Source organism: Ranitomeya variabilis, chromosome 4 (assembly GCF_051348905.1).
Source record: "Ranitomeya variabilis isolate aRanVar5 chromosome 4, aRanVar5.hap1, whole genome shotgun sequence".
NCBI classification, from domain to species: Eukaryota; Metazoa; Chordata; class Amphibia; order Anura; family Dendrobatidae; genus Ranitomeya; species Ranitomeya variabilis.
In genome coordinates this window covers 339,441,462-339,585,640 of record NC_135235.1, presented here as the reverse complement: position 1 = coordinate 339,585,640, position 144,179 = coordinate 339,441,462, and the positions used below count along the sequence as shown (strand labels likewise).

The 144,179-nt window shown below is 45.8% G+C and overlaps 1 protein-coding gene across 2 annotated transcripts; it reads left to right on the top strand.

The window, feature by feature from the left end:
• Positions 1 to 38,637: 38,637 nt before the first annotated feature.
• On the top strand, positions 38,638 to 112,508 carry ATG12 (autophagy related 12). Of its 2 annotated transcripts, none has more exons than XM_077250645.1 (4): positions 38,638 to 38,864; positions 88,110 to 88,246; positions 111,573 to 111,635; positions 111,902 to 112,508. In XM_077250645.1, exons 1-4 carry the CDS (start codon positions 38,735 to 38,737, stop codon positions 111,959 to 111,961), a joined length of 390 nt encoding a protein of 129 aa, XP_077106760.1. In that variant the 5' UTR covers positions 38,638 to 38,734; the 3' UTR covers positions 111,962 to 112,508. The 2 variants fall into 2 exon arrangements, with proteins under 2 accessions (XP_077106760.1, XP_077106759.1); XM_077250644.1 differs by having other exon boundaries at positions 38,690 to 38,864; positions 88,110 to 88,325.
• Positions 112,509 to 144,179: the final 31,671 nt, after the last annotated feature.

Here is a 144,179-nt window from a genome sequence, read left to right as displayed (position 1 = left end):
CAGAGTGACGCTCCCACCGTTATATTATAGATGTGTACTTTTATTGTTTTTTCTTAATTTAGATAAAGGAATGTATTTATTGGAACAATATATATATATTTTTTTTATTTATTTAGGATTATATTTATTTTTTTACACATGTAAATATTTTTTTTTTACTTTTTTACTTTGCCCCAGGTGGGGACATCACAGTAAAGTGACAGATCGCTGATCTGACACTTTGCTGTGCACTGTGTCACATCAGCGATCTGACTTACAGTGCTGCAGGCTAACCAGCGCTTGCTCTGAGCAGGCGCTGGTAAGCCGCCTCCTCACAGGACCCGGAAGTAGCCCCGCGACCATTTTGGATCCGGGGCCTGCAGGGAGGAGACACTCGGTACAAGGTGAGCACATCGCCTTGTACTGAGGGTCTCAGGGAAGCCTGTAGGAAGCCCCCTCCCTGCGTGATGCTTCCCTATGCCCCCGAAGCTCTGCGATCATGTATGATCGCAGTGTGTCGGGGGTTAATGTGCCGGGGGCGGACCATGACCGCTCCTGGCACATAGTGCCGGATGTCAGCTGCGATAGTCAGCTGACACCCAGCCGCGATCGGCCGAGCTCCCCTTGTGAGCGCGGCCGATCGCTATGACGTACTATCCCGTCCCTGGGAGTTAAGTCCCAGGTCACCTTGACGGGATAGTATGTCAAATGGGATTAAGGGGTTAAGCTTTTATTAAATGCCGCTGTCAGCATTTGACAGCGGCATTTAACTAGTTAATAGCGGCGGGTGGATCGCGATTCCACCTACCGCTATTGCGCGCACATGTCAGCTGTACAAAAAGTTGGCAACTCCATGATTAAGACCTGCCTGGGTCGAAACATGATGATAACCTATTTTTAGGCTGTGGGCCAATATCTGTGGCCCTTTACCGGCCTGAGAATTCCAACCCCCAGTTGTCTGCTTTAGCTTGGCTGGTTGTCAGAAATGGGGGGACCCCATGCATTTTTTTTTAAATTATTTAAATAATTACAAAATATGACGTGGAAACCCCTCTATTCTTCATAACAAGCCTTGCTGAAGTTGACAGCTGTAGGTTGCAGCCCCCAGCTGTGAGTTTTGTCTGGCTGGTTATCTAAAATACAGTTGGAATCCACGCCTTTTTTTCATTTACTTATAGCGCAGATGGCAGCTGATGAATACTCCCATCAGCTGCTACCTGCTCTCACTGTTATTAGCTGCAGCAGGTGTAGGATGATGGGAGTAGTCCCACCAGCCGCCGCCTACTCTCGCTGTTATCAGTTGTATATAACTCTCAACATTCTTCCCTGCTCGCATTGATAGCTGGCAGAGCAGGTGAGAATGATGAGACCCGTCTTCAGCACCTGGCGCTGGGGGAACAGCGCTAACTGTACCGCTGCTTCCCAGGCGCCAGTACGTCTCACATTAGTGATGCACGGATGTTATCCATGTGGCATTAATGTGCATGACCAGTAGTGTAGCTACCGGGGGCGCAGAGGGGGCCATTGCCCCGGGCCCTGTGCTCTGAGGGGGCCTACCCAGAGCTACGCAACTGTAACTATCGGTGTGTGCAGCACGCCGATACAGTTACATTCTGCAGCAGAGCAGGGAGAATCAATCTCCCTGCAATGCCGCCCAGCCGCTATGGAGCCAGCAGTGGGCCCCCCACCCATCATCACAGGTTCAGCTGTATCGGCTAGATGCCGATACTGCTGACCGCATTGATGAGAGGAGCGTTACGCTCCCTCTCCCATCGTCCTCCTGTCAGCATCTGATGTCACCGACACCAACACTGACAGGGGTCGCGATGATGTCACTACCCAGCGCCGGCGGTCTGGAGTTGTGCGGGTGCTCAGAGCAGTGGAAGAACCAGGAAGAAGAGAGTTGAGTATTTATTTAATTTTTATGAGGGCTGCCTTATACTACAGAGCCTGCCTATGGGAGGGATTCCTTATACTACAGAGTCTGCCTATTGGGGGGATTCCTTATACTACAGAGTCTGCCTATGGGGGGATTCCTTATACTAGAGTCTGCCTAAGTGAGGGGCTTAATTATACTACAGTCTGCCCATGGGGGCTGCCTTATACTACAGAGTCTGCCTATGGGGGAACTGCCTTACGCTGCATAGTCTGCCTATGGAGAGCTACCTTATACTAGAGTCTGCCTATGGGGAACTTCCTTATACTACAGAGTCTGCCTATGGGGGGCTTCCTTATACTACAGAGTCTGCCTATGGGGGCTGCCTTATACTACACAGTCTGCCTATGGGGGGGGCTGCCTTACGCTGCATAGTCTGCCTATGGAGAGCTACCTTATACTAGAGTCTGCCTATGGGGGACTTCCTTATACTACAGAGTCTGCCTATGGGGGGCTTCCTTATACTACAGAGTCTGCCTATGGGGGACTGCCTTATACTACAGTCTGCCTATGGGGGCTGCCATTTAATACAGAGTCTGCCTATGGGGGATGCCTTGGGCTATAGTGTCTGCCTATGAGGGTTGCCTTGTGCTATAGAGTCTGCCTATGGGGGCTGCCTTGTGCTTTAGAGTCTGCCTATGGGGGATGCCTTTTGCTATAGAGTCTGCCTGGGGGGCTTCCTTATACTACAGAGCCTGCCTATGGTGGCTGCCTTATACTAGAGTCTGCCTATGGGAGGCTTCCTTATACTAGAGTATGCCTATGGGGACTGTTGTGAATTAGACTTTTTGGCTCCCTCTTGTGGTCACTAGTGGTATGACTCTGGGATTGTCTTTTTTCTGTTTGGCACTCACCTGGGTCATTAGTCCAGGGGTGTCGCTATATTAACTTCCTGGATCCTTAGTCCAGTGCCTGGCATCGTTGTAATCAGATCCTTCTGTTGCTCCTGTCTGCTGGTCCTGGCTCTTGCAAAATTAAGCTAAGTCTTGCTTCTTTGTTTTTTGAGTTACTTGCTTTGCTACTATTTTTGTCCAGCTTGTACTAAATGTGATTTCTGACCTTGCTGGAAGCTCTAGGGGGCTGGTGTTCTCCCCCCGGCCGTTAGACGGTTCGGGGGTTCTTGAATATCCAGCGTGGATATTTTAATAGGGTTTTTGCTGACCATATAAGTCATCTTACTATATTCTGCTATTAGCTAGTGGGCCTCTCTTTGCTAAATACCTAGCTCATTCTTATGTTTGTCTTTTCCTCTTGCCTCACCGTTATTATTTGTTGGGGGCTTGTATCCAACTTTTGGGGTCTTTTCTCTGGAGGCAAGAAAGGTCTTTCTTTTCCCTTCTAGGGTTAGTTAGTTCTCCGGCTGGCGCGAGACATCTAGAACCAACGTAGGCACGTTCCCCGGCTACTTCTATTTGTGGTGCTAGGATTAGATATATGGTCAGCCCAGTTACCACTGCCCTATGAGCTGTTTTTTTGTGTTTGCAGACTTGGTATTTATTCCTGAGACCCTCTGCCATTGGGGTCATAACAGTATGCCAGGCCAACATTGAATGTTTAATGCATTGCAGAAGTGGGATATAAGAAAGGAAATTCTGAATTTTTTTTTTTCCTCTCTTCCTCCCCTTTACCTCTGAGTGGCTTGAGCTTGCTGCAGACATGAATGTCCAGACCTTGATTACAAGTGTGGACCAGCTTGCTGCTCGTGTGCAAAGCATACAAGATTTTGTTACCAGTAGTCCTTTGTCTGAACCTAAAATACCTATTCCTGAACTGTTTTCTGGAGACCGATTTAAGTTTAGGAATTTCAGGGATAATTGTAAATTGTTTCTATCTTTGAGACCCCGTTCATCTGGAGACTCAGTTCAGCAAGTTAAAATTGTTATCTCTTTTTTACGGGGCGACCCTCAGGATTGGGCCTTCTCGCTAGCGCCAGGAGATCCGGCATTGGCAAATATTGATGCGTTTTTTCTGGCGCTCGGATTGCTTTACGAGGAACCCAATCTTGAGGTTCAGGCAGAAAAAGCCTTGCTGGCTATTTCTCAGGGCCAGGATGAAGCTGAAGTGTATTGCCAAAAATTTCGGAAATGGTCCGTGCTTACTCAGTGGAATGAGTGTGCTCTGGCCCAAACTTCAGAAATGGCCTTTCTGAAGCCATTAAGAATGTGATGGTGGGTTTCTCCATTCCTACAAGTCTGAATGATTCCATGGCGCTGGCTATTCAAATTGACCGGCGTTTGCGGGAGCGCAAAACCGCTAATCCTCTGGTGGTGTTGTCTAAACAAACACCTGATTTGATGCAATGTGATAGAATTCAGACCAGAAATGAGCGGAAAAATCATAGACGTCAGAATGGGTTGTGTTTTTACTGTGGTGATTCTACACATGTTATATCAGCATGCTCTAAACGCCTAACAAGGGTTGTTAGTCCTGTCGCCATTGGTAATTTGCAACCTAAATTTATTTTGTCTGTGACTTTAATTTGCTCATTGTCCTCTTACCCTGTTATGGCGTTTGTAGATTCAGGTGCTGCCCTGAGTCTTATGGATCTGTCATTTGCCAAGCGCTGTGGTTTTGTTCTTGAGCCGTTGGTTAATCCTATCCCTCTGAGGGGTATTGATGCTACGCCATTGGTGGAAAATAAACCGCAGTTTTGGACACAGGTAACCATGTGCATGACTCCTGAACATTGGGAGGTGATTCGTTTTCTTGTTCTGCATAAAATGCATGATTTGGTCGTTTTGGAGTTGCCATGGTTACAGACTCATAATCCAGTCTTGGATTGGAAGGCAATGTCTGTGTCAAGTTGGGGCTGTCAGGGTATTCATGGTGATTCCCCGCCGGTGTCTATTGCTTCCTCTACTCCTTCGGAAGTTCCTGAGTATTTGTCTGATTATCAGGATGTGTTCAGCGAGTCCAGGTCCAGTGTTCTGCCTCCTCATAGGGACTGTGACTGTGCCATAGATTTGATTCCAGGTAGCAAATTTCCTAAGGGAAGACTATTTAATCTGTCTGTACCTGAGCATACCGCAATGCATTCGTATATCAAGGAATCTCTGGAGAAGGGGCATATCCATCCTTCCTCTTCCCCTCTTGGTGCGGGATTCTTTTTTGTGGCCAAGAAGGACGGATCTTTGAGACCTTGTATTGACTATCGGCTTTTGAATAAAATCACTGTTAAATTTCAGTATCCTTTGCCTCTGTTGTCAGACTTATTTGCCCGAATTAAAGGTGCCAAGTGGTTCACCAAGATAGATCTTCGTGGTGCGTACAACCTTGTGCGCATTAAGCGAGGAGATGAATGGAAAACCGCGTTTAATACGCCCGAAGGTCATTTTGAGTACTTGGTGATGCCTTTTGGGCTCTCTAATGCTCCTTCAGTGTTTTAGTCCTTTATGCATGATATTTTCCGGAAGTATCTGGATAAATTTATGATCGTTTATCTGGATGATATTCTGTTTTTTTCTGATGACTGGGACTCGCATGTAGAGGTCAGGATGGTGTTTCAGGTTTTGTGTGAGAATGCTTTATTTGTTAAGGGCTCAAAGTGTCTCTTTGGAGTACAGAAGGTTCCCTTTTTGGGGTTTATTTTTTCCCCTTCTGCGGTGGAGATGGACCCAGTCAAGGTCCGTGCTATTCATGATTGGACTCAACCCACGTCAGTTAAGAGTCTTCAGAAGTTCTTGGGTTTTGCTAACTTCTACCGTCGTTTTATTGCTAATTTTTCTAGCATTGCTAAACCTTTGACGGATATGACCAAGAAAGGTTCTGATGTTGCTAACTGGGCTCCTGCAGCCGTGGAGGCTTTCCAGGAGTTAAAGCGCCGGTTTACTTCGGCGCCTGTTTTGTGCCAGCCTGATGTCTCACTTCCCTTTCAGGTTGAAGTGGATGCTTCTGAGATTGGGGCAGGGGCCGTTTTGTCGCAGAGAGGCCCTGGTTGCTCTGTGATGAGACCTTGTGCCTTTTTCTCGAGGAAGTTTTCGCCTGCTGAGCGGAATTATGATGTTGGAAATCGGGAGTTGTTGGCCATGAAGTGGGCATTTGAGGAGTGGCATCATTGGCTCGAGGGTGCTAAGCATCGTGTGGTGGTCTTGACTGATCACAAAAATTTGATGTATCTCGAGTCTGCTAAACGCCTGAATCCTAGACAGGCCCGCTGGTCATTGTTTTTCTCCCGTTTTGACTTTGTGGTCTCGTATTTACCAGGTTCAAAGAATGTGAAGGCTGATGCTCTTTCAAGGAGCTTTGTGCCTGACTCTCCGGGAGTCGCAGAACCAGTTGGTATTCTTAAAGAGGGAGTTATCTTGTCAGCCATTTCTCCGGATTTGCGACGTGTGTTGCAGAGATTTCAGGCTGGTAGACCTGACTCTTGTCCACCTGACAGACTGTTTGTTCCTGATAAGTGGACCAGCAGAGTCATTTCCGAGGTTCATTCCTCGATGTTGGCAGGGCATCCGGGAATTTTTGGCACCAGAGATCTGGTGGCTAGGTCCTTTTGGTGGCCTTCCTTGTCACGGGATGTGCGGTCGTTTGTGCAGTCCTGTGGGACTTGTGCTCGAGCTAAGCCTTGCTGTTCGCGTGCCAGCGGGTTGCTCTTGCCCTTGCCTGTCCCGAAGAGGCCTTGGACACACATTTCCATGGATTTAATTTCAGATCTCCCGGTGTCTCAGGGCATGTCTGTCATCTGGGTGGTATGTGATCGCTTTTCTAAGATGGTCCATTTGGTACCTTTGCCTAAGCTGCCTTCCTCTTCCGATCTGGTTCCTGTGTTCTTTCAGAATGTGGTTCGTTTACACGGCATTCCTGAGAATATTGTGTCTGACAGAGGATCCCAGTTTGTTTCCAGGTTCTGGCGATCCTTTTGTGCTAGGATGGGCATTGAGTTGTCGTTTTCGTCTGCCTTTCATCCTCAGACTAATGGACAAACGGAGCGAACTAATCAGACTCTGGAGGCTTATTTGAGGTGTTTTGTTTCTGCGGATCAGGATGATTGGGTGACCTTCTTGCCGTTGGCTGAGTTTGCCCTTAATAATCGGGCTAGTTCCGCTACATTGGTTTCGCCATTTTTCTGCAACTCTGGTTTCCATCCTCGTTTTTCCTCGGGACATGTGGAGCCTTCTGACTGTCCTGGGGTAGATTCTGTGGTGGATAGGTTGCAGCAGATCTGGAATCATGTGGTGGACAACTTAAAGTTGTCACAAGAGAAGGCTCAGCGTTTTGCCAACCGCCGCCGCGGTGTGGGTCCCCGACTTCGTGTTGGGGATTTGGTATGGCTGTCTTCTCGATTTGTTCCTATGAAGGTCTCCTCTCCTAAATTTAAGCCTCGCTTCATCGGTCCTTACAAGATATTGGAAATCCTTAATCCTGTGTCCTTTCGCTTGGATCTTCCTGTGTCGTTTGCCATTCACAACGTGTTCCATAGGTCTTTGTTGCGGCGGTACGTTGTACCTGTGGTTCCTTCTGGTGAGCCTCCTGCTCCGGTGTTGGTTGAGGGCGAGTTGGAGTACGTGGTGGAGAAGATCTTGGATTCTCGTCTCTCCAGGCGAAGGCTTCAGTATCTGGTCAAGTGGAAGGGCTATGGTCAGGAGGATAATTCCTGGGTGGTTGCCTCTGATGTGCATGCGGCCGATTTAGTTCGTGCCTTTCACGCTGCTCATCCTGATCGCCCTGGTGGTCTTGGTGAGGGTTCGGTGACCCCTCCTTAAGGGGGGGGTACTGTTGTGAATTAGACTTTTTGGCTCCCTCTTGTGGTCACTAGTGGTATGACTCTGGGATTGTCTTTTTTCTGTTTGGCACTCACCTGGGTCATTAGTCCAGGGGTGTCGCTATATTAACTTCCTGGATCCTTAGTCCAGTGCCTGGCATCGTTGTAATCAGATCCTTCTGTTGCTCCTGTCTGCTGGTCCTGGCTCTTGCAAAATTAAGCTAAGTCTTGCTTCTTTGTTTTTTGAGTTACTTGCTTTGCTACTATTTTTGTCCAGCTTGTACTAAATGTGATTTCTGACCTTGCTGGAAGCTCTAGGGGGCTGGTGTTCTCCCCCCGGCCGTTAGATGGTTCGGGGGTTCTTGAATATCCAGCGTGGATATTTTAATAGGGTTTTTGCTGACCATATAAGTCATCTTACTATATTCTGCTATTAGCTAGTGGGCCTCTCTTTGCTAAATACCTAGCTCATTCTTATGTTTGTCTTTTCCTCTTGCCTCACCGTTATTATTTGTTGGGGGCTTGTATCCAACTTTTGGGGTCTTTTCTCTGGAGGCAAGAAAGGTCTTTCTTTTCCCTTCTAGGGTTAGTTAGTTCTCCGGCTGGCGCGAGACATCTAGAACCAATGTAGGCACGTTCCCCGGCTACTTCTATTTGTGGTGCTAGGATTAGATATATGGTCAGCCCAGTTACCACTGCCCTATGAGCTGGTTTTTTGTGTTTGCAGACTTGGTATTTATTCCTGAGACCCTCTGCCATTGGGGTCATAACAGTATGCCAGGCCAACATTGAATGTTTAATGCATTGCAGAAGTGGGATATAAGAAAGGAAATTCTGAATTTTTTTTTTTTTTTTTCCTCTCTTCCTCCCCTTTACCTCTGAGTGGCTTGAGCTTGCTGCAGACATGAATGTCCAGACCTTGATTACAAGTGTGGACCAGCTTGCTGCTCGTGTGCAAAGCATACAAGATTTTGTTACCAGTAGTCCTATGTCTGAACCTAAAATACCTATTCCTGAACTGTTTTCTGGAGACCGATTTAAGTTTAGGAATTTCAGGGATAATTGTAAATTGTTTCTATCTCTGAGACCCCGTTCATCTGGAGACTCAGTTCAGCAAGTTAAAATTGTTATCTCTTTTTTACGGGGCGACCCTCAGGATTGGGCCTTCTCGCTAGCGCCAGGAGATCCGGCATTGGCAAATATTGATGCGTTTTTTCTGGCGCTCGGATTGCTTTACGAGGAACCCAATCTTGAGGTTCAGGCAGAAAAAGCCTTGCTGGCTATTTCTCAGGGCCAGGATGAAGCTGAAGTGTATTGCCAAAAATTTCGGAAATGGTCCGTGCTTACTCAGTGGAATGAGTGTGCTCTGGCCCAAACTTCAGAAATGGCCTTTCTGAAGCCATTAAGAATGTGATGGTGGGTTTCTCCATTCCTACAAGTCTGAATGATTCCATGGCGCTGGCTATTCAAATTGACCGGCGTTTGCGGGAGCGCAAAACCGCTAATCCTCTGGTTGTGTTGTCTAAACAAACACCTGATTTGATGCAATGTGATAGAATTCAGACCAGAAATGAGCGGAAAAATCATAGACGTCAGAATGGGTTGTGTTTTTACTGTGGTGATTCTACACGTTATATCAGCATGCTCTAAACGCCTAACAAGGGTTGTTAGTCCTGTCGCCATTGGTAATTTGCAACCTAAATTTATTTTGTCTGTGACTTTAATTTGCTCATTGTCCTCTTACCCTGTTATGGCGTTTGTGGATTCAGGTGCTGCCCTGAGTCTTATGGATCTGTCATTTGCCAAGCGCTGTGGTTTTGTTCTTGAGCCGTTGGTTAATCCTATCCCTCTGAGGGGTATTGATGCTACACCATTGGCGGAAAATAAACCGCAGTTTTGGACACAGGTAACCATGTGCATGACTCCTGAACATCGGGAGGTGATTTGTTTTCTTGTTCTGCATAAAATGCATGATTTGGTCGTTTTGGGGTTGCCATGGTTACAGACTCATAATCCAGTCTTGGATTGGAAGGCAATGTCTGTGTCAAGTTGGGGCTGTCAGGGTATTCATGGTGATTCCCCGCCGGTGTCTATTGCTTCCTCTATGTGATTTCTGACCTTGCTGGAAGCTCTAGGGGGCTGGTGTTCTCCCCCCGGCCGTTAGACGGTTCGGGGGTTCTTGAATATCCAGCGTGGATATTTTAATAGGGTTTTTGCTGACCATATAAGTCATCTTACTATATTCTGCTATTAGCTAGTGGGCCTCTCTTTGCTAAATACCTAGCTTATTCTTATGTTTGTCTTTTCCTCTTGCCTCACCGTTATTATTTGTTGGGGGCTTGTATCCAACTTTTGGGGTCTTTTCTCTGGAGGCAAGAAAGGTCTTTCTTTTCCCTTCTAGGGTTAGTTAGTTCTCCGGCTGGCGCGAGACGTCTAGAACCAACGTAGGCACGTTCCCCAGCTACTTCTATTTGTGGTGCTAGGATTAGATATATGGTCAGCCCAGTTACCACTGCCCTATGAGCTGGTTTTTTGTGTTTGCAGACTTGGTATTTATTCCTGAGACCCTCTGCCATTGGGGTCATAACAGGGGGCTGCCTTATACTACAGAGTCTGCCTCTGGGGAATGCCTTGTGCTATAGAGTCTGCCTATGGGGGGCTGCCTTGCACTATAGTCTGCCTATGGGGGCTTACTTATACTACAGAGTCTCCCTTTTGGGGATGCCTTGTGCTATAGAGTCTGCCTATGGGGGCTGCCTTGTGCTATAGTGTCTGCCTATGGGGGCTGCCTTGTGCTATAGAGTCTGCCTATGGGAAGCTGCCTTATACTGCAGAGTCTGCCTATGGAGGCTGCCTTAAACTATACAGAGTCTGCCTATGGGGGGCTGCCTTGTCCTATAGAGTCTTCCTATGGGGGCTGCCTTATGTTACATAGTCTGCCTATGGGGGCTGCCTTATACTAGAGTCTGCCTATGGGTGCTGCCTTACACTACGGTCTTCCTATGGGGGCTGCCTTATGCTAGAGTCTGCCTATGGGGGTGCATTATACAATATAGAGTAGGCCTACGGGGAGTGCATTATACTATATGAAGGCCTATGGGGAGTGCATTATATTATATTGAGGAATATCTAGTGCATTATACTATAGTGAGGCTATCTTGGGGGGGCATCATACAGTGTGGAAATTACAGTGAGGGGGCTATCTTACAGTGTTGGAGCCATCAAACAGTTTGGGGGATACTAATAGGGTCAGTATACTGTGTGGGTGGTACTATACAGTGAGGGGCCATTATACTGTGTATAAAAGAGCATCATACTGTGTATAGGGGAGCTGTACAGGTGGGAGACTTGGGACATTATTAAATGTAAAGTGGGCACTTATTGTTATAGGGGAACTCAAGTGTGACTATCAAAGAGGCACACAAAGGGCATTATTACTTTCTAGGGGGCAAAATATGGGCTCTGATTTCTAGGGCACTTGCACCCGGCATTACTACAACCCCTGGCAAAAATTATGGACTCACCAGCCTTGGAGGATGTTCATTCAGTTGTTTAATTTTGTAGAAAAAAAGCAGATCGCAGACATGGCACAAAGCTAAAGTCATTTCAAATGGCAACTTTCTGGCTTTAAGAAACACTAAAAGAAATCAAGAACAAAAAATGTGGTAGTCAGTAATGGTTACTTTTTTAGAACTAGCAGAGGAAAAAAAATATGGACTCACTCAATTATGTGGTAAAAAAATTATGGAATCATGAAAAACAAACAAACAAACAAACAAACAAACAAAAAACACTCCAAAACATCACTAGTATTTTATTGCACCACCTCTGGCTTTTATAACAGCTTGCAGTCTCTGAGGCATAGACTTAATGAGTGTCAAACAGTACTCTTCATCAATATGGCTCCAATTTTCTCTGCTTGCTGTTGCCAGATCAGCTTTGCAGGTTGGACCCTTGTCATGGACCATTTTCTTCAACTTCCACCAAAGATTTTCAATTGGATTGAGATCCGGACTATTTGCAGGCCGTGACATTGACCTTATGTGTCTTTTTTTAAGGAATGTTTGCACAGTTTTTGCTCTATGGCAGGATGCATTATCATCTTGAAAAATGATTTCATCATACCCAAACATCCTTTGAATTGATATAATAAGAAAAGTGTCCAAAATATCAACTTAAACTTGTGCATTTATTGAAGACTAGCTGAAGAGCCCCACGTTGCCTGGGCATAGTAAATATCTGTGGTTAGTTACAGCACCTCACTTCTCTTATTTTCCCATCACGCCTCTCATTTTTCCCCCTCACATCTCTCATTTTTTTCCCTTACACCTCTCATTTTCCCCCTCACTCCTCTCATTCCCCCCTAACACTTGTCATTTGGACCTCACATCTGTCATTTTCCGATCACTCCACTATTTTCCCACTCCTCTCACTTTGCACTCACACCTTTTCATTTTCACCTCACACCCCTCATTTTCCCCTCAGTATATACATGTGTCATCTCACTTATATATAGTATACACCTGTATGTCATCTCCTGTATATAGTATATATCTGTATGTCATCTCCCCTGTAAATAGTATATACCTGCTGTATGTCATCTCCTCCTGTATATTGTATATACCTATGTCATCTCCTCCTGTATATAGTATATACCTGTATGTCATCTCTTCTGTATATACTATATACCTGTATGTCATCTCCTCCTATATATAGTATATACCTGTATGTCATCTCCTGTATATAGTATATACCTGTATGTCATCTCCTGTATATAGTATATACCTGTATGTCATCTCCCCTGCATATAGTATATACCTGCTATATGTCATCTCCTCCTCTATATACCTATGTGTCATCTCCTCTTTTATATAGTATATACCTGTATGTCATCTCCTCCTGTATATAGTATATACCTGTAAGTCATCTCCTCCTGTATATAGTATATACCTGTGTATCATCTGCTCCTGTATATAGTATATACCTGTGTGTCATCTCCTCCTGTATATAGTATGTACCTGTATGTCATCTCCTCCTGTACATAGTATATACCTGTGTGTCATCTCCTCCTGTATATAGTATATACCTGTGTGTCATCCGCTCCTGTATATCGTATATATCTGTGTGTCATCTCCTGTATATAGTATATACCTGTGTGTCATCTTCTCCTGTATATAGTATATATCTGTGTGTCATCTCCCCTGTATATAGTATGTACTTGTATGTCATGTCCTCCTGTATATAGTATGTAACTGTGTGTCATCTCCCCTGTATATAGTATATACTTGTGTGTCATCTCCCCTGTATATAGTATATACCAGTGTGTCATCTCCTCCTCTATATAGTATATACCTGTGTCATCTCCCCTGTATATAGTATATATGTGTGTGTCATCTCCTCCTGTATATAGTATATACCTGTGTGTCATCTCCCCTGTATATAGTATATGTGTGTCATCTCCCCTGTATATAGTATATACCTGTGTGTCATCTCCTCCTGTATATAGTATATATCTGTGTGTCATCTCCTCCTGTATTAGACCTAGTTCACACGTTATTTGCTTAGTATTTTTACCTCAGTATTTGTAAGCTAAATTGGCAGCCTAATAAATCCCCAGCCAACAGGAAACCCTCCCCCCTGGCAGTATATATTAGCTCACACATACACATAATAGACAGGTCATGTGACTGACAGCTGCCGTATTTCCTATATGGTACAGTTGTTGCTCTTGTAGTTTGTCTGCTTATTAATCAGATTTTTATTTTTGAAGAATACCAGACTTGTGTGTGTTTTAGGGCGAGTTTCATGTGTCAAGTTGTGTGTGTCGAGTTGTGTGTGGCAACATGCATGTAGCGACATTTGTGAGATGAGTTTTGTGTGGCGACATGCGTGTAGTAACTTTTTGTGTGTCGAGTTGCATGTGACAGGTTAGTGTAGCAAGTTGTGTGCAGTGTTGTGAATTCTGCTCTTGGGTTCCCCCCGGTGGTTGCTGGTGGTAATGCAGTTGTCCCTGGGTTGCAATCCTGGGCAGGTGTTCCTGCTGATTGCAGCTCTGACTGGGGTATTTAGGTGTGCAGGATTCATTAGACCTTGCCAGTTGTCCATTGTTCTTGGAGGTTATTTATCTCTGTCTGGTTCCTCCTGCCCTGCTGCCAAATCAGCCAAGATAAGTGTTTGATTTTGTTTCTGCTGCACACATGCGGTGTGCTTTACAATTCAGTGCTATTCATTGTTTTTTCTTGTCCAGCTTAGATGTGTTTGGATATTTTCAGTCCAGTTGGATTCTCAGGAGATGCAGAGATACATTCCATGACTTTAGTTAGTGGAATTTTTGTATTATCTGCTTTGGATATTTTTAGGGTTTTAATACTGACTGCTTAGTATTCTGTCCTATCCTTTCCTATTTAGCTAGCATGGCCTCTTTTGCTAAATCCTGATTTCTGCCTGCGTTTGTCTTTCCTCTTATACTCACAGTCAATATTTGTGGGGGGCTGCCTATCCTTTGGGGTTCTGCTCTGAGGCAAGATAGAATTCCCATTTCCATCTATAGGGGTATTTAGTCCTCCGGCTGTGTCGAGGTGTCTAGGATGTGTTAGGTACACCCCACGGCTACTTCTAGTTGCGGTGTCAGTTTAGGGTTTGCGGTCAGTACAGGTTCCACCTTCTCCTGAGAAAGTCTCATGCGGCTCCAAGGTCACCGGATCATAACAGTACAACTGGCCCACAATGAGTTAAATGCATCTCAGAAGAAGGGAAGAAAGGTGTTGAGCCATTTTTTTTCTGTAGTCTGCTTGGTCTCTTCTTCCCTCTTTTTCTCTGGGTGGCTGAGGAGTCTTGTGCTAGCATGGATGTTCAGGGATTGGCTTATCGTGTGGACCAGCTTGCTGCTAGGGTACAGGATATTTCTGATTATATTGTTCAGACTCCAGTTTTGGAGCCTAGGATTCCTACTCCTGATTTGTTTTTTGGGGACAGGTCCAAGTTTTTGAGTTTTAAAAACAACTGTAAACTGTTTTTTGCTCTGAAACCTCGATCCTCTGGTGATTCCATTCAGCAGGTTAAAATTGTCATCTCCCTGCTGCGTGGCAATCCTCAGGATTGGGCATTTTCCCTGGAATCTGGGAATCCGGCCTTGCTTAATGTAGACGCCTTTTTTCAGGCTTTAGGATTATTATATGATGAACCAAATTCGGTGGATCAAGCTGAGACCTTGTTGGCCCTGGTTCAGGGTCAAGAAGCAGCAGTTGTATTGTCAGAAATTTAGAAAATGGTCTGTGTTGACTAAATGGAATGATGATGCTTTGGCGGCAATTTTCAGAAAGGGTCTTTCTGAAGCCGTCAAAGATGTTATGGTGGGGTTTCCCACGCTTTTCGGTCTGAATGATTCTATGTCTCTGGCCATTCAGATTGATCGGCGCTTGCGGGAGCGCAAAACTGTGCGCGCTGTGGCGTTGTCCTCAGAGCAGATGCCTGAGCCAATGCAGTGTGATAGGATTCTGTCTAGAACGGAACAACATGGATTCAGACGTCAGAATAGGTTGTGTTTTTATTGTGGCGATGCTTCTCATGTCATTTCAGTCTGCCCTAAGCGTACAAAGAGGATCGCTACTTCATTTACCATCAGTACTGTACAACCTAAATTTCTGTTATCTGTGTCCTTGATATGCTCATTGTCATAATTTTCTGTCATGGCGTTTGTGGATTCAGGCGCCGCTTTGAACTTAATGGACTTTGAGTTTGCCAGGCGTTGTGGATTTCCCTTGCAGTCTTTGCAGAACCCTATTCCTTTAAGGGGCATTGATGCTACACCTTTGGCTAAAAATAAGCCCCAGTTCTGGACACAGGTGACCATGTGCATGGCGCCAGCCCATCAGGAAGATTGTCGATTTCTGGTGTTGCATAATTTGCATGATGCTATCGTGCTGGGTTTTCCGTGGTTGCAGGTACATAATCTTGTGTTGGATTGGAAGTCTATGTCTGTGACTAGTTGGGGATGTCAGGGGGTTCATAATGACATTCCTTTGATGTCAATCTCCTCTTCTTCCTCTTCTGAAATTCCAGAGTTTTTGTCTGATTTTCAGGATGTATTCGATGAGCCCAGGTCCAGTTCTCTTCCACCGAATAGGGACTGTGATTGCGCGATTGACTTGATTCCAGGCTGTAAGTTTCCTAAGGGCCGACTTTTCAACCTGTCTGTGCCTGAATATACCGCCATGCGGAGTTATGTTAAGGAGTCTTTGGAGAAAGGGCATATTCAGCCATCTTCTTCACCGTTGGGAGCGGGGTTTTTTTTTGTTGCTAAGAAGGATGGCTCCTTGAGACCCTGTATTGATTATCGCCTCTTGAATAAGATCACGGTCAAGTTTCAATACCCCTTACCTCTACTTTCTGATTTGTTTGCTAGGATTAAGGGGGCTAGTTGGTTTACGAAGATTGACCTTCGGGGGGCATATAATCTTGTTCGTATTAAGCAGGGTGATGAATGGAAAACTGCGTTTAATACGCCCGAAGGCCATTTTGAATACCTTGTGATGCCATTCGGGCTCTCTAATGCTCCATCTGTTTTTCAGTCCTTCATGCACAATATCTTCCGGACTTATCTTGATAAATTCATGATTGTATATTTGGATGACATTTTAATTTTTTCCGATGATTGGGAGTCCCATGTGGAACAGGTCAGGATGGTATTTCAGATCCTTCGTGATAATGCCTTGTTTGTGAAGGGGTCTAAGTGTCTCTTTGGAGTGCAGAAGGTTTCTTTTTTGGGCTTCATTTTTTCTCCCTCATCTATAGAGATGGATCCGGTTAAGGTTCAGGCCATTCATGATTGGATTCAACCCACATCCGTGAAGAGCCTTCAGAAATTTTTGGGCTTTGCAAATTTTTATCGCCGTTTCATTGCTAACTTCTCCAGTGTGGTTAAACCCTTGACCGATTTGACAAAGAAAGGCGCTGATGTGACGAATTGGTCCTCTGCGGCTGTCTCTGCCTTTCAGGAGCTTAAACGCCGATTTACTTCTGCCCCGGTGTTGCGTCAACCGGATGTTTCTCTTCCGTTTCAGGTTGAGGTTGACGCTTCTGAGATTGGGGCAGGGGCTGTTTTGTCTCAGAGGGATCCTGTTGGTTCCTTGATGAAACCGTGTGCATTCTTTTCCCGTAAATTTTCGCCTGCTGAATGCAATTATGATGTCGGCAATCGGGAGTTGTTGGCTATGAAGTGGGCATTTGAGGAGTGGCGACATTGGCTTGAGGGAGCTAAGCACCGTATTGTGGTCTTGACTGATCATAAAAATCTGATTTATCTCGAGTCTGCCAAGCGGGCGAAGCGGCTGAATCCCAGACAGGCTCGATGGTCCTTGTTTTTTTCCCGTTTTGATTTTGTGGTCTCGTATCTTCCGGGTTCTAAGAACATTAAGGCTGATGCCCTCTCTAGGAGTCTTTTGCCCGATTCTCCTGAGGTCCTTGAACCGGTCAGCATTCTGAAAGAAGGGGTGGTTCTTTCTGCCATTTCCCCTGATTTACGACGGGTTCTTCAGGAATTTGAGGCTGACAAACCTGACCGCTGTCCAGCGGGGAAATTGTTTGTTCCTGATAGATGGACTAGTAGAGTGATTTCTGAGGTTCATTGTTCTGTGTTGGCTGGCCATCCTGGTATTTTTGGTACCAGAGATTTGGTGGGTAGGTCCTTTTGGTGGCCTTCTTTGTCACGTGATGTGCGTTCTTTTGTGCAGTCCTGTGGGACTTGTGCGCGGGCCAAGCCTTGTTGTTCCCGTGCTAGCGGGTTGCTTTTGCCTTTGCCGGTCCCTGAGAGGCCTTGGACGCTTATTTCTATGGATTTTATTTCTGATCTTCCGGTTTCCCAGAGGATGTCGGTTATCTGGGTTGTTTGTGACCGGTTCTCTAAGATGGTTCATTTGGTGCCTTTGCCTAAATTGCCTTCCTCTTCTGATTTGGTTCCGTTGTTTTTTCAGCATGTGGTTCGTTTGCATGGTATTCCCGAGAATATTGTGTCTGACAGAGGTTCCCAGTTTGTTTCTAGGTTTTGGCGGGCTTTTTGTGCCAGGCTGGGGCATTGATTTGTCTTTTTCTTCCGCATTTCATCCTCAGACAAATGGCCAGACTGAGCGAACTAATCAGACTTTGGAAACTTATTTGAAATGCTTTGTGTCTGCTGATCAGGATGATTGGGTGGCTTTCTTGCCATTGGCCGAGTTTGCCCTTAATAATCGGGCTAGTTCGGCTACCTTGGTTTCACCCTTTTTTTGTAATTTTGGTTTTCATCCTCGTTTTTCTTCGGGGCAGGTTGAGCCTTTGGACTGTCCTGGTGTGGATTCTGTGGTTGACAGGTTGCAGCAGATTTGGGCTCATGTGGTGGACAATTTGGTGTTGTCCCAGGAGGAGGCTCAACGTTTTGCTAACCTTCGTCGGTGTGTTGGTTCCCGGCTTCGGGTGGGGGATCTGGTTTGGTTGTCTTCCCGTCATGTTCCTATCAAGGTTTCTTCCCCTAAGTTTAAGCCTCGGCTTATTGGTCCTTATAGGATTTCTGAGATTATTAATCAGGTGTCTTTTCGATTGGCCCTTCCGGCCTCTTTTGCTATCCATAATGTCTTTCATAGATCTTTATTGCGGAAATATGTGGTGCCCGTTGTTCCCTCTGTTGATCCTCCGGCCCCTGTGTTGGTTGATGGGGAGTTAGAGTATTTTGGATTCTCGCTTTTCGAGACGGAGGCTTCAGTACCTTGTCAAATGGAAGGGTTATGGCCAGGAGGATAATTCTTGGGTTTTTGCCTCTGATGTCCATGCTGCTGATTTGGTCCGTGCCTTTCATCTGGCTCGTCCTGATCGGCCTGGGGGCTCTGGTGAGGGTTCGGTGACCCCTCCTCAAGGGGGGGTACTGTTGTGAATTCTGCTCTTGGGTTCCCCCCGGTGGTTGCTGGTGGTAATGCAGTTGTCCCTGGGTTGCAATCCTGGGCAGGTGTTCCTGCTGATTGCAGCTCTGACTGGGGTATTTAGGTGTGCAGGATTCATTAGACCTTGCCAGTTGTCCATTGTTCTTGGAGGTTATTCATCTCTGTCTGGTTCCTCCTGCCCTGCTGCCAAATCAGCCAAGTGTCTGGTTTTGTTTCTGCTGCACACATGCGGTGTGCTTTACAATTCAGTGCTATTCATTGTTTTTCTTGTCCAGCTTAGACTGTGTTTGGATATTTTCAGTCTAGTTGGATTCTCAGGAGATGCAGAGATACATTCCATGACTTTAGTTAGTTGGTGGAATTTTTGTATTATCTGCTGTGGATATTTTTAGGGTTTTAATACTGACCGCTTAGTATTCTGTCCTATCCTTTCCTATTTAGCTAGCATGGCCTCTTTTGCTAAATCCTGATTTCTGCCTGCGTTTGTCTTTCCTCTTATACTCACAGTCAATATTTGTGGGGGGCTGCCTATCCTTTGGGGTTCTGCTCTGAGGCAAGATAGAATTCCCATTTCCATCTATAGGGGTATTTAGTCCTCTGGCTGTGTCGAGGTGTCTAGGATGTGTTAGGTACACCCCACGGCTACTTCTAGTTGCGGTGTCAGTTTAGGGTTTGCGGTCAGTACAGGTTCCACCTTCTCCTGAGAAAGTCTCATGCGGCTACAAGGTCACCGGATCATAACAGTGCAGCAAGTTTTGCGCATGGTGAGTTTTGCGCGTGGCGAGTTTTATGTGTGGTGCGTTTTGAGTATGTGCAAGTTTTGTGTGAGGCAACTTTTGCATGTGTTCCAACTTTTGTGAAAGTGGCAATTTTTCCGCGTGTGCAAGTTTTGCGTGTGGCGAGTTTTCCATGAGGTGTTTTGCACGTGTGGCGAGTTTTACCTGAGCCTAGTTTTGCATGTGGCGAATTTTGCGCGGCGACTTTTGTGTTTCGACTTCTATGTGGCGAGGTTGGTGTATGTGTGGTGAAATGTGTGCTGAGGGTGATAGGTGTTCAAGCACGTGGTAGTGTGTGGCGCATTTTGTGTGTGTTCATATCCCCGTGTGTGGTGAGTATCCCATGTTGGGGCCCCACCTTAGCAACTGTAAGGTATATACTCTTTGGCGCCATCGCTCTCACTCTTTAAGTCCCCCTTGTTCACATCTGGCAGCTGTCAATTTGCCTCCCAACACTTTTCCTTTCACTTTTTCCCCATTATGTAGATAGGGGCAAAATTGTTTGGTGAATTGGAACGCGCGGGGTTAAAATTTCGCCTCACAACATAGCCTATGACGCTCTCAGGGTCCAGACGTGTGACTGTGCAAAATTTTGTGGCTGTAGCTGCGACGGTGCAGATGCCAATCCCGGACACATACACACACATTCAGCTTTATATATTAAATGTAATGACAGCCGTCTCCCCAGTGCCTTTACCTGACATGCAGCCCCATATCATCAATGACTGGAAATTTGCATGTTCTCTTCAGGCAGTCATCTTTATAAATCTCATTGGAACGGCACCAAACAAAAGTTCCAGCATCATCTCCTTGCCCAATGCAGATTCGCCATTCATCATTGAATATGACTTTCATTCAGTCATCCACAGTCCACAATTGCTTTTCCTTAGCCCATTGTAACTTGTTCTTTTTTGTTTAGGTGTTAATGATGGCTTTCATTTAGCTTTTCTGTATGTAAATCCAATTTGCTTTAGGCGGTTTCTTACAGTTTGGTCACAGACGTTGACTCCAGTTTCCACCCATTTGTTCCTCATTTGTTTTGTTGTGCATTTCCTGTTTTGGGGACATATTGCTTTAAGTTTCCGGTCTTGACGCTTTGATGTTTTATTTGATCTACCAGTATGTTTGCCTTTAACAACCTTCCCATGTTGTTTGTATTTGGTCCAGATTTTAGACACAGCTGACAGTGAACAACCAACATCTTTTGCAACATTGCATGATGATTTACCCTCTTTTAAGAGTTTGATAATCCTCTCCTTTGTTTCAATTGACATCTCTCGTGTTGGAGCCATAATTCATGTCAGTCCACTTGGTGAAACAGCTCTCCAAGGTGTGATCACTCCTTTTTAGATGCAGAATAACGAGCAGATCTAATTTGATGCAGCTGTTAGTTTTGGTAATTGAAATTTAGAGGGTGATTCCATAATTATTTTCCCCACATAATTGAGTAAGTTCATAATTTTTTTTGCCTCTGCTTGTTCTAAAAAAGCAACCATTACTGAATACATTTTTTGTTCTTGATTTCTTTTAGTGTTTATTAAAGCCAGAAAGTTGTCATTTTAAATGACTTTAGTTTTGTGCCATGTCTGTGATCTGTTTTTTTTTTTGCTACAAAATTAAACAGCTGAATCAACCTCCTCCAAGGCCAGTGATTCCATTATTTTTGGCAGGGGTTGTATATTCTAGAGGGGCGCTTTAGAATTTAGAGGGCACAGAGAACCACACAAAAGGTGCAGTAATGACGACACATATGGCAGCAGCGTCTCAGTATTGGGGTATCAGCAGGATGAGGAGTTTGTGCAGGTTGGGAATAGATGGTGATGGGGCTAAAAGTGAAACGTGTCTGTTGTATTTTCTGCAGTGAATTGTGCCTGGAAGTAGTTGTTATGTCGGTCTGGGCCAGATGGAAAAGACGGGAAATGTGAACGATTCCATCAGAAAGAACGTCAGCGGTAAGTCATTATCTGTAAGGGTATGTGTCCACGTTCAGGCTTGCTTCAGGCTTTGGTCAGGATTTTATGCAAGTAAAATCATGACCAAAACTGCACCTGAGGTCACTGGCAGGTCACCTGCGGTGTGCCTGCGTGTTTTGCTCATTGTAGCAACATGCTGCGTTTTGAAAAAACGCACCGCGCATGCGTTTTCGCGGCAAAAACGCATGCGTTTTTTAACGCATAGTGGAGTCGGGATTTCATGAAATCCCCTCCACTATGCTGTAACATCTGGACGCTGCGTTTTTGATGCTGCGGAAAAACGCAGCGTCAAAAACGCAGCGTTTCCTGAACGTGGAAACATACCCTTACTGTGCTCTGATCTCTTATATGTTCTGTAGAACTGGTATCTACCACTGACCATATCGCGGTGACATCCACGTTGGTCGTTATATAGAGATTATTTTCGGTAACAGGGAGGTTATCTGCTAAGGTTCTCCTCCACTATTAGGGTGTGTCACCGAGTTGTAATCAAGGTTACCTGGTTAGGGGCCCACTGCGAAGTTTTGCCCCTCCCTGAACCGAAACCCTAGCTTCGCCTCTGTGCACGACATTTTGGTTCCAGTGCTGTTAAAAAACAGACATGTCAGCATATTTTGCGATCCGACACACGCTCCGTGAAAACACAAGGACATGAGCACAGACCCATTCACTTGAATGGGTCTAAGTGTGTGTCTGTGTTACGTGTGAAAACTGTCACCACACGTACCTGACACAGTGATATCTGAGAGGCCTAACAAAGGGTTAGAGAGAGAAAGCAGCGGCCACTTTGTGCATTTTTGTTAATAAAGTTAGTTTTTTGATTATCGCTTTTCGGAATATAAAACATTACACACATCTCTGATTGTTCAGTTTTGATAGAATTCAAATTTTCCTGTATGTGTACAAGTCTCGACAAGTGATGAAGCGCAGCCGACAGAATCATCAGAATCTACATCACAAAAGTGGCGAAATTACACCAGAAATGATTTCCAGTGACCCCAGACAGCTCTGTAATCATTTATATCACTTCTGTGTTATAAATTATGACTGTCAAGTTGCGCTCTTTTATGATGACTGTCGGTTGTGCTCTGTTATGATGACTGTCGGTTGCGCTCTGTTATGATGACTGTCTGTTGCGCTCTTTTATGATGACTGTCGGTTGCTCTCTGTTATGATGACTGTCGGTTGCGCTTTTATGGTGACTCTCGGTTGTGCTCTTTTATGAGGACTGTCGGTTGCGCTCTTTTATGATTGTCGGTTGCGCTCTTTTATGGTGACTGTCGGTTGCGCTCTTTTATGGTGACTGTCGGTTGTGTTCTTTTATGGTGACTGTCAGTTGCGCTCTTTTATGATGACTGTTGGTTGTGCTCTTTTATAACTGTTGGAGGCGGTCTTTTATGATGACTGTTGGTTACGCTTTTATGATGATTGTCAGTTGTGCTCTTTTATGGTGACTGTCAGTTGTGCTGTTATAATGACTGTCGTTTGCGCTATTTTATGGTCACTGTCAGTTGAGCTCTTTTATGGTGACTATCGGTTGCATTCTTTTATGATAACTATTGGTTGCGTTATTTTATGGTGACTGTCGGTTGCGCGCTTTTACAGTGACTGTCGGTTGTGTTCTTTTATGATGACTGTCAGTTGCGCTCTTTTGTGGTGACTGTCGGTTGTGTTCTTTTATGGTGATCGTTGGTTACGTTCTTTTATGGTGACTCGGTTGAGCTCTTTTATGGTGACTGTCGGTTGTGCTCTTTTAGGGTATGTGCACACGGTGCGGATTTTGCTGCAGATCCGCAGCGGATTGGCCGCTGCGGATTCGCAACTGTTTTCCCTGAGTTTACAGTACCATGTCAACCTATGGAAAACAAAATCCGCAGTGCACATGCTGTGGAAAAAAATGCGCGGAAACGTAGCATTGTTTATTCCGCAGCATGTCAATTCTTTGTGCGGATTCCGCAGTGGTTTACATCTTCTCCATAATAGGAATCCGCAGGTGTAAAACTGCAGGTGGAATCCGCACAAAATCCGTGGTAAATCCTTGGTAATCCGCAGTGCGGTTTACCTGTGGATTTACCAAAATCAGTCTGGAAAAATCCGCACCACTTTCCGCAACGTGTGCACGCGGCCTTATAGAGACTGTCGGTTGCTCTCTTTTATAGAGTCTGTCGGTTGTGTTCTTTTATGGTGATTGTTGGTTGTGTTCTTTTATGGTGACTCGGTTGAGCTATTTTATGGTGATTGTCGGTTGCGTTCTTTTATGGTGACTGTCGGTTTGCTCTCTCTTATGGTGACTGTGGGTTGCACTCAGTTATGATGATTGTAGGTTGCGCTCTTTTATGATGACTGTCGGTTGTGCTCTTTTATGATGATTGTCGGTTGCGCTCTTTTATGATGACTGTCGGTTGTGCTCTTATGATGACTGTCGGTTGTGCTCTTTTATGATTGTCAGTTGCGCTCTTTTATGTTGATTGTGGGTTGCGCTCTTTTATGATGACTCAGTTATGCTCTTTAAAAATGTGTTTAAAAATATATATAAAATTTTTTTTTTTATAAAAGTTCAAATCACCCCCCTTTTGCCCCAATCAAAATATAACAAAAAAAAAATCAAACCTACACATATTTGGTAGCGCCGCGCTCAGAATCGCCCAATCTATCAATAAAAAAAAAGGATTAACGTGATCGCTAAATGGCGTACTGAGAAAAAAATCAAAACACCAAAATTCCTTTTTTTTGGTTGCCGCAACAATGCATTAAAATGCAATAATGAGCGATCAAAAGAACGTATCTGCACAAAAGTGGCATAATTAAAAACGTCAGCTCGGAACGCAAAAAATAAGCCCTCACCCAACCCCAGATCATGAAAAATGGAGACGCTACAAGTATCGGAAAATGGCGCAATTTTTATTTTTTTTTAAGCAAAATTTTGAATTTTTTTTACCACTTAAATTAACCACTTAATCCCATATGACGTACTATCCCATCGAGGTGACCTGGGACTTAATTCCCAGGGACGGGATAGTACGTCATAGGTGATCGTCCGCGCTCACGGGGGGAGCGAGGCCGATTGCCACTGGGTGGCAGCTGATTATTACAGCTGACATCCGGCACTATGTGCCAGGAGTGGTCACGGACCGCTCCCAGCACATTAACCACGGAACATTGCAAAGATGATTGCAGCGTTCCGGCGGCAAAGCATCGCACAGGGAGGGGCTACCTGCGTGCTTCCCTGAGACCCTCGGAACAACGAGGGTGCTTGCAAGCCACCTCCCTGCAGGACCCGGATCCAAAATGGCCGCGGGGCTCCTTCCGGGTCCTGCAGGGAGGTGGCTTGCAAACACCTGCCCGTCAGATCACTGATCTGACACAGTGCTTTGCAAACTGTCAGATCAGCGATCTGACACTATACTGTGATGTCCCACACTGGGACAAAGTAAAAAAACAAAAAATTCCTACATAATGAAAAAAAAAAAAGAAATATTGTTCCAATAAATACATTTATCTAAATAATAAAAAGCAATAAAATTATACATATTTAGTATCGACGCGTCCATAACGACCCGACTTATAAAACTGTCCCACTAGTTAACCCCTTCAGTGAACACCATAAAAAAAGAGGCAAAAAACAACGCTTTATTATCATACCACCGAACAAAAAGCGAAATAACACGCAATCAAAAAGACGGATATAAATAGCCATGGTACCGCTGAAAACGTCATCTTGCCCCGCAAAAAACAAGCCGCCATACAGCATCATCAGCAAAAAAATAAAAAAGTCATAGTCCTCAGAATAAAGCGATGCAAAAATAATTATTTTTTATATACGTTTTTATCATATAAAAGCGCCAAAACATAAAAAATGTTATTTAACCCCTTTCTGTCATTAGACGTACTATTCCGTCCATGTGGGGTGGGCCCTACTTCCCAAGGACGGAATAGTACGTCATACGCGATCGGCCGCGCTCACGGGGGGAGCGCGGCCGAGTGTCAGCTGCATATCGCAGCTGACATCCGGCACTATGTGCCAGGAGCGGTCACGGACCGCCCCCGGCACATTAACCCCCGGCACACCGCGATCAAACATGATCGCGATGTGCCGGCGGTGCAGGGAAGCATCGCGCAGGGAGGGGGCTCCCTGCGGGCTTCCCTGAGCCCCCCGCAGCAACGCGATGTGATCGCGTTGCTGCGAGGGTCTTACCTCCCTCCCTGCCTGCTCCAGACCCGGATCCAAGATGGCCGCGGATCCGGGTCCTGCAGGGAGGGAGGTGGCTTCACAGAAGCCTGCTCAGAGCAGGCACTGTGAAGCAGCCTGCAATTCTCGCAGATCGGTGATCTGTCAGAGTGCTATGCAAACTGACAGATCACCGATCTGTATTGTCCCCCCCTGGGGCAAAGTAAAAAAGTAAAAAAAAATTTTTCCAAATGTGTAAAAAAAAAAAAAAAAAAATACTCCAAAATAATGAAAAAAATATATATATATTATTCCCATAAATACATTTCTTTATCTAAATAAAATAAAAAAAACAATAAAAGTACACATATTTAGTATCGCCGCGTCCGTAACGACCCGACCTATAAAACTGGCCCACTAGTTAACCCCTTCAGTAAACACCGTAAAAAAAAAAAAAAAAAACGAGGCAAAAAACAACGCTTTATTATCATACCGCCGAACAAAAAGTGGAATAACACGCGATCAAAAAGACTGATATAAATAACCATGGTACCGCTGAAAACGTCATCTTGTCCCACAAAAAACGAGCCGCCATACAGCATCATCAGCAAAAAAATAAAAAAGTTATAGTCCTGAGAATAAAGCGATACCAAAATAATTATTTTTTCTATAAAATAGTTTTTATCGTATAAAAGCGCCAAAACATAAAAAAAAATGATATAAATGAGATATCGCTGTAATCGTACTGACCCTACGAATAAAACTGCTTTATCAATTTTACCAAACGCGGAACGGTATAAACGCCTCCCCAAAAAGAAATTCATGAATAGCTGGTTTTTGATCACTCTGCCTCACAAAAATCGGAATAAAAAGCGATCAAAAAATGTCACGTGTCCGAAAATGTTACCAATAAAAACGTCAACGCATCCCGCAAAAAACAAGATCTCACATGACTCTGTGGACTCAAATATGGAAAAATTACAGCTCTCAAAATGTGGTAACGCAAAAAATATTTTTTGCAATGAAAAGCGTCTTTCAGTGTGTGACGGCTGCCAATCATAAAAATCCGCTAAAAAACCCGCTATAAAAGTAAATCAAACCCCCCTTCATCACCCCCTTAGTTAGGGAAAAATAAAAAAATTAAAAAATGTATTTATTTCCATTTTCCCATTAGGGTTAGGGCTAGAGTTAGGACTAGAGTTAGGGCTAGGGTTATTGCTAGGGTTAGGGCTAGGGTTGGGGCTAGGGTTGGGGCTACAGTTAGGGTTGGGGCTAAAGATAGGGTTAGGGTTTGGATTACATTTACGGTTGGGAATAGGGTTGGGTGTGTCTGGGTTAGAGGAGTGGTTAGGGTTACTGTTGGGATTAGGGTAAGGGGTGTGTTTGGATTAGGGTTTCAGTTATAATTGGGGGGTTTCCACTGTTCGGGCACATCAGGGGCTTTCCAAACGGGATATGGCATCCGATCTGAATTCCAGCCAATTCTGCGTTGAAAAAGGAAAACAGTGCTCCTTCCCTTCCGAGCTCTCCCGTGTGCCCAAACAGGGGTTTACCCCAACATATAGGGTATCAGCGTACTCAGGACAAATTGGACATCATCTTTTGGGGTCCAATTTCTCCTGCTACCCTTGGGAAAATACAAAACTGGGGGCCAAAAAATAAGTTTTGTGGGAAAAAAAAGATTTTTTATTTTCACGGCTCTGCGTTGTAAACTGTAGTGAAACACTTGGGGGTTCAAAGTTCTCACAACACATCTAGATAAGTTCCTTGGGGGGTCTAATTTCCGATATGGGGTCACTTGTGGGGGGTTTGTACTGTTTGCGTACATCAGGGGCTCTGCAAATGCAACGTGACGCCTGCAGACCAATCCATTTAAGTCTGCATTCCAAATGGCACTCCTTCCCTTCCGAGCTCTGTCATGCGCCCAAACAGTGGTTCCCCCCCCCACATATGGGGTATCAGCATACTCAGGACAAATTAGACAACAACTTTTTGGGTCCAATTTATCCTGATACCCTTGTGAAAATACAAAACTGGGGGCTAAAAAAATCATTTTTGTGAAAAAAAAAGAATTTTTATTTTCACGGCTCTGCGTTATAAACTGTAGTGAAACACTTGGGGGTTCAAAGTTCTCACAACACATCTAGATAAGTTCCTTGGGGGGTCTAGTTTCCAATATGGGGTCACTTGTGGGGGTTTTGTACTGTTTGGGTACATCAGGGGCTCTGCAAATGCAACGTGACGCCTGCAGACCAATCCATTTAAGTCTGCATTCCAAATGGCGCTCCTTCCCTTCCGAGCTCTGTCATGCGCCCAAACAGTGGTTCCCCCCCACATATCGGGTATCAGCATACTCAGGACAAATTGGACAACAAATTTTGGGGTCCAATTTATCCTGTTACCCTTGTGAAAATACAAAACTCGGGGCTAAAAAATCATTTTTGTGAAAAAAAAAAAGAATTTATTTTCACGGCTCTGCGTTATAAACTGTAGTGAAACACTTGGGGGTTCAAAGCTCTCAAAACACATCTAGATAAGTTCCTTAGGGGGTCTACTTTCCAAAATGGTGTCACTTGTGGGGGTTTTTAATGTTTAGGCACATCAGGGGCTCTGCAAACGCAACATGGCATCCCATCTTAATTCCAGTCAATTTTGCATTGAAAAGTAAAATAGCGCTCCTTCCCTTCCGAGCTCTGCTATGCGCCCAAACAGTGGTTTACCCCCACATATGGGGTATCGTCGTACTCAGGACAAATTGCACAACAACTTTTGTGCTCTAATTTCTTCTCTTACCCTTGGGGAAATAAAAAAATGGGGGCGAAAAGATCATTTTTGTGAAAAAATATGATTTTTTATTTTTACGGCTCTGCATTATAAACTTCTGTGAAGCACTTGTTGGGTCAAAGTGCTCACCACACATCTCGATAAGTTCCTTAGGGGGTCTACTTTCCAAAATGGTGTCAGTTGTGGGGGGTTTCAATGTTTAGGCACATCAGGAGCTCTCCAAACGCAACATGACGTCCCATCTCAATTCCAGTCAATTTTGCATTGAAAAGTCAAATGGCGCTCCTTCCCTTCCGAGCTCTGCCCTGCGCCCAAACAATGGTTTACACCCACATATGGGGTATCAGCGTACTCAGGACAAATTGCACAACAATTTTTGGGGTCCAATTTCTTCTCTTACCCTTGGGAAAATAAAAAATTGGGGGCGAAAAGATCATTTTTGTGAAAAAATATGATTTTTTATTTTTACCGCTCTGCATTATAAACTTCTGTGAAGCACTTGTTGGGTCAAAGTGCTCACCACACATCTAGATAAGTTCCTTAGGGGGTCTACTTTCCAAAATGGTGTCACTTGTGGGGGGTTTCAATGTTTAGGCACATCAGGGGCTCTCCAAATGCAACATGGCGTCCCATCTCAATTCCAGTCAATTTTGCATTGAAAAGTCAAATGGCGCTCCTTTCCATCCGAGCTCTGCCATGCGCCCAAACAGTGGATTACCCCCACATATGGGGTATCAGCATACTCAGGACAAATTGTACAACAAATTTTGGGGTCTATTTTCTCCTGTTACCCTTGGTAAAATAAAACAAATTGGATCTGAAATAAATTTTGTGTGAAAAAAAGTTAAATGTTCATTTTTATTTAAACATTCCAAAAATTCCTGTGAAACACCTGAAGGGTTAATAAACTTCTTGAAAGTGGTTTTGAGTACCTTGAGGGGTGCAGTTTTTAGAATGGTGTCACACTTGGGTATTCTCTATCATATAGACCCCTCAAAATGACTTCAAATGAGATGTGGTCCCTAAAAAAAAATGGTGTTGTAAAAATGAGAAATTGCTGGTCAACTTTTAACCCTTATAACTCCGTCACAAAAAAAAATTTTGGTTCCAAAATTGTGCTGATGTAAAGTAGACATGTGGGAAATGTTACTTATTAAGTATTTTGCGTGACATATGTCTGTGATTTAAGGGCATAAAAATTAAAAGTTGGAAAATTGCGAAATTTTCAAAATTTTCGCCAAATATTCGTTTTTTTCACAAATAAACGCAACTTATATCGAAGAAATTTTACCACTATCATGAAGTACAATATGTCACGAGAAAACAATGTCAGAATCGCCAAGATCCGTTGAAGCGGTCCAGAGTTATAACCTCATAAAGGGACAGTGGTCAGAATTGTAAAAATTGGCCCGGTCATTAACGTGCAAACCACCCTTGGGGGTGAAGGGGTTAAATGAGGTATCGCTGTAATCATACTGACCCGAAGAATAAAGCTGCTTTATCAATTTTACCAAACATGGAACGGTATAAACGCCCCCCCCCCCCCCCAAAAAAAAAAAGAAATTTATGAATAGCTGGTTTTGGTCATTTTGCCTCACAAAAATCAGAATAAAAAGCGATCAAAGAATGTCACATGCCCGAAAATGTTACCAAATAAAAGCGTCAACTTGTCCCGCAAAAACAAGACCTCAGATGCCTCTGTGGACCAAAATATGGAAAAATTATAGCTCTCAAAATGTGGAGACGCAAAAAATATTTTTTGCAATAAAAAGCGTCTTTTAGTGTGTGACAGCTGCCAATCATAAAAATCCGCTAAAAAAAACACTATAAAAGTAAATCAAACCCCCCTTCATCACCCCCTTAGTTAGGGAAAAATAATAAAATTAAAACAATTTATTTCCATTTTCCCATTAGGGTTAGGGTTGGGGCTGAAGTTAGGGTTAGCGTTGGGGCTTAAGTTAGGGTTAGGGCTACAGTTAGGGTTGGGGCTAAAGTTAGGGTTGGGGCTAAAGTTAGGGTTGTAGTTTAAGTTAGGGTTGGGGCTACAGTTAGGGTTGGGGCTACAGTTAGGGTTGGGGCTAAAGTTAGGGCTACCGTTAAGGTTAGGGCTACCGTTAGGGTTGAGGCTAAAGTTAGGGTTTGGATTACATTTACGGTTGGGATTAGGGTTGGGATTAAAACATTAACCCCTTCCCGACCTGTGATGCCACGTAGGCGTCATGAAAGTCGGTGCCAATCCGACCTGTGACGCCTATGTGGCGTCATGGAGGGATCGTGTCCCTGCAGATCGGGTGAAAGGGTTAACTCCAATTTCACCCGATCTGCAGGGACAGGGGGAGTGGTACTTCAGCCCCAGGGGGTGGCTTCACCACCTCGTGGCTACGATCGCTCTGATTGGCTGTTGAAAGTGAAACAGCCAATCAGAGCGATTTGTAATATTTCACCTATGAAAATGGTGAAATATTACAATCCAGCCATGGCCGATGCTGCAATATCATCAGCCTGGGCAACAACAATTGGGGTCCAATTTCTCCTGATACCCTTGCGAAAATAAAAAAATTGCTTGCTAAAACATAATTTTTGAGGAAAGAAAAATGATTTTTTATTTTCACTGCTCTGCGTTATAAACTTCTGTGAAGCACTTGGGGGTTCAAAGTGCTCACCACATGTCTAGATAAGTTCTTTGGGGGTTCTAGTTTCCAAAATGGGGTCACTTGTGGGGGGTTTCTACTGTTTAGGCACATCAGGTGCTCTGCAAACGCAACATGACGCCCACAGACCATTCAATCAAAGTCTGCATTTCAAAACGTCACTACTTCCCTTCTGAGCCCCCCGATGTGTGCCCAAACAGTGGTCCCCCCCCACATATGGGGTATCAGCATACTCAGGACAAACTGGACAACTTTTGGGGTCCAATTTCTCCTGTTACTCTTGTGAAAATAAAAAATTAAGGGCTAAAAAATAATTTTTGAGTAAAGAAAAATGATTTTTTATTTCCACGGCTCTGCGTTATAAACATCTGTGAAGCACTTGGGGGTTTAAAGTGGTCACCGCACATCTAGATTAGTTCCATGGGAGGTCTAGTTTCCAAAATGGGGTCACATGTGGGGGAGCTCCAATGTTTAGGCACACAGGGGCTCTCCTAACACGACATGGTGTCCGCTAACGATTGGAGCTAATTTTTCATTCAAAAAGTCAAATGGTGCTCCTTCACTTCCGAGACCCTGCCGTGCGCCCAAACAGTGGTTTACCCCCACATGTGAGGTATCAGTGTACTCAGGAAAAATTGGCCAATAAATTTTAGGATCTATTTTATCCTGTTGCCCATGTGGAAATGAACAAATTGAGGCTAAAATAATTTTTTTGTGAAAAAAAAAGTACTTTTTCATTTTTACGGATCAATTTGTGAAGCACCTGGGGGCTCAAAGTGCTCACTATGCATCTAGATAAGTTCCTTGAGGGGTCTAGTTTCCAAAAATGGGGTCACTTGTGGGGGAGCTCCAATCTTTAGGTACACAGGGGCTCTCCAAACGCGACATGGTGTCCGCTAACGATTGGAGCAAATTTTTCATTCAAAAGTCAAATGGCGCTGCTTCCCTTCCGAGCCTTACCGTGTGCACAAACAGTGGTTTGTGACCACATATGAGGTATCAGTGTACTCAGGAGAAATTGCCCAACACATTTTAGGATCCATTTTATCCTGTTGCCCATGTGAAAATGAAAAAAAATTGAGGCTAAAATACATTTTTTGGGAAAAAAAAAGTACTTTTTCATTTTTACGGATGAATTTGTGAATCACCTGGGGGTTCAAAGTGCATCTAGATAAGCTCCTTGGGGGGTCTAGTTTCCAAAATGGGGTCACTTGTGGGGGAGCTCCAATGTTTAGGCACACAGGGGCTCTCCAAACGCGACATGGTGTCCGCTAAAGATTGGAGCCAATTTTTCATTGAAAAAGTCAAAAGGCGCTCTTTCCCTTCCGAGTCCTGTCGTGCACCCAAACAGTGGTTCCCCCCCCCCCCATATGGGGTATCAGCGTACTCAGGACATATTGTACAATAACTTTTGGGTTCCAGTTTCTCTTTTTACCCTTGGGAAAATAAAAAAATTGTTGCTAAAAGATCATTTTTGTGACTAAAAAGTTAAATGTTCATTTTTTCCTTCCATGTTGCTTCTGCTGCTGTGAAGCACCTGAAGGGTTAATAAACTTTTTGAATGTGGTTTTGAGCACCTTGAGGGGTGCAGTTTTTAGAATGGTGTCACTTTTGGGTATTTTCAGCCATATAGACCCCTCAAACTGACTTCAAATGTGAGGTGGTCCCTAAAAAAAATGGTTTTGTAAATTTCGTTGTAAGGCCGGCGTCACACTGGCGAGTTTTACGGACGTAAGAGCGCAGAAACTACGTCCGTAAAACTCGCATTACATACGGCACAATTATTCTCAATGGGGCTGCTCCTATTAGCCGTATATTACGGTTCAGTATTATACGGCTTTCTACGGCCGTACAAAATCGCAGCATGAAATTCTATGGCTAATGAAAGTCTATGGGGGCGAGAAAAATACGGATTCCACACGGACCTGCAGTGTGACTTGCGAGAAATACGCAGCGGTGTTAGTGAAAAGTCGGTAATTCAATTGCCGGCTTTTCATTTCTCCTGCACAAACCCGACAGGATATGAGACATGGTTTTCATACAGTAAACCATCTCATATCCCCCTTTTTTTTGCATATTCCACACTACTAATGTTAGTAGTGTGTATGTGCAAAATTTCAGCGCTGTAGCTGCTGAAATAAAGGGTTAAATAGCGGAAAAAATTGGCGTGGGCTCCCGCGCAATTTTCTCCACCAGAATGGTAAAGCCAGTGACTGAGGGCAGATATTAATAGCCAGGAGAGGGTCCACGGTTATTGGCCCCCCCGTGGCTAAAAACATCTGCCCCCAGCCACCCCAGAAAAGGCACATCTGGAAGATGCGCCTATTCCGGCACTTGGCCACTCTCTTCCCACTCCCTGTAGCAGTGGGATATGGGGTAATGAAGGGTTAATGCCACCTTGCTATTGGAAGGTGACATTAAGCCAGATTAATAATGGAGAGGCGTCAATTATGACACCTATCCATTATTAATCCAATTGTTGGAAAGGGTTAAAAAACACACACACACATGATTTAAAAGTATTTTAATGAAATAAACACAGCAGCTGTTGTAATAATTTATTGTTCTCTCAATCCATCAGGAACACCCTCGCTTGGAAAAATAAAAAACGCACAAGATACATACCTTCTGGTGAACCGTCTCGTCCCACGATGTAATCCATCTGAAGGGGTTAACTAATATTACAGGCAGGAGCCCTGCTAAATGCAGCGGTGCTCCGTGCCTGTAATCCCCGGCGAATGAATGAAATGTAGGTCATTGACCTACATTTCCTTCAGTCGCGGTGATGCGCCCCCTGGTGGATGTCCTCATATGACCTGGAGCGTGGGAAAAAGTTCCCAGGCTGCAGTTCATGAGAACATCCAGCAGGGGCGCATCACCGCGACTCAATGTAAGTACAGATCACTGCTTTCCTTTCAGCACCCGGGGATTACAGGCACGGAGCACAGCTGCATTAGCAGGGCTCCTGCCTGTAATATTAGTTAACCCCTTCAGATGGATTACTTCGTGGGACGAGACGGTTCACCAGAAGGTATGTATCTTGTGCGTTTATTTTTCCAAGCGAGGGTGTTCCTGATGGATTGAGAGAACAATAAATTATTACAACAACCGCTGTTTATTTTATTAAAATACGTTTAAATCATGTGTGTGTGTGTTTTTTAACCCTTTCCAACAATTAGATTAATAATGGATAGGTGTCATAATTGACGCCTCTCCATTATTAATCTGGCTTAATGTCACCTTCCAATAGCAAGGTGGCATTAACCCTTCATTACCCCATATCCCACCGCTACAGGGAGTGGGAAGAGAGTGGCCAAGTGCCAGAATAGGCGCATCTTCCAGATGTGCCTTTTCTGGGGTGGCTGGGGGCAGATGTTTTTAGCCACGGGGGGGGCCAATAACCGTGGACCCTCTCCTGGCTATTAATATCTGCCCTCAGTCACTGGCTTTACCATTCTGGCGGAGAAAATTGCGCGGGAGCCCACGCCAATTTTTTCCGCCATTTAACCCTTTATTTCAGCAGCTACAGCGCTGAAATTTTGCACATACACACTACTAACATTAGTAGTGTGGAATATGCCAAAAAAAAGGGGATATGAGATGGTTTACTGCATGTAAACCATGTCTCATATCCTGTCGGGTTTGTGCAGGAGAAATGAAAAGCCGGTAATTGAATTACCGGCTGTTCACAGATATCGCGCTGAATGAAATCTAAATACAGAATATATATATATGTGTCTCAATGACATATACACTCACCGGCCACTTTATTAGGTACACCATGCTAGTAACGGGTTGGACCCCCTTTTGCCTTCAGAACTGCCTCAATTCTTCGTGGCATAGATTCAACAAGGTGCTGGAAGCATTCCTCAGAGATTTTGGTCCATATTGACATGATGGCATCACACAGTTGCCGCAGATTTGTCGGCTGCACATCCCAAAGATGCTCCATACAAGGCAGGATGGATCCATGCTTTCATGTTGTTTACGCCAAATTCTGACCCTACCATCCGAATGTCGCAGCAGAAATCGAGACTCATCAGACCAAGCAACGTTTTTCCAATCTTCTACTGTCCAATTTCGATGAGCTTGTACAAATTGTAGCCTCAGTTTCCTGTTCTTAGCTGAAAGGAGTGGTACCCGGTGTGGTCTTCTGCTGCTGTAGCCCATCTGCCTCAAAGTTCGACGCACTGTGCGTTCAGAGATGCTCTTAGGCCTACCTTGGTTGTAACGGGTGGCGATTTGAGTCACTGTTGCCTTTCTATCAGCTCGAACCAGTCTGCCCATTCTCCTCTGACCTCTGGCATCAACAAGGCATTTCCGCCCACAGAACTGCCGCTCACTGGATTTTTTTTCTTTTTCGGACCATTCTCTGTAAACCCTAGAGATGGTTGTGCGTGAAAATCCCAGTAGATCAGCAGTTTCTGAAATACTCAGACCAGCCCTTCTGGCACCAACAACCATGCCACGTTCAAAGGCACTCAAATCACCTTTCTTCCCCATACTGATGCTCGGTTTGAACTGCAGGAGATTGTCTTGACCATGTCTACATGCCTAAATGCACTGAGTTGCCGCCATGTGATTGGCTGATTAGAAATTAAGTGTTAACAAGAAGTTGGACAGGTGTACCTAATAAAGTGGCCAGTGAGTGTATATATATATACTGTATATATGTTTTCCCGAACATTTGAGCACATAAATCCATTAGATGTCGGTTTTGCAAGCCTGCGCGAAAATCTCGCAGTACGGATGCCATACGGATTACATACGGAGGATGCCATGCGCAAAATACGCTGACACACCCTGACTACGGATCACTATTTTGGGAACATTTCTCCGTATTACGGCCGTAGTACGGACGTAAAAAACGGACCGTATTGTCTTACGCCGAGTGTGACGCCGGCCTAAAAATGAGAAATCGCTGGTCAAATTTTAACCCTTACAACTTCCTAGCAAAAAAAAAAATTGTTTCCAAAATTGTGCTGATGTAAAGGAGACATGTGGGTAATGTTATTTATTAACCATTTTGTGTCACATAACTCTCTCGTTTAACAGAATAAAAATTCAAAATTTGAAAACTGCAAAATTTTCAAATTTTTTGCCAAATTTCCATTTTTTTCACAAATAAATACAAAAATTATCGACCTAAATTTACTAATAACATGAAGCCCAATATGTCACGAAAAAACAACCTCTGAACCGCTAGGATCCGTTGAAGCGTTCCTGAGTTAATACCTCATAAAGGGACACTGGTCAGAATTGCAAAAAACGGCCTGGTCATTAAGGTCAAAATAGGCTGGGTCATGAAGGGGTTACAACAATTTATTTCCATTTTCCCATTAGGGTTAGGGTTGGGGCTAAAGTTAGGGTTGGGGCTACCGTTAGTGTTTGGATTACAAGTACATTGGGATTATGGGTTAGGGTTATGGTTGGGATTATGGTTAGGGGTGTGTTGGAGTTAGGGGTGTGGTTAGGGTTGGGATTAGGATTAGGGGCATGTTTGGGTTAGGGGTGTGTTTGTGTTAGGGTTTCAGTTAGAATTGGGGGGTTTCCACTGTTTAGGCACATCAAGGGCTCTCCAAACACGACATGGCGTCCGATGTCAATTCCAGCCAATTCTGCGTTGAAAAAGTAAAACAGTGCTCCTTCCGAGCTCTGCCATGCACTAAAACAGGGGCTTACCGCAACATTTGGGGTATCAGCGTACAACTTTTGGGGTTCAATTTCTCTGGTTACCCTTGGGAAAATAAAAGTTTTGGGGGCTAAAAAATTTGTGGGAAAATGATTTTTTATTTTCACGGCTCTGCGTTATAAACTGTAGTGAAACACTTGGGGGTTCAAACTGCTCACAACACATCTAGATAAGTTCCTTATGGGGTCTACTTTCCAAAATGGTGTCACTTGTGGGGGGTTTCAATGTTTACGCACATCAGGGGCTCTCCAAATGCAACATGGCGTCCCATCTTAATTCCAGCCAATTTTGCATTGAAACGTCAAACGGCGCTCCTTCCTTTGCGAGCTCTGCCATGCACCCAAACAGTGGTTTACCCCCACATATGGTGTATCAGCATACTCAGAATAAATTGTACAACTTTTGGGGTCCAATTTCTCCTGCTACCCTTGGTAAAATAAAACAAATTGGAGCTGTAGTAAATTTTTTGTAGAAAAAAAGTTAAATGTTAATTTTTTTAAACATTCCAAAAATTCCTGTGAAATACCTGAAGGGTTAATAAACTTCTTAAATGTGGTTTTGAGCACCTTGAGGGGTGCAGTTTTTACAATGGTGTCACACTTGGGTATTTTCTATCATATAGACCCCTCAAAGTGACTTCAAATGTAATGTGGTCCCTAAAAAAATGGTGTTGTAAAAATGAGACATTGCTGGTCAACTTTTAACCCTTATAACAAAAAAAAAAATGTTGGTTCCAAACTTGTGCTGATGTAAAGTAGACGTGGGAAATGTCACTTTTCAAAATTCTTGCCAAATTTCCATTTTTTCACAAATAAATGCAGGTAATATCATAGAAATTTTACCACTATCATGAAGTACAATATGTCACGAGAAAACAATGTCAGAATCATCAGGATGTGTTGAAGCGTTCCAGAGTTATGACCTCATAAAGGGACAGTGGTCAGAATTGTAAAAATTGGCCCGGTCATTAACGTGCAAACCACCCTTGGGGGTTAAAGAGAACCTGTCACCTCCAAAATCGAAGATGACCTAACCCCACCGGCATCAGGGGCTTATCTACAGTTTTATGTAATGCTGTAGATAAGCCCCCCGATGTATCCTGAAAGATGAATAAGAGGTTAGATTTATACTCACCCAGGGGCGGTCCAGGTCAGATGGGCGTCGCGGTCCGGGGCCTCCCATCTTCTTACGATGACGTCCTCTTCTTGTCTTCACTCCGCGGCTCCGATGCAGGCGTACTTTGTCTGTCCTGTTGAGGGCAGCAAAAAGTACTGCAGTGCGCAGGCGCTGGGCCAAAGTACGCCTGCGCCGGAGCCGCGGCGTGAAGACCAGAAGAGGATGTCATGGAATGAAGATAGGAGGCGCTGTACCGGGACCGCCTGCCCTGTTGAATATAATCTAACCTCTTTTTCTCCTCTTTCAGGATACATGGGGGGCTTAGCTACAGCATTACAGAATGCTGTAGATAAGCCCCTGATGCCGGTGGGCCTAGCTCACCTTCGATTTTGGGGTGACAGGTTCCCTTTAAAGAGCACCTAGACATGTTTGGTGTCTATGAACTTGTAATGACCTGGATAATCATAATGGACGGTCAGTTTTAGCATATAGTGAACCTAGCAAAAAATCGAAACAAAAAACAAAAGTGTGGGATTGCACTTTTTTTGCAATTTGATCGCACTTGGAATTTTATTCCCGTTTTCTGTTACCAGACATGCTAAAATCAATGAGGTTGTTCAAAAGTAGAACTTGTCCCGCAAAAAATAAGCCCTCACATGGCCATATTGAGGGAAAAATAAAAAAGTTATGGCTCTGGGAAGGAGGGGAGCGAAAAACGAAAAAAAGCTCAGTGGGTGAAGGGGTTAAAAAGCCAGAAGAGGAGAGTAGAATGGAGTATGAGGATCCAGGAATCAGCTCTGATGTAGAGGCCTCCGTGCTGAGCTGTGTACAGATTGTCCGAGGTCCTCGCTCCCGCAGCTCCGAGGGGCTCCTGCCCTCAGCCGGCTACAGAGTGGTTATGGGGAGATCCTCCCTCAATATCACCTCCGATTTGGTCGCAACCATTAGCGACAGCAGTTGGACATCCGCCGCTCCAAGGCGGGTGCTGCTTGGCTTTACGTCATGGGAGCTGATGACGCACTTCCGCTAAGCTTCCTGGTTCTTACTGATGAGCAGCTTGCCAGAAACAAAGATGGAGGAAACTAGTGAGACTCACGGTGAAGTAGCGGTAGAAAGCGTGCCTGCACCTGCAGCCTCACCGGCCACCGAGGAGCCGCTGTGCGAAACCAGACGGAAAAGTAAGTGCTTGTCATGGAGTGGAGTCCCAGCCAGCCTGCAGGGGGCGCTGTGTGCTCCTCAGACAGTTCTCGGGGCGTGTAAACTAGCGGTGTGACAGTATAGAGGGGTGTGCGTGCTGCTGGTGTCTAGGGGCTGCTCGGCCAACGAAAGCTTCCATCTATCATGGGGTATACACGCCGGCGGGCGCCACCGCTGCAATCCGCTCCTTCATCAGCCTTTACTCCCCGGACCCCCGAGCTCAAACCTCAGCGCCGTGGGCACATGACGCCATCGCTTCAGGCACCGCGCAGAGGAGGCGAGAGCCAGCGCTGTCATTCCCCAGTCACTCCTACCGCCTGGCCGCCGCCGCCGCTGTGGTGGCCAAACAACCCCTCTAGGCTACGTTCACATTTGCGTTGTGCGCCGCAGCGTCGGCGCCGCAGCGCACAACGCAAACAAAAACGCGGCAAAACGCACGCTAAAACGCTGCGTTTTGCGCCGCATGCGTCGTTTTTGGCCGCAAGTTGGACGCAAAAAAAAATGCAACTTGATGCGTTTCTTGCGTCCAACGCTTGCGGCCATGCGGCGCTAAACGCAGCACAACGCATGTCCATGCGCCCCCATGTTAAATATAGGGGCGCATGACGCATGCGGCGCCGCTGCGGCGCCCGACGCTGCGGCGCTGACCGCAAATGTGAACGTAGCCTAAGCCTGGATACAAATGAGCATGCTCCGAACTGCCCCTCACGGAGTGACTGCAGCTTGTGGCTATAGACCAGACAACCCCTGATCGTCCATGTTATGATGTGGCTTATAGTAAGTTCTATTCTTCCCAGTAGCAGCGAATCAAAGCCATAGAATTTACTACTTTATATAAATCATACCGCGCCTGATATTCAGCTGTTCCATGATCAATAGCTGTAAACGCAGGGGCTGTCTGAACACGCGAAGGGGGGCGGCTGTCGCCACGTGCAGGCCCCCTTGGATCCACATTTTCCAATGCACTGTCAATACAAAATAAATCTGCTCACCTCACCCTGTTCCCTCACTGCTTCAGTCTGCGCTGTGTGCCTATCCACAGCCGGTGCAGTGTAGCGATGCCACTGTGCCCGCTGAGCGCTCAGTCACGCAGGCTCAATGATGGAAGAGGTCGCTGACTGCTCCCTGTCACATCATTTTCACCGGTTTCTGCATTCATTATGACCCCACGTACCTGCCACGGCACATGTATCTCTCTCTCATCTGCATCCCTCACCTCCGATACAGAACTGAGCAGCTCTAGAATAACACTATATAATTGGTCTGTCTACCATATAAAGGGACTCTGTCAGCACAGAATGACTGTTCACACCAAATACAGGCACTCATGGCGTGTGTGTATATACACCTTCCCATCTGCTTGATTCCCTCTATCTCCATCCTTCTCTGACTCTATGAAGCCAGAGTTGTCGATCAAAGCAGAGTGGGTGAGGATAGGTGGGAAGGTGTATATCTTACCTTCCAACTTTTGAAGAAGAGAAAGAGGCCACGCCCTGACCACACCCATTTCACAACTAGTTACACCCATATCGACGCCCTAACCACACCCATTTAACGCTGCTCATCACACTGTTTCATAAACAATAATTATCAAAAAAATATGGCCACACAGTGCTCCATAGTGTATAATGGCCACATATGATGCTCTATACTGTATAATGGCCACACAGTGCTCCATACTGTATAATGGCCACACATGATGCTCCATACTGTATATTGGCCACACATGATGCTACTTACTGTATAATGGTAAGCCAAAATTGATGCACAATACACAGCGTGTCATACACAATACACCTGTGCCCATACAGGGGATCAGTATATAACAAAATCCCATGCAGCAGTACGATAAACCCTACATAGAAATACTGCACACAGCGGAATCAATATCAAAGTATTTTATTTAATAACCAAAATTAAAAGAATACCAGACAATAAATAGGATACTTTGAAAGGTGATAACTACATTGGGGCCGCAGGTCAGAGGCTATGAACATGCTAATACTAATACCAATGTCCCCATTAGAAAGTAATTGGTGTGAATAGTGGGTTCATATACAATTAAGAAAAATACACTAAGCTGGTAAAGAGCATCCAGCAGCAACACCAAATCAGACATTAGGAAAGTAAATAACATTTATAAAGCATATTTACCTCAGACCTGCGGCGCCACCACCCCATAGGGGTGCTCTGTACTGAATGAGTACACATGATGCTCCATACTGTATAATGACCACACATGATGCTCCATACTGTATAATGACCACACATGATGCTCCATACTGTATAATGGCCACACAGTGCTCCATACTGTATAATGGCCACACATGATGCTCCATACTGTATAATGGCCACACATGATGCTCCATACTGTATAATGGCCACACATGATCCTCCATACTGTATAATGGCAACACAGTGCTTCATACTATATAATGACCCCACATGATGCTACGTACAGTATACTGGCCCCACGTGATGCTCCATACTGTATAATGGGCTCACATGATGCTGTATACTGTATAATGGCCCCACATGATGTTTTGTACAGTATAATGGCCCCACATGATGCTTCATACAGTTTAATGGCCACACATGGTTACCCCATCATTGCCCTCACACCCCCATCATTGCCTTCTCCATGACTAAACACACCTACACACACACACCCCTCTCACCGCACTCCCTCGCAGCAGCCGGCAAGCTTCCACTCCTGCAGCGCTGAATGATGTCATGTCATCCAGCCGCGCTGCTGACTGCTCACGTCGCTGCAGCTCCGGTACACCACTGATAAAGATCTCAGTGTCTCCTGTGCCAGTGTCAGAGCGAGGAGCAATATCTGCTCCGATCCGACACAGCGTCTGCTCCATACACACAACTCCGCTCCGTACACCTTGTACACACACACACACACACACACACACACACACACACACACACACACACACACACACACACACACACACACACACACACACACACACACACACACACACACACACACACACACACAGCTCTGCTCCGTACACACACACACACACGGCTCTGCTCCGTACACACACACACACACACACACACACACGGCTCTGCTCCATACACACACACACACACACACGGCTCTGCTCCGTACACACACACACACACACACACACACACGGCTCTGCTCCATACACACACACACACACACGGCTCTGCTCCGTACACACACACACACACACGGCTCTGCTCCGTACACACACACACACACACACACGGCTCTGCTCCGTACACACTCACACACACACACACGGCTCTGCTCCGTACACACTCACACACACGGCTCTGCTCCGTACACACTCACACACACGGCTCTGCTCCGTACACACTCACACACACGGCTCTGCTCCGTACACACTCACACACACGGCTCTGCTCCGTACACACACACACACACGGCTCTGCTCCGTACACACTCACACACACACACGGCTCTGCTCCGTACACACTCACACACACACACACGGCTCTGCTCCGTACACACTCACACGCACACACACGGCTCTGCTCCGTACACACTCACACGCACACACACGGCTCTGCTCCGTACACACTCACACGCACACACACGGCTCTGCTCCGTACACACTCACACGCACACACACGGCTCTGCTCCGTACACACTCACACGCACACACACGGCTCTGCTCCGTACACACTCACACGCACACACACGGCTCTGCTCCGTACACACTCACACGCACACACACGGCTCTGCTCCGTACACACTCACACACGCACACACACGGCTCTGCTCCGTACACACTCACACACGCACACACACGGCTCTGCTCCGTACACACTCACACACGCACACACACGGCTCTGCTCCGTACACACTCACACTCACACACACGGCTCTGCTCCGTACACACTCACACACACGGCTCTGCTCCGTACACACTCACACACACGGCTCTGCTCCGTACACACTCACACACACGGCTCTGCTCCGTACACACTCACACACACGGCTCTGCTCCGTACACACACACACACACGGCTCTGCTCCGTACACCTCGTACATATGCGGCTGCGCTCCGTACACACACGACTCCGCTCTGCACACCTTGTACACACACGACTCCGCACCATACACCTTGCACACACGGCTCGGCTCCTTACACCTCGTACACACACGGCTCCGCTCCGTACACCTCGCACATACGGCTCTGTGCCATACACACACCTCGTACACACACGGCTCTGCTATGTCCACACTATAAGGCCATGTGCACACGTTGCGGTTTTTACCGCGGATCCACTGGGTTTTTGACGCTGCGGATCTGCAGCAGTTTCCCATGCGGTTTACAGTACCATGTAAACCTATGGAAAAACAAATCTGCTGTGCACATCCTGCGGAAAATACAACACGGAAACGCAGCGTTGTTTTTTCGGCAGCATGTCAATTCTTTGTGCGGATCTGCAGCGTTTCTGCACCCATTGACTTGCATGACTGCACATCCGCAGCAAAACCGTAGATGTAAAAAAGATCTGCGGTTTAGCTGCGGGGGAAACGCTGCAGATCGGGAGGAGGGAAGAGTGTGGGCGGAGACTGCGTGTATGTGGGTTCGGGCCTCTTGGGGGTCTGTGCGGGGCTGCCGTGGGTCTTTGTGTGTGTGTGTGTGTGTGTGCAGGCATCGTCCAATGGGACTCCAAGTCCCATCGGGCTATACCTGCTACAGTGACAGTGATTGACACATTAGCCAATGATGGGACCATAGTAGTCCCATCATCCGGCTAATGCGTTGAATGTAAAAAAAACAAACAAACACAAACATATAGCATACAACAGAACATATAGCATACAACAGAACATACAACAGAGTACATACTCACCATCACCTTGATCCCCGAAGCCAGTGTCACCTGTAAAAAATATTAAAATAATAAGCAAACACTATACTCCCTGATCCACAGAAATCCAATTAAAACGAGTGTCCCGTGACAATCTCTCATGGAGAGTAGCAGCATCAGCTGATTTCTCCGTGTGTTGTATGTTATATATTTTAAATGATTTCAACACCCCAATTAATACGAATTATAGAGCTATTAATATGGTTTCAAATATATATTTTCCCCCACATGTGTTCAGAGGCCCATCCATTCCCCAGTTGTTGAATTTCTGCCATGTGTCGTACATGAAGCCCCCTCCTCCAGTTGCAAAAAGCTGGTAAATCGGGTTTCATTGGGGATTGGGGGGGTGTACCTTTGCCAGTGGACAATAGACTGGTGACATCATTCCCCACACGTGGGGGCTGGACACACCTCTGGTAGCTGGACAGATATAACAGAAGAGCACATGTGCTTGGGCCTCTCTTGCTTCCTAGACGGTCAGTGATGAACTCCTACCATGCTATGTGATGTATGATTATTGATTATGTGTTATTTTGAGTGACTGTTTATATTTATTATCTTGTATTAAGTAAATTCATTTTAGTTTATTCAATTTTCATGTGAGCATTTATTTATTCATCACAATTCTTTGAACCGTAAACAAAACAGACCGCTCTCCAGGGGCTCCAGGAATACAATGACGGAAGGTATCCTTCCGCACTGTATTCCTCCACCACTGTTAAAATAGTCCCTAGTCTCACTTGTGGCACTGCTGTGTGAGAAAGTTCCCACTAGGCAATGCCATAAAGTGAGACCCTGAACTCAGGTAACCTCTCAGTGATGCACTGCAGGAGCTATTGTCTCCTGTCAGTGTGTCACTGAAGGCCTATAGAGCAGTGACATCACCCGAGACCTCTTTTCAACTTCAGCCCTGGTCTCTACTGAGCATGTAAAGTGCATCTCAGATTCATCTCAGCTAAAAGCGCAGATCCTGAGATCAGGAACAGAACAGACATTTCTCCAGTCACCTTCCACGACAGTCACCTTGGAGGATGTCTCCCCACCCTAATGGGGGACAGGAAACACAAAGGGTTAAATAACCCTCCCCTTCCTGCTGTCTCCAGTGTTATTTCCTGTCCCCCAGTGGGGCATGAAGAGGTCCGTCCAGGTGCTGCCGCGGCCGGCGAGCGGAGCCCTGAAAAAGCGTTACTGTAATGCCGGGCAATCCGAGGTCGGAGGTTTCACCTCTCCTCCTCCAGATGACTGCTCCCGTCTCCATGTGCTGTGACTCGGGACCCCTTTCCCGCGCCTCTTCGGGAGGTAAAGCAGGGCGGTGACGTGCAGCCGGGGTCCTCTCCGAGCTCCCTGGCGTCCTCCCTTTCAGCCGTGCGCACCGGAAGTGGGACCGACGTTCACTTCCTGGTTCACATTTCGGCGCCATGCTGATCGCGCGCGCGGTTTGCGGCCAGGGTCCGCCACCTCCAGCCTCTGGGTCGTTCCTTTGGATTCTTCCTACGGATCATGGGAGGAGGAGCACACAAACGATGCTGGACCTCGATCCCTATATCCTGGTCGTGAGCCTCCAGGTAAGACGCAGAGTCTCTGTCTGGTGTGACTGGTGACAGGTCTGACCATGGACGGCGACAAACCTATTGCTGCATCTGCAGATCCCAGCGTTCATCCTCCTACTGTGAGTAGCTGGGCTGGTCCCTTTCTATCCGGGCTAACACTTATGGGTCACTTAGTATACCTTCTCACTCTTTTAGGGAGAAAAGGTCTCTGCCCCAAAGAGCAAACCCAGCCGAAAGTGTGGTGTTTGTAGTTTCAGGCTCCCTTCAGGCTATAAGAAGACCTTATGCCAACCCTGCACGGATGATATACTACGTGCCGAACAGTCCTCTCTCCTGGATAGTATAAAAACTCTCATCAAGCAGGAGGTGCAAGCCTCCATGGCAACCCTTTCCCAGCCCCTAGAGCCCCATCCTCCTGCCCCTAAAAAGAGGAAATTGGCACCGGCTGAATCTGACTCCGACTCAGGCGAGATTCATACGTCGGGGTCGGATGACATTTGGGAAAATGAGGGCTCCACATCCACCCCTAGGCCTAACAATAAAAAATACTATTTTTCTTCCGAGGATATGGAAGAACTTGTTTCCTTAGTGAGGAATACCATGGGGGTGGAGGAAGTCGAGGTAAAACATTCTATTCAGGATGAGATGTTTCTGGGACTGAAACCCAAGGTAAAAAGGGTTCCGGGTTCACGAAAATGTCCAGAAACTTATATTTCAGGAATGGTCTTCCCCAGAAAAGGGACTTGGCATACCCTCGGAGTTAAAAAATCGCTTTCCCCTTGAAGGTGATAGCTCTATTTGGGAAATCCCTAGGGTAGACCTCCAGGTCTCTAAAATAACCAAGACGACGTCCCTCCCCTTTGAGGATTCGTCCCAATTAAAAGATCCAATGGATCGAAAAATTGAAAGTCACCTGAAAAAAAACTTGGGAAACCTCTTATTATTATTATTATTATTATTATTATTATTATTATTATTATTATTCTAGCGCCATTTATTTCATGGCGCTTTACATGTGAGGAGGGGTATAAGGAGATAAGAGGGGAGGAGAGAAGGAGAACTCTACTAACCTGATTTTTTTTTTTTAAACCAAATATTTTTATTGTTGTTATTCATAAGAAAGACAATAGAATTAATTCAAATAACAAGGTAAATTTGTGTTTTGATGTAAAAGAAACACCCCCTCCCCTCTGGAAGACCAACTCCAACCATACATGTCTCTTGGAAAGAAGAGAATAAACATCACATTCATATTCTACTATTAGCATCATTTTACCACAATCCCTCAGTTATTCCCGTCCAGCCATGGCTGCCACAGCTTTTGAAAAAAAACCATCCTATTTCTCTTATTATATATGCTTTTTTCGAGCTGTACAATATGATTCGCTTGTGCAATAAACTCTCGTCTAGTAGGAGGTTCCTCCCTAATCCAATACCTTGCAATCACCTTTCTTGCAATGAATAATAATCTAGCAATTGCCATTTTGGCAGTTTCATCGGTCAGGATTTCCTCCACATACCCAAGTACACAAACCACCGGATCCCTGGGAATCGAACACCCATAAATCACCCCGATCTGGTTCAACACCACAACCCAGTATGCAAATAGCCTGGGACAAAGCCACAGCATGTGCAGTATATCCGCCTGAGACTGTGAGCACCTAGGGCACCCAGAATCATCTCTCAACCCAGCTTTAAATGGCATGTCCGGTGTCCTATAGGCCCTATTTATCACATACAGTTGTGACAATCTCCCAGGCTTACTCATCGACAGCTTGGGTATATATTCCAATATAGATTCCCACCTATCGTCGTCTATTTGCCCCAATTCGGCCTCCCACTTCCCTCTGGCCTTAATAGGGTAATCTATTAGAAAAGTGTGTAGTAAATCACCATATACTTCGGATATTGCCCCCTTTGTACCATTGTTATTTAATATAAAGTCCAACATTAAATCCATCTGAATCATTATAGGCCCTCTCCTTTTTTGCGCCTGAAATGCGTGCTGAACCAGTCTATATTGATACAACTTTAACCCTGGGAACTGAAATTCCTGCTGCAGCATATCATAAGATTTAAGATTCCCACTATGAATCAACTGACCTATCAACCCAATACCTTTTTCCCTCCACTCTCCCATTCCTTCCATATGATTGAATTCTTGAAAAGAGGGGTTATCCCAAATAGGTGAAAACTCTGTAAATCTCACAACTCCCCTTATTCGTTTAAGCGTCTGCCATACCTTATGAATTAAATTTATGGTGTGAAGACAAGTTCCGACTTTCCTAAATAGTCCTGCTTCTAGACCCTGGGACAAGGGCCACACGCCAATAACGTATTCCAGACTGCTATGACTCTGACCTTTCTCAAGCCCTTTCCCCCATCCCCTAAGATGCTGGCTCTGCGCAGACAAAAAATACAACCAGGGATTAGGCAGGGCAAGTCCCCCTTCATCTTTAGGTCTCTGCAATATCTCTTGCCTAATTCTCGGACTCTTCCCGCCCCACACCAGCTCGCCAAATAATGTTCTTAGTCTACGGAATCTGGTCAGTGGGATCAATACCGGAGAATTATGTAAAATATACAAAACCTGTGGCATCACAACCATCTTAAGGAGATTTACTCTACCCACCACCGACAAATGCAACTTATTCCAAGCTGAGATTTTGGCTCGTAATTTGGCTATTAATGGTTCAAGATTAAGCTCCTCAAATTTTGTTAAGGGGAGAGACACCTGGATCCCTAGATATTTAAATTGCGAAACCACCCTTAACTTTGTTCTTTCTTCCACCTCCCTCGTACAATCCACTTCTCTATCCACCTGCAAAACACTTGATTTATCCCAGTTGATAACCAATCCTGAAATTTGCCCGAATCCTTCAATTAAAGAAATTACATTTCCTAAAGGCTCCGCAGGACCTTCAAGAAAAAGCAAAATGTCGTCGGCATGCAGAGCAATTTTTTCCTCCCTTTTCCCATACACAAACCCCTTTACTGTCTGTGACCTTCTAATAGCCGCTGCCAGAGGCTCCACCGCCAGAGCAAACAGCAACGGAGACAACGGGCACCCCTGCGGCGTACCTCGAAACAGTTGAAAGCCTTCTGACAGTGTATTATTCACCCTGATTTTAGCCACTGGAGAGGAGTATAGAAGTCTTACCCATGATATAAAAACTGGCCCAAACCCACAGCGACTCAGCACCGACCACAGGTATTGCCATTCTATACTATCGAAGGCCTTATGTGCATTGAGGGAAACCACTACCCTCCTACCAGCATTCTCCACCGGGATCTGCATATTGAGAAATAGCCTTCTCAAGTTAATGGCAGTAGATTTATTAGGCATAAAGCCCGATTGGTCCGAATGAACCACCTTTTCTATAACCCGAGTCAGTCTGTTCGCCAAGGCTTTAGCCAAAATCTTAACATCTGTTGTTAGGAGTGATATCGGTCTATATGACTCCGGCAGCCGTGGGTTCTTTTCCGGTTTAGGAATGACCACAATAATGGCCTCCCTCATGGAAACAGGTAATATTCCCCTCTCCAGTGACTCCTCAAATACCCCCAACAATCTGGCCAGCAACTCCTCAGTAAAGACCCCATAAATCTCAACAGGGATACCGTCAGCCCCCGGAGCCTAGCCCCCGGAGCCTTCCCCCCCCGCCATGGACCCCAAGGCACCCTCCAGCTCTTCCACCGTAAGCGGCCTATCTAACCAATCTCTATCCTCAGCTTCTAGTCTAGGTAAATTTGCCTCTTCTAGAAATCTGTCAATTTCTCCTTCTCTCTGTCCCATTTGTGATGTATAGAATCTGCTATAAAATCCCTTAAAACCTTCCAAGATTTGGGCCCCCTGCGTTACAATACTACCATTCTCTAATTCTAAGGCGTGTACGTGTGCCGAGTCCCTCTGTGCAGACGCCACCACTGATAGCAGGTGACCCACCTTCTCTCCTTCCGCTTAAAAGGCCTCTTTTTGGAAAGCTCTCGCCCTCTCTGCCTTGCGTAAGTGTAATTTGTTTACCTCCTCCTTAGCCGTCTTCATACGGTTTATGGTGTCCTGTGAACGCAAATTACTCAATGCAGCCTCCGCTGCCCTCAATTCCTCCAATATCACTTTGTCAGATTCCCTTGTTTGTGTTTTATGCCTAGAAATCTCTTTAGATAATATTCCCCTCAAATAAGCCTTCATGGTGTCCCAAACCACATGTTTTGCTGCACTACCATCATTAAATTTAAAGAATTCCTTTATCTCTTCCCCGCTCTTTCCCATGTCAAGAATTTGTAACCAAAAGGGATTAATCTTCCACCCCAATTTAGCCATCTCCCCAAGGCCTTCAATTTGCAATGTTACTACCAATGGGCTGTGATCCGACACTACTCTAGGCATATATTCCACCTCCTGCACCAACCTATCCATTCCTTCATTACCCAGGGCCATATCAATACGGGATAGAGAGCCATATGTCGCTGAATAGCAGGAGAAACAGTATGTATCAGTATTACGAACTCTCCATAAGTCTTTCCATGCCACTTCTTTCAAATATCTGCCGAACGCTGTTAAATTCCCTTCCTTCCTCAACATAGCATGCTGCCCCCTATCCCAGTGATCATCAATAATATTAACATCCCCTATTATGAGCAATGGAACTCCTCCCCACCTGCCAGATATATTTAGGATTTCCCGTAGTTTTTTCCCTGAATACGGTGGAGGAATATACACCGACACAACACACATCAGTCTAGCGAATATTTTACACACCAGGAATACATACTGTCCATCACTATCTATTACCACTACCTCCTCGAATGGTACGCTTGTATGCACAAGGATTGACACGCCCCTAGCATAGGCCGAAAATGTCGCATGGTATGCCTTCCTCACCCATCTTTTATTCAATATACCCGTTTTTTCTTTAACTAAATGAGTTTCTTGAAGGCATACCAGCGAGGGTCTCTGTTTCAAAATATATTGCAAAATAGCCTTACGTCTTGTATCACTCGATAGACCCCTAATGTTCCAGCTCAAAATTTTTACTCTATCTCCCATCATTTTGCATAATAGTAAAAATTTTTCCTCCTCCCTCCATTGGTCTCCCTTACCCCTCTAGACTGGGCCCACCTACCCAAAACTCCCCCCCAAACCCTCATTAATACAAAATAAACCCTAACCTTACCCTTCCCTTCCCTCAATAACTTCCACCACCAGAACGTTATAATAATCCAGTTATAATCTCCTACTCCCTCTCTGTATGAGAAAGGGGAACGTGCTGTCGCAATCCCAGCAGTGGCTCAAAAGCCGACACCAACCACAAATAGGTTTAACACTCTCCTTTAGTCGTTCCTCCCCCCGCCCTTTAGAAACAGAATATAGAAACAGTTGCGCCGCCAAACACAACGTTAACACACAGGAACCACATATCAGATTCCTCTAGTAATATATCAGAATTAACCAACAACTCAATTTTCCTCCCCCACCAAAACCATCACAATAGCCAGAAGTCCACGTCTGATCCTCCTCAGCGGGTCTTTTCTGCTCCAATACGTTTTGCATTCAAATCCAGCCAATATGACACCTCCTCAGGATTTTGAAAAAAGTGGACCTTTTCCATGGCCACCACACGTAGTTTAGCCAGATACAGCATAGAATAAGCCAGTCCCAGTTCACGTAGATGTCTTTTAGCCTCTCCGAACTTCATCCTGAGCTTCTGTACAATTGTAGAATAATCAGGGTATATAGATATTCGGTTGCCGTCAATAGTTATTTCCTCCATATTCCTGGCCCTCCTCAGCAGAATATCCCGGTCTCTGTAATTTAGGATTTTGGCTAGAAAGGTCCGTGGGGCGGAGCCAGGGGGTAGAGGTCTGGTCGGCACCCGGTGAGCTCTTTCGACCGCAAATAATTTCGTGAGACTGTCCCCTCCAACCTTAGTTTTCAGCCATGTCTCAATAAAGTCAGTGGGGTTATTTCCTTCTGCCTTTTCAGGCACACCAATAATTCTTAAGTTGTTCCTGCACGACTGATTCTCCAAATCATCAGTTTTAAACTCCAACTCCGCAATGCGTTGGACATATTTTTTCTCTCTCTTTGCCAGTTCAGCAATTTGATCTTCCGCACCTCCCACACGTTCCTCCAGCAGTTCAACTCTCCCCTCCATCTTATGCATAGCTGAGCGAAAAGAGGCAACCTCCCCCTTCAGGTCGTCCACCTGGACAGTCAGGGTTGTCAATGCAGTCTTACAGAATAGTACTGCAGAAAATATATCCTTCAGGGTTGGCTCCCCTGCCCCATCATCTCTCACAGACCTCATTTGTTCAGCAGATTCCTGGGTCAGCTCAGCTACCATATTCAGAGGAGCAGTCCTCATAACTGGTACTGTAATAGGTGTTATGGGGGATCCGCTCACCATCCCCTCTGCCTGTGCCCCAGACCTCTCATCCGCCCGTTCCCCTGAGTCTGTCGCTTCTCCTGTTACCCCTCCACCGGCTCCCTGCATCAGCCGCCCTGAGTCCTCTGTCCTGGCAAACTGCTCCAGCCTGGCGATCACTTCAAGCCTCCTCTGATAGGCAGCATCTGCCTTTGCCGCCTCTTCCACAGCGCTGTCGGCGCCATCTTGGGAGCGTGTGCTGCCCGCCATCCCGACCTCTTTCTGCAGTTTGCGCGTCATCCTGCTGTTTCTTCACAGTGCGGCTGGCTCCCTCCGCTCCCCGGACACTCAGGAGCTCCTCCACCGGTACTTGGCGTTCGGCGGCGCCTCTAATGTAACCGGAACACCGTTGGGGCGTCGGGAGAGGTCCGACACACGTCCTCTCACATCTCCTGCTAGGCCACGCCCCCCCCTCTACTAACCTGATTAAAGCTAATATAGCTTCTACTTGTGTCGCCAGATCCCTCTTTCTCTGGCTCCGTAAATTAGTGGAACACCTCTCCCAGGGGACCTCTAGAGAGGAGCTCCTTCACTCCCTTCCCCTTCTCCAAAAAGCTACAGGCTTCTTAGCCGATGCCTCAGGAGAGTCAGTTCGGGTTGCAGCAAAATCCTTAGTCCTCTCTAATTCCGCTAGAAGGGCCCTTTGGTTAAAATCATGTGGGGGGGACATTACCTCTAAGGCTATGTGCACACGTATAATGGTCCACTGCGGATTTTTGAGCAGCGGATTTGACAAATCTGCAGGGCAAAAACGCTGCCTATATGCTGCAGATTTACCGCGGTTTTTCAGCGGATTTCACTGCGGTTTTCTATAGGAGCAGCTGTAAAACCGCTGTGGAATCCGCAGAAAGAAGTGACATGCTGCGGAATGTAAACCGCTGCGTTTCCGCGTGTTTTTTTCCGCAGCATGTGTACATTGTTTTTTGTTTCCCATAGGTTTACATTGTAATGTAAACTAGTGGGAAACTGCTGCAGACACGCAGCTGCGGATGCGCAGCGTTTTCCGCATCGTGTTCACATACCCTAAGACTAAACTTTGTGGCATCCCCTTCCAGGGACACCACGTATGTGGTCCAGTCTTGGATGATATCCCTGAGAAGGCTTCTAATAAGAAGAAGTCGCTTCCTGAGCAGAAATTTACTAGGAAGCTTTTTTTTCGTCCCACTCGTGAACAGCCCCAGAAGGAATTCAGGGGAAAGGGTAAAACTGGACGGTGGAGCTACCTGAAAGGATGTAAAGGCAGAAACATCCTTGTCCCTCAACAACAACATACCCCAGACAAACAGTGACTCTCCGGTGGGGGGCCGACTCTCAAACTTCCTTGCCCAATGGCAGTCCATATCTACAAACCAGTGGATCCTTCACACTCTGGATATTCGCAGAGTAGTGCTCCTTTACCTGGAACATTCCAGGGATTGGAGGATCTACCAGAATGTTTTTATTCAATTTTCAGGCCAAAATAAAGGTTAAAAGGCATCTAAAGGCACGATCGCAAACTGGATCGAACAGGCCATTTGCCTAGCGTACTCTATAAAAGATCTTCCTCCTCCTGCTTCACTAAAGGCTCACTCCACCCGGTCGGTCTCTACATCCTGGGCAGCAAGAGAGAACGCTTCATCTGAGCAGATATGGCATAATAATGTTATTGAAGCAAGCATATTAAAAGCAATTTAAAGGTATAAAGGAGTAAATAAATAACCAATATGCATAAAGGACATATAAGAAAAAGGGGCCAGCTGCAAAATACGAATACAACAAAAGAGGCCAAACAGCCATGAAGTCCCATAAAATGTAAATTTTATTAAATAACGTTAAAATCATTTAACAGGACATATTCAATACAAACAAAGGGGAATAATGCACAGTGCAAATGGCCATGGCAAGAAAACTGGCCCAAGCTACCCACATCCGACCTGCCTAGCTATGACACCGGGTTATATAAGAGTAAATGTCCATTGCTGCAAAAACATATGATGAAATAGTGCCAAAACATGGGTTATCAAGAATGCTTGTACCTACCCAGTGTACATATAAATCAGGCTGGACTGGCGGCTGGACCCGACCCCAGCCTGATTTATGATGTACACTGGGTAGGTACAAGCAATCAGGCTGGGGTCGGGTCCAGCCGCCAGGCCAGCCTGATTTACAGGTCCTTCTCAAAAAATTAGCATATAGTGTTAAATTTCATTATTTACCATAATGTAATGATTACAATTAAACTTTCATATATTATAGATTCATTATCCACCAACTGAAATTTGTCAGGTCTTTTATTGTTTTAATACTGATGATTTTGGCATACAACTCCTGATAACCCAAAAAACCTGTCTCAATAAATTAGCATATTTCACCCAACCAATCAAATAAAAGTGTTTTTTAATACCAAACAAAAAAACCATCAAATAATAATGTTCAGTTATGCACTCAATACTTGGTCGGGAATCCTTTGGCAGAAATGACTGCTTCAATGCGGCGTGGCATGGAGGCAATCAGCCTGTGACACTGCTGAGATGTTATGGAGGCCCAGGATGCTTCAATAGCGGCCTTAAGCTCATCCAGAGTGTTGGGTCTTGCGTCTCTCAACTTTCTCTTCACAATATCCCACAGATTCTCTATGGGGTTCAGGTCAGGAGAGTTGGCAGGCCAATTGAGCACAGTAATACCATGGTCAGTAAACCATTTACCAGTGGTTTTGGCACTGTGAGCAGGTGCCAGGTCGTGCTGAAAAATGAAATCTTCATCTCCATAAAGCATTTCAGCCGATGGAAGCATGAAGTGCTCCAAAATCTCCTGATAGCTAGCTGCATTGACACTGCCCTTGATGAAACACAGTGGACCAACACCAGCAGCTGACATGGCACCCCACACCATCACTGACTGTGGGTACTTGACACTGGACTTCAGGCATTTTGGCATTTCCTTCTCCCCAGTCTTCCTCCAGACTCTGGCACCTTGATTTCCGAATGACATGCAAAATTTGCTTTCATCAGAAAAAAGTACTTGGGACCACTTAGCAAAAGTCCAGTGCTGCTTCTCTGTAGCCCAGGTCAGGCGCTTCTGCCGCTGTTTATGGTTCAAAAGTGGCTTTACCTGGGGAATGCGGCACCTGTAGCCCATTTCCTGCACACGCCAGACTCAGTCCACTGCTTCCTCAGGTTCCCCAAGGTCTGGAATCGGTCCTTCTCCACAATCTTCCTCAGGGTCCGGTCACCTCTTCTCGTTGTACAGCGTTTTCTGCCACATTGTTTCCTTCCAACAGACTTACCATTGAGGTGCCTTGATACAGCACTCTGGGAACAGCCTATTTGTTGAGAAATTTCTTTCTGGGTCTTACCCTCTTGCTTGAGGGTGTCAATGATGGCCTTCTTGACATCTGTCAGGTCGCTAGTCTTACCCATGATGGGGGTTTTGAGTAATGAACCAGGCAGGGAGTTTTTAAAAGCCTCAGGTATCTTTTGCATGTGTTTAGAGTTAATTAGTTGATTCAGAAGATTAGGGTAATAGGTCATTTAGAGAACCTTTTCTTGATATGCTAATTTATTGAGACAGGTTTTTTGGGTTATCAGGAGTTGTAGGCCAAAATCATCAGTATTAAAACAATAAAAGACCTGACAAATTTCAGTTGGTGGATAATGAATCTATAATATATGAAAGTTTAATTGTAATCATTACATTATGGTAAATAATGAAATTTAACACTATATGCTAATTTTTTGAGAAGGACCTGTATGTACACTGGGTAGGTACAAGCATTCTTGATAACCCATGCTTTGGCACTATTTCATCATATGTTTTTGCAGCAATGGACATTTACTCTTATATAACCCGGTGTCATAGCTAGGCAGGTAGGATGTGGGTAGCTTGGGCCGGTTTTCTTGCCATGGACATTTGCACTGTGCATTATTCCCCTTTGTTTGTATTGAATATGTCCTGTTAAATGATTTTAACGTTATTTAATAAAATTTACATTTTATGGGACTTCATGGCTGTTTAGCCTCTCTTGTTGTATCTGAGCAGATATGCAGAGCGGTTACATGGTCTTCTGTACATACCTTCACCAGACATTATAGACTGAGCTTAAACAGGGATCTAATATTCGGCAGATGTGTTCTGCAAGCTGTGATCCCTCCCTAAAGAAATTAGTATTGGTATTACTCCAAGGTGACTGTTGTGGAAGGTGACTGGAGTAAATAGAATTACTTACCGGTAATTCGGTTTCTAGGAACCTTCCACGACAGCACTAATTTCCCTCCCTATCTGATATTCCTATTGGATGGTTCCTGCTATTTTGTGGTAACTATACATGCTTGTGTGTCCAGAAAAAAAACACTGGAGACAGCAGGAAGGGGAGGGTTATTTAACCCTTTGTGTTTCCTGTCCCCCATTAGGGCGGGGAGACATCCTCCAAGGTGACTGTCGTGGAAGGTGACTGGAGAAATGTCTGTTCTGTTCCTGATCTCAGGATCTGCGCTTTTAGCTGAGATGAATCTGAGATGCACTTTACATGCTCAGTAGAGACCAGGGCTGAAGTTGAAAAGAGGTCTCGGGTGATGTCACTGCTCTATAGGCCTTCAGTGACACACTGACAGGAGACAATAGCTCCTGCAGTGCATCACTGAGAGGTTACCTGAGTTCAAGGTCTCACTTTATGGCATTGCCTAGTGGGAACTTTCTCACACAGCAGTGCCACAAGTGAGACTAGGGACTATTTTAACAGTGGTGGAGGAATACAGTGCGGAAGGATACCTTCCGTCATTGTATTCCTGGAGCCCCTGGAGAGCGGTCTGTTTTGTTTACGGTTCAAAGAATTGTGATGAATAAATAAATGCTCACATGAAAATTGAATAAACTAAAATGAATTTACTTAATACAAGATAAATATAAACAGTCACTCAAAATAACACATAATCAATAATCATACATCACATAGCATGGTAGGAGTTCATCACTGACCGTCTAGGAAGCAAGAGAGGCCCAAGCACATGTGCTCTTCTGTTATATCTGTCCAGCTACCAGAGGTGTGTCCAGCCCCCATGTGTGGGGAATGATGTCACCAGTCTATTGTCCACTGGCAAAGGTACACCCCCTCAATCCCCAATGAAACCCGATTTACCAGCTTTTTGCAACTGGAGGAGGGGGCTTCATGTACGACACATGGCAGAAATTCAACAACTGGGGAATGGATGGGCCTCTGAACACATGTGGGGGAAAATATATATTTGAAACCATATTAATAGCTCTAAAATTCGTATTAATTGGGGTGTTGAAATCATTTAAAATATATATGTCAGGACATTTTTTACCTTTTGTGCATTACTGCCCTTTTCCAAGATGGCGTCTTTGGTCTCATGTGCAGTGTGTCTTCCTGCTATAAAACTCCACCCCAGCCTTCAGTCTGTGCTAGAGTATTCTGCCTTGCATCCAGCTCCTGACCTCTGATTACTCCCTGGCTATATACCTGCTCCTGTGAACCTGTGTGGTGATCCTGCTACTCTGCTCTGAGTTCCTGCTGCATACACAAGTTTCCAGTAATCCTCCTTCATCTGCTGCTCGTGTTTACTTCCATCTGCATTTGCTGGACATGTAAGCTGTTGCTGCTCTGCAAAAACCTGAGACTATTAACCAGGCCTCCCTGGTTTAGCTAAGATATGATTTGAACTGCCTTATAAGCATATCTATCTGTGTTTGGACTAAGACACGGATTTATTCGTGTCAAGTATCCTCAAGAATAACTGTGCCTCATAGACTTTCTGCTTGATTGCATTTTCCTCTGAAGTTTCCTATAGACTGCTAAGCTGCGTTTAATATTTACACCAAGTGTTGTGAACTTGAGTTTCTCTCTGCACCTGTTTGAATCACCGTGTGATAATATAGACTTTACCACTTATAAAACTGTGTCCTGTAGTTGTTTTGTTCCACGCAAAGAGTCTCCTGAGTTATCCCCTATAATTATTACAGGATACTCTAGCCATAAAAAAAAGGAGACTGATGGAACAATGACTGCAGAAAGATTACAGCAGGTGTTTTCCATAATTAGATCACTGCAGAAAGACGTGGAAGGTCTGCAAAAGAAGTTTGGAAGCTTTGAACACAATCAACAAGTGTTTGGACAAACTTTGCAGGACTTAAGCAACCGCATGGCAGCCCAGGAAAACAAACTTGCTGGCATAGAGTCCCAGTATGGACGGGCTTTTCAGGACATAAGCACGCAAATAGCTGCACAAGTGACTTTACCCTCTGGGCAACCGCCACCAGCTAGCCCACCTAAGTTGCCCCCATTCAGATTTAATGGTGATCGCGACAAATTTCGTGGCTTTGTGACTCAATGTATGCTATATTTTGATGTGCATGCTGACCTTTTTCCTACTGATAGATCCAAAGTATTGTGTACACACATTATTACAATAATGCTACTGACCTCACGAGCGCTCGCCTGGGCGAATCCGATGATTGAGTCTCGTGACCCGCGGTTAAATGACTTGGATGATTTCTTGGCCGCTATGGCATTAATGTTTGATGACCCTAATCGCCGTGCAACCGCTGAATCTGCTTTGTTGTCTTTACGCCAGGCTAAACGTTCTGTTATTGAGTATGCCACTGAATTCAGGAGATTAGCGGTAGATACCAATTGGGACAGTTATGCACAATTGCCTATTTTTAAAATGGGTCTGTCTAGTATTATAAAAGATGAAGTAGCTCGCTCTGAGTCACCACAAGAGCTGGAGACATTTATACAGCACTAGATGGTGGCCCGATTCTATCGCATCGGGTATTCTAGAATATGCATGTCCACGTAGTATTTTGCCTAGTCACGTAGTATAATTCTCCATGCAGTTATGGCCCCATAGATGCCCCATATAATGCTACATGCAGTTATGGCCCCTTAGATGCCCCATATAATGCTCCATGCAGTTATGGCCCCATAGATGCCCCATATAATGCTCCATGCAGTTATGGCCCCATAGATGCCCCATATAATGCTCCATGCAGTTATGGCCCCATAGATGCCCCATATAATGCTCCATGCAGTTCTTTATGGCCCCATAGACGCTCCATACATCACTGTGCCAAATGTAATGCTGCTGCTGCAATAAAAAAAAAAAAAAATCACATGCCGTATATACTCGAGTATAAGCCGAGATTTTCAGCCCAAATTTTTGGGCTGAAAGTGCCCCTCTCGGCTTATACTCGAGTCATGATCGGTGGTGGGGTCGGCGGGTGAGCACTGTCATATACTTACCTAGTCCTGGCGCTCCCCCTGCCTGTCACACTGTCTTCGGTGCCGCAGCCTCTTCCCCTGAGCGGTCACGTGGGACCGCTCATTAGAGAAATTAATAGGCGGCTCCACCTCCCATAGGGGCAGAGCCGCCTATTCATTTCTCTAATGAAGCGGTGCCGGTGACCGCTGATAGAGGAAGAGGCTGCGGCACCGAAGACCAGCTGTCCGGGGGAAGGAGCGGGACGCCGGGAGCAGGTAAGTATTACATATTCACCTGTCCGCGGTCCACACGCCGGGCGTCGCTGTGTCTTCCCGGCGTCTCTCCGCTCTGACTGTTCAGGCAGAGGGCGCGATGACGCATATAGTGTGCGCGCCGCCCTCTGCCTGATCAGTCAGTGCAGAGAGACGCCGGGAAGATGGCGCCGAGGAGCTGCAAGCAAGACAGGTGAGTATGTTTTTTTTTTTTTTTTTTTTTTTTTTTTTAATCGCAGCAGCAGCAACAGCTATGGGGCAATAATGAAACGGTGCAGAGCACTATATGGCACAGCTATGGGGCAACGGTGCAGAGCACTATATGGCACAGCTATGGGGCAACGGTGCAGAGCACTATATGGCACAGCTATGGGGCAACGGTGCAGAGCACTATATGGCACAGCTATGGGGCAACGGTGCAGAGCACTATATGGCACAGCTATGGGGCAACGGTGCAGAGCACTATATGGCACAGCTATGGGGCAACGGTGCAGAGCACTATATGGCACAGCTATGGGGCAACGGTGCAGAGCACTATATGGCACAGCTATGGGGCAACGGTGCAGAGCACTATATGGCACAACTATGGGGCAACGGAGCAGAGCACTATATGGCACAGCTATGGGGCAACGGTGCAGAGCACTATATGGCACAGCTATGGGGCAACGGTGCAGAGCACTATATGGCACAGCTATGGGGCAACGGTGCAGAGCACTATATGGCACAGCTATGGGGCAATGGTGCAGAGCACTATATGGCACAGCTATGGGGCAACGGTGCAGAGCATTATATATATATATATGGCACAGCTATGGGGCAACGGTGCAGAGCACTATATGGCACAGCTATGGGGCAATAATGGTGCAGAGCACTATATGGCAGAGCTATGGGGCAATGGTGCAGAGCACTATATGGCAGAGCTATGGGGCAACGGTGCAGAGCACTATATGGCAGAGCTATGGGGCAACGGTGCAGAGCACTATATGGCAAAGCTATGGGGCAATGGTGCAGAGCACTATATGGCACAGCTATGGGGCAACGGTGCAGAGCATTATATATATGGCACAGCTATGGGGCAACGGTGCAGAGCATTGTATATATGGCACAGCTTTATGTGGAGTATCTATGGGGCAATGGTGCAGAGCATTGTATATATGGCACAGCTTTATGTGGAGCATCTATGGGGCCATAATGAACGGTGCAGAGCATTATATGTGGCACAGCTTTATGTGGAGCATCTATGGGGCCATAATGAACGGTATGGAGTATCTATTTTTAATTTTGAAATTCACCGGTACCTGCTGCATTTTCCACCCTAGGCTTATACTCGAGTCAATAAGTTTTCCCAGTTTTTTGTGGCAAAATTAGGGGGGTCAGCTTATACTCGGGTCGGCTTATACTCGAGTATATACGGTACTCACCTCTCGTCGCTGCTGCTCAGCGTCCCGTCTGTCCGCACTGACTATTCAGGTAGAGGGCGGCGCACACTAATACGTCATTGCGCCCTCTGACCTGCACAGTCACTTCAAGAGGACGGGAAGACGGAGCGGCGCCCGGCGTGTGGAACGCGGACAGGTGAATATGAAATACTCACCTGCTCCTGACTCTGTCCCTGCCTGTTCCATGGTACCGCAGCTGCTTCGCGCAGGGCCTGTGGTGACGTGGTCACATGACCGTGAAGTCATGGCAGGTCCTTCTCGCGCAGGCGCGCAGGGCCTTTGATGACGTCGCGGTCACATGCCCATGACGTCATCGCAGGTCCTTATCGCACACCAACCTTAGTACCGGAACCTGCCGCTTGCATGGACTGGTCACCGGAGCGTCGGAAAGGCGGCGGAAGGTGAGTATATAATGATTTTTTTGTATTATTATTAGTTTTCACATTAGATGTTTTTACTATTGAGGGCGGCTGCATAGGCAGCCTCAATAGTAAAAACTTGGTCACACAGGGTTAATAGCGGTGGTAACGGAGTGAGTTACCCGCGGCATAACGCGGTCCGTTACTGCTGCATTAACCCTGTGTGAGCCGTGACTGCGGGGAGTATGGAGCGGGCGCCGGGCAGTGACTGCAGGGGAGTAGGGAGGGACTAATCGGACTGTGGCCGTCGCTGATTGGTCGCGGCAGCCGTGACAGGCAGCTGGCGAGACCAATCAGCGAATGAATAACCGTGACGGAAATTGCCGACAGAAAGACAGACAGATAGAAGGACAGACAGAAAGACGGAAGTGACCCTTAGACAATTAAATAGTAGATTGTGTGCGCATAGACATTCGCCTTACTGAGCGTAGGCAGGAGAAATTTGCTGCATATAACCGTGTTTCTAACTTTTCCCTTCCTTCCAAAGAGCCTGCAGGTAAAACCTCTCGGGAGGTAGAGGAGGTGCCCATGCAAATTGATTCCATTCAGAGACGCGAGATCAATGAGCGCGGGAGCATTTCCTTCGTGAAAGTCTATGTTTCTACTGCGGTCAGTCTGACCACTTCTTGATCAATTGTCCTAAGTGTCCTATACGGCCTAACAAGGTGCTAGCAGCAATAGGAGAGTATGACAACTTTGATGATGAATCTGACATCTCTGAATGTAGCCTGCCTTTAAACGCTGTATTCCATTCACTTTCTATGACTTCACCCCCCAAGGAGCTGAAGGAAAAGAACTCTCACTGTTCTCTCCCTATTAAGATCCTGTGTTCAGGACAGTGGATTTCCAGTGCAGCTATGATTGACTCTGGTGCAGGTGGCAATTTCATGGATATCGCATTTGCCAAGGAACATGGTATTGAAATTCAGCAAAGAGCCTCTCCAATTACCATGGAAACAGTGGATGGGTCACCTTTAATCTCTGGGCCTGTGGATCAGAAGACCGTACCCCTTGAAATTTTGTTGGAGCCTAATCATCAGGAGCAACTTTCTTTCTTGCTAATTTCTTCTCATTTTCCTGTGATTTTAAGCATTCCTTGGTTGCGTTCTCAGAACCCAATTATCAACTGGGAGACCAAGGAGATTATCTTCCCAACAAGGAGCAACTCAGCGTTAACAGAAGCTGTCCCTGAGTCCACGGCTACGTAACCACATGTACAGGTATTTTCTTTACCTCCAGCATATAAAGAGTTCTCTGACATCTGTGACAAGAAGAATGCAGATCAGCTTCCTCCACACAGGCATTATGACTCCCATTGAGCTGCTTCCTGGGGCAGCTATTCCTTTTGGTAACATATATCCTTTGGCGGCACCTGAGCTTCAAGCCTTAAAGGAGTATATTGATGAAAATCTGGCCAAAGGCTTCATACGTCCTTCTTCCTCACCAGCAGGGGCACCTATATTTTTTGTAAAGAAGGATGGGACCCTGAGACCCTGTGTTGACTATCGGGAACTCAATAAGGTAACCGTACGAAACCGTTACCCTTTGCCTCTGATTCCCGAATTACTGGAAAGAGTCTGCCATGCTAAGGTGTTCTCTAAACTGGATCTTTGTAGGGCTTATAATTTGGTGCGTCTTCGTCCAGGGGATGAGTGGAAGACAGCATTCAGATGCCGGCATGGACACTTTGAATATCTCGTGAAGCCCTTCGGGCTTTGTAATGCCCCTGCAACGTTTCAACACCTTGCTAATGACATTTTCAGAGATTTGTTTGACCAGTTTGTGGTGATCTATTTGGACGATATACTAATCTTTTCTGACTCTTTACAGGAACATGAAGAACATGTCAAAACTGTTTTAAGACGTCTGAAAGAGAACCATCTGTATATTAAGCCGGAGAAATGCGAGTTCCATCGTTCTGAGATACAGTTCTTAGGTTATATCATCTCTCCCCAGGGGCTGAACATGGAATCTGGTAAGATTCAGGCTATCCTTGACTGGCCGGTACCCAAGAACGTTAAGGAGGTCCAACGTTTTATTGGTTTTATAAATTTCTACAGACACTTCATTCGAAATTTTTCTGATATTGTCCGTCCAATTACTTCCTTGACAAAGAAGGAAAAGCCCTTTAAGTGGTCATCACAGGCTCAAGAAGCTTTTGATCGGCTTAAGATCTGTTTCACATCAGCACCGCTGTTGATACACCCAGATCCAACACTTTCATTCATTGTGGAGGTGGACGCTTCTGATAATGCTTTGGGGGCTATTCTCTCCCAAAGAACTGGAGAGAAGGGTCTGCTACATCCTTGTGCTTTCTTTTCCCATAGACTAACCTCAGCAGAGAAGAATTACGACGTGGGAGACAAGGAATTGCTGGCTATTATTGCGGCTTTCAAAGAATGGAGGCATCATCTGCAAGGAGCTGCACAACAGATCATAGTGCTAACTGACCATCGCAATTTAGAGTTCCTTAGATCCGCTACATGTCTTTCTCCTCGTCTGGCTCTTTGGAACTTATTTTTAAATCAATTTAACTTTATCTCGTACCGTCCAGGTTCTCGTAATGGGAAGGCTGATGCTTTATCCCGAATCCATGCTGCGGATTCCGTACCTGGAGCCCCGTCCAAAACCATTCTATCTGATGCCAATTTCATCGGAGTTATCCACGATCAGGACTTGTGGAAGAAGTGCAGGGAGGCCTATGACTGTGATGTATTTCTGGCCAACCCACCTGTGGATATTAATCTGGTCTTTAAGGGTGGCATGTGGTTCAGAGATCGACGTATCTACGTCCCTGAGGTCGTCCGTCTGCAGATCCTCAAGTTGGTACATGACTCCAAGTTGGCTGGTCACGGGGGGTACAGAAGACACGAGAGTTCCTGAGCCGATTCTTCTGGTGGCCTACTTGCCTGAAGGATACCAAGGACTATGTTCTCTCTTGCGAGGTATGTGCTCGTTACAAGACTCCTCATGTGGCACCTACGGGTCTTCTACAACCATTACCTGTTCCGTCCCGCCCTTGGGGGTCTATATCAATGGACTTTATTGTGGAGCTGCCTACATCGGGGGGCATGAATACAATCATGGTGGTAGTTGATCGCCTGACTAAAGCTGCTCATTTTGTTCTGTGCACCGGCCTCCCCTCAGCTAAAGATACAGTGAACTTGGTTATACAGAATGTCTTTCGGTTGCATGGGGTTCCGAATGAGATCATCTCTGACCGTGGAGTACAGTTCACTTCAAGATTCTGGAAGGGGTTTTGCTCTGCACTCAATATTAATGTCTGTCTCTCTTCCGCTTACCATCCCCAGACAAATGGTCAGACTGAGCGTACCAACCAGACGCTGGAACAATATCTAAGATGCTATGTCAGCCATCTCCAGGATGATTGGTTGGAGTTGCTGCAATTAGCCAAATTTTCATATAATAATTCTCAGAGTGCCTCCACTAAATTTACACCTTTCTTTGTCAATCTGGGTTATCATCCGTGTATTTTACCTAGGTCTCCAATTAATTCTCCGGTTCCGGCAGTGGAGGAAAGGCTGACTGCGATGAGACAAAATCTGGAAGTTCTGAAGGAATCCCTGACCACAGCTCAAGAACGTTATAAGAGATCGGCTGATAGATTCCGTAAACCTGCACCCATGTTTAAGGTAGGAGATTCCGTCTGGTTAGCAACTAAGAATCTGAAGTTAAACGTTCCTTCACAAAAACATGGACAGAAATTCATTGGCCCTTTCAAGATCAACGGTATTGTGAGCTCTGTGGCCTGCCGGCTGAAGCTGCCTAGGACAATGAAGGTACACCCAGTTTTTCATTTATCTTTACTAAAGCCTGTATCTCCTAATGCCTTCCAGGGATGTGTTGTGCCACCTCCGCAGCCTGTGGTGATTGATGGGCAAGAACAATTTGTGGTGGAGGAAATTATTGATTCCAGGATTCGCAGGAATCGGCTCCAATATCTGATAAGATGGCAGGGCTATCCCTCTGAGGAAGACTCTTGGGAAACTCTGGAAAACATCAATGCCCAACAGAAGATTTCTCGTTTTCATCAGAGATTCCCTGAGAAACCAGGTCCAGGATCGTCCTGAGGCCGCTTCTAAGGAGGGAGTAATGTCAGGACTCTGAACATTTTTTACCTTTTGTGCATTACTGCCCTTTTCCAAGATGGTGTCTTTGGTCTCATGTGCACTGTGCCTTCCTGCTATAAAACTCCACCCCAGCCTTCAGTCTGTGCTAGAGTATTCTGCCTTGCATCCAGCTCCTGACCTCTGGTGACTCCCTGGCTATATAATCATACATCACATAGCATGGTAGGAGTTCATCACTGACCGTCTAGGAAGCAAGAGAGGCCCAAGCACATGTGCTCTTCTGTTATATCTGTCCAGCTACCAGAGGTGTGTCCAGCCCCCACGTGTGGGGAATGATGTCACCAGTCTATTGTCCACTGGCAAAGGTACATCCCCTCAATCCCTAATGAAACCTGATTTACCAGCTTTTTGCAACTGGAGGAGGGGGCTTCATGTACGACACATGGCAGAAATTCCACAACTGGGGAATGGATGGGCATCTGAACACATGTGGGGGAAAATATATATTTGAAACCATATTAATAGCTCTAAAATTCGTATTAATTGGGGTGTTGAAAGCATTTAAAATATATATGTCAGGACATTTTTTACCTTTTGTGCATTACTGCCCTTTTCCAAGATGGCGTCTTTGGTCTCATGTGCAGTGTGTCTTCCTGCTATAAAACTCCACCCCAGCCTTCAGTCTGTGCTAGAGTATTCTGCCTTGCATCCAACTCCTGACCTCTGATTACTCCCTGGCTATATACCTGCTCCTGTGAACCTGTGTGGTGATCCTGCTACTCTGCTCTGAGTTCCTGCTGCATACACAAGTTTCCAGTAATCCTCCTTCATCTGCTGCTTGTGTTTACTTCCATCTGCATTTGCTGGACATGTAAGCTGTTGCTGCTCTGCAAAAACCTGAGACTATTAACCAGGCCTCTCTGGTTGAGCTAAGATATGATTTGAACTGCCTTATAAGCATATCTATCTGTGTTTGGACTAAGACAAGGATTTATTCGTGTCAAGTATCCTCAAGAATAACTGTCCTTCATAGACTTTCTGCTTGATTGCATTTTCCTCTGAAATTTCCTATAGACTGCTAAGCTGCGTTTAATATTTACACCAAGTGTTGTGAACTTGAGTTTCTCTCTGCACCTGTTTGAATCACCGTGTGATAATATAGACTTTACCACTTATAAAACTGTGTCCTGTAGTTGTCTTGTTCCACGCAGAGAGTCTCCTGAGTTATCCCCTATAATTATTACAATATATCATACAACACATGGAGAAATCAGTTGATGCTGCTACTCTTTACGAGAGATAGTCATGGGACACTCGTTTTAATTGGATTTCTGCGGATCAGGGAGTATAGTGTTTGTTTATTGTGACTGTCGTGGAAGGTTCCTAGAAACCGAATTACTGGTAAGACTAATTCTATTTTATAGGACATTTCAAAACTCCGACCCCAAAGCAATGGTCACTACTGAGCATGTACATACAGTGCAGCGTAGATTCATCTTAGCTAAAAGCCCAGATCCTGAGATCAGGAACAGAACAGACATTTTAGGCTACATGCCCACGATCATGAATACTAGTGTTTTGGACACCACGTATTTTTGCTGCATACTAATTGCCACACTTGTTTGTCAGTACATGTGGATTTATTGCTTGTAATGGTATTCAGTTAGTCAAAATCTGCATGACATGACCAACTGACATTCTGAGGCTTGTAAACCCGCACCACGGGTGAGATAAGAGTTTTAGATAGAACCACTGTGGGAATGGGATTTCTATATATCCCATCCTCTGTGCTTCTAATGTAGAACACTGTTTTGGACGCAAAACAAGTTTTCTGCATTTAAAACTCTGCTATTCCTGATCGTGGGTACACAGCCTTATCGGACATCTCATGTATTTTTCTTATGAAAACATTTACAGTACATACTACATTGAACTACTGTACCCAATTTATTACATATTTCTCCAGTCACCTTCCACGACAGCAGTATCGGAGGATGTCTCCCCGCCCTAATAGGGGAAAGGAACAGAAAGAGGTTAAATACCCCTCCCCTTCCTGCAACCACCAGTGTTTTTTCCTGTCCCCTATGGGGCATGAAGAGGCTCTTTGATAGTGCTGCCGTGGCCGGCGAACGGGAGTACTGTTACCTGATAGCCGGGCAGTCGGGAGCTCCACTCTCCTCCTCTTCTAGACTGCTCCCATCTCCGCGGTCCTCGCGTGACTTGGGACCTTCGCCCGCTCTTCCTGCGCCACTTTCGGGTGGCAATGCAGAGCGGTGTAGTGCTCCGGGGTCCTCCTGTAGCTCCCCGGCTTCCTCCTCCCTCCACGCTGCTGCTGGGGTTGGCGTGCGCGCACCGGAAGTGACGCGCACCCGGACTTCTGGTTTTTCGGGCTGGAGCTCCGGCACGTGCCAGCCGGCGTCCTGGACCTAGGATCATCATCGGCGGCCAGGGCGGGCGTCTCGGACACCCCCCCCCCCGGGACACTATCGAGGGGGAGGAGCACCAAACTCGCTGGAGTCTCGGTAAGATTACTTATTCCCGACTGGGGAGGCCTCCTAGTAAGATGTCTATCTGTGACTCTCTGGACCTCTGACGTTATGGACGGCGACAAACCCTTACACTCTGCTCCTGCAGAGCCCAGCGCGCACCCCTCTACCGTAAGTAGTGGGATGATGTCCCTTGCTGTCCATTCTTTAATTTAAGCGACTCAGTCCACCTTCCTCTCTCGTTCCAGGGAGACAAGGTCCCTGGCACTAAGAAAGACAAGATGCCCAGCCGCAAGTGTGGTACTTGTGCGTCCAAGCTCCCCTCGGCGTATAAAAAGAAGCTCTGCGAACCATGCACAGATGAAGTGCTGCGTAGCGAACAGCTTTCTTTAATGGATAGCATCAGAACCCTCATTAGACAGGAGGTTCAGTCCTCTGGCAGCCTTCTCTCAAGCCCCGACTCCGCAGCCTCCCCCTCCTAAGAAAAGGAAGATGGGCCGGGTAGCCTCAGACTCTGACTCAGGCGAGATACATACCTCAGGTTCAGAGTATAGCTGGGAAAACGAGGGTTCTACTTCTACTTCTGCTCCCAAATCTGATAGTAGAAAATACCTCTTCTCCTCTGAGGATTTGGAAGAGTTAATTTCCATGGTGAGAGGCACCATGGGGGTAGAGGAGGAGATAGAGGGCCATTCCGTGCAGGATGATATGTTCGGGGGTCTGAAACCTAGGTCGGTAAAGGGATTCCCCATACACGAAAACATCGAGAACCTTATCCTCCAGGAGTGGGGCCTGCCGGAAAAGGGGTTAAATGTCCCATCTGAGTTTAAAAATCTCTTCCCCCTTGAGGGAGATTGTTCTTTATTTGAAATGCCCAAAGTGGATGTTCAGGTGTCAAGGGTAACCAAGAAAATGGCCCTACCCTTTGAAGATTCCTCCCAGCTGAAAGATCCTATGGATCGTAAAACTGAGAGTTTACTGAGGAAATCTTGGGACACCTCAACTAATTTATTGAAATCCAACGTGGCCTCAACATGTGTGGCCAGATCGTTGTTTCTCTGGCTTCGTACCTTAGAGAACCACCTCGTACAGGGCACATCCAGGGAGGACATCCTTAATTCTCTCCCGCTGCTCCAAAAAGCAACCGGATTCCTCGTGGACGCCTCAGCGGAATCAGTTCGGGTAGCCGCTAGATCCGCTGTCCTTACAAATTCAGCTAGAAGGGCCTTGTGGCTTAAGTCTTGGGGAGGAGACATTACCTCAAAGTCCAAACTTTGTGGTATTCCTTTCCAAGGTCATCATGTCTTTGGGCCAGCCTTAGATGACATCCTGGACAAGGCTTCAGACAAAAAGAAAGTCCTGCCGGAACAAAGAAACCCTAGGAAGCGGTTTTTTTCGTTCCCCTCGTGACCAACCACCCCAACAGAATTATAGGGGAAAAGGCAAAACGGGACGATGGAGCTACCCCAAAGGTGGGAAAGCCAGAAATATCATGGTCCCCCAACCCCAGCAGTCCTCTGTGAAGCAATGACTGCTCCCAGGTCGGGGGTCGACTCTCGGATTTTCTCTCCAGGTGGCAGGAGATCACCAGGGATCGGTGGGTCCTGCGTACCATACAGGATGGCCTAAGATTGGAATTCGAGAGTCCTCCTCCTCACCGTCTAACGATCACTTCTCCACAATCTCCAAAACTTCAGGAAGCTCTGAGGTCGAATATTCTAAGCCTGCTCCAAGCAAAGGTGATTTCCCATGTACCACATCGGGAAAGAGGAGAAGACCATTACTCCCATCTTTCTGGTGAAGAAACCCTCAGGGAACACCGTATCATCGTAAATCTGAAACCTCTAAATCAGGTGATAAGATATCGAAGATTCAAGATGGAATCTATTAGATCAGCAATCCCGCTGATTGGACAGAACTGGGTAATGGCCACATTGGACCTGAGGGACGCATACTACCATGTGCCAATACATCCAGACCACAGGAGGTTCCTCAGGTTCGCTATTTCCCAAAACAAGCGGATCAGCCATTACCAGTTCAATGTCCTTCCTTTAGGAGTATCATCAGCTCCACATGTCTTCACCAAGATCATGTTAGAAGTGATAATCTTTATCCGACAACAGGGGGTCTGCGTCATTCCATACTTGGATGACTTCCTCCTCATTGCCCCATCAGCTTCTCGCCTCAATCAGGACGTGACGAAGGTTCTCAATGTTTTAACATCTCTCGGGTGGATTCCAAATCTGGCAAAATCAGATCTCCGGCCGTCTCCACAGAAGAAATTCCTAGGAGTTCTTCTGGACTCAGGGAAGAGAATATCCTTCCTACCCAGGGACCGTCGGATCGATCTTGTCCACAGGATCTCCAGATTCAGAGGCCAAAAATTCCCAACTCTAAGAGACTCTATGTCAATCCTGGGTTCTCTAACATCATGCATCCAGGCAGTCCCCTGGGCCCAGGCCCATACAAGAATTCTTCAATCTCACATCCTGTCATATTCAAGAGGACACCAGATGGCTTTATCCAGGAAGATCCCTCTTCCCACTCATGTAAGATCCTCCCTCTCATGGTGGCTGAACTCCCGAAACCTACAGCAGGGAGTCAGCTGGGATCAGACTCCTCTGAGTACTTACAACAGACGCAAGTCAGAGAGGTTGGGGTGCTGTGATCGAGAAATCCCACTTTCAGGGGTTGTGGCCCCCAGATGTGAGACGCAGCTCCTCAAATCTGAGAGAATTAAAAGCAGTAGAGGAAGCGCTGAAAGCCTCATCGGCCCTCGTCCAGGGTCACCATGTACGAGTGATGTCCGACAATATGACCACTGTCGCCTATCTCCGACACCAAGGGGGCACGAGATACTCAAACCTAAAGTTAACTGCTGGAAGGATTTTTTTCCTGGGCAGAGAAGCACCTCCTGTCCATCTCTGCAGTGCATATAAAGGGGTTGGACAATTCCCTGGCGGATTACCTCAGCAGGAGGGACTTTCATCCAGGGGAATGGTCCCTAAACCAGGAGGTATTCCTATCCTTGGTCCAGAGGTGGGGAACCCCCGAGGTGGACCTGTTCGCCAGCAGACAGAATACAAAGTCAGACACCTTCTTCTCCCTAAGCACCTCAAACGAGGCTCAGGGGCTGGACGCATTCTCCCATCCTTGGAAATTTGCCCTAGCATATGCCTTTCCGCCAATCCCATTGCTATCCAGAACATTGCAGAAAATCCGGATAGATCAAGTCACAACGATTCTGATAAGCCCCATTGTGGCCAGGGAGAAGCTGGTTCAACGCGTTAACAGACATGTGCCTAGAAGGTCCAATCCTGCTTCCCCAGAGACGCGACCTGCTTCAACAGGGTCCTCTATTTCATCCAGACCTGCACAAGCTGAAGTTAGCAGCCTGGTTTCTGAAGCCGAGATCCTGAAAGCCAGAGGGCTCTCTCAAGACGTGATTGAAACCCTACAAAAAAGTAGGAAGCCGATAACTAATGCCATTTATGGAAAAATATGGAAGAAATTTTCTTCATGGTGTTTCCCGAACAAACCAGATCCATTCAACCCAGAGATTGCACAAATCCTTCAATTCCTCCAGAAGGGCTTGGAGCTGGGGCTCTCACCGAGTACCCTAAAGGTTCAGGTGTCAGCCCTGGGGTCTATCTTCGACCAAGATCTGGCAAATCACCGATGGATCAAACGGTTTATAGCTTCAGCAACTAGAATCCCTCCAAGACGTCTCATCCACACCCCTCCGTGGGACTTGAATCTTGTTCTAAAGAGTCTGACCGGTGACCCTTTTGAACCCCTTTCAGCCTCCAACTTAAAAATCTTGACCCTTAAAACAGTCTTTCTGGTGGCTATCACTACCGCCAGGCGTATAGGGGAGATACAGGCTTTGTCAATCCAGGAACCATTCCTGACCATAACTACGGACAGCATAATCCTCAAATTAGATCCTTCCTTTATGCCTAAAGTAGTCTCAGAATTCCATAGAAATCAAGAGATCATCTTACCCTCATTCTGTCCGAATCCCTCTAATCCAAAAGAGGAGGTCTTTCATACCCTGGACGTCCGTAGAGTGGTCCTATTCTACCTTCAACAGACAGAAAGTTGGAGGGTGGATCAGAATCTGTTCGTCCAGTGGTCAGGACTAAATAAAGGCAAGAAGGCAGCCAAAAGTACAATAGCAAATTGGATTAAACAGGCCATTAGTCTTGCCTACTCATCCCAGAATCTGACTCCTCCAGCTTCTCTAAAAGCACACTCCACCCGTGCAGTCTCAACTTCATGGGCAGAGAGGGGTAGCGCATCTTCGGAGCAGGTATGCAGACCCGCCACCTGGTCGTCAGTCCATACATTCACCAGACACTACAGGCTAAACTTCAATAGGGACCTATCGTTTGGCAGACGAGTTCTCCAGGCTGTTGTCCCTCCCTAAAGAAATTAGCGGTTGGTATCACTCCGATACTGCTGTCGTGGAAGGTGACTGGAGTAAATAGAATTAGAACTTACTGGTAATTCTCTTTCTAGGAACCTTCCACGACAGCACTAATTTCCCTCCCTATCTGATTTATGTATTAGATATTTCCTGCACTTAAGTGGTAACTATACATGCTACTGTGTCCAGAAAAAAACACTGGTGGTTGCAGGAAGGGGAGGGGTATTTAACCTCTTTCTGTTCCTGTCCCCTATTAGGGCGGGGAGACATCCTCCGATACTGCCGTCGTGGAAGGTTCCTAGAAAGAGAATTACCGGTAAGTTCTAATTCTATTTTTAGGAGTTGGTCCATTTTATACCGTCTCCAACTCAGACTCCACCTAAATGGACACTGATTCCGACTCCACAGCCCTAATTGTAACTATTCTGCAGGTATATATGATTGCGGTGATATCTAATGTCTTTTTTAATGTTTTGCTATTTTTATTCTAAGAGCTTTAGCCTTTTAGTCTTTCTGTTTACAGAGCTGTATGAGAGCCATTTTATAGCTTCCCTTTTGGGTTATATACATCTTTACTCGGACTCCCATGACAGCACGACGAGAGAGGGGATCCGCCCATTAGGAACAGGAAACCTACAGATACAAAAGGGCGGCACCTCTCCCCTGCATCAGTTGGTTTCCTGTTCCTAAAGGGACGGGTGCCTACAGATTGATCTAAAGGAGCCCAGGCCGGCCGGACTGAATCTGGTAGCGGGGGGGGTCTCCTACCTCGGCCGGTGCAGAGAACCCTGGAGACGCCACGGTGGTCCTCGCTGGACTGCACGCGGAGGCGTTCGCAGCAGGGAGCGGAGTCCGGAGGATTTTCCTGCCTCCATCAGCGTCAGCGCCGGTGAGTATAGGCGGTGCAGCGGTGCGGTGAATATGGGGTGCCGGCGTCAGGACTGTGTGGGTGATCACCCGGAGCGCTGAGGTCCGTCCCCGGCGTCCTGCACCGCTCTCAGCGTGTACTGGAGCATTTTCGGGTGCGGTGACGTGAGGGGGCGGAGTTAGTAGCTGCTTCCGGGTCGCCGGGTGTCTGCGCATGCGCAGTCAATCCAAGATGGCGGCGCCCATCGCATCTTGAATGCCGGTTTTTCCCACAAGGTTTCCTGCCCTCCCTGCTGTATCCTAAGCCAATAGGGTAGCGCTGGCCTATCTGCTGACCGGATCCAAGGGGGATTTAAAGCAGGTGACGACTGCAGAACCCTGCTTTTGGTCGCAATTTGTCATGGAGAGTGGTGGTGAGCAGCAGCAGCTGCTGGATGAGGTGCGTCAGAAGCCCAAAGACAAGGACAGAAGCGACCAGTCCAGTCGTAGAAGCTCATCCACGAAGGGATCCAGAGCTTCGGCTAGGAAAGAACCCCCTCGTATTCCGGTACTTACTTTGGCGCACGGGTAAGTGATCTACGTGAAAGTTCACTCTGTGACGCAGGCCCCTTATACTTTATCATTCTAGGGGAAGAAAAACACGGACAAGTCAAAGCATAAGGAATGTGCCCTCTGTGGGGTCCCCTTACCTGATTCTTGTCCTAAAAAATTATGTGCTCCCTGTATACAACAGACGGTGAGGTCTACAGGAGTGGTTGGGTGGAAGTGACATTAGGTCAGATAGTAGTTATCACCTATATTGTCCTCCCCTAGGTAGCGGAAGAATCTGTGAGTACGGCTAACCTGAATGAAATGATCCGTTTGGAAGTAAGGGAATCCTTACGGTCCCTATCCCAAGCGGGAGGTTCAAAACATAAGACCCCCCTGGACTCTAATTCCTCGGAGGAAGAAAGAGAAGAGGGTGCCTATCACTCAAGTCCTTCCTCCTCTTCATCAGATGAGGAGTCTGGACGATTCTGTCTACCCCTGGATAGAATTTACAAAGTCGTCAAGTCTGTTAGAGGCACAATGGGTATAGAAGAACCCAAGCCGCAGCCCTCAAAGCAGGATATGATGTTCAGCGGGTAAAAAACATAGATCTTTTCCAGTGAACGAAAAAAATCCAAGACTTGATTCTCCGAGAATGGAAGAAACCCGAGAAAAAGGGTTCCTTACCGCCAGCATTAAAACGCAGGTACCCTTTTGATGATCCGGTTGTGGAAACATGGGATAAAGCCCCTAAGCTGGATGCGGCGGTAGCAAAAGCGTCAAAGAAAGCCTCATTGCCATTTGAGGATATGGGGACCCTCAAGGACCCCCTTGACAGAAAGGCAGATACTTTCCTTAAAGGAACCTGGGAGACGGCGGCTGGATCTCTAAGACCAGCAGTTGCCGCGACATGTACAGCCAGGTCTTTAATGGTCTGGCTGGATCAATTAGAGTCCCAGCTCAAGGACGGCGCTTCCAGAGATTCCATTCTGAAGGCCTTACCAACAATGCAGAATGCTGCGGCCTTTCTGTCAGACACATCTGTGGACTCAGTCAAAATGGTGGCTAGAGCGGCAGGACTCTCCAACGCGGCTCGTAGAGCTTTATGGTTGAAGTGCTGGTCAGGCGACATTCAATCCAGGACTAAGCTCTGCGCCATCCCGTGTAAAGGAGAATATCTCTTTGGACCAACTCTGGATGAGTTGCTGGAGAAAGCGGGGGATGATAAGAAGAAATTTCCTAATCCGTCTTCAGCATCCTACCGCCGGCCCTTCAATAGAAGGAGATTTGGTCGCGGGAAAAAACGCGGATCCTCACCCTCTAGAGAGTTTTAGATGGGAGGATAGACGCGGAAGAGGTACGGGCTATATGTTTCGTCGTTCCTCGAAAGAACAGAAAAAAACGGACCAATGACTAGCGATCCCTGTGGGGGGTAGACTGTCAGGATTCTCCTCAGCTTGGTTTGACATTACGAACAGTAAATGGGTTCGAGGCATTATAGCAAAAGGTCTAAGACTTGACTTCGATCACTGGCCTCGAGATAAATTTAAATTAACCCCTTTACATTCCTCCCCCCTTGAGCAAGCAGCCTTGGAGGCAGAGGTCACGAACTTATGCTCCAAGAATGTTTTGATTGAAATCCCAGTATCAGAAAGAGGGAGAGGATTTTACTCTCCTCTTTTTCTGATTAAGAAGCCAGACGGATCGTTTAGAACGATCATAAATCTCAAAGGCCTTAATAAGTTTCTGACCAATGAATCGTTCAAAATGGAATCAATCGGTTCAGCAATAAAAATGTTGTTTAAACACTGCTTCATGGTAGTTGTAGATTTAAAGGATGCATATTATCATGTCCCAATGCATGAAGACTTCCAGAGATTCCTGAGAGTAGCTGTGTCAATGGGGGGACACATTCGTCATTTCCAGTTTAGAGCTCTTCCCTTTGGCTTATCAGCGGCTCCCAGGGTGTTTACAAAGTTAGTGGCCGAAGTCATGGCGCACTTACGAGAGTCCGACATCTTGATTGTCCCCTATTTGGATGATTTCCTTATAGTAGGGAGTTCGGCAGACCATTGCCTTTCTCAGCTAGAGATAACCACAACCAAACTTGAGCATCTGGGGTTGATTGTGAATTATGAAAAATCCCGATTACAGCCCCAGAAAATACAGAGATTCTTAGGTCTGTTGTTAAATTCAGAAACCCAACAGCGTTGTCTTCCGCCCGACAAGTTGTTACACATCCAACAACAGGTGTCTAGAGCAATTGATAAACCATCCATGACCCTTAGACAGGCTATGTCACTGTTAGGATCTCTAACCTCATGCATTTCCGCTGTCCGTTGGGCCCAATTTCACACCAGACCTTTACACTCCGAGGTACTGGTTAATGATAGAGTTTTACAAGGGTCCTTGCAGAGTCAGATTACTTTGGGTCCAGAAACACTAACATCTCTTAGATGGTGGCTAATCAATGACAATTTATCGGCAGGAGTTCCCTGGGTGACACAGGCGACACGTATTGTAACAACAGACGCTAGCCCTTCAGGTTGGGGAGCACACATGGATGACATGATAGTTCAGGGTCTATGGAACCCCCTAACATCAGCCTCCTCCAACCAAAAAGAGTTAATGGCAATTGAACTTTCAGTTAAAAAATTACTCATATATCTGCAGGGTCATCACGTCAAGATCCTCTCGGACAACCAGGTGGCGGTCGCGTACATAAATCACCAGGGTGGAACTCATTCCGAATCACTGATGAGAGTGACAGATCGTCTATTCCAGATTGCGGAAAACCGCTTTCTATCTTTAAGCGCACTGCACATAAGAGGAAAAGAAAATGTGAAAGCGGACTTTCTAAGCCGCAACACCCTGAGACAAGGGGAGTGGTCTCTAGACAGTCTCGTGTTCAACCAGATTGTCCACAAATGGGGACATCCAGAGGTGGATTTATTTGCCACCAGAGACAATCGAAAGACAATAAAATTCTGTTCCCTAAATCCCAGGGAGAATCCTCTGGCGGTAGACGCCTTTCTGATCAGTTGGAACTTTCGGTTGGCTTATGCATTCCCCCCGCTAGCCCTGATACCTCTGGTAATCAGGAAGATAAGAGAAGATCGGGCAAGAGTTATTTTGATTGCCCCATTCTGGCCCAGAAGGGCCTGGTTCACCTGGCTCAGGATCATGTCAGTGGAGGACCCCTGGGTGCTTCCGGACATTCCAGATTTACTCCACCAGGGTCCGATCAGCCATCCTCAAGTAAAGAGTCTCCATTTGACGGCATGGAGTTTGAGAGGGCGTTACTGAAAAACAAAGGGTTCTCCCCAAATTTAATTGAAACCCTTATGAAAAGTAGGAAACAGATTACGACAACAATCTACGCTAGAACCTGGCGGAAATTCCTGGCCTCTTCTGATTTTAATTTAGAAGAGGGAATACCTATAAAACAAATCTTAGAATTCCTACAAAGAGGCTTAGAGCTAAATCTATCCACTAGTACTCTAAAGGTACAAGTCTCGGCTCTAGGGGCCCTGTTTTCCTGTAACATCGCCAATAATTATTGGATTTCAAGGTTCATTAAAGCATCTAGTAGAGCTAGACCCATACATAAGGATAGATCTATGCCTTGGGATCTTAACCTGGTCCTGTCAGCATTGACTAGAGAGCCGTTTGAACCATTGCAATCAGCTTCAATTAAGGCCTTATCCCTTAAAACAGCTTTTCTGGTAGCGATAACTTCTGCCCGTAGGGTGGGAGACATACAAGCTCTCTCCAGACTTCCCCCTTACACAGTTTCTGCCAGATAGGGTAGTCCTCAGACCGGACCCAGCCTATTTACCAAAAGTATTATCACGGTTTCACAGGTCACAGGAGATAGTGTTACCATCTTTCCTTCCCAATCCCTCCAACCCTAAAGAGCTACTCCATACACTAGACGTTAGGAGATGCCTGTTAGTAACAGAGATGTATTCTGATACATGGAAGAAAGATAATGCGTTATTTTTATCTTTCCAAAATCCTAGAAAGGGACTCAGGGTATCAAAGTACACACTAGCGAAGTGGATTAGGGAGGCTATCTCTTTGGCTTATACTGCAGGTGGGGGTCCGACTCCGCAGAATCTGAGGGCACATTCCACCAGAGCCATGGCTACATCCTGGGCGGAAAAATCTGGAGTATCGATCGACCAGATATGTAAGGCGGCCACATGGTCATCCCCGTCCACCTTCTTTAAACACTATAGGTTGGATTTAGGGGCCTCCTCTGATCTCACCTTTGGGTTAAGGGTGCTACAAGCTATAGTCCCTCCCTAAGGTAGTGTTACATCTCTGTAATTCTCTCGTCGTGCTGTCATGGGAGTCCGAGTAAAGCATTAAGCTACTTACGGTAGCGGCATTTCTCGGAGGCCCATGATAGCACCCTTAGTTCCCTCCCTATTTCACGTGGGGGTTGCACCTCCTATAATGTATATATCTCACGTATGATACCCAGTTCCTATATATTGGCTAAAATTTTGTATATAAACTGTATATAATGTATATTTTTGTGTGCCACTAACCGCGGTAGTCCTCTCAAGGCTCTGAAATACAACTGATGCAGGGGAGAGGTGCCGCCCTTTTGTATCTGTAGGTTTCCTGTTCCTAATGGGCGGATCCCCTCTCTCGTCGTGCTGTCATGGGCCTCCGAGAAATGCCGCTACCGTAAGTAGCTTAATGCTTTTTGATCACTTTTTATTTCATTTTTTTGTGAGGCCAGTTGAACAGACAATAATGGCAATTTTTAGGTGTCTGATTGCACCCCTCGATCGTGCTGTGGGAGTGTCTATGGACTGGCAGAGGGAACAATTTTCAAGCTTTTGTTTCTCTCCTTTAAAATAGTCATAGCACAAAAATGGTTAACAATTGCCATTTCCCATATGTTTTATTTGCATTGGCTTCATGTTTATACCTTTTGTATTTTGGGGTCAGTAGAACTTATAGGTTTAGCAGTAGATTTTCAAGGTACTTTTGGAAATTGTCTCTTCAGAAAGGAAGAAAACTAGAACTCTAGTGCCACCTATTGGAAGTAGCAATGACTGTTAGGATTGCTACTTCCAATAGGTGGCACTAGAGTTCTAGTCCTCTTCCTCTCTGAAGAGTCAATTTGCATGTTTCCCAGAGGAGCATTGCGGCTTTAAGTCTCCTCATCTCGTCATGCTTAACATGTCACTCTCCGCAAGGAGAAACAATACTTGTTGGATCAAGGTACTTTTGGAAACTTATTTTTAGGGGTTGATTCAGTGCTACAGTGCCTTTTGAGAGGCCTATGTATTGGATAACACACACACACACACACACACACACACACACACACACACACACACACACACACACACACACACACACACACACTCACTTTACCATTTGAAAAAGTGCACCCCTCATAGTATTCAGAATATAGTTTAGTATAATAATATAATATATTCCTAATTGGTTTTATACCACTGTTTGGGTGCACAGCTCAGAAGGGAAGGAGCGCCATTCGGAGAAGAAATTTTGGTAGAAATGTTTCCTGTTTGATAAAAAGATGATTACTAGCTCACCTCTATGACAGCAATTCCAGGGTTCTTTGTATGGAAAAAGCAGTTTCTGCCTGGTGTGACAGTGAAAATTCAAGGAAGAAACGCTTAGGCTATGTGCCCACTTTGTGGATTCGTGTGCAGATTTTTCTGCACCGTATTTGAAAAATCTGCAGGTAAAACGCACTGCGTGCGGATTTCACATGCCGTTTTACTTACACCTGTGGATTCCTATTGAGGAGCACGTGTAAAACGCTGCAGAATCCGCACAAAAAATTGACATGCTGCGGAAAATACAACGCAGCGTTTCCGTGTGGTATTTTCCGCACCATGGGCACAGCGGATTTGGTTTTCCATAGGTTTACATGGTACTGTAAACCTGATGGAAAACTGCTGTGAATCCGCAACGTGTGCACATACCCTTAGTGTGGCACACAATGCAAAGAATGAGTCAAGTTCTCTTTTTGTCTGGTTTCATGTGTGATTTTCATATTGCCCACACCTGTTACTTGCCACAAGTGAATTTGAACAAGCAATGCGTTATTTACCCAAAATTTTGGAAAGGTGCCAACTACTTTGTCCAGCCCATTTTTGGGTTTTGTGTGAAATTATGAGCAACTTGCTTTTTTTCAGGTTTTTTTTTTTTTTTTCTTTTTTTTTTTTTTTTCCAATACACAAAGGAAATAAACAAGTGTCTAACAAATCATGTGCAATTCCAATTATTTTCTGGAAGAACTATTTCATTTTCTGGAACAATTTCAGAGGTGCCAACACTTTCTTTTGGCCATGACTGTATGTGTCTCTTCACATTTTGTGTTTACTCTGATCTCTTCATCAGGCATATAATAGTGTTGAAAGCTTGCTGTTTTTACCATCTTTTTAGTTAGCCATTAGGGTACGTGCACACGTCAGGAGTTCTTGCAGAAATTTCCTGAAGAAAACCGGAAATTTACTGCAAGAAATCCGCATTTTTTTTTTTTGCGTTTTTTTTCGCCTTTTTTTTTAGCATTTTGCAAGCGTAATTAGCTTGCAGAATGCTAAGGTTTTTCAAGCGATCTGTAGCATCGCTTGGAAAACTGACTGACAGGTTGGTCACACTTGTCAAATATAGTGTTTGACAAGTGTGACCAACTTTTTACTGTAGATGCTGCTTATGCAGCATCTATAGTAAAAAATAGAATATTTAAAAATAATAAAAATAAAAAAATGGTTATACTCACCCTCTGCGGACGGACGATATCCTCAGCGGCGTCTGTTCCTATAGATGGTGTGGTTCAGGACCTTCGATGACGTCGCGGTCACGTGAGCGGTCACATGACCGGTCTCGCGACCAATCACAAGACAGCGACGTCATCGCAGGTCCTGAACCACACCATCTTTAGGAGCCGAAGCGGCAGCATGCAGCGGTGAGAGTCGGGAACACTCCGGGGGCCATCGAAGGTGAGTATATGACTATTTTTTATTTTAATTCTTTTTTTTTTTGACCAATTATATGGTGCCCAGTCCGTGGAGGAGAGTCTCCTCTCCTCCACCCTGGGTACCAACCACACATAATCTGCTTACTTCCCGCATGGTGTGCACAGCCCCGTGCGGGAAGTAAGCAGATCAATGCACTCCTAGGTGTGCGGAATCCCCGCAATTCCGCATTTTTAATGAACATGTTGCTTTTATTCGGACTCCCATGACAGCACTACGAGAGAGGGGATCCGCCCTTAAGGAACAGGAAACCTACAGATACAAAAGGGCGGCACCTCTCCCATGCATCAGTTGGTTTCCTGTTCCTAAAGGGACTGGATCCTACAGAAGAACTTCTACAAGGAATTCCAGGCCGGCCGGACCGATTTAGGTAGCGAGGGGGTCTCCTACCTCGGCCGGTGCGGAGTACCTGAAGTAGTCACGGTGACCCGGGCAGGGCTGCACAGCGGTGGCTATTCAGCGAGGAGCGGTCGCCAGGGGGTGTCCTGTCTCCAGAGCCGACGCATGGTGAGTATGGCGGTTCCCCTCCCCCAAATGCTGTGGGCACCTCTGTAGGGTCGGCGGCATCATGGTGGCGCCTCCCGGAGTCTCCTGGCAAGGTCTCGGCGTCCCACGCTGTTCACAGCGCTGACAGGAAGCGCTGTGGACTAAGGGTGACGTCGGAGGGCGGAGCCGGCGATGACTTCCGGGTCACGGAGCTTCTGCGCATGCGCAGGGGCTCCAAGATGGCGGCGCCCACCGGAAAATGTGCGCAGATCACCCTCAGGTGTCTGCTGATCCCCTACAGCTGCGGGGGGGGGGGGGGGAAGATTAACCGGAAGGCGTGGCGCAACTTTCGCTGACCGAAGGAGGGGCTATTTATAAAGCTCCAAATGCGCATTCCGGGCTTCTGGCCTCCAGATCTGCTAAGGATGGAGTCCGACCAGGATCAGCAGCCTCTGCTGCTGGACGAAGCACCCCAGAAGCCTGTGGAGAAGGAGCATGGCAAAAGGCGCGATGGATCTGGCCGCGGAAGCTCCTCCAGACAGGGGTCTGGAGCGTCAGCCAGAAAAAATCCCCCTCGTACTTCGGTAGCTTTCTGGGTATGGGCGTCAACTGGTAAGTGATCTTCGAGAATGTTCACTCAGTGATTAGTCTCCCCTCGTATATGTTTCCACAGGGGAGGAAAAACACCAGTAAAACAAAGCATAGGGAATGTGCCATCTGCGGGGTTCCCTTGCCTGACTCATACCCAAAAAAGCTATGTGACCCCTGTATCCAGCAGACGGTAGCAGAAGAATCCTCTTCTATTGCGGCCAGTCTGAAGGAAATGGTTAGGATGGAGGTTAAGCAGTCCATTAAGAGCCTTTCACAGTCAGGAGGCTCTAAACGGAAGTCTCAGTGGTCATCTGATTCATCTGTGGAGGACAAGAGCGTAGAATCGGACGATTCAGCAGCAGCATCATCCTCCTCCTCGGAAGAAGACGCTGCTCGTTTTTGTTTACCCTTGGAAAGAATAGACAAGTTAATAAAAGCAGTCAGAGGCACAATGGGTATAACAGAACCCAAGCCTCAACTATCCAAAGAACAAATGATGTTCAGTGGGTTAGAACAAAGGAAGCGTAAGGTTTTTCCTCTGAATGAAAAGATACAGGAACTTATCAACAAAGAGTGGAAAAAAACGGAGAGGAAAGGTTCCTTACCACCTGCGCAAAAGCGAAGGTATCCCTTTGACGACCCAGCAGTAGGTAACTGGGAAAAGGCCCCAAAACTGGATGCAGCAATTGCCAAAGTAGCGAAGCGATCCTCTCTCCCGTTTGAAGACATGGGAACGCTTAAAGACCCCCTGGATAGGAAGGTGGATACCTTCTTAAAGGGAACCTGGGAAATGGCAGCCGGTTCCTTAAGACCTGCGGTGGCGTCAACCTGCACGGCAAGGTCAATGATGGTCTGGCTGGACCAGTTAGAGACCCAATTAAGACAAGGGGCCTCTAGAGACTCTATTCTCGCGGCTTTACCAGTAATCCAGGAGGGGGCGGCCTTTTTATCAGACACCTCAATTGACTCCGTTAAATTAGCAGCTAGAGCAGCGGTGCTTTCTAATGCTGCAAGGAGAGCCCTATGGTTGAAATGCTGGCCTGGGGATATGCAGGCGAAAGCAAAGCTCTGCGCTATCCCTTGTAAAGGTGAGTATTTATTCGGGCCTACCCTGGATGAACTCCTGGAGAAGGCAGGAGACGATAAGAAAAAGTTTCCCAATACATTTAATGCATACCGTCGTCCCTTCAACAAAAGAAGGCTCAATCGGGGAGGGAAGCGCGTCTTCTCACCGGGTAGAGATCGATCCAGATGGGACGATAAGCGAAAACGAGGTACAGGTCTCATGTTTCGCCGTAACCCGACGGAAAACAAAAAACAAGAACAATGACTAGCAATCCCGGTGGGAGGGAGACTGTTGCATTTCTCGGCAGAATGGTCAGAAATCACAAACAGCGTTTGGATAAAAGACACTGTTTCCCATGGTCTCAAACTTGAATTTGTCCAGGCTCCGCGGGACAAATTCAAGCTAACACCTTGGCGCTCATCTCCCACTGAACAATTTGCCCTGGAAGAGGAAGTGAGGACTCTTTGTTCTAAAAATGTTTTGGTGGAAGTACCGTATTCTCAGACAGGGAAGGGGTTTTACTCTCCCCTTTTCCTAATCCAAAAACCAGATAACACTTATAGAACCATTATTAATCTTAAGGGTCTCAATAAGTTTTTGGTAAAGCATACTTTCAAAATGGAGTCCATCAATTCGACAATAAAAATGCTCTTTGAAAACTGTTTTATGGTAGTGGTGGATTTGAAAGATGCCTACTATCATGTACCCATTCATGCTGATTTCCAACAATACCTGAGGGTAGCACTGTTAATGGAGGGAACGATTCAACATTTTCAGTTCAGGGCACTCCCCTTCGGGATAACTTCTGCTCCTAGAGTGTTCACTAAAATAATCGCGGAAGTCATGGCGCATTTCAGGGAATCAAATGTCCTTATAATCCCCTACTTAGACGATTTTCTCGCTGTCGGGAACTCAGTGGATCACTGTCTGTCACAATGGGAAATTACTAAAGCTAAACTAGAACATCTGGGTTGGATCATAAACTTCGAAAAATCTAAGTTACAGCCCCTAAATATGCAAAAATTCCTGGGGTTAATATTGAATTCAGTAACACAGCAGTGTCTTTTCCCTATAGAAAAAATAGCTAATTCAGAGTTATGTGTTAAGAGCAATTAAAACACCCTCCATGACGCTTAGGCAAGCCATGTCCCTACTTGGGTCACTCACATCTTGCATCCCAGCCGTTAAGTGGGCTCAGTTCCACACCAGATCCCTGCAAAAGGAAGTTTTATTCCATGACAGAGCCTTAAATGGCGCGCTAAATGGGAAATTAACATTGGGGCCAATAACACTGAATTCCCTTAGGTGGTGGTTAGACATACAGAATTTATCAGCAGGGGTGCCCTGGATAGTAAATGTCACCCAGGTAATAACCACAGATGCCAGCTCTTCGGGGTGGGGAGCTTATATGGGGGACATGGTGGTCCTGGGACAATGGGAACCCTTCATAACATTCTCATCCAATCAAAGGGAATTGTTGGCAATTGAATTGGCTGTTAAAAAATTCCTCATATATCTGCAGGGTCAGCACGTCAGAATTCTGTTGGACAACAGAGTGGCAGTCGCCTACATAAACCGGCAAGGGGGAACACGTTCCGAGACTTTAATGCAGATCACGGATCGCTTGTTCCAAGTGGCAGAGCTCAGTTTTCAATCTTTGACGGCTCTCCACATCAAAGGAAAGGAAAATATAACAGCAGATTTCCTAAGTCGAAACATGACAAGGAGAGTGGTCTCTCAACGAAGACATTTTCAACCGTATCATCCACAGATGGGGTCAACCAGTGGTGGATCTGTTCGCCACCAGAGGCAACAGAAAAGTAAAACTCTTTTGCTCTCTGAATCCCAGAGAAAATCCCCTGGCGGTGGACGCATTTCTAATAAAATGGGATTTTCCGCTGGCCTATGCCTTCCCACCACTGAATCTGATACCTCTAGTGGTGAGAAAAATCAGAGAAGATCGAGCGAAAGTCATCCTTGTTGCCCCCTTTTGGCCCAGAAGAACCTGGTTTGCCTGGCTCAAGACAATGTCTGTATCGGATCCCTGGGTACTGCCAGAGATCCCAAATTTACTTTCTCAGGGACCAATCTCCCATCCACACGTGGCAGCGCTCCATTTAACGGCGTGGAGTTTGAACGGTCACTATTAGTAGATAAAGGCTTCTCTCCGAACTTGGTAGAAACGCTCCTAAAGAGTAGGAAACAAATAACTACAAAAATCTACTCTAGGACTTGGTGGAAGTTCTTGACCGTTTCAAAATTTAATATCCAAGAAGGGGTGCCGATAAAACAAATCTTAGAGTTTCTACAGAAGGGGTTTGAGCTAAAACTCTCTACTAGTACCCTTAGAGTACAGGTCTCAGCTCTGGGTGCCCTGTTTTCCTGTAATATAGCTAATAACTATTGGATAGCGAGGTTTATGAAGGCGGTCTGTAGAACTAGACCAGTGTATAAAGATAGATCGGTTCCGTGGGATTTAAATTTAGTTCTGTCCTAACAAAACCCCCCTTTGAACCTCTACACGAGGCCTCGATTAAAATGTTGACACTTAAGACGGCCTTCTTGATTGCCATAGCCTCAGCTCGCAGGGTAGGGGATATCCAGGCACTTTCCAGGCTTCCCCCATATACAGAGTTCCTGCCTGACAGAGTAGTCCTTAGACCAGACCCAGCATATCTGGCGAAGGTAGCAACACGGTTTCATAGGTCGCAGGAAATAGTTTTACCATCTTTTGTTCCTAATCCATCCATCTAATCCTAAAGAGCAGGAGCTTCATACGCTAGACGTTAGGAGGTCTCTCCTACGATATATTTCAGTCACCAATAGCTGGAAGAAGGATGAGGCACTGCTTCTTTCCTTCCAAAGTCCAAAGAAAGGATGTAGAGTGTCAAAATATTTACTGGCTAGATGGATTAGGGAAACTATTTCTATGGCTTATACAGCGGGTGGGGGGCCAGCTACGCAGAATCTAAAGGCACATTCCACCCGAGCCATGGCGTCATCCTGGGCAGAAAGATCTGGAGTATCGGTGGAACAAATATGTAAGGCGGCCACTTGGTCATCCCCTTCCACGTTCTTTAAGCACTATCTGTTGGATTTGGGGTCCTCCTCTGATCTCACCTTCGGGTTAAGGGTGCTGCAGACTATAGTCCCTCCCTAAGGTAGCTTGCATCTCTGTAAATCTCTCGTAGTGCTGTCATGGGAGTCCGAATAAAGCATTAAGCCACTTACGGGTAGCGGCATTTTTCGGAGGCCCATGACAGCACCCTTAGTTCCCTCCCTATTCACGTGGGGGTTGCACTTCCTGATATGTATATAGTGTGATATGTAGATCTCACGTATGGTGTCTAGTTATAAATTAATAAAATATTTTCGTTTTCAAAATGTATATAATGTATATTTGTATGCCACTAACCGCGGTAGTCCTCTCAAGGCTCTGAAATACAACTGATGCATGGGAGAGGTGCCGCCCTTTTGTATCTGTAGGTTTCCTGTTCCTTAAGGGCAGATCCCCTCTCTCGTAGTGCTGTCATGGGCCTCCGAAAAATGCCGCTACCCGTAAGTAGCTTAATGCTTTTTTTCCGCGATGCGATTTTTTTCGCGGAAAAAAATGCAACATTTGCACAAAAAATGCGGAATACACTGTAAATAATAGGAGGCATATGTTAGCGTTTTTTTCGCGTTTTTATCACGTTTTTATAGCGAAAAAACGTGAAAAAAACGCGAAAAATACTGAACGTGTGCACATGGCCTTAAAGGGAACCTGTCAGCAGGATTGTGCACAGTAACCACCCACAGACTGTCAGGTCGGCGCCGTTATACTGATTAATGAGACCTGGTGATGAAATCCGTTTTGTGGTTGTTTAGTCTTTATTTTCGGTTAATGATATACTTATGCTCCGGGGCGGCCTGTGGGGGTCTGCTTACATATTCACAAGCATGGCTAATGACAGCTCACTGATCCCTCACTGACCTGCCCTCTATTTTACATACTGAATATAATATTGTTTGAAGAAGAAAAAAATCACATTCAGCAGGCAGGCTATTTTATTTAGTTATATCAATTTCTTCAGAAAAAAAACCTCCCAAAATGGTGCCTGCCGTGCCTTTGCAGTAGCATCTATTGGCGATCAGCCAACGGCGGTGACATGCGGTACTCTTTTTACTGCGAGTCACAGTCAAATCTGTGGGGTCTTCTGACAGCGTGACCCCGCAGCTCTGTGACCGATGGTAAGAATCTTACCGGGAGTAACGTTACTGCTGATCAGAACAGCCACGCCAGTGTTTCTTGCTCTGACATAGTGTCATGCGTGGGAAACGCCCGATATGAAGTCTGTAAAAATGCAAGCAGAAACTCAGCAAATCTGCAAACGTGTTTATACCTGCGTATTTGACTGACTCAAATGAAGTCAATGGGTGAAAAACGCAGCAAAAATGCACAAAGAGCTGACATGCTGCGGATTAAAAAGTAACACAAATCCGGATTGGAAAATTACTGATAATGTGCACAGCAGTTCCGGATTCTCATTGACTTTGCTGGCATAAGGGTTCCCTAGAGTTTTTGGGCCAATTCCATGCGGAAAAAACACAAAAACGCCCAGTGTGCACACAGCCTAAGGGGATTCAGCAAAGCTTTTACTCCAGAATTTGTAAAAGGTTTTCAAAAGTATTAAAAACTGTCACAATTCAGCTGTGCTACAGTGTGGTGACTTTCACGCCAGTTTTTTCCCACAGCTCCAACAAAGATTGTCAGAGCTGGGACAGGATCACGGCGACTGCTGCTCATCAAATTCATGACGACATTCGTAACTACACAAATCTTTCTCTAGTAAGGCTACTTTCACACATCCGTTTTTTGCCGTCAGTCTGAATCAGGTGAATTTTTGAAAAAACGGATCTGTTGCAAATTGTGAAAAACTGACTGAATCAGTCGCCGGATTCCATAATTTCACACCTCACGTTTCATCCATTTTTCGATGGATCCTTCGCTGTCCGTTTTTTTGACGGACAGAAAAAACGTTCTTATGTCCGTTTTCTCCGGCCACTGGAAAACAAATTTTCGACGGATCCGACAAAAAATGGATGAAACCTGAGGCCATCCATCGCAATCTGGAGCTAATACAAGTCTATGAGAAAAAAAACGGATCCGGTGACAACTTTTGCCGGATCTGTTTTTTTTTTTTTCTTCAAAATTCGCCGGATTGTGCCTGACTGCAAAATAACTGACGTGTGAAAGCAGCCTAAGGGACTGGAGTAAAATTTGTGGCGAGGCACACAGAGGTGCACACCTTTCCTCATCTTGCCAGATTCATTACGAGGCGTGCGCCTCACACTCCAACCCTCCCGATTGGCTAAATATCTCCTGTCTTGGAGTGGGTTACAATCTTAACGTTTAAATCAGAGATTTTGTGGATGAAAACCGCTCTAAATAAATCCTTTTTTAATTTCCAGTTGATGTCCTACTGAAGGCTGTTGGGGATACACCAATAATGAAAAATAAGAAGTGGACTATAGAGAGAACTCGAACAGTGCAAGGACTTATGGACTTCATCAAAAAGTACCTGAAGCTGGAAGCATCAGAACAGATGGTACTTTTTACATTGAATAACGATCACATTAAACTATACAGTACAGCACAAAAGTTTGATGTGGAGCAAATGCTGCAGCGTAAGATGTTTTAAAAAATATAAATGCTAATAGTTTTATATTTAGCAATGAATAAAAGAAATCTATGCAAACATTGTGGCATATTAGAAAATAGTTTAGATCATAGCATTAAATAGGCGGGGAAATAGGATGAAAAATTAATTTGGATTTTGGATCACTCCTGAGAAATACAGGCAGGTACTTATCCATCATGTATTACTGTGAGGGAGGCGGTCTGATTGGCTCCAGACTTACTCTGCAGCAAAACGATGACCCCAAACATAGATCTTAATGACATTGGCTACTATATTTTTCGTATTATAAGACACACTTTTTTTTTTCCCACCCAAATTTGGGGGGGAAATGGGGGTGTGTCTTATAAAGCGTATATACCTTACCGCTATCATTGCTGCAGGCTGGGATGATGGGGTGTCTGGCGGTGATTCGGGTGCCTGGCGGTGCTACGTTGGTGTCTGGCAGTGCTGCTGCGGGTGTCTCCGGTCCTGTGCTGATTCGGGACCATTTGAACTCCAGACTACAAAGCTACTATATGGGACATTTACAGCTTTTGTTTTCAAAGTTACAGAGGTGGGATCACAGCACACCTTGCAATTTGTTTATTAAAATTATTTTTTTTCGCTTGGAAAAAGACGCAGCTCAAGCACTAAAACTTTTAGGATCACACATGATGGCTTAGATACACGGCTCTTTTTTGTTCAGGAGCTCAGCTTCATTCTTGGGGCAGTGTGCTCATGAAGATCGACATTCACACCATTGGCATGGTTGCACGTTTGGTCTGACTTATGTGATAACCCAAGCTCCAAACGGAGGCAGCTTTTCATCTGGCGTATCGGAGGGGCACAGGGGCCGGACCCAGCTACCTGGCCAGCTTCAAAACTGCATGTGCTAACTGCATAGCAAATCAGATTCTTTTTCTTCGAATCACAATGTCACTTATAATATAAAATCATTTATCAATTGTGACTCTGATCATGTCATATACTGCATAAAATGCAAAGCCTGCAATATTTGCTATATAGGTTATACCACAAGGAAAATTAAAAAAAGAATTTCGGAACATATAGCTAATATAAAAAATAATAATTCAGGTTATTCTGGGGCTACTAAACATTTTATTTCTGTGCACAAAGGCGATCTATCAGATTTTTCTTTTTTTGGCATTGAAAGGGTTAGTCAGTCACCTAGAGGTGGAGATTGGAGGAAGCAATTAGCTCTGCGGGAAGCTTTTTGGTTTCTAACTTTAGACACCAAATATCCACATGGTATGAATTACAAAAATGATCTTTTTTATATATATTGAATTGACAAACAGATTTTGTGGTAATTTAAAACAGATATTTGTGTATTTCCAATATATTTGGAGAAAAATAAGTTAAAGTTCTGTTATGTGAGTCTAGCTGCAGCCTTTTCCAATGAAATTGATTGCTATGTCTGTGATTGGTTCCCTGTCATATATAAAACTGTTTATCCATGTTGTATTAGTTCCTATGACTAAGGGCGCTGTGGTGCGCCAGAAACGCGTCAGGCAAAGAGGGTTCATCTCTCTTTTTTTTTTAAATTGTTTTTTAAAATGTTCTAATAAATTTTGGTTATTTTACTTACACTGGATGGACGTGCTGGAAATTCCCATTTCTCCTTTCTTCTGCATAGCAAATCGGTTGCAAGCACACACTTAAGGCAGCCAATAACTTATGCAAACGGCAGTTCTTAACCCCTTCCCGACCTGTGACACAGCGTATGCGTCATGAAAGTCGGTGCCAATCCGACCTGTAACGCATATGCTGTGTCACAGAATGATCGCCCCTGCAGATCGGGTGAAAGGGATAACTAATTTCATCTTACCGGCAGGGACAGGGGGAGTGGTACTTCGCCCCCCGTGGCTACAATCGCTCTGATTGGCTGTTGAAAGTGACGTTTCACTTTCAATCAGAGCAATCGTAATATTTCACCAATAAAAATTGCTGCAATATCATCGGCCATGGCTGGAGACCGTGATCTGCCACCGATCCACCGCCCCCGTCCTCCTTCATGTCCTGTGCTCCGCTCCCCTCCGTCCTCCTGTCTGCTCCGCCCCTCAGTCCGATCTCACCCCCCCCCCCGCTGTCCGATCCCATCCCCACATAGTTACCGACCTCCGGTGTCCGTCCGTCTTGCATGCGTAGTGCGCTCGCATTCCAGGCACATTTTGATCGCTGTGATAGGTTCTATCACAGCGATCAAAATGAAAAAAATAATAAATAAACCCCCCCTTTATCACCCCCATAGGTAGGGACAATAATAAAATAAAGAAAATATATTTACTTTTATTTTTCCACTAGGATTACGGTTAGAACTAGGGTTAGAATTAGGCTATGTGCATATGGTGTGGATTTGGCTGCGGATCCGCAGCGGATTAGCCGCTGCGGATTCGTAGCAGTTTTCCATCACGTTTACAGTACCTTATAAACGCATGGAAAACCAAATCCGCAGTGCCCATGGTGCAGAAAATACCGCGCGGAAACGCTGCGTTGTATTTTTTCCATCATACATGACGAGAGAGGGGATCCGCCCATCAAGGACAGGAAACCTTCAAGATAAAAGGGGCGGCTCCTCTCTCCACATCAGTTGGTTTCCTGTCCTTGACGTGGAACCCTCAAGATGGAAGACTTCTGATGAAGACAGAAGAGGATGCCTGGGTCGGGTGGATTTGGGCAGGCGCTGGTCTGCTGCACCCATCAACAGGTACCGGTAGTCGCCTCGGGGGCCATGTATACCATGCCCCCCCTGAGCGAAGCATGGCCACAGCCCGCGAGGCGAACGCCCGAGTGAATATTATCCACGAGGGCCGCAGGTGGCGTTTCCCCCCTGTTGATTGGAAAATCCTTATGTCCACGAGGGTCACTATGGTGCCCCCCCTGTTGACCAAAGGTGGCCATGCAGCCCGTAAGGCACATCGGTGCCCGGGCTAGGTAAGCTCCTCAGAGGTTTTGGGGCCCTCCCTGTCGAGCGTGAAGAGCAGGTCTCCCCCCTTCCCCCCTCCTCCCTGGTCGGTACCTGAACAAAGGAGCGGTGTCCGCTGAGAGGCGTCTGGTCGTTGGGGGGGTGAATGCGGCGCTGTCTCCTGGAGTCCGTGGCGTGGACATTTTCCAGCGCTGCGAGCTCCTGCTCAGCCGGCGTCGGGTACCCGGAAATGGTGGGTACGCGCATGCGCACAATACCCGGCGGCAGCACTCGGAATGTTATAGAGGTGCTAAGCAGCAGGGGGACCGAAAGAGGCGGGCCCGTCCGTAGTGTTCGGAGAGGCAGGATCAACCAGGTGAATTGTGAGCGCGCATCGGAAGTGGTTGCCGGGTGCGCGCTCTGGCATAATTATACAGCACAGGCGTTGCGCTAGCGGCGGCAAAGGCAGGATCAACCAGGTGATTGATTGCATATAGGAGCACCGGAAGTGATGCAGGCACGATCAGCTAGGTAATCATTCATGACAGGTGCGAACATACACCTGATTACTGAAGCGTCCAGTAAAGGCAGGATCAACCAGGTGATCCATTAAAAAAAAAAAAGGGAGTGAATCTATTTAAATGAACCAGATGCGCTGCCCTGTGTCACTAAACCAGGTGAGGTTGAAGGTGACTACTCTTGTTGCGAGGTGGTGTGTATGATGGAGAGCTTTTCACCAGAACATTTGATGCCACAGCAAGAGGTGCAGGAGAGGCAGTCTCGCTCAAGCGAAAAGAGCCAGATCCGCCATGGCAGCAGCAGAAGCCGCTCAGACAGCGTACGGATGGATCGGCATACCAAGGAGGGGTCCCTAGTCTCATTGGAAGACACGGAGAAAACCAATCAACCTCCGGATCCGGTACCCGTACTTTGAAAGCGTCCGAGTGGTGAGTGAACTGCGAGAAAGTCCAGCACGCTAATGTCTGTTCTTTTCTCTTATCTCCTCTCTCCCCTCTTTTCTTACATACATTGGGGGGTGGAGTATAGGAGGTCCCCAAAAAGTAAAGGCAAAGAATAAAAATAAGGAATGTCCCTTATGTAAAAAGCCTTTAAAGCCATCTTGGGGTAAAAGACTGTGTCAGGAGTGTATCAACAAGACTGTGGCGGAGGAAACACCCTCCTTTACGGACAGCCTAAGATCTCTGATCCAGTCCGAAGTCTCTAGGTCTGTAAAAGCATTACAGACAGCTGACACAGATGCCAGATCTAGGGACAGATCCAGCCCCTCAGTAGCATCCCAAAGAGATTCCTCAGAGTCAGAGGGGGACTCAGATACAGCTCGCTGCTCAGATAGTAGCTCAGAGGAGGAAGATGTATTTCCAGCGGAAGCTATGGATAAGCTTATTAAAGCTGTTCGCTCTACCATGGGGCTGGTAGATGAGAAGGCAAAGAAGACAGCACAAGAACTTATGTTCAGTGGTCTGCAAAAGAGGAAATGGAGGTCATTCCCTATTAATGAACAGCTACAAGAACTGATTAAAAGGTAATGGCAAAAACCGGAAAAAATGTCCCAGATAACCACCCCCCTAAAGAGAAGGTATCCATTTGAGGAAGAGGCGTCCTCATCTTGGGATAGAGCCCCAAAGATTGATGTGGCAGTCTCAAAGGTTGCCAGGAAATCCTCCCTGCCATTCGAGGACCTAGGTTCTCTAAAAGATCTTCTGGATAGGAAGGTGGACAGTTCCCTGAAGTCAGCATGGGAAGCCTCGGCAGGAGCACTAAGGCCAGCTATCGCGGCCACTTGTGTAGCCAGATCCCTTAAAATCTGGATAGACAACCTGGAGGAACAGGTAGAACAAAAAGTTCCCAGAGAAGCTATCCTAGAGGCAATACCAACCATGAGAACAGTGGCAGTGTTTCTAGCTGAAGCGTCAGCAGACTCGGCTAGGCTAGCAGCAAAGTCAGCAGCTTTAGCAAACACAGGACGCCGTGCCTTATGGCTTAAATGCTGGCCAGGAGATACTCAGGAAAAGATGAAGAAGATGCTCTTTGCCTTGTGAGGGGAACTTCCTGTTTGGACCGGCGTTAGACGAGGTGTTGGAGAAAGCCGGTGACAAAAAGAAAAACTTTCCAAAACAGCCATTTCAGCCCTTTCGTCGTTCCTTTCGGAGAGGCCAAAAATTCCGAAGGCAGCAGTATAGAGTCCGAGACAGGAGTAACCTGGACAAGCGACCCAGGGGAGGAAAGGGCTTCTATTTTGGCAAGTCCCCCAGAGACACCAAGAAACCCTCCCAGTGACTGTCTTTCTCAGGTGGGAGGGAGGCTCTCTCACTTCCTTCCAGCCTGGGAGAGGATCTCATCCAGCGTATGGATCCGACAGATCATAGGGTCAGGCCTAAAACTAAAATTCCACCACTGGCCTCCAAAAAGATATATGCAGACCCCGGTACAGTCCTCCCAAGAGAAACAAGACAGTCTGGAGGGGGAAGTAACATCACTCCTAGACAAACACGTCTTGGAAGAAGTTCCTATAGAGGAAAGGAGGGAAGGATTTTATTCCCCTCTTTTTCTCATTAAAAAAAAAGACCATTCTTGGAGGACAATAATAAATTTAAAAGGTCTCAACAAATTTCTTATAATACCATCATTCAAGATGGAAACCATAAAATCAGCGGTGAAACTTCTATATCCCCAGTGTTACATGTCCGTCCTCGACCTCAAGGACGCTTATTATCACGTCCCAATCAGACAACAAGATCGTCAGTTTCTCAGAGTGGCAGTTCAGATGGGGTCCCAGTTGCATCACTTTCAGTACAGGGCTCTGCCCTTTGGGATAGCAACAGCCCCACGGGTATTTACAAAGCTGATTGCAGAGGTCACAGCACATCTCAGAGAAAAAGACACTCTGATAATACCCTACTTGGACGACTTCCTGATAGTGGGGAAGAACTTTCATCACTGTCAGGAGCAGGTCAGGATAGTGATGGACACTGTACAGACACTGGGATGGCAACTAAACCTCAAGAAATCCAAACTAGAGCCAGCAATGGTCCAGAATTTCCTGGGGATAACGGTAGACTCCGTGACACAGGAGTGTCGCCTCCCAGAAGAAAAAGAGGAAAAAATCAAACAGATGATTAAGACCACATTGAAAAGCCAGAGATGACTTTAAGAAGAGCCATGTCAGTATTGGGGTCCCTAACCTCCTGCATACCGGCAGTAAAATGGGCCCAGTTCCATGCAAGAGAACTGCAGTGGTGTGTGCTGCAGAACGACCTGGAACTTCAGGGGCAGCTAGAGCAGAAGCTCATTCTCCCTCTCTCTGTACTCCGATCACTCAGATGGTGGTTACAGATAGTCATCTCCGAGAGGAGTTCCCTGGACATATACAGCCTCCAAAGTGATCACAACGGACGCCAGTCCATGGGGGTGGGGAGCTCACTCAGACACAGTATGGGTCCAAGATCCCTGGGCTCAAGATGAGAAATATCTATCCTCAAACGAGTGGGAACTCCTAGCAACAGAAAAGGTGCTAGAGAGATTACTCCCACACTTGACAGGGCATCACGTGAGAGTCCTATCGGACAACCGAACAGCGGTCGCATACGTGAACCACCAGGGGGGCACCGGTTCTCAGTCACTGATGCACATAACCAGAAGACTCATGACTCTAGCCGAAAGGCATTTCCTTTCATTATCGGCCCTGCATATTCGAGGTGTGGACAACATAAAGGCAGACTTTTTAAGCAGGAACCACTTGAGGCAAGGGGAATGGTCCCTAAAAAAGTCCATTTTTCAACGGATAATACACATGTGGGGAAGACCCAGTATAGACCTCTTTGCCTCGAAAGCCAACAAAAAAGTTCAAAAATTCTGCTCCCTGAACCCAGCAGACAGGCTGTTGGCAGTAGACGCCTTCAGCTTAGAATGGACGTCAGAACTCCTGTATGCCTTCCCACCGATATGTCTAATCCCAGCAGTTCTGAGGAAGATCAGGGAGGACAAGGCCAGAGTGATTGAAATAGCTCCCTTCTGGCCGAAAAGACCATGGTTTTACTGGCTGAGTGATGTCAGTGATGACGGACCCGTGGGTTCTCCCAGAAGACCAGGACCTTCTAACACAGGGTCCCTTCAACCACCCGCAGAGTTCCGGGCTACATTTGACAGCCTGGCATTTGAACGGTCGTTACTAGAGAAAGAAGGGTTCTCAGATGGTTTAGTATCCACCTTGCTCAGTAGCAGAAAACCAGTAATGACCAAGATCTATGGGAGAATATGGAAGAAATTCCTGTCCAGTTCAGGGCCAATACGGGAAGGGGAGGTCCCGATAGTGGCAATACTGGAGTTCCTACAAAAGGGCTTAGATCTGGGGTTAGCTGTTAGTACCCTCAAAGTACACATTTCAGCCTTAGCAGCCCTTTTCAACTGTGACCTGGCAAGCAATAGGTGGGTGGTGAGGTTTATCCGAGCCTGTAGAGCTGACTCTGTTCCATCCCCTACTCCTCCACCATGGGATCTAAATTTAGTGTTAACAACTTTGACAGAAAGCCCCTTTGAGCCGTTAAATACAACATCAGATAAAGTACTGACATTAAAGACAGCTTTGTTGTTGGCACTTACATCGGCCCGTAGGGTGGGGCACTTACACGCGTTGTCAGCTGACCCCCCCCCCCCTTACACACAAATTATGGACGATAGGGTTATATTAAAATTAGATCCGGCATATCTCCCCAAAGTGGTATCGAGATTCCATAGGGCTCAGGATATAACCCTGCCCTCTTTCTGTCCCAATCCTAGTAACAAGAAAGAGGAGAGACTCCATTGCCTAGATGTCAGGAGATGTATCCTACAGTATTTAGAGATGACAAAATCCTGGAGGAAACAGAGGGCTTTATTTGGTTCATTCCAGGGGTCAAGGAAAGGCCTTAAAGCCTCAAAACAAACTTTAGCTAGATGGGTGAGAGGCCAATATTCTAGCGTATAGTAGGGCAGGCAGGGTTATTCCACAGGGTCTGAGAGCCCACTCCACGAGGTCCATGGCGACGTCATGGGCGGAGAGAGCAGATGCTACCATCAACCAAATCTGTAAGGCGGCCACTTGGTCCTCTCAGTCTACATTTTTTAAACATTATAGGCTAGACCTATCTGCTACCTCTGATCTCACATTTGGGAGAAGAGTGTTACAAGCATTGATCCCTCCCTAAAGAGAATACAAATCTCTGTAACTCTCTCGTGGTGCCGTCATGTATGATGGAAAAACACTGGTATTACTTACCTGGTAATGTGTTTTTTCATGAGACATGACGGCACCCTCATATTCCCACCCTTTTGATCACGTCATTAGTTGGGTGCATTATTTGTATTATACACTCCCTGGGGTATCGGTGAATAGAACCATATAAGATGTATTATTTATGTGTACACTAACCAGCGGAGTTCCTCTCGTACTCTGTAAAACAACTGATGTGGAGACAGAAGCCGCCCCTTTTATCTTGAAGGTTTCCTGTCCTTGATGGTCGGATCCCCTCTCTCGTGGTGCTGTCATGTCTCATGAAAAAACACATTACCAGGTATGTAATACCTGTGTTTCCGCAGCATGTCAATTCTTTGTGCGGATTCCGCAGCGTTTTACACCTGTTCCTCAATAGGAATCCGCAGGTGAAATCCGCACAAAAAACACTGGAAATCCACGGTAGATCCGCAGGTGTAACGCAGTGCGTTTTACCTGCGGATTTTTCAAAAACTGTGGAAAAATCCTCACACGAATCTGCAACGTGGGCACATAGCCTTAGGGTTAGGGTTCGAATTAGAGTTAGGGTGGGAATTAGGGTTAGGGTTGGAAATAGGGTAAAGATTAGGGTTAGGGGTGTTTTGGGGTTAGGGTTAGGCTTGTGGTTAGGGTTATGGTTAGAGTTGGGGTTAGGGTTGGGGTTAGGGATGGGATTAGGGTTATGGCTAGAGTTGGGATTAGGGTAGGGGTGTGTTGGGGTTAGTGTTGGAGTTAGAATTGAGGGGTTTTTCACTGTTTAGGTACATCAGGGGTCTCCAAATGCAACATGGCGCCACCATTGATTCCAGCCAAACTTGCGTTCAAAAAGTCAAATGGTGCTCCCTCCCTTTCAAGCCACGGCGTGTGCCCAAACAGTGGTTTACCTAAAAATATGGGGCATAAGCGTACTCAGGAAAAATTGCACAACAACTTTGGGGATCTAATTTCTCCTGTTACCCTTGGGAAAATAACAAATTGGGGCTAATAACTTACATTTTTGTGGGAAAAAAAAAAAAATTTAAAAAAAGATTTTTTATTTTCACAGCTCTGCGTTATAAATTTCTGTTTGGGGTATCAGCGTACTCAGAACAAACTGGACAACAACTTTTGGGGTCCAATTTCTCCTGTTACCCTTGTGAAAATAAAAAATTGCGGGCTAAAAAATAATTTGAGGAAAGAAATGATTTTTTATTTGCATGGCTCTGCGTTATAAACTTCTGTGAAGCACTTGGGGGTTCAAAGTGCTCATCGCACATCTGATTAGTTCCTTGGAAGGTCTAATTTCCAAAATGGGGTCATTTGTTGGGGGAGCTCCGGTGTTTATGCACACAGGGGTCTCCAAACGCGACATGGTGTCCGCTAACGATTGGAGCTAATTTTGCATTCAAAAGTCAAATGGCCCTCCTTCCCTTCCGAGCCTTGCAGTGTGCCCAAACAGTGGTTTACCCCCACATGTGAGGTATCGGTGTACTCAGGAGAAATTGCCCAACAAATTCATTTTATCCTGTTGCCCATGTGAAAATGAAAAAATAGAGACTAAAAGAAATTTTTTGTGAAAAAAGTACTTTTAAGGATCACTTTGTGAAGCACCTGGGGGTTCAAAGTGCTCACTATGCAACTAGATAAGTTCCTTGGGGGGTCTAGTTTCCAAAATGGGGTCACTTGTGATGGAGCTCCAATATTTAGGCACACAGGGGCTCTCCAAATGCGGCATGGTGTCCACTAAAGATTGGAGCCAATTTTTAATTCAAAAAGTCCAATGGCGCTCCTTCCCTTCCGAGCCCTGTCGTGCGCCCAAACAGTGGTTGCCCCCACATATGGGGTATCAGCGTACTCAGGACAATTTGTACAATAACTTTCAGGGTCCAGTTCCTCGTTTTACCCTTGGGAAAATAAAAAAATTGTTTCTAAAAGATCATTTTTGTGACTAAAAAGTGAAATGTTCTATTTCCTTCCAGGTTGCTTCTGCTGCTGTGAAGCACCTAATGGGTTAATAAACTTCTTGTATGTGGTTTTGAGCACCTTGAGGGGTGCAGTTTTTAAAATGGTGTCACTTTTGGGTATTTTCAGCCATATATACCCCTCAAACTAACTTCAAATGTGTGGTGGTCCCTAAAAAAAAATGGTTTTGTAAATTTTGTTGTAAAAATGAGAAATCGCTGGTCAAATTTTAACCCTTATAACTTCCTAGCAAAAAAAAATTTTGTTTCCAAAATTGTGCTGATGTAAAGTAGACATGTAGACATGTGGGTAATGTTATTTATTAACTATTTTGTGTCACATAACTCTCTGGTTTAACAGAATAAAATTCAAAATTTAAAAATAGCAACATTTTCGCCAAATTTAGTTCTTTTTTTTGTTTTTTTTTTTCCCCCCACCTTCACACATAAACGCAAAAATTATCGACCTAAAATTACTAACATGAAGCCCAATATGTCACAAAAAAACATTCTCAGAATCACTAGAATCCATTGAAGCGTTCCTGAGTTATTACCACATAAAGGGACACTGGTCATTAACCCCTTAATCCCATATGACGTACTATCCCGTCGAGGTGGGGTGGGCCTTAATTCCCACCGATGGGATAGTACGTCATATGCGATCGGCCGCACTCACGGGGGGATCGCGGCCGGGTGTCAGCTGACTATCGCTGCTGACATCCGTCACTATGTGCCAGGAGCCGTCACGGACCGCCCCCGACACATTAACCCCCGGCACACTGCGATCAAACATGATCGCAGCGTTCCGGCGGTATAGGGAAGCATCGCGCAGGGAGGGGGCTCCCTGCCGGCTTCCCTGAGACCCTCGGAGCAACGCGATGTGATCGCGTTGCTCCGAGCGTCTCTTACCTCCTCTCCCTGCAGGTGCCCGGATCCAAGATGGCCGCAGGGCTGCATCCGGGTCCTGCAGGGAGTGGCTTATCAAGCGCCTGCTCAGAGCAGGCGCTGGTAAGCCTGCAGCGCTGTAAGTCAGATCGCTGATCTGACAGAGTGCTGTGCAAACTGTCAGATCAGCGATCTGTGATGTCCCCCCCTGGGACAAAGTAAAAAAGTAAAAATAAAAATTTCCACATGTGTAAAAAAAAAAAAAAAAAAAAAAAAAATCCTAAATAAAGAAAAAAAATATATAATATTCCCATAAATACATTTCTTTAAATAAAAAAACAATAAAAGTACACATATTTAGTATCGCCGCGTCCGTAAGGACCCAACCTATAAAACTGTCCCACTAGTTAACCCCTTCAGTGAACACCGTAAAAAAATTTAAAAAACCAGGCAGAAAACAACACTTTATCATACCGCCGAACAAAAAGTGGAATAACATGCTATCAAAAAGACAGATATAAATAACCATGGTACCGCTGAAAACGTCATCTTGTTCCGCAAAAAAACAGCTGCCATACAGCATCATCATCAAAAAAATTAAAAAAGTTATAGTTTTCAGAATAAAGCGATGCCAAAATTATTTTTTCTATAAAAGTTTTTATCGTATAAAAAAATGATATGAGGTATCGCCGTAATCGTACTGACCCAAAGAATAAAACTGCTTTATCAATTTTACCAAACGTGGAACGGTATAAACGTCCCCCCCCCCCAAAAAAAAGATATTCATGAATAGCTGGTTTTTGGTCATTCTGCCTCACAAAAATCGGGATAAAAAGCTATCAAAAAATGTCACGTGCCCGAAAATGTTACCAATAAAAACGTCAACTCGTCCCGCAAAAAGCAAGACCTCACATGACTCTGGACCAAAATATGGAAAAATTATAGGTCTCAAAATGTGGAGACGCAAAAACTTTTTTGCTATAAAAAGCATCTTTTAGTGTGGGACAGCTGCCAATCATAAAAATCCGCTATAAAAAACGCTATAAAAGTAAATCAAACCCCCCTTCATCATTCCCTTAGTTATGGGAAAATAATAAAATTTAAAAAATGTATTTATTTCCATTTTCCCATTAGGATTAGGGCTAGGGCTAGGGTTGGGGCTAGGGTTGGAGCTAAAGTTAGGGTTAGGGTTGGGGCTGAAGTTAGGGTTAGGGCTAAAGTTAGGGTTGTTGCTAAAGTTAGGGTTGGGGCTAAAGTTAGGGTTATGGTTGGGGCTAAAGTTAGGGTTAGGGTTTGGATTACATTTACGGTTGGGGATTAGAGTTAGGGGTGTGTCAGGGTTAGGGGTGTCGTTAGGGTTACCGTTGGGATTAGGGTTAGGAGTGTTTTTGGATTAGGGTTTCAGTTAGAATTGGGAAGTTTCCACTGTTTAGGCACATCAGAGGCCCTCCAAACACGACATGGCGTCCAATCTCAATTCCAGCCAATTCTGCGTTGAAAAAGTAAAACAGTGCTCCTTCCCTTCCGAGCTCTCCCGTGCGCCCAAACAGGGGTTTACCCCAACATATGGGGTATCAGCGTACTTGGGACAAATTGGACAACAACTTTTGGGGTCCAAGTTCTCTTGTTACCCTTGGGAAAATAAAAATTTGGGGGGCTAAAAATCTTTTTTGTGGGGGAAAAAAAGATTTTTATTTTCACGGCTCTGCGTTGTAAACTGTAGTGAAACACTTGGGGGTTCAAAGTTCTCACAACACATCTAGATAAGTTCCTTGGGATGTCTAGTTTCCAATATGGGGTCACTTATGGGGGTTTCTACTGTTTGGGTACATCAGGGGCTCTGCAAATGCAACGTGACGCCTGCAGACCAATCCATCTAAGTCTGCATTCCAAATGGCGCTCCTTCCCTTCCGAGCTCAGTCATGCGCCCAAACGGTGGTTCCCCCCACATATGGGGTATCCGCTTACTCAGGACAAATTGGACAACAACTTTTGGGGTCCAATTTTTCCTGTTACCTTTGGGAAAATACAAAACTGGGGGCTAAAAAATAATTTTTGTGGAAAAATTGTATTTTTTTTTCACGGCTCTGCGTTATAAACTGTAGTGAAACACTTGGGAGTTCAAAGCTCTCAAAACACATCTAGATACGTTCTTTAGGGGGTCTACTTTCCAAAATGGTGTCACTTGTGGGGGGTTTAATGTTTAGGCACATCAGGGGCTCTCCAAACGCAACATGGCGTCCCATCTCAATTCCAGTCAATTTTGCATTGAAAAGTCAAATGGCGCTCCTTCCCTTCCGAGCTCTGCCATGTGCCCAAACAGTGGTTTACCCCCACATATGGGGTATCAGCGTACTCAGGACAAATTGTACAACAACTTTTGGGGTCCATTTTCTCCTGTTACCCTTGGAAAAATAAAACAAATTGGAGCTGAAATAAATTTTGTGTGAAAAAAGTGAAATGTTAATTTTTATTTAAACATTCCAAAAGTTCCTGTGAAACACCTGAAGGGTTAATAAACTTCTTGAATGTGGTTTTGAGCACCTTGAGGGGTGCAGTTTTTAGAATGGTGTCACACTTGGGTATTTTCTATCATATAGACCCCTCAAAATGACTTCAAATGAGTTGTGGTCCCTAAAAAAAAAAAAAAAAGGTGTTGTAAAAATGAGAAATTGCTGGTCAACTTTTAACCCTTAACTCCCCAACAAAAAAAAAATTTGGTTCCAGAATTGTGCTGATGTAAAGTAGACATGTGGGAAATGTTACCTATTAAGTATTTTGTGTGACACATCTCTGTGATTTAAGGGCATAAAAATTCAAAGTTAGAAAATTGCAAAATTTTCAAAATATTCGCCAAATTTCCGTTTTTTTCACAAATAAACGCAAGTTATATCGAAGAAATTTTACCATTATGAAGGACAATATGTCACGAGAAAACAATGTCAGAATTGCCAAGATCCGTTGAAGCGTTCCAGAGTTATACCCTCATAAAGGGACACTGGTCAGAATTGTAAAAATCAGCCCGGTCATTAACGTGCAAACCACCCTCGGGGCTTAAGGGGTTAAGGTCAAAATAGGCTGGGTCATGAAGGGGTTAATATCTTCTCTATTCTCAAGAAGAGGTGAATTGCAATGTTGCTTTTTTATAAGCACTTTACAGTTTTACCCATTTATGAAAAGACCTCCTTTTTAACATATTTTAATAGAAATACTGGCTGTTTTTATGTGACCATACATACAGTGAGAACAATAAGTACCATATATACTCGAGTATAAGCCGACCCGAGTATAAGAGACCCCTAATTTTGCCACAAAATACTGGGAAAACTTAATGACTCGAGTATAACCCTAGGGTGGAAAATGCAGCAGCTACTGGTAAATGTCAAAAATTAAAAATAGATACCAATAAAAGTTAAATTAATTGAGAAATCAGTAGGTTGTGTTTTTGAATATCCATAATGCTCCATACAGTTCATGATGGGCCCCATAACATGCTCCATACAAAATACGCCCCATATAATGCTCCATAAAGTTCATGATGGGCCCCATAAGATTCTCCATATTAAAATATGCCCCATATAATGCTGCACAAATGTTGATTATGACCCCATAAGATGCTCTATTCAGACATTTGCCCCATATAATGCACAAATGCTGATTATGGCCCCATAAGATGCTCCATTGACTATTATGACCCATATCCTGTTGCTGCGATTAACCCCTTCCCGACCCATGACGCCACGTAGGCGTCATGAAAACCTGTGCCAATCCGAACCATGACGCCTATGTGGCGTCATGGAATGATTGCGTCCCTGCAGATCGGGTGAAAGGGTTAACTCCAATTTCACCCGATCTGCAGGGACAGGGGGAGTGGTACTTCAGCCCAGAGGGGGTGGCTTCACCCCCCCCGTGGCTACGATCGCTCTGATTGGCTGTTGAAAGTGAAACTATGAAAACTGGTGAAATATTACAATCCAGCCATGGCCGATGCTGTAATATCATCGGCCATGGCTGGAAAACCTAATCTGTCCCCCCCCACACCCACCGATCGCCTCCCCAGTCCTCGGTTCTGTCCCGTGCTCCCCTCCGTCCTCCTGCCCGCTCCCCCCGTGCTCCGATCCCACCCCCCGTGCTCCGATCACCCCCCCCCCCCGTGCTCCGATCCCCCCCCCTCATACTTACCGATCACTGTGATAAAACCTATCACAGTGATCAAAATAAAAAAATAGTAAATGAAGCCCCTCTTTATCACCCCCATAGGTAGGGACAATAATAAAATAAAGAAAATATATTTTTTTTCCACTAGGGTTAGAACTAGGGTTAGGGGTAGGGTTAGAACTAGGGTTAGCGTTAGAATTAGGATATGTGCACACGGTGCGGGTTTGGCTGCGGATCCGTAGCAGTGTTCCATCAGGTTTACAGTACCATGTAAACCTATGGAAAACCAAATCCGCTGTGCCCATGGTGCGGAAAATACAGCGCGGAAACTCTGCATTGTATTTTCTGCAGTATGTCAATTCTTTGTGCGGATTCCGCAGCGTTTTACACCTGCTCCATAATAGGAATCCGCAGGTGAAATCCACACAAAAAACACTGGAAATCCGCGGTAAATCCGCAGGTAGAACGCAGTGCCTTTTACCTGCGGATTTTTCAAAAATGGTGCGGAAAAATCTCACACGAATCCGTAACGTGGGCACATAGCCTTAGGGTTGGAATTAGAGTTAGGGTTGGAATTAGGGCTAGGGTTGGAAATAGGGTTAAGAATAGGCTTGTGGTTAGGGTTATGGTTAGGGGTGTGTTGGGGTTAAAGTTGTGGTTAGGGTTAGGGTTGGGATTAGAATTAGGGTTGGGATTAGGGTTAGGGTTGTGGTTAGGGGTGTGTTGGGATTAGGGTTGTGATTAGGGTCATGGTTAGAGTTGGGATTAGGGTTAGGGGTGTGTTGGGGTTAGTGTTGAAGTTAGAATTGAGGGGTTTCCACTGTTTAGGCACATCAGGGGTCTCCAAATGCAACATGGCGCCACCATTGATTCCAGCCAATCTTGCGTTCAAAAAGTCAAATGGTGCTCCCTCCCTTCCGAGCCCCGACGTGCGCCCAAACAGTGGTTTACCCCCACATATGGGGTACCAGCATACTCAGGACAAACTGGGCAACAATTATTGGGGTCCAATTTCTCCTGTTACTCTTGCGAAAATAAAAAATTGCTTGCTAAAACATAATATTAGAGGAATGAAAAATTATTTTTTATTTTCACAGCTCTGCGTTATAAACTTCTGTGAAGCACTTGGGGGTTCAAAGTGCTCACCACACATCTAGATAAGTTTCTTGGGGGGTCTAGTTTCCAAAATGGGGTCACGTGTGGAGGGTTTCTACTGTTTAGGCACATCAGGGGCTCTGCAAATGCAACGTGACACCCGCAGACCATTCCGTCAAAATCTGCATTTCAAAAAGTCACTGCTTCCCTTCCGAGCCCCGACGTGTGCCCAAACAGTGGTTTACCCCCACATATGGGGTACCAGCGTACTCAGGACAAACTGGACAACAACTATTGGGGTCCAATTTCTCCTGTTACTCTTGAGAAAATAAAAATTTGCTTGCTAAAACATAATTTTTGAGGAATGAAATTTTTTTTTTTATTTTCACAGCTCTGCGTTGTAAACTTCTATGAAGCACTTGTGGGTTCTAAGTGCTCACTACACATCTAGATAAGTTCCTTGGGGGGTCTAGTTTCCAAAATGGGGTCACTTGTGGGGGGTTTCCACTGTTTAGGCACATCAGGGGCTCTGCAAACGTAACATGATGCCCGCAGACCATTCCATCAAAGTCTGCATTCCAAAACGTGACTACTTCACTTCCGAGCCCCAGTAAAAAGTAAAAAAATTGTTGCTAAAAGATCATTTTTGTGACTAAAAAGTTAAATGTTCATTTTTTCCTTCCATGTTGCTTCTGCTGCTGTGAAACACCTGAAGGGTCAATAAACTTCTTGAATGTGGTTTTGAGCACCTTGAGGGGTGCAGTTTTTAGAATGGGGTCACTTTTGTGTATTTTCAGCCATATAGAACCCTCAAACTGACTTCAAATGTGAGGTGGTCCCTAAAAAAATGGCTTTGTAAATTTTGTTGTAAAAATGAGAAATCATTGGTCAAATTTTAACCCTTATAACTTCCTAGCAAAAAAAAATTTGTTTCCAAAATTGTGCTGATGTAAAGTAGGCATGTGGGAAATGTTATTTATTAACTATTTTGTGTCACATAACTCTCTGGTTTAACAGAATAAAAATTCAAAATGTGAAAATTGCGAAATTTTCAAAATTTTCGCCAAATTTCTGTTTTTTTTTCACAAATAAACTCAGAAATTATCGACCTAAATTTACCACTAACATGAAGCCCAATATGTCACGAAAAAACAATCTCAGAATCGCTACGATACGTTGAAGCGTTCCTGAGTTATTACCTCATGAAGGGACACTTGTCAGAATTGCAAAAAACAGCCAGGTCATTAAGGTCAAAATAGGCTGGGTCATGAAGGGGTTAAAAAAAAAAAAAAAAAAAGACATACTCGCCTCTCGTCGCTCAGGCCCCCGGCACTTGCTATAGTCACCTTTCCCCGTCCTCCGCACTGACGCTTAGAGAGAGGGCACGCACTAACCATGTCATCGCGCCCTCTGACCTGAGCGTCACAGGCAGATGACATGGAAGACGGCGCCCGGCGGTGGAACGAGGTGAGGTGAATATCTCTGTGCTCGCTCTCCCCATTATACTCACCTGCTCCAGGCGCAGTCCCTGGCAGCTTCTCTGATGGACTCTCCTGGTGCGGCAGCTTTTCCAGGTTTGAGCGGTCACTGGTACCGCTCATTACAGTAATATGCGGCTCCACCCCTATGGGAGTGGAGTCGCGTCCATATTCATTACTGTAATGAGCGGTACCATGTGACCGCTCAAAGCTGGAAGAGCTGCCGGTCCCAGGAGGCAAGCTGAGATGCAGGGACCTCGCCAGGAGCAGGTGAGTATGTCACAGTCACTGCTCCCCCACCGACCCCCCAGGGACAATGACTAGAGTATAAGCTGAGGGGCACTTTCAGCCTAAAAAAAGGGCTTATACTCGAGTATATACGGTATTTGATCCCTTGTTAAAATTAACCTACCCTTAAAATTACAGACTGGTCATGTCTTTGTCAGTTGGGAAACGTAAAAAATCAGCAAGGGATCAAATACTTATTTCCCCCACTGTATAAAATTGTGAAATATTGCAGTTTTTAAATGAGCACTTGGTGTACACAGAATAGACTGACATTTCGGATTTGTAGCTCACTTGTCAGCTTTACTGCAAGGATAGATGCAGCCAGGAGACTCTGCTCTTTATCATTTCTTTGTACAATTGTTGTGCTGCTGGCGGAATAAATATAGGAGGCTAGCTGCAGTATACAACTCTTAATAAAAAACACAATTTGCTTCGTTTCACAATCAGTGTTAGGCTACTTTCACATATCCGTTTTTTGCCGTCAGGCACAATCCGGCAAACTTTTAAAATAACTGATCCAGCGAATGACGCTGCCGTCATTTTTTCCCCATAGACTTGTATTAGTGCCGGGTGGCCTTCCGTTTTGTCCATTTCTCGCTGGATCCGGCAAAAATTGTGGATCCGGCGGCCAGACAAAACGCACAGATGAACATTTTTTTGTGTCCGGCAAAAAAATGGACAGCGACTGATCTGGCGCTGTCCGGCTTTTTCTGTAATGGAAGCCTATGGCGCCAGAATCCGTCATTGATGGATTGACTCTCTCGTGCCCCCTAGCGCCTGAAAATCTGTGGGGTTTCATCTCCCAATAACTCCAGCTTTGTCCCCTGGCCCTCCGCCTCCTCTTGCTCAAAAGAAAATTGCCGGGTGCATGTGCAATGCGCCCACCAAGATCTACCGGCAACATCTGGTATTCTTCCTGTAGGTTCTATCACAGGTATCAAAATGCTGTAATTAGTAAGTCACCCCCCCATGTCATCCCCTTAGTCAGATTATATATTTTTTTTCCTTAGGGTTATTTCAAGAGTTAAAAAAAAATTTTACACTATGATAACTAGTGTTGAGTGCAAGTTCTCCCCACTTTCGTTTACATCGGGGTTGCTCGAGCATCTGTGATACTGGATGCATATGTGACGGGGTGTACGACAGAGCAAGAAGGGACAACAGGCTGAGGGACGATCCAACGAGATTTATTAAAGCAGGGAGAATACAACATCAAATATCCATAATGTCCTTCAAGTCCACGAGAAGTCCACAATAAGTCCAAGTAAAGAAACAGATCTGGAGGTGCTTTCCAGTAATCCCGCACCCGATAAATGAAACAATAGTCCTTCCACGAGTCCAACAGATCCCAAAACAATCTCACGAACGACGAGATATGTCCTCAGCTCAAGTCTCGCCCCGTTCGCTTCCGCAGTCACAGATGGACGTGGGGGTCTTGCCTCAGCTAAGAATGCCCACTCCTTCTCCTTCAAGGGTCAACTCACATCTGATCTGAAAAATAAGAATGGATTGTCTGAGCTCCTGGGATCCGCCCATGAAGGGGGGTAGGGGTCACACCTTCTGTTCAATGGTTGGGTCCACCAGAAGATTGTAGACTGGTCGGCTCCGCTTAAGGCCCCGTCTCACATAGCGATTTACCAACGATCACGACCAGCGATACGACCTGGCCGTGATCGTTGGTAAGTCGTTGTGTGGTCGCTGGAGAGCTGTCACACAGACCGCTCTCCAGCGACCAACGATCAGGGGAACGACTTCGGCATCGTTGAAACTGTCTTCAACGATGCCGAAGTCCCCCTGCAGCACCCGGGTTACCAGGGTAAACATCGGGTTACTAAGCGCAGGGCCGCGCTTAGTAACCCGATGTTTACCCTGGTTACCAAAAAAAACAAACAGTACATACTCGCTTTTCGGTGTCCGTCAGGTCCCTTGCCGTCTGCTTCCTACTCTGACTGAGCCGCCGTACAGTGAGAGCAGAGCGCAGCGGTGACGTCACTGCTGTGCTGCGCTGCGCTCTCACTGTACGGCGGCACTCAGAGCAGGAAGCAGACGGCAAGGGACCTGACGGACATCAGATGGTGAGTATGTAGTGTTTGTTTTTTTTTTACATTTACGCTGGTAACCAGGGTGTAAACATCGGGTTACTAAGTGTGGCCCTGCGCTTAGTAACCCGATGTTTACCCTGGTTACCAGTGAAGACATCGCTGGATCGGTGTCACACACACCGATTCAGCGATGTCAGCGGGACCTCAACGACCAAAAAACGGTCCAGGCCATTCCGACACGACCAGCGATCTCACAGCAGGGGCCTGATCGCTGGTACGTGTCACACATAGCGAGATCGCTACTGAGGTCGCTGTTGCGTCACAAAACTAGTGACTCAGCAGCGATCTCGCTAGCGATCTCGCTATGTGAGACGGGGCCTTTAGTCTATCTAGTATGTACATTTGACTAGCCACCTGCTGTGAGGAAGAATGGCTATTCCACCACTAGTGATGTTGACAAAGCTTAATTACATTATAGCTAAAGGTACCTTCACACGAAATGACTTTGTAACGATATCGCTAGCGATCCGTGACATTGCAGCGTCCTCGCTAGCGATATCGTTTAGTTTGACACGCAGCAGCGATCAGGATCCTGCTGTGATGTCGCTGAATAAAGTCCAGAACTTTATTTGGTCGTCCGATCGCCGTGTATCGTTGTGTTTGAAAGCAAAAGCAACAATACCAGCGATGTTTTACACTGGTAACCAGGGTAAACATCGGGTTACCAAGCGCAGGGCCGCGCTTAGTAACCCGATGTTTACCCTGGTTACCAGCGTAAAAGTAAAAAAAACAAACAGTACATACTCACCTGCGCGTCCCCCAGCGTCTGCTTCCTGACACTTACTGAGCGCCGGCCCTAAAGTGAAAGTGAAAGCACAGCGGTGACGTCACTGCTGTGCTGTTAGGGCCGGAGCTCAGTCAGTGTCAGGAAGCAGACGCTGGGGGACGCGCAGGTGAGCATGTACTGTTTGTTTTTTTTACTTTTACGCTGGTAACCAGGGTAAACATCGGGTTACTAAGCGCGGCCCTGCGCTTAGCAACCCGATGTTTACCCTGGTTACCCGGGGACCTCGGCATCGTTGGTCGCTGGAGAGCGGTCTGTGTGACAGCTCCCCAGTGATCAAACAGCGACGCTGCAGCGATCGGCATCGTTGTCGCTATCGCTGCAGCGTCGCTTCGTGTGAAGGTACCTTTAGGGCTGCAAGTATTTTGGGAAGGAGACATATTGTTACAGGTGAACTCCCAGCACAAGAAAATACATAAATTACAGCTAATAGAAACCAGAGAACAGTTACATACATTAAATGGCATATTATTCAATACAGGACAGGGCAAAAGTACATATCATGACAGCATACCCGAGCACCTGATGTGAACTCGAGTAGCAAATACTTGCACTCAACACTAATGACGAAATATTCAATATGATGACCTAATGTTATCCAATTCTGTGCAGTAACTTTGGGTTGAAAAATTCATTATACCCCTGGATCAATTCCTTGAGAGGTGTAGTTTCCAAAGTGGTGTCACTTGTGGGGGGGTTTCCACTGTTTAGGCACATCAGGGGCTCGCCAAACGTGACATGGCATCCACTATCCCAGCTATTTTTGCATTCAAAAAGTCAAACTGTACTGATTCCCTTCCGAGCCCTGCCGTGCACCCAAACAGTAGTTTTCCCCAACATCTGGTATCTGCGTACTCGAGAAATTGCACAACAAATTGTCTGGTCTGTTTTCTCCTGTTATCCTGTGAGAGGGGGGGGGGAAGTAAAATCATTTGTTTCCTTCAACATTCCATTAATTAATAAACTTCTTGAATGTGGTTTTGGGGACTTTGAGGGGTGCAGTTTTTAGAATGGTGTCACTTTTGGGTATTTTCTGTCATATAGGCCAATCACAGTCACTTCCAATGTGATGTGGTCCCTTAAAAGAAGAGGAAAAAAAGGGGGGGGGGGGTTGTTGGAAAATTTAGAAATTGCTGATTCATTTTTTACCCTTATAACTTCCTAACAAAAAAATTGTTTACAAAATTGTGCTGATGGAAAGTAGACATGTGGGAAATGTTAATTCATTATTTTGTATGGTATAACCATTTGATTTAAGGGCATAAAAATTGAACGTTTGAACATTTTCAACATTTTCACATTTTGTCAAATTTTCAATATTTTGATAAACACGCAAATCTATATTGACCATGAAGTGCAATATGTCACACAAAAAAAGAGCAATTTTAGACTCCGTGGGATCTGTTGAAGCGAAGTTATTACCCCATAAAGTGACTATGATCAGAATTGTAAAATTTTGTCTGGTCATTAAGGTCAAAATTAGCTCCGTCACTAAGGAGTTAGAATTAGGAGTTGTTGTTCTGCACATCAAAGTGATAACGCTCCAGATGTTACCAAAGTTTAGGGCGTACATGGAAAATATGTAAATGTTGGCATTCTAAGATAATGCAAGCACACGCTGGATACTGTGGCATTTGGTGGAACCAGTCAATCAGGAGGGGTGCGCGCATCTGGGTCACGCCCAGGTGAATGCAGGAAATCCAGAACTTGATGACGTTATGCCTAGTGAGCGGTAAGCAATAGCGCCGCTGACACACAGATGGCAACGAGAGGTATTAACAAAAATACTACTTTAGGGTATGGCTCCACGGTCCGGAGGGGCGGCGGTATCGCCGCAGCGGCGAAGCCGCTCGGCGCTAAGCCCCGCCCCCTTCCTGGGACGCGATCATGCCGGATGTGTTAACTCTTCACATCCGGGATGATCGCTCGCTCCCATAGCGCCCTGTGATATGCCTTGCGGGAACGCTGCGTCCCCGCAAGGTGTACGGACATGCTGCGATCTGAAAAGACGCGCAGCATGTCCGGAGTCGCAGGTCCGCCGCGTGCGGATTTCCACGCAGAGTGGAGACGGGATTTCATACAATCCCCTCCACTGTGCTGGAACATCTGGACGCTGCTTTTTTGACGCTGCAGCTCTGCGCAGCGTCAAAAAAGCAGCGTTTCCTGACCGTGGAAACATACCCTTACAAGGTTTAAATCAGTGGGGGCATTAGCCAATGTAGTGGACAACCTCTTTAACATTGTTCGTGTTGGAATTACTTTGTTAGTTGGCCTTACGTTTGCTGGATACCGAATTGTTTATATACTTTTCTTTTATGCATCTTTACAGTTTATCTATGTCAATCAATCATTTTCTCCATCACCTGACCAAGAAGTGGGCATATTATATGAGGTAAAAGAGCTGTATAATAGTCTATCATCTATTTTTGAGTGTGCCTTTCTTGGCTTTGAGTTGATAAAATTTCATCTAATTGCTAATGGTGCTCCTGTTTATTTTGTTTATTTCCATTTTCTGAGTGCTTTTAAGTTTGTTTTTTTTTTCTTACTTTGCAAATCTTGGTTGTCTGACTTCATTTTATGTTACGTCAATAGTAATATTTCATTCAGCGCTACTTTTTTGTATAACCCTTTGTTAAACACTTTTTTTTTTTCTTTTAGTGCTTTGGCAGCGATGGAAAGCTTGTTTTACACTACTGTAAATCTCAAGCTTGGGGGTGAAGAATTTAGCTTTTTTAAATTGGTTTTTGATTCTTGAAGATATTAATGAAAATCTTGCCTTATTGTAGTCATGTGGGGCCTAAACTATACTGAAAATTGATTTAATTTTTGATTCCATCCAAAGAAGTTCTTGGAGATTATGCCGGGAGAGTGAACGAGAACAAGATGGATGAGGACATTTATCAGGCAATCTTTGACCAATTATTCTTGTAAATAAATTATTTTTATTTTTCGTGAAGACAAGTTTTATTGTTTTTTTGCTCTTCTTACATCACTCTGCTGCAGTGATATTAAGAGTGAGGTTTTGTCGCCTTTCAATTTCTATTTTGTCATTAAACTTGCACGTACAATGACACTTTTTTGTAAATGTACTGTAGTTATGTTTTGGGAATCCAGCATCCCTGGCACTTCTGTGATGCTAGAAAAGTTGATCTTCCTTTTCCACCATCATGTGGACAGGTTTTCTAGATCAGTTCAATGTCCTCCAATTATGTTTCACTTGAAGGATACTTTTGTTACAAAAAGTAAATATGGGATACAACCAGAATTGTGTGTAGTCTGCATCTTTGGTTGGGTTTTTTTTGTTTTTTTTTTGCTATGAATGTATTGTATTACATTTTCTTGCTTTGAGCAGGAGGATGGTTTGTATGTGATTAACCTCACATCTGCAGGTTAATAGCGTTACTTACCTGCCCGGCGCCTACACGTAGCTGAACGCTGCGGGGAGAAAATGAACTTTATTTCCCCCACAGTGTTAAGGTTTCAGTCACCGCTCTGAGTATATAGGGCGACTGCTGTAACAGCGTCCCCAGTCCTGACTGACACTCTGTTTGCATTAGGGCCTGCAGTCAGTATGTACCAAACATCCACTGTGAGTTCCCCAACACCTGGCCGAGTAGTGGAAGCAGCCGCAGCCTCGTCCATCGCTCAGTCAATTGCGTAAATGTCCTGACAAGTGGAGGCAATGGAATTGTGTGAAAAATTGAACAAACTGGTGACAGCAGTGGCATCTGTGTCACCCTCAGCTCCCCCACCCCGGTGTCATCTGTGACAGTCTACATACTGTATTACTTTAAATCGGGGAGGGCACACAGTTTTGTGGTGCAAGGGTCCCATTATAGGATGTATAGTTTCCAAAACTCAAAAAACTAAGTAATTCATGTAAAACCTGATACTTTCTATTATATATTACACAGGTATGTGTACAGCTATGTTGTGCATCCTCCTCAGGCCCTGCAGTACGCATAAGTCTATCAGTTTTGCCCCGAGTCTTGCTTAAAGAGGATCTGTCGCCATGTTTTGCTACCTAACCTGAGAGCAGCGTAATGTAGAGTTAAGAGACCCTTGTTGCAGAGATGTCACTTATTGGGCTGCTTGTTGAAGTTTCGATAAATCAGTTTTCAGCATGAGCTTAATACTAGTGGACTAGTAAACCTGTTTCCATGTAGTCCTCCATATTCATGAGCTCATTATAACCCCTGTTCTGTCTTCATACACGTTAATACAGTGTGTGATCCAACATACAGCATAAACCACTTCTGTCTTCCAAATAAGCAGACTGTTCTCTGTAGTCTAACGTGTTTATTGGTAAACAGGTGCTGCGCAACACGGGTGCAATGCGGTAAAACTAAAGGAATACAAATGATATATACACTGTGTTCCAAATTATGCAAATATTTCCTCATTTTCTCTAAATTACCTATCTGAATTGCAGTCATTGTTATTTTCCAGTCATCTACTATTCTAGTATAATTGCAATGTTTTGGAAAAAACTGCCTATGAAAACAGTATCTTTTTTAAAAAAAATAAACACTCAAAATGCATGTTCCAAATTATTATGCACAGCAGAGTTTTCAACCTTTTTTTTATTTTGAACAAAAAAAGTCAATTGTGAAGTTATAAGCATTATCAGCTTATTACAAAATGAAATCCAAACAGTTTTCAAGTGAAAACTTTATTCTAGGTGATGTTACATTTGCACGTAGGACCCCTTGTTCGAAAGAAGCTTCTGAACTCTCTCGTCCATTGAATTTGTCAGTTTGTGGATGGTTTCTGCTTCAATTGTTTTGCATGTGGACAGAATACCCTCCCAGAGCTGTTGCTTAGATGTGAACTGCCTCCCGCCATCATAGACACTCCTTTTGATGATGCTCCAGAGGTTCTCAATGGGGTTGAGGTCAGGGGAAGATGGTGGCCACACCATAAGTTTGTCCTCTTTTATGCCCATAGCAGCCAGAGATGCAGATGTGTTTTTTGCAGCATGAGACTGTGCATTATCATGCATGAAAATGATCTTGCTGCGGAAAGCACGGTTCTTCCATTTGAACCATGGCAGGAAGTGTTGTTTTAGAAACTCCACATAGATTATGGAGTTCATCTTTACCCCTTCAGGGATCATAAAGGGGCTGACAATCTCTCCCCATGATTCCAGCCCAAAACATTACTCCACCTCCTCCGTGTTGGTGCCTTAGCCGTGTTTTCATGGGGTGTCCATCCTCCACTCCATCCATCTGGACCATCGAGCGTTGCATGGCACTCATCGGTGAACAAAACAGTTTGGAAGTCAGTCTTCATGTATTGTTTGGCCCACTGGAGCCATTTCGGCTTGTTGCAGTGGATAGAGGTGGTTGACAGGATGGCTTACGCACAGCTGCAAACCTCTGAAGGACCCTGCATCTTGTTGTTCTGGGGACGTTGGAGGCACCAGCAGCTTCAAGAACTTGTCTGCTGCTATGACAAGGCATTTTTGCAGCTGCTCTTTTAACCTTACGCAATTGCCTGTTGGAAAGAGTCCTCAATTTTTCCTTATCAGCACGCACACGTGTGTGCTGGGAATCAGCTACATACTTCTTGATTGTGCGATGATCATGATGAAGTGTCTTGGCAATGTTGATTGTAGTCATGCCTTGACCTAAATACTCCACAAATTGTTGCTTCTCAGCAGCCAACACATCCTTTTTATTCCCATTTTGGCCAAAAATGTAGGCTGCTTAATAATGTGGAACAGCCTTCTTAAGTAGTCTTGCCTTTATTTGGACACACCTGCCAAACTAATTCGCACAGGTATCTGCAATTGCTTTCAGTGATATAAAGCGCCCTGACACACATCACCATCAATGAGTTTAAATGACAAACAAAAAAATTCTAACCTTATCACTCCTAAACTCTATGTGCATAATAATTTGGAACACAGTGTATAAGTATTGGGCTAAACAATCACACAGCTGATACTTTACAACTGACAAAGAAAGTATACAGTATGATGCAACCTATGTACATAACTACATATAGTACGTCCCTGGTAATCACATTTCCTGTGTACTGGCTGCTATACAGTTAATCACATTCTGTAAAACACTACATTGCAAGAACAGGGATAATGATCTTACCGGATAAACTTTACCAGGATGGCAACTAAGTAAGGTATTTCCAGCACAACAGAAGAACACGTGTGTCCAGGAAGAACACAGAGGGAAAATGGAGGTTCCTCATCCCAAAATGCCTTGGTGAAATCCCACAATGCAACACTCTAATTGTGACTAAAACACAGATTATAAATTTAACCACCACTAGATGGTGCTATAACACAGCAAACCAACACTGCTGTACCAACTTAATGTAAAATACTGGTCACACTGTCCTTTCCTGAAATGGGCAGAACCCCACCACCACTGATTGGCAGCTTTCTGTGTCCACTGTGCTTAGGCAGAAAGCTGCCACTTAATGGTGTGGGTGGGGTAATACAGGGCTCAGCATTCAGAGAAAACTGCTAGATCTGCAGCAGCTAAAGGGACTATGTCAAAACTGCAGCAAGCAGCCCAGTAACTGGCATATCACTGGAATTGGGGTATCTGCCCCTGCATTATTCTGCTGTCAGATGGGGGTGGAAAAAACTCTGTGACAGATTCCCTATAACCCCTTCACGACCTTGGACATATAGGTACAGCCAAAGTTGTGTCCCTGCATTTGATGAGGGCTCCGACGCTGAGCCCGCATCTTTCCTGGCACATAACAGCTGATTAAATTAGCGGTCATGTGCCTCAAACGAGAGAAATAAGAAAAGAGGGCATCACCAAAATACAGTCAGGATCTACATGTCATATACCAAATAGAGTGCAAAGTATGTATGAAAAAGAAACTATATACAGACAAGGATCACCAAGAAAGTATACCGTATAGGCTCGAGTATAAGCCGACCCAAGTATAAGCGGAGACCCCTAATTTTGCCACAAAAAACTGGGAAAACTTAATGACTCGAGTATAAGCCTAGGGTGGAAAATGCAGCAGCTACCGGTAAATGTAAAAAATAAAAATAGATACCAATAAAGTAAAATTAATTGAGACATCAGTAGGTTGTGTTTTTGATTATCCATGTTGAATGAGGAGCCCCATATAATGCTCCATACAGTTCATGATGGGCCCCATAAGGTGCTCCATACAAAATACGCCACATATAATGCTCCATAAAGTTTGATGGGCCCCAAAAGATGCTCCATATTAAAATATGCCCCAAATAATGCTGCATAAATGTTGATTATGGCCCCATAAGATGCTCCATAGAGATATTTGTCCCATACAATGCTGCACAAATGCTGATTATGGCCCCATAAGATGCTCCATAGACTATTATGCCCCATATGCTGTTGTTGCGATAAAAAAATAAAATAAAAAAAAATCACATACTCGCCTCTCGTCGCTCAGGCCCCCGACACTTGCTATAGTCACCTTTCCCCGTTCCACCGCCGGGCGCTGCTGTGTCTTCCCTGTCCTCCGCGCTGACGCTCAGGCAGAGGGCGCGCACTAACCACGTCTTCGCGCCCTGTGACCTCAGCGGAAGACAGCGCCCGGCGGTTGAATGAAGACAGGTGAATATCTCCATGCTCCCCCCTCCCCATTATACTCACCTGCTCCCGGTGCGGTCCCTGACCGCTTCTCTGATGGACTCTCCTGGCACGGCAGCTCTTCCAGCTTTGAGCGGTCAGTGGTACTGCTCATTACAGTAATGAATATGCGGCTCCACCCCTATGGGAGTGGAGTCGCGTCCATATTCATTACTGTAATGAGGTACCATGTGACTGCTCAAAGCTGGAAGAGCTGCCGGCGCCTGGAGACCATCGGAGATGCAGGGACCTTGCCAGGAGCAGGTGAGTATGTCACAGCCGCCTCTCCCCCGCCGCCCCCCCCCCAGGGATAATGACTCAAGTATAAGCCAAGAGGGTCACTTCCAGCCTAAAAAAATGGGCTGAAAATCTCAGCTTATAATCGAGTATATACGGTATATAAATTTATTAACAAACAAGCCAAGCAAAACATTTAAGAACATTTAAAAAGCACAAATGGCTATGACACAAATATACCGCATCACAGCACTATAGTGCTAGGTCCAATCTATTAGTCTGCAAGCTGTTAGATAGGTAACCAAAAAATGCCTAAAGATTACATGTGCAAAATGGTGCAAATGGCAGCATACTGCTGGGGTGGATATATAACACCTACAAAAACAGATCTAGGTGCTGTAAGGTGCATAAGAAATATGGCTGCAATAGCCCGTATAAAATATACAATAAGGTACACAAAAAATATGGGTATATACCATATACAGAAAATTGTATTAAAACCTCAAAAAGGAAACCGAGGTGATAAAGTGTATGTGCAATTTGGTTGAGCATGTAATCCAAATATATTCAAGAGCACCAATACATTGGGTACGGAAAGTATTCATTCCCTGGTCACGAACCCACTTCTTAGAACGCGACTTGGGGTTGCGCCTGCAAGAGTTAATCTATCTACCCGCTCTGTCCAGCATTCAACCTCTGTCCTATGTTGTAATGGGAGCATAAATCACACAGACCCAAGCCACACATCCGCTCATACAAGCTGCCACCACTCAACGAACACACGGGCGATGAGTCCCGGAAATATTACTACTGTCTGCCAATCATAAGGCTTACACACTTTTAAGGCTATGGATTCTTTAGAACATGCCAGGTTCAACTTATTAAAGTTGTATGCTTTAATAGAAAAGGTACAGTGCTTACAATAAAAAGGGTATAAAAATATGGTAATAAAAAGTGACATACAAGTATGCAAAACGGTTATAAATGGGAGAAAACTTACAGAAATATCTAACTTTGTAGTCTGCTTTCTGCCCCCTGATGGGGGGATGAATATGGACTGGAACACATCAGCTTGGCTGTCCCTCAGTCTGTGAACCCCGTTCTTTGTGTACAGGCCTAATTTATAGAGTTTCCTTGGAGGTCAGATTATTAGACAAGCCTCTCAGGTTATATTATAATATATTATTGCTCTGAAATTCTTTGTGTAAGTTCTTACGGATAGATAGTAAATAGAAATTGTCAGGCTGTACTAGGTCCCATTTGGCATCTGCCTTTGAGGCCTCAGAGGTGTTAAATGTTTCCAATTCAGTCTTTCCAGGAAGGCCCCCCTGTGGTCTGAGAGCAGGAAAGCTGCCTTTTCTCAGGATAACACATCACCTTGGTGAGACCTGCAGCCTTCAGGACTGATGTTAAATAACTGCTAGTCACACATACCTATACATATTTCACTACAACCCCTTTAAATTTTTCACTCTTTCATTGCAGCCATTTGGTAAATTCAAAGAAGTTAATTTTATTTCTTGTTAATGTACACTCTGCACCCCATCTTGGCTAAAACAAATGTAGAAATTTTTGAAAATTTATTAAAAAAGAAAAACTGAAATATCACATGGTCATAAGTATTCAGACACTCATTTAGGTCACATGCTGTCAATTTCCTAATTATCCTCCTTGAGATGGTTCTACGCCTTCATTGGAGTCCAGCTGTGTTTAACTAAACTGCTACAACTTGATTTGGAAAGGCACACTCCTGTCTATATAAGACCCCACAGTGCATGTCAGACCAAATGAGAATCATGAGGTCAAAGGAACTGGCAAAAGAGCTCAGAGACATAATTGTGGCAAGGCACAGGTCTGGCCAAGGTTACAACAGAATTTCTGCAGTACTAAAGGTTCCTAAGAGCACAGTGGCCTCCATAATCCTTAAATGGATGACGTTTGGACCACCAGACGTCTTCCTAGACCTGGCCGTCCAACCAAACTGAGCAATCGTGGGAGCAGAGCCTTGTTGAGAGAGGTAAAGAAGAGCCCCAAGATCACTGTGGCTGAGCTCCAGTGATGCAGTAGGGAGATGGGAGAAAGTTCAACAAAATCAACTAGCATTGCAGTCCTCCACCAGTCAGGCCTTTATGGCAGAGTGGCCCGACTGAAACCTCTCCTCAGTGCTAGGTACAGTATATGAAAGCCTGTATAGAGTTTGGTAAAAAACACATTAAAGGGACTCTGTCACTTGAATTTGGTGGGCCCTGTGTCTGGTCCGATGGGCGGTGTTTTCTCTTGTTTCATTCACCCCTTCCTTTCCATCTGGCCGCAATAGTTTCTTGAATTGCAGTTGGTTTCCTCCGTAGTTCACGTGTGCACAATGCAATCTTGCCTTGCGCACGCGCAGTATGCTTTGCCCAACTGCGGGCAAAGCCGAAAAGCATTAGTGCTTATGCGCCACCGCACTATGTCCCGGAACACAGCTAAATACTTCCAGGACATAGTGCGGCAACGCATGTGCACTAGTGCTTTTCGGCTTTGCCCGCAGTTGGGCAAAGCATACTGCGCGTGCGCAAGGCAAGATTGCATTGCGCACCCGTGAACTACGGAGGAAACCAACTGCAATTCAAGAAACTATTGCGGCCAGAGGGAAAGGAGAAAACACCGCCCATCGGACCGGACACAGGGCCCGCCAAATTCAGGTGACAGAGTCCCTTTAAGGACTCTCAGACTATGAGAAATAAGATTCTTTGGTCTGACGAGATGATTATACCTTTTTGGTGATAATTCTAAGCGGTAGGTGTGGAGAAAACCAGGCACTGCTCATCACCTGCCCAATACAATCCCAACAGTGAAACGTGGTGGCAGCATCAGGCTATGGGGGTGTTTTTCAGCTGCAGGGACAGGGTGACTGGTTGTCATTGAAGGAAACATGAATGTGGCCAAGTACAGTAATAGCTTGAAAAACCTCTTCCAGTGTGCTCTGGACCTCAGACTTGGCTGAAGGTTCACCTTCCAACAAGACAATGACCCTAAGCACACAGCTAAAATAACAAAGGACTGGCTTCAAAACAACTGTGACCATTCTCGACTCGCCCAATCAGAGCCCTGACCTAAACCCAATTGAGCATCTCTGGAGAGACCCCTGAAAATGGCTATCCACCAATGTTCACATCCAAACTGATGGAACTGGAGTGGATCTGCAAGAAAGAATGGCAGATGATCCTCAAATCCAGGTGTGAAAAACTTGTTGCATAATTCCTAAGAAAACTCATGGCTGTACTAGCTCAAAAGGGTGCGTCTACTGCTACTGAGCAAAGGGTCTGAATACTTATGAGCATGTGATATTTTAATTTTAATAAATTTGCAAAAATTACTACATTTCTGTTTTTTTCAGTCAAGATGGGGCGCAGAGTGTACATTAATGAGAAAAAAAATGAACTTTTTTGAATTTACCAAATGGCTGCAATGAAACAAAGTGAAAAATTTTAAAGGGGTTTGAATATTTTCCACACCCACTGTAAATGTAAATATAACAAACGTATAATCCCATTTAATGACATAAAGCATACACTGCTGGCACAAGTGAAAAATCTGTACATATGGTTGTGACGACACAGCATTTCTTCTTAATTATGCCAGACGTAACTTGAGTAGGCCCAGAATTATAAACTGTTGTCTGAAGTTTTGACTCTTCTTGTAGGACAAATATTTACCTCTAATATATTATCTCCTACAGTTTATCTTCTGTTATCGTTGCAAAACACTAGAAACTGTAAAGAGAGGGGCGCAATAGCATAGTTACCAAAATAACAATTAGTTTACTGTAAGGTAAAATTGTCACCTTTACACGCGAGTATGCACAATTCATATAGTAAGTATGATAGGAGGGCTGCAGATGGCACTGGACTTATTCAGGGCTATAAAACTACGTGTTTCATGGATGTCCTGTCCACTTCCTCTGGTACATGGCTATCTTGAATTCGGCATCTTGAATATCCTATCCAGAATATCTTTGCAAAACAGTAAGGCATGGCCACTGAATAATGATGTGTGTTGATATGTTGATTACTTACATAGTTTATGCCAGCTAGTTTCTTAGCATTACCAAACAGAGGAGGAAAAACTATGCAAATGGCTTCCTAATTGAACAATGCAGGTTGGCCGCATTCACATCTCTCTCTGACCTCTGGATGCTGGTTGAAGGCCAGTTGAGTAGAGATGGGCGAACCCGAACAGTAAAGTTCGGCGTCCGTACCGAACACCTACTGTTCACCAGGAAGTCTGTGTTGCTGTTCGGGTTCAGCTGCCAGAACATCGGTTGTTTGTCACACTGTCATGTGCATGACAGCGCGGCAAACACCGCTTCTGATCGGCGGTAAAATCATTCCCTCTGGTAAGAGAGCCACAGTTCCCACTCTGTCAAAAGACAGCGTGGGCGCTCAGCTGTGATTTGAGGTATAAAGTTTACCTCCGGTCACTGGTATCAGCTGATGGGACAACTGCTCCCATCATCCAACACTTGCTGCCACTAATAACCACGAGAGCAGGAGCAGCGGATGGGAGTATTCACCAGCCGCTCCTGCTCTGTAAATAAATAATTATTTAGTTATAATTATTGTGTTTTTGTTAACCAGCCAGGCAAACCTCACAGCTGGGGGCTGTCAGCTTCAGCAACATCTAATAGATGTGCCTTTTCTGGGCAGCTGCGGGCTGCTATTTGTAGGCTGGGGGGGTCAATATCCATGGCCCCTTACCACTCTGAGAATACCAGTTCCTATCTGTCTACTTTAGCAAGGCTGGTTGTCAAAAATGGGAGGCGGCACGCAGTTTTTAATTAAATTAAAAAATACAGGTTGGGGACCTCTCTATTCTTGATAACTAGCTTTGCTGAAGGTGACAACTGAGGGTTGAAGCTGAGGGTTGCAGCCCCTAGCTGTGAGTTTTGCCTGGCTGGTTAACAAAAATACAGGGGAACCCACGCCAGATTTTTTTTTTTAATTATTTATTTACAGCGCAGGAGCAGCTGATAACTCCCATCCCGCAGCTCCTGCTCTCGCTGTTATTAGCGGCAGTAGGTGTCGGATGATGGGAGCAGTTGTCCTATCAGCTCACACCAGGGACCGGAGATAAACTTTTTACTTCCAATCACAGCTGAGCACTCCTGCTGTCTTTTGACATCGTGAGAACCGCGGCTCTCTGGTGGATATGATTTCACCACCGATCAGAAGCAGTGTTTGCTGCCCTGGATGTTCAGCCCTTCCCCCCCTCCAATCAAGTGAATGGGCTCTGGGTACTGTTCTGGTACCCAAATCCGAACTTTTTGCAACTGTTCGGCCGGACCCAAACATCCAGGTGTCCGCCCATCTCTACAGTTGAGGACTATATAAAGATACTTTTTCTTCTGGTCAGTGTGACTCTTCAGGATCTCAGCTTAGGGTACTTTGGACCGGGCTGGAAGGACACAGGACTGCTTTATTAAACATCTCTGAAACCCCCTGACACCTTAAAGAATCCAGGTTGGGACAATCAGGTCACCTGGCCAAATACCTCACTGCTGTTGGTTAGCTTCCTAAGCTTGTTGTTACCTCCTCTCTGTGGGGGTCTGCCAAAAGAAGGGAGCCACTGGTGGAGGTATGGAACACTGGAAGCAGCTCTAATCCCAGTGAATCAACGGAAGGGTGAGACTCTGTAATTTGCATCATCTTGGGTATTTGCTGGGACTGTTCTATATACTATTGTGTGTTGGTGGGTCAATAAATTATTGCCACACTTTTACCCTTACCCTGTGTTGTCTGAGTAGTGTTCTGTTCACGGGGAGAGAGAGTGAACATTCAGTGGTATGAGCCGTGGTCCATGCAGGTTTTTTAAAGACAGCCGGGCCAGCGGGCGAGAGCACCCACTGACCCCCTTGTCTCCACAATGGTCTGTACAAAAGAGATAAGAATATTAATATCAGATATTTAAATATACTTATAAGATGCAAGGAATAAGAATCAATCTGACATCAATCCAGTTATGAACATAGGGATGAATGACCTCGGGGAGATCAAAACATCCAACACCGCGGAGACACCATCGCGTGTTTCTCAACACAGTGATCCAGAACACTGCCCCCATCCCTTATGGGAAATATGCAAATGCATGTAGAAAAGCCGCGGAGACACCATCACGTGTTTCTCAACGCAAGCAATGAATAGCCAGGTCTTTCACCGGGAAGGAACAACCACGGGAAGGGCAGCATCCAATAAAGGAAAACCACCTATGCCAAAACATGGTATCCATCCACAGACAGCTGTTTCGGGGTATTTGCCCCTCATCAGTGTGGAGTAGGAAACTGGCTATTAGGAGCAGTGCCTAGTGAAAAGGCTATGAACATAAGGATGAATGACCTCGGGGAGATCAAAACATCCAACACCGCGGAGACACCATCACGTGTTTCTCAAAGCAGTGATCCTGAACACTGCCCCCATCCCTTATGGGAAATATGCAAATACCCCGAAACAGCTGTCTGTGGATCAATCCAGTTATAACATCTGCATAAATTCTTGAGGATATGCATGTTCTGTCCTCACTAAATGAGACAGGCCCACGTACTTATACAGTCAGCTAAACCGCTATACAGGAGTCCAATAAGGAGACTATGGTTGAGTCTGCTTTATTAAACGTAGTGGTATATTGATGCGGTGAAACTGTAAGCAATAATATACATAGAATCAGTGCATGGTATACAAGAAATACATACTACACATGATGTACATTATGCATAACATTTAGAAAGCTAGTAACTGAACTAGGAGTACAACTGGCTAGGCTAGGCTAATATAGAGCAGGAATTATCTAGAGAAAACATAAAGACATACCGGCAATGCAATCGCAAGGGGGATGAAGTACAAGCGTCTTTCCTTGAAAACAGACTGAAGGAAGTGAAGAAAATGGAGGGAGATGGAGGCTGAGCTACCATAATGCATTGCAAAGGGGAGGAGAATCAGACATGGAAAATAGAAAAAACATAAAATAGAACTGCCAACATGACTCTGACCGCTAGATGGAGCCAAAGCACTACAGATAAATAAAGGTATGAACAAATTAGATGGCGGAGACAGAACACTCCCTGTCTGGCATCAACGGATGTCACTACTCCTTTCTTCCGAAGGCAACAATAGGACCAGTTCAGATACTGGTCTGAAAAATGTCTTAGGTTCATTCCCTTTGGTCATCCTTAGTACAACTTTGCGGACGTTGCCGTCCTTGCTCGGGAATGTTGCGGTAACTAGACCAAGTGGCCACTGGTTCCGGTGAATTTGACAGTGTTTCACAAGAACAAGGTCACCTATGCTCAGATTAGGCTCAGTAGATTGCCACTGCTTTGGATGAACTGATCTCCTGATACCTAGCACTCTGTTATTGACATAAACGTAGAATCGCCTGGTTTCATTGTGGATATATCCCAGGACTACTTTGCTGTCTGAGTAGAACTTGGCCTGTGTCAAGTCGATATCCATTTCGGATGTGATGAACTCCGCTAACTCAACAGCTAGGACTGCGGCACAAAGCTCTAACCTGGGTATAGTGTGCTCTGGTTGTGGTGCGAGTTTGGCCTTTCCCATAATGAAACCAATGTGGCACTGACATTTGGAGTCTACAGTTTTGAGGTAGGCAACAGCGGCAATTGCTTTGACAGAAGCATCTGCAAATACGTACAGTCTTTGGCTTTGTATTTCAGTAGATGGCACAAGGGCGTATGATCTTGGCACATTCAGGTTGGAGAGTGCCGCTAACGAGTTCTTCCACCCTTCCCACTGGATCCTCTTATCGGGTGGCTGAGGTGCATCCCAGTCAGATGTTTCCCTAGTTAAGTCTCTTAGTAGGGCCTTGCCTTGTATAGTAACAGGAGCTGCAAAACCCAAGGGATCGTACAGACTGTTGATGGTAGACAGGACGCCTCTACGTGTGAAAGGCCTTTCTTCCTGGCTGAACTGAAAGGTGAAAGTGTCTGACTGTAGATTCCAGAGAAGCCAGAGGCTGCGTTGCATTGGTGTGGGGTCTGACCCCAGGTCTCTGAGACTATTACATAAGTCCTGAGAAGGGAATGCTTCCATGAGTTCTTGGCTGTTTGAGGCTATTTTATGAAGCCTGAGGTTCGAGCAGGCAAGCATGTCCTGGGCTCTCCTGAGAAGACTGATGGCAGTCTCATTTGAAGGCATGGCTTTCAGACAGTCGTCGACATAAAAGTATTTTTCTATGAATTGTCTGACATCTGCTCTGTATTCTGCTTCTCCTTTTTGAGCCGACCTTTTGAGTCCGTAAATGGCGACTGCAGGTGAAGGACTGTTGCCAAAGATGTGCACTCATGCGATACTCTGTGACTTCTTTAGTAGGATCATTGTCTCTGTACCAGAAGAATCTTAGGAAGTTCCTGTCTCTCTCTCTCACAAGGAAACAATGGAACATTTGCTGGATGTCAGCGATGAAGGCAATGGAATCCTGTCATGTCGGACGCTGTTCAGACCAGGTCATCCGACAGACAGCGGTAATTCCGCTTTTGACCACTATTTACTCATTGGCGTCTAGCTGTTCCGAGGTTAATTTACCTGATCCTCGGATTGGAAGCTGGGCCATTTCCATGGCCTTTAAATAGTTCTCCTGATCATTGGGCGTCGCCGATTATAGCTTCTGTCTTGCGTTGTTATGTCGGTCTGGAGCGGAGAGCTGGTGGTTGGAGATTCGTTGCTGGTGGTGTATATTCCTTCGTCTTATTTACTCCTTCCTATATTTGTGTTTATTTTTCCCTGCACATTTATAGTGTATTCCTGAGTGTCTGCGGCGTGGTGTATATTTTCCTTTATCCTTGTCTGTGCTAACTGTGGGTATTTAAGTATTACCTCTTCACTGGGTGGTGGGTGGAGGTTTCAGCCTAGGGCTGAGCTCAGGAGTTAGGGTGAGGTTCGAGGCCTGAACATGCACACCATCAGTGTAAACTTCAGGTAGAGGGTCAGTCAGGATTTCCCTAGTCTTAGGGAAATTGCAGGAGCCCGGGTCATTAGCTCTCGCTCACCTAGTCTCTCCCTGACAAATCCTTCCGGAAGCGCATAAGTACTCCCAGCAGTTTGTTATTGAGGTCCTGTCAGTAGAACGTCATTCAGGGAGACATCACTAAATTTAGCACTGGAATCGAACACGACTCTAATCTGGCCTGGTTTCTTAGGGTGGTATACTCCGAACATGGGTAGGAACCAGCATTCTTCACAGTCTTTAAGAGTGGGAGCTAGTTCTGCGTGACAGTTTTCGAAAATCTTTGACATGAAGGAGAAAAACTGATCTTTCATCTCTGGTTTCTTTTGTAGATTACGTTTGAGAGAGGAGAAATGTTGTAATGCCTGATTTCTGTTGTTCGGTAGACGTGGTCTGTGGGTTTTGAAGGGAAGAGGTGCGACCCAGCTATTGGTCTCATCTTTAACAAGTCCTTTGTCCATTATCTCTAAGAACAACTTGTCCTCTACCGACATTGCCACTTGGTTGTCCTGCTTAGTTCTCTGGAAGACTGTGCACCCTAACTGATCCGAGCTTCCCAACACTATACTGCTGTCGTGAGTAAAGTCTATTAAATGGTTGGGCAGTTGGATGCTGTGTGGCAGTTCCCTGACATGGAACTCATTGTTACAAGGTTGAAACAGAGATGGTCGTCCTTTCTCCAATGTATTTGTCAGCATGCTTGTCACAGAAGATGGGGCGTGCATGCGTCCCAAGCATACGTTGCCAATTATGACCCATCCTAGGTCTAGCCTTTGGGCATAGGGAGCATTGTGGAGTCCATTGATATGACGTCACACTTTATGAACCTGCAGGATATCTCTCCCCAACAGCAGGATTATCTGGGCCTGAAGGTCGAGTTCCGGTATAAGATGTGCTATTCGTTTCAAGTGAGCGTGATGGATTGCTACATCTGGCGTAGGGATTTCAGATCTGTTGTCTGGGATCTGGTTACATTCGATGATCGTAGGTAGTGGTAGGCAGAATTGACCGTCTAAGGACTCGATTTGGTAGTCAGTAGCTTTCCTGCCTGCTGTTGTCACAGTACCTGCATAAGTCTTTAAGGAGTAGGGAGTGCTTGGCCCTTTGATGTTGAATAGGTCAAAGAATGTTGATCTAGCCAGGGATCGATTACTTTGATTATCCAAGATAGCATACAGTCTTACAGCTTGGTCTCTATGGCCTTTTGGGTACACTCTGACAAGGCATACTTTTGAACAGGACCTACTGTCTATTGTCCCTTTGCAGACTTCTGTACATTGAGAAGTGATCTCTGGCGTAGCTGTATCAGTGTTCCTTTCCTCCCCGCCATGCTGTCAGCTGGCATGTTTTGTGTACTCCATGGAGCTGGGCCAGGGTGTAGAGCAGTGTTATGGTCTGTGGTGCCACATTCTGTGCATTTTACACTGACTTTGCAATCCTTGGCGAGATGAGTTGTGGACGAGCAGCACTTGTAGCAGATACCGTTTTCTTTCAGGAAGCTTCTGCAGTCTGGTATAGATTTTCCTCTGAAGGCTCTGCATTTCAGGAGAGGATGAGGCTTCTGATGAAGTGGGCACTGCTTGTCAGGGTCCTGCACCTTTGTCTCTGATTGGGAGCAGCCAGCAGACCTGTAATTAGAACCAGGAGAAGAAACATAAGTCTTGTGTACTGCTACAGATGTTCTGCGTGGATTTGCAGGTGGTGATGGTGTGGCATATGGCATTGCAAAGTCAAAGCTGGGATTGTTTCTAATTCTCGCTTGTTGGTGTATAAAGTCTACAAAAACGGAGAAGGGAGGAAATGGAACACTGTATTTGTACGTGGAACCATGTGTGAGCCACCTCTCCTGTAGATTGTAGGGCAACTTCTGGACTATAGGGTAATACCTCTGGCTGTGTCGAGAAATGCTAGTCCCTGTAGGTCGTCCTCGTATTTGGCCACTTGGACTTCCTTTAGTAGGTCGCTTAGCTCTCTAAGTTTCTGGAGACCTTTGTTAGATATTTTAGGAAAGTCATCGATTCTTTTGAACAAGGCTCTTTCTATTACCTCTGCTGAGCCATAACACTCATCCAGCCTCTTCCAGATCTCTTTGAGGCCAGTCTCAGGGCGGTTTATTTAATGTCTCTGATCCTTACTGCGTGTTTGACCGACTCTTCTCCCAGGTATTTGACTAACAGGTCTATCTCTTCCCTGTGTTGTAGCACCAAGTCTCTAATGACATTTTGGAAGGAAGCTTTCCAAGCTTTGTAACCTTCAGCTTGGTCAGTGAATTTCATTAGTCCCTTGCCAACCAGTTCACGTCGTGTGAAGAACTTGGCAAATTCTGTTGCGAACCGGTTGTCAACAGAGTATACTGGTGATGGGTCATCCTGATAGTGATGTGAGGTGCGTTCGTACCTGTTAGTGTCCTCAGAGTGGAGCCAGCTGGTGTCGTATTGCTTCGGTCTGACGTACGATGTGTCAGCAGGGTGATCCACGTTGGTTACCTGATGAGGGGCAAGGTAGTCATTAGCAGAGTTTTTTGCCTCACATTTTCGAGTTTGTTTCTGTCCTGGAGCTGAGCCTCATGATGACTCTCGCTCGCTTTGCTGGAGACTTCGCATTCTTGTTTTGGTACTGGTTCAGGGTTATAGTTTGGATCAGAAAGTTCATTAATATACTGAGATGTGCGTTGTGGTGAGTCTTGCAGTGGAAACTCCAGACTCGACATACTGCTTTGGCTATGCAGCTTGGGGTTTTGTGCGGCTTCTAGTGAATCTGCTTCGGCGAGGGCTGCGGCAGCTTCCCTTTTTGCTGCTAGGCTTTCTAAGGCGGCATCCACACGTGCCTTCTCTAATTAAAGTTGCATCTCTTGGTCAGCAAAGCTCGCTCGCATTTTGGCGGCTTCAGCATTTGCGCGGGCAATGGCGACGGCGCTGCTGATGGATGTTGTCTTTGAGGAGACAGAAGTAACAGATCTTGTCCTATGTGATTTGTGAGACATGGTGTCTTGGGAAAGTGCTTGGCTGGGCAGAGATCGCTGTAGCTGTATTTAGTCCCTGTGTAGCCGGTGACTTGAATCCCACTAGTTGTATGGCTGCCGCTTCACTGTTCTGTCCTCACTAAATGAGACAGGCCAACGTAGCTATACAGTCAGCTAAACCGCTATACCGGAGTCCAATAAGGAGACTGTGGTTGAGTCTGTGCTTTATTAAACGTAGTGGTATATTGATGCGGTGAAACTGTAAGCAATGATATATATAGAATCAGTGCATGGTATACAAGAAATACATACTACACATGATGTACATTATGCATAACATTTAGAAAGCTAGTAACTGAACTAGGAGTACAACTGGCTAGGCTAGGCTAATATAGAGCAGGAATTATCTAGAGAAAACATAAAGACATACCGGCAATGCAATCGCAAGGGGGATGAAGTACAAGCGTCTTTCCTTGAAAACAAAATATAATAAAAAAGGTTGACCTTCAGTTTACTGCAATAATCACAATATACAATCAATGTCTCAAATACAAACTTACATAATATATTGAAACTAATACAAAATATATTGTGCATTTTTGGTGAGGGATGGATGAAAAAGAAGAAATGGAAGAGAAGAAAAACAAAAAAAAAAGGGTCATACCTTGCTATTATGAAATAACGTATATTTGTGGCTCAAATCAAAAGGGGTCCTACTCGGATCCTAGTGAAGGTAATAATATAACATTATAGTTGTAAATAATTTCTATGAGGTGTGTAAGAGAGAAAAAAAGGGAAATAAAAGGGAAAACTGACCTATGAGGTAATGTAAATGATGCTAATGTGCAGATAATCCGATAGAAGTCTCCGGATAGTTACTTGCGGAGTGATGTCCTTCTCAGAGAATCAGATCTATATATAAGTTTGAGATATTATGCAGCGCCCCAGAGTCCTGGTCGTTGCAGTGATGTCGCTCTGCCACTAAGGGGAGTGATGTTGCGTCTGATTGCACTAAAGGAGTTCACCTGACCAGGTAACACACACACACTGCACCTCACACTCCGGCCACCAGGGGGAGTGGTTCTATCTAGTAGGCCACTCCTCACGCTCTGGTAAAACTGGGGGTCGGACAGGAAGTCAGGGAGAACGTAGCTGGGAAGAGCTAGAGAGAGGACCTGTCAGGGGTGGAATCCTGGCAGAGTCCTAGAAAGAGACAAGATCGTCACGGAATTGTGCCTGTGCTTTACAGCGGCAGACTCTTAAGAAAGGACAAGAAGCGAGGTTTATTGTGGAGAAGTGAGGAAAGGAAATACAGCAAAAAGGAGGCAATACCAGAAGGAGGCGTGCCCCAAGATCAGCAACATACTTCTGAGGCGCGCAGCCGGTGGCCGGAACGCCGAGAAAGTAAGAGACTCCACGCATTACTTTAGACTACGGCCGGGCAGTTAACCATAGGTTGGCTGTCTCACCATACACCTAACGAAGACAACGGAGGCAAACTGTGGGAGAGGGGCGTCTCTAGGGTCCCTATAAAATAGCTCCAGGCCTACCCCGTCATACAGGTGCGTCCCATCCATATCATCTGGGGGATGGAGAGAGAGAAAGACCAGAAATTTACACGACAGTTGTGAGGACTATCCCGTGGTGCTCAGCAGCGAAGTACTACAACACACAGGCGCTAGAAGGTAGACACTGATTTCCACCTGCAAAGGGAACTCTGGATGTGCCTTCGGACCGGCCGGTCTCAGCCAGCCCTGTTAACAGTACTCTGGATTGCGGACCCTGAAGCCTTCAGCAAAGAGGTAAAGAGACTGCAACCCTGTGTCCTCATTATTCATCTTGACCTGCACCACGCACCACCACTTACAACTTTCATTGGACGCCCCTTAGCAGGGTCACGGACCGGGTCTAGCCACCGTGACAACCCCAGAACTGAGACAGAGAAGCCCGGTATCGAGTACCCCACGGCCCTGCGTCTGGGGGCGCTCCAAACTTGGCGTCACGAACAGGATGTACTTAAGCCTGAAGAATCAGGTCATGTGTGCCTTGGAACTGTGATTTATTGCAAAGACTGTGTTGCTATTTGCAGCCAAAATCTGCCATCATCGCGCTCGAAGGGAGGAGCCATAGCTTCGTGGGCGGAGCCGGTCAAAAAGCGGGGAACTAGAAGACGCGGTAAAGCGACGATCCCGGAAGAGGAACACCAACTTCCAGCAGGTTAGCAGGGGGAAGGAGCAGCCATGTCTGAGTCGGGGGGAGCAGAGGCGGCGGTCGCAGCCGTAGACCCAGAGGCACTGCCAGGCCCCGCAGTAGATGCAGCCGCGGGCCTTGTACCACAGCCGGTTGCTGCAGAGCTCGCTGCCCCTACCCGCCAGCCGGAGGCTGCTGCAGCTACAACAGCCATCATGCCCTTCTCCATGCCGTACCTACATGGAGCAGCCTGGCTCCCGCGATACTCTGGAGAGTCACATACATTAACTGACTTTAAAGAGGGGATCTGCAGCCTGCTTGAGTTCTATCCCTTGACAGAGCCTCAGAAAGTTCATATGATAACAGGCCAACTCTTTGGGGCGGCTCTGAGGGAAGTGAAGTCCTGGCCTGCCGCGGATAAGGAAACTGCACAGCAGGTCTTTGCAAAGCTTAAAGCCACCTTTGACACCCGCACCGCTACAGAAATTAAGTTGACTTTCTATGGGTGCAAGCAGAGGCTGCAGGATAGCTTACGGGACTATGCCCTTAACCTCCAGGAGGCGCTGCGGGCCATCAAACAGAGTGACCCCGGCAGCATGCAAGATGAAGAAACTCCTGAAGGAGCGGTTCATTGAGGGGCTCCTGTGCAGCCACCAAAGGGGTCAACTGCACTTCCTGGCCATGCAGAACCCAGACCTGACTTTTGCGCAATTCAAGGATAAAGCCATCCAAGCGCTACAAGAGCGACAGCCCAGCCGTGCAGTGCCTCCCAGGTGTCCCCTCTCACATACCGCCAGGAGGTGGCGTCGGATGCCCCAGTTGCCGCCGATGCCCAGAGCCTAGAGGATGACTCACCCGCAGGACTCCGCCTCCAGATGCAGGAGCTGACCAAGAGCGTTGCTGCCCTAGCCCGGACTGTGCAGTCCCTACAGGAGGCTCCCAAGGAGAAGATCCAACTGGCTTCCAGACTAGAAGATGTCCCCTGGATGCGACAGAGGAGGACTCCGCCGACCAGAGGCAGGGACGACGATCGCTTCCATCGGGACGGACGACCCATCTGCCGCCGCTGCCACCAGGTGGGCCACCTTGCAAGGTACTGTCCTTTAAACGAGCAACCCCTGGGGCAAAGGGCCAACCCCCAGGAGTAGGACGATCAGGCCCGCAGCATTGGAGAGCCAAATACATTGGAGGGCGACCAGTTCTTCCTGTTGTGATCGACGGTATCCCATGAACGCTCTGCTGGACACCGGTTCTCAGGTGACGACTATGCCTTACGTGCTTTAAAGACAGTATTGGGAGGACGCCAACATTACTCGTGGCCCCGATGACGATTTCACCAGAATAGCCAGTAATGGTCAGCCATTGCCACAAGTGGGGTATAAAGAGGTCACCATCAAAGTGGGGCAGGTGGAATTGAAGGCCCAAGGGATTGTAATTGTTGATATTGACCGCCGTGAGTGTAATCCCATGATGACCATTGGTACTAATGTTATAGAGAATTGTCTTGCAGAAGTTATTGTCCTATTACAACAGGTCACAGAAACAGCTGGCTACAGTGAACAACGTGTCCTGCAAAAAGAAATCAGGGCCCTAATGCAAAGACAGCAGGTGGAGCTGACTGGTGGTGAAATTGGTCGTGTCACAGTGAGTGATTCAAACCCCATTGCAATACCCCCCAGGAGTGAAATGTTAATATGGTGTCGGGCAGCCATAGGCCTCAGGGGTAAGGACTATCAGGCCCTGGTAGAACCTGTATATTCGGATAATAGGCCTACCCTCCTGACAGCCAGAGAGGTGGTTGACGTCCGCAATGGGAGGGTGCCAGTACGTGTTCTCAATTGTGGGGAGGAAGAAGTCCAGCTAACCAAATATGCCACACTTGCCAAACTGTTTACTGTTAATAATAGTGTGATACAGGCACCCGGACCCTTGGTCCCGTCCAATCCGGCGGAGAACAACGGTTCTGCAGGGCAACCGAAAGATTGGTGTCGGGAATTACACGTGGGCACTGACTCTACCCCACCTCACCAGAAACAGGGGGCCTACAGGGTGGTTCATGAGTATGAACGGGTCTTTAGCAAACACCCCCTAGATTTTGGGCAGGTGAAAGGGATCCAACATCATATCCCCACAGGGGATCATCGACCCATAAAAGAGAGATACCGTCCTGTACCCCCAGCTCATTATCAGTGTGCCAAAGACATGTTGCGAGAAATGGAGGCTGGGTTAGTGAGGGACAGTTGTAGCCCCTGGGCAGCTCCCTTAGTTCTCGTTAAGAAGAAAGATGACACAATGAGGATGTGTGTGGATTATAGGCAGTTAAATCGCATTACACATAAAGATGCATACCCACTGCCCAGGATAGAGGAGTCACTGGCTGCGTTAAAATCTGCTAACTACTTCTCTACCTTGGATCTCACCAGTGGGTACTGGCAGGTTCCCGTGGCGGAGGCGGACAAGGAGAAGACGGCCTTCACGACGCCGATGGGTCTCTGTGAATTCAACTACATGCCCTTTGGACTGTGCAATGCCCCGGGGACGTTCCAGAGGATGATGGAGTGCTGTCTGGGGCACAAGAACTTTGAAACCGTACTGCTGTATCTGGACGATGTCATTGTCTTCTCCAAGACCTATGAAGACCATCTGAAGCACCTGGCTGAAGTGTTTGAAGCCCTGTCCAACTTTGGCTTGAAGGTGAAACCATCCAAATGCCACCTGCTGAAACCCAAAGTGCAGTATCTCGGCCATGTGGTGAGTGCTGAAGGAGTGGCCCCAGACTCCGACAAGGTTACGGTGATTAAGATTAAGGACTGGCCGAAACCCAGCAACCTCCATGAAGTCCGGCAGTTCCTCGGGTTGGTAGGCTATTACAGGAGGTTCATCAAGGACTTCACCAAGAAGGCCGCGCCATTACAAGATCTGCTGGTGGGCCAATCCAAGAAGACCAAGGGGAAGTGCACCCCATTCGATTGGAATGACGGACTGGAAGGGTCATTTACTTGCTTGAAGATGGCGCTGACGGGAGACGAGGTACTGGCCTACCCTGAGTATGATCAACCGTTTGTACTGTATACGGATGCCAGCAACGTAGGACTGGGAGCTGTGTTGTCCCAGGTCCAGAAAGGCAAGGAGAGGTAATCGCTTACGCCAGCAGGAAACTTCATCCCACGGAAAGGAACCCTGACAACTACAGTTCCTTCAAGCTGGAATTCCTCACCATCATGTGGGCAGTGATGGAGAGGTTCAAGCACTACCTGGCCTCAGCGAAATTCACCGTCTTCACGGATAACAATCCACTAACGCACTTGGACACAGCAAAACTCGGGGCCTTGGAACAGCGGTGGATGGCCTGGCTGTCCAATTACGATTTCACCATCAAGTACCGGGCAGGACGCAAGAATGCGAATGCCGATGCCTTGTCCCAGATGCCCAATTTGCCAGAAACGGGGGAGGACCCGGAGGCACTTTAAGAAGTAGAACTGCCCGCTTTCCATCGCCCCAAGGCCACTCAATGCTCCCATCATGTGAAGAACAGGCACAAAAACAACCAGGATGCCACGCTGAATCCCCTGCCCCACCACGGGTGGGCAGAGACCCAGGATGGTGACCCTGCGGTCCATCGGGTGAAAGCTCCTGACGCAGGCAGGTTTGCATCCCGGCCCGGACGATCCACAAGAAACCTAACAGCTGTGGAAGGGGAGAAACAAACTGTTTATTCACGATGGTAAGCTGTGCCGAAGGAGTATCGACCCCCGCACCCATGAATTGGTATGGCAGATAGTGGTTCCAAGGCAAGATGCGCCCATGGTCCTGGGAGCGTACCACGATGGGGCTTGACACTTCGGGTGGAAGTTGGAGAGACTACTCCGAGGGAGATTCTATTGGATTGGCATGAAAAGAGCCATTGAGCAGTGGTGCCGGGAGTGTGGCCCGTGCAGCCTACGCCGTAAGGACCATGACAGCCAACAGGCTCCCTTGCAGCCCATCATCACCAAACGGCCGCTAGAACTGGTCATGCTAGACCACGTGAAGCTGATGCCTAGCCGATCAGGCTATATCTATGCTCTCACCATAGTGAATCACTACTCCAGGTTCCTGGTGGTTGTGAAAAAAAAAATGTGACAAAACCAGCTCACCTACTAGGCATTTGTTGTGGGGAAGTCCGGATAACGTGCAGTCTTCACGTAAGGCAATGGAACAAATGGAGGAGAAAATCCAGCTTCCAAAAATATCAAAATTTATTGAAGATAAAATCCAAGATTCAAAACCATGGTTCACAGGAGAAGAAATGGCAGCATGCTACATGTTTCGAACACTAAGTTCTTTTTCAAAGCTGCTCACCATGCACCAGAATGAGGTTTAAATAACAGCTGTGACTCATCACAGTGAATCAATCCACCACCTGATGCAACAGTGAATATATACAATAAAAACGCAATAATATCACAAAAAACAAAACACAGAAAAAATGTATAATGTACACATATAAAAAACATATAATATAATTGAGCAATGTGAATCTCTCAGTAATGAAACATAATTTCCTTGCGAGCATTTAAACCCATGGGATAGCAAGTGTTAAGGCAAAACATCCAATAAGCTTCACGCGTCATTAGCCGTCTTTTCAGATCTCCTCCTCTGGGTGTCATTCCAAGCTTCTCAATACCAACAACCCGAAAGAATGCAGTGTTTCTTTGGTCACTGGTGATAAAATGCTTAGAAGCATAAGACACAGAGCGATTATTATTAGTGAGAACAATAATATCAGTAATATGTTCAGAGATACGTGTCTTTAACATGCGAGTAGTGCAGCCTATGTAGCTTAATTTACATTTAATGCATGTTATCATATAAACTACATTCTTGTTATTACAATTAATAAATTGCTGGATTTTATGTTCTTGTTTATCACTGCTATCAGAAAAAGAATGCATAACAGCAGAGTGGGCAAATGTGCGACATTTGGAAGTGCCGCAATGATAAAAACCTCTATGATGTAGCCATGTGTGGGAGATTTTACTAGATTTAAATAGGCTGGGTGAGAGAATGTCAGACAAAGTAGTGGCTTTTTTTGCAATCACCTGACAGCCAGAAGACAAAATTTCGGAGAGGATCTCATCCTCGTATAAAATGGGAATGTTTTTCAAAATAAGAGACTTTATGTCGTTGTACTGAGGGCTATATTTAATAGAGCAAAAAGTTTTTTGATTTTGATATAATTTATTCTCCTTATTTTTTGGTAACAGCATATCGCTGCGGTTTTTTTGTTGTACTATGTTTTTAGCTCTATCAAGAGACCACTTAGAATAGCCTCTTTTATCCAATTTTCTACAACACAGGTCGGTCTCTTGCTTTAAGATACTAGTATCATTACAATTCCTAGTTATTCTGGTGAGCTCACCCACTGGTATGGACTTTATTGTATGTCCAGGATGGCTACTGGACGCATGCACTACTCGCATGTTAAAGACACGTATCTCTGAACATATTACTGATATTATTGTTCTCACTAATAATAATCGCTCTGTGTCTTATGCTTCTAAGCATTTTATCACCAGTCACCAAAGAAACACTGCATTCTTTCGGGTTGTTGGTATTGAGAAGCTTGGAATGACACCCAGAGGAGGACATCTGAAAAGACGGCTAATGACGCGTGAAGCTTATTGGATGTTTTGCCTTAACACTTGCTATCCCATGGGTTTAAATGCTCGCAAGGAAATTATGTTTCATTACTGAGAGATTCACATTGCTCAATTATATTATATGTTTTTTATATGTGTACATTATACATTTTTTCTGTGTTTTGTTTTTTGTGATATTATTGCGTTTTTATTGTATATATTCACTGTTGCATCAGGTGGTGGATTGATTCACTGTGATGAGTCACAGCTGTTATTTAAACCTCATTCTGGTGCATGGTGAGCAGCTTTGAAAAAGAACTTAGTGTTCGAAACATGTAGCATGCTGCCATTTCTTCTCCTGTGAACCATGTTTTTGGATCTTGGATTTTATCTTCAATAAATTTTGATATTTTTGGAAGCTGGATTTTCTCCTCCATTTGTTCCTGGTGGTTGTACCTGTCAAGGATCTAACGGCCAGGACGGCCGCCAAAGCCTTCCAGCAGTACTTCTGTAGGCCCCATGGGTATCCGGAGAAGGTACTGACCGATCAGGGACCGGCATTTGAGGCAGAGGTGTTCCAGGAGTTCTGCCATCTGTACGGGTGTAAGAAGATCAGAACCACACCGTACCATCCACAAACCAACGGGATGTGTGAAAAGATGAACCAAGTAGTGATCGACTTACTGAAGACCTTGCCTGTAGAAGAACGGAACTTGTGGCCAACAAAATTGCCCAACCTGGTAGACATGTACAACCACATCCCAGTGAACTCTACTAACTGCACTTCGGCGTACCTGATGCGAGGAAGGCCTAGCAAGTTGCCCGTTGATCTGGACATGGGGGTTCTAACCCCCGAAGATACCTCGCCGGATGCCGATTGGGATACAGAGAGGCAGCAAAGGTACCGCAAAGTGCAGGAGTGCGTGGAAAGAAGCCTCGCTCAGGCCAGGCAAAAACAGGAAAGGGACTACAACCAGCATGCTCCTGCGATTCCCTTGCCACCTGGTGAGCAAGTACTCAAGCGGAAGAAAAGGCTACACAAGCTTGACGACCAATGGGAAGCGGAACCGTATACCATCCTGCCGTCCGATTTCGACAATACTAAAGTCTGTCTCATCAGCAAAGATGGGGGGGAAACCTCAACGGCAATATCCAGAGACCACCTTAAGGTATGCCCCGACAAGTTGAGAGAGAAGGAAACAGATCCAAGAACCTCTCCACCTGTAGAAGAGGAGAAGATGATACACTGTTCTTGGCAATTTCCCCCAGTCGTGGACTCAGATAAATCGGGCCATCTTGGTACCTGTATTAACGTTTCGTCAGCCGAACCCACCTGAACTGAACGTGGTGCCCGATCCCCCGGACCCGCCATCGCCACAGACCCCGTTGGACGATGCCATGCCCACCGTTGGACCGGCGGAGCCTCCCTCTGCTATCGGCGAACCTGCCATGCCCACTGTCGCTAGCAGCAGCTCTGAGAGATCCAGCATGCCAGTGCTACCCAGACTCACTAGAAGTGTAGCTAGAAGGCAGTGCACTACACCAGTGGTAGCAAGCATAGCGAGCCCTGCTAGGCCAATAGCAACCCCTGCACTACGGAGGTCTACACGTAGCACCAGGAATCAGACTCCCCTTCGTTACAAAACTTGGAGGTATTAACTAAAGTTGCTAATTGTGTTTGTGTAAATATCTTTGTTACAAGTTTAAAAATGGACAACGGAGCAGTGGACAGTGAATTGCTCCAAAACTTTCAAAGGGACCCCTTTGTTTACCCGGAGTCCCTGCTGTTTTAAGAAGTTACAACCACTGAACTGGGAGTCATGAACTGTGCATGACCAAACTTTCGCAACGTTCAAGAGTCCTCACCTCCCATAAAGGGAAGCACTGTTATGTTTAATTGTTTATGATATTTCGAAATTTTATGTGTTCCCTGTTAACATGTATTGTTGTTCTTATTTTTCCAGTCCGGGAGTACTGGATTTAACCGGGGGGGAGTGCAGCGCCCCAGAGTCCTGGTCGTTGCAGTGATGTCGCTCTGCCACTAAGGGGAGTGATGTTGCGTCTGATTGCACTAAAGGAGTTCACCTGACCAGGTAATACACACACTGCACCTCACACTCCGGCCACCAGGGGGAGTGGTTCTATCTAGTAGGCCACTCCTCACGCTCTGGTAAAACTGGGGGTCGGACAGGAAGTCAGGGAGAACGTAGCTGGGAAGAGCTAGAGAGAGTGACCTGTCAGGGGTGGAATCCTGGCAGAGTCCTAGAAAGAGACAAGATCGTTACGGAGTTGTGCCTGTGCCTTACAGCAGCAGACTCTTAAGAAAGGACAAGAAGCGAGGTTTATTGTGGAGAAGTGAGGAAAGGAAATACAGCAAAAAGGAGGCAATACCAGAAGGAGTCGTGCCCCAAGATCAGAAACATCCTTCTGAGGCGCGCAGCCGGTGGCCGGAACGCCGAGAAAGTAAGAGACTCCACGCATTACTTTAGACTATGGCCGGGCAGTTAACCATAGGTTGGCTGTCTCACCATACACCTAATGAAGACAACGGAGGCAAACTGTGGGAGAGGGGCATCTCTAGGGTCCCTATAAAATAGCTCCAGGCTTACCCCGTCATACGGGTGCTTCCCATCCATATCATCTGGGGGACGGAGAGAGAGAGAAAGACCAGAAATTTACACGACAGTTGTGAGGACTATCCCGTGGTGCTCAGCACAGGCGCTAGAAGGTAGACACTGATTTCCACCAGCAAAGGGAACTCTGGATGTGCCTTTGGACCGGCCGGTCTGTTATGAACTGGTGGCCTAGGAGCAGCATGGACGAGCTCTGGAGTAGGTGGTGTTGTGAATTTGGATTCTGGGCTCCCCCGGTGGCTACTGGTGGAATTGAACTGGTGTTTTCATCTTCTCTGTTCACCTGTTCCCATCAAGATGTGGGAGTCGCTATATAACCTTGCTGCTCTGTTAGTTGCTTGCCGGTCAACAATGTTATCAGAAGCCTCTCTGTGCTTGTTCCTGCTCCTAGACAACTACTAGATAAGTTGGACTCTTGTCCATGTTTGTTTTTGCATTTTTGTTCCAGTTCACAGCTGTAGTTTCGTTACTGTGTCTGGAAAGCTCTTGTGAACAGGAATTGCCACTCTGGTGTTATGAGTTAATGCCAGAGTTTTAAAGTAATTCCTGGATGGTGTTTTGATAGGGTTTTCAGCTGACCATGAAAGTGTCCTTTCTGTCTTCTGCTATGTAGTAAGTGGACCTCAAATTTGCTAAACCTATTTTCATACTACGTTTGTTATTTCATCTTAATTCACCGCCAATACATGTGGGGGGCCTCTGTCTCCTTTCGGGGTATTTCTCTAGAGGTGAGCTAGGACTAATATTTTCCTCTGCTAGCATTATTTAGTCCTCCGGCTGGTGCTGGGCATCTAGAATCAACGTAGGCATGCTACCCGGCCACTGCTAGTTGTGCGTTAGGTTTAGTTCATGGTCAGCTCAGTTCCCATCTTCCAAGAGCTAGTTCCTATATATGCTGATGCTATGTTCTCTTGCCATTGAGAACATGACAGTTTGACCGGCCCACAAAGTGTTAATTGTTTGGGCTGAAGCAGGAGAAAAAGTAGTGTTTAAGGGAATTTTTTTTTTTTTTTTTTCCCCTCAGAGTTTTGCTGCCTAGCCCTTAATTGCTGTCTAGCTGCTTCTTACCTCCTCTTAACCCTTGAATGGCTCTGTGTCCACCTGTTTGTAATGGATCTTCAGAGTGTAACTGCAGGTTTGAATAATCTCGCCACGAAGGTACAAAATTTGCAAGACTTTGTTTGTCATGCACCTGTATCTGAGCCGAGAATTCCTTGGCCGGAGTTTTTCTCGGGGAATAGATCTGGGTTTCAGAATTTTCGAAATAATTGCAAATTATTTTTGTCCCTGAAATTTCGCTCTGCCGGAGACCCTGCACAGCAGGTCAGGATTGTGATTTCCTTGCTCCGGGGCGACCCTCAAAACTGGGCTTTTTCATTGACACCAGGGGATCCTGCGTTGCTCAATGTGGATGCGTTTTTTCTGGCCTTGGGGTTGCTTTATGACGAACCTCATTTGGAGCTTCAGGCAGAAAAAACTTTGATGTCCCTATCTCAGGGGCAAGATGAAGCGGAAATTTACTGTCAAAGATTCCGTAAATGGTCTGTGCTTACTCAGTGGAATGAGTGCGCCCTGGCGGCGACTTTCAGAGAGGGTCTCTCTGATGCCATTAAGGATGTTATGGTGGGGTTCCCTGTGCCTGCGGGTCTGAATGAGTCCATGACAATGGCTATTCAGATCGATAGGCGTTTGCGGGAGCGCAAACCAGTGCACCATCTGGCGGTGTCCACTGAGAAGTCGCCAGAGAGTATGCAGTGTGATAGAATTCTGTCCCGAAGCGAGCGGCAGAATTTTAGACGGAAAAATGGGTTGTGTTTCTATTGTGGTGATTCTACTCATGTTATTTCAGCATGCTCTAAGCGCACTAAAAAGCTTGATAAATCTGTTTCCATTTGCACCTTACCGTCTAAGTTTATTCTATCTGTGACCTTGATTTGCTCTTTGTCATCTATTACCACGGACGCCTATGTCGACTCTGGCGCCGCTTTGAGTCTTATGGATTGGTCCTTTGCCAAACGCTGTGGGTATGATTTAGAGCCTTTGGAGACTCTTATTCCTCTGAAGGGGATTGACTCCACCCCATTGGCTAATAATAAACCACAATACTGGACACAAGTAACTATGCGTATTAATCCGGATCACCGGGAGATTATTCGCTTTCTGGTGCTGTATAATCTACATGATGATTTGGTGCTAGGATTGCCTTGGCTGCAATCTCACAACCCAGTCCTCGACTGGAGAGCTATGTCTGTGTTGAGCTGGGGATGTAAGGGGGCTCATGGGGATGTACCTGTGGTTTCCATTTCATCATCTATTCCCTCTGAAATTCCTGAGTTCCTGTCTGACTATCGTGACGTCTTTGAAGAATCCAAGCTTGGTTCATTACCTCCGCACCGAGAGTGCGATTGTGCCATAGATTTAATCCCGGGTAGTAAATACCCAAAGGGTCGTTTATTTAATCTGTCTGTGCCTGAACATGCTGCTATGCGAGAATATATAAAGGAGTCCTTGGAAAAGGGACATATTCGTCCATCGTCATCTCCCTTAGGAGCCGGTTTTTTCTTTGTGTCAAAAAAAGACGGCTCTTTGAGACCATGTATCGATTATCGGCTTTTGAATAAAATCACTGTAAAATATCAATACCCATTGCCGTTGCTGACTGATTTGTTTGCTCGCATAAAGGGGGCCAAGTGGTTCTCTAAGATTGACCTTCGTGGGGCGTATAATTTGGTGCGAATCAGGCAGGGGGATGAGTGGAAAACCGCATTTAATACGCCCGAGGGCCACTTTGAGTATTTAGTGATGCCTTTTGGTCTTTCAAATGCTCCGTCAGTTTTCCAGTCCTTTATGCATGATATTTTTCGTGATTATTTGGATAAATTTATGATTGTGTATCTGGATGATATTCTGATTTTTTCGGATGACTGGGACTCTCATGTCCAGCAAGTCAGGAGGGTTTTCCAGGTTTTGCGGTCTAATTCTTTGTGTGTGAAGGGTTCTAAGTGTGTTTTTGGGGTACAGAGGATTTCCTTTTTGGGATATATTTTTTCTCCCTCTTCCATTGAAATGGATCCTGTCAAGGTTCAAGCTATTTGTGATTGGACACAGCCCTCTTCTCTTAAGAGTCTTCAGAAATTTTTGGGCTTTGCTAACTTTTATCGTCGATTTATTGCTGGTTTTTCGGATATTGCTAAGCCATTGACCGATTTGACTAAGAAGGGTGCTGATGTTGCTGATTGGTCCCCTGACGCTGTGGAGGCCTTTCGGGAGCTTAAGCGCCGTTTTTCCTCTGCCCCTGTGTTGCGTCAGCCTGATGTTGCTCTACCTTTTCAGGTTGAGGTCGACGCTTCTGAGATCGGAGCTGGGGCAGTGTTGTCGCAGAAAAGTTCTGACTGCTCCGTGATGAGGCCTTGTGCCTTCTTTTCCCGTAAATTTTCGCCCGCTGAGCGGAATTATGATGTTGGGAATTGGGAGCTTTTGGCTATGAAGTGGGCTTTTGAGGAGTGGCGCCATTGGCTTGAGGGGGCCAGACATCAGGTGGTGGTATTGACTGACCACAAAAACTTGATTTATCTTGAGACCGCCAGGCGCCTGAATCCTAGACAGGCGCGCTGGTCATTATTTTTCTCTCGGTTTAATTTTGTGGTGTCATACCTACCGGGTTCTAAGAATGTTAAGGCGGATGCCCTTTCTAGGAGTTTTGAGCCTGACTCGCCTGGTAACTCTGAGCCCACAGGTATCCTTAAGGATGGAGTGGTATTGTCAGCCGTTTCTCCAGACCTGCGGCGGGCCTTGCAGGAGTTTCAGGCGGATAGACCGGATCGTTGCCCACCTGATAAACTGTTTGTTCCTGATGATTGGACCAGTAGAGTCATCTCTGAGGTTCATTCTTCTGCGTTGGCAGGTCATCCTGGCATTTTTGGTACCAGGGATTTGGTGGCAAGGTCCTTCTGGTGGCCTTCCCTGTCACGAGATGTGCGAGGCTTTGTGCAGTCTTGTGACGTTTGTGCTCGGGCCAAGCCTTGTTGCTCTCGGGCTAGTGGATTATTGTTGCCCTTGCCCATTCCTAAGAGGCCTTGGACGCACATCTCGATGGATTTTATTTCAGATCTGCCTGTTTCTCAGAAGATGTCTGTCATCTGGGTGGTGTGTGACCGTTTCTCTAAGATGGTCCATTTGGTTCCTCTGCCCAAGTTGCCTTCTTCTTCCGAGTTGGTTCCTCTGTTTTTTCAAAATGTTGTTCGTTTGCATGGTATTCCTGAGAATATCATTTCTGACAGAGGGACCCAATTCGTGTCTAGATTTTGGCGGGCATTCTGTGCTAGGATGGGCATAGATTTATCTTTTTCGTCCGCTTTCCATCCTCAGACGAATGGCCAGACCGAGCGGACTAATCAGACCCTGGAGACATATCTGAGGTGTTTTGTGTCTGCTGACCAGGATGATTGGGTTGCTTTTTTGCCATTGGCAGAGTTCGCTCTCAATAATCGGGCCAGCTCTGCCACTTTGGTGTCCCCGTTTTTCTGTAATTCGGGGTTTCATCCTCGATTTTCCTCTGGTCAGGTGGAATCTTCGGATTGTCCTGGAGTGGATGCTGTGGTGGAGAGATTGCATCAGATCTGGGGGCAGGTGGTGGACAATTTGAGGTTGTCCCAGGAGAAGACTCAGCTTTTTGCCAACCGCCACCGTCGTGTTGGT

What these genes read in the sequence shown, in the direction of transcription:
- ATG12 (XM_077250645.1), top strand. Translation starts at nt 38,735, where the DNA reads ATGAGCAGCTTGCCAGAAACAAAGATGGAGGAAACTAGTGAGACTCAC. An exon ending in GTGCGAAACCAGACGGAAAA is followed by an intron (nt 38,865 to 88,109) that starts GTAAGTGCTTGT and finishes TTTAATTTCCAG; the next exon opens with TTGATGTCCTACTGAAGGCT. An exon ending in TGGAAGCATCAGAACAGATG is followed by an intron (nt 88,247 to 111,572) that starts GTACTTTTTACA and finishes GCATCTTTACAG; the next exon opens with TTTATCTATGTCAATCAATC.